This window comes from Athene noctua, chromosome 2 (assembly GCF_965140245.1).
Source record: "Athene noctua chromosome 2, bAthNoc1.hap1.1, whole genome shotgun sequence".
In the NCBI taxonomy this organism is placed as follows: Eukaryota; Metazoa; Chordata; class Aves; order Strigiformes; family Strigidae; genus Athene; species Athene noctua.
The window spans coordinates 125291450-125420291 of NC_134038.1; the positions used below are offsets into that span (position 1 = coordinate 125291450).

The 128842-nt window shown below is 37.9% G+C and overlaps 2 protein-coding genes and 1 long non-coding RNA gene across 4 annotated transcripts; all 3 read right to left on the reverse strand.

Moving 5' to 3' along the window:
- Positions 1-2009: 2009 nt before the first annotated feature.
- On the reverse strand, positions 2010-68131 carry LOC141957914 (macrophage mannose receptor 1-like). 2 transcript variants are annotated; one of them, XM_074900189.1, is made up of 30 exons: positions 68071-68131; positions 63802-64203; positions 62148-62321; positions 57202-57366; positions 54215-54328; positions 52007-52153; positions 47570-47752; positions 43543-43700; positions 35896-36009; positions 34361-34476; positions 32872-33020; positions 30852-31051; positions 30301-30425; positions 29082-29169; positions 28001-28145; positions 26425-26466; positions 26144-26307; positions 24945-25012; positions 23296-23396; positions 22654-22796; positions 21835-21949; positions 19839-20008; positions 18032-18134; positions 16912-17141; positions 15683-15848; positions 14578-14730; positions 9137-9253; positions 6407-6574; positions 2807-2860; positions 2010-2434 (listed from the first exon to the last, which is right to left on the reverse strand). In XM_074900189.1, the coding sequence occupies exons 1-30, from the start codon at positions 68129-68131 to the stop codon at positions 2187-2189; spliced, it is 4383 nt and encodes a 1460-aa protein (XP_074756290.1). In that variant the 3' UTR covers positions 2010-2186. The 2 variants fall into 2 exon arrangements, with proteins under 2 accessions (XP_074756290.1, XP_074756291.1); XM_074900190.1 differs by lacking the exon at positions 68071-68131 and having other exon boundaries at positions 64089-64107.
- Positions 68132-90036: 21905 nt separating this feature from the next.
- Positions 90037-123510, reverse strand: STAM (signal transducing adaptor molecule). The gene is made up of 14 exons (XM_074900193.1): positions 123340-123510; positions 111513-111597; positions 105187-105262; positions 105004-105099; positions 104315-104461; positions 103956-104046; positions 101946-102138; positions 101530-101624; positions 100171-100259; positions 98366-98453; positions 95645-95699; positions 95161-95314; positions 92952-93127; positions 90037-91867 (listed from the first exon to the last, which is right to left on the reverse strand). The coding sequence occupies exons 1-14, from the start codon at positions 123377-123379 to the stop codon at positions 91618-91620; spliced, it is 1635 nt and encodes a 544-aa protein (XP_074756294.1). The 5' UTR covers positions 123380-123510; the 3' UTR covers positions 90037-91617.
- A 2860-nt stretch (positions 123511-126370) lies between these two features.
- LOC141957042 (uncharacterized) lies at positions 126371-127435 on the reverse strand. The gene is made up of 2 exons (XR_012633048.1): positions 127336-127435; positions 126371-126683 (listed from the first exon to the last, which is right to left on the reverse strand). It is a non-coding gene; the product is annotated as an uncharacterized LOC141957042 (long non-coding RNA).
- Between the last annotated feature and the right edge of the window lie 1407 nt (positions 127436-128842).

Below are 128842 nucleotides of genomic sequence, written 5' to 3' on the forward strand. Positions count from 1 at the left end.
AAAATGAGCAGGCCAAGTAGATCCATCTTCAGAGAAGAGTATCTGAGATGGAACCTCCTCTGTTTTTTCTGAATCCATTTGGACAGGAGAGCAGAACAGAAGCAGCTACACCTACCACCAGCTAGCTGTTAGCTAGCGTGACATTTTGAAATTCTCTTCAACCCAAAGGTAATGCTGGATTTCAGGCTGTATAAATGGGTGAATGAGTTCAGGACTATCCAGGATCCGGTAGCCAGATGCTCTCTCTGACACTTTTTAGCTGTAGAGATGTACCTGGTAAGTATGGCAAAGCACCAGAAATGAGACATTCCCTCAATCTTTCTTTTCTTTCCAATCATACATTTGCATACATACATGTGATGAAATGTTATCTGGAAGAATCTCTTGGTGTGCAGATACTGCCTTAAGATGGTGCAGGGCCCCAGAATAGAACTGAACTTTTGGGTAGAGACTGTACCTTTTGGTGTTTGCCCAGCAGCCAGTGCATTCAGGCTGGGATTCCAACCAGCACCTCTTGACCTTTCACTGTCCCTTTCACACACCTTTCCAGCTGGCACCACTTCTCCATATAAGTGAAACGATGTTGTCCTTAACATCATTAGTCACTCAGGAGGTTTGTGGCACATAAGCCACATCAGGTGACATGAAGAATCATTAGAGTTACTACTCCTTGAAATAGCATGCTCAAATAACTGTGCATTAAAAATGGAAACAGTAATAGGAACAGAGGAAAGGAAATAACTTAGAGAAAGGGAGCAGAGCCAGAGAAAAGGTGTTCCAGGACAAATTTCCCCATCTTATCTACATTTGTATGTAATTCAAGATTTTTACTAAATCACTCAGCTGACATTTTTGTCTTGGTTTTAAGCAAACAATCCCAGGACAGATTCAGGAAAATATGGTAAATATATTACTTGATTGCAACTTTGGATGGAATGTCTCCATGGTTCTATCATCTCCTTTTCACCTTTATCCTGTTACAGAGTCCTATACAGACAAGACTATAAAATGAAAAAACTATTTAAAAAATCAAAGCTAGTTACTGTTTATTTCACAAAACAAAATCTGAAACCACAAAATCAAACCTTGCAAACCTTTGTATGCAAGTGAGACATCATGCATGATTCATATTTTCCAAGATTTACAAAAGTTAAGAATAGAAATTCCAGATAGGGGAATCTAAGATTTCCATAAATGATAACTGATCTAGCCATTTTAGAAAGGAAATAGAATCAGTAGTAGCTAATACATTGGTAAAGCTAAATTGTTCCTGACTTCCAGCACAAACCCCACTAACCTATGCTACTTACTGAGAGGTTGTAGGAGAGCAGTATCAACATGTGACCACAGTAACAGCTCTCCAGTGCTCATATAAACTTTCAGAACATGTATAGGTAATGTTCCTCTCCCTCCTCAGTAACTGTTGACCTGATAAGAAGGAAGTTTTGCCATGACCTTCATTACCTCTCCCAGACAAACCCACCTGCGGTCAGCCAGAACACTGGCAGTTAACACCAACCACACTTCTCCATTCCAGAGGCCTGCCCCCAGATTTCATCTGATTAAATTCTAGAACAAATAAACTACAAGAACTACATATTTGGTTCTATGTGCTGTGTGAAATTGTGGGAACTGAAATTATAATGTAAAAAGATTTTTTCCCCATGTGGTTCAAAGAAGATGTGCCTAAATACAGATTCGTCATCTAGCAACTACCCCTGTAGTTAAGTCCTTAGGAATACTTGAAAGATGGTAGAATTAGAGAGATGTTTGCTGAATAGCTTGGAGAATCTGCATTAGCATGGTTTGAAATACATCTGGTGCAGAAATTTCAAATCTTGGAAGCCTTCTCAAGTGGATCTATCTACATTTTACTTCCTTTATTGAATCAGTTTCTATCGTTCCATTAAATAATTAGTTAATATTATCTCTTTTCTTAAGACCCACACTCACATGTGTGGGTCAATATATTGTGAGATCTGAAATCTTACACATTATACAATGGTTACAAAACAAAATAACTGCTGTATATAACATTACGCACACACTGAAACTGGCTAATACAGTATTTGCACATGAGAAAAGAGTTTTGGCTTAATCCTAATTGCATAATTTTATTAAAACAAGGCACATTTTATTACATTACATTTTACATTACATATTACATTACATTTTATTTTATTACATTACAATGTCGCATGTTCATTCTGTTCTATGTTGGTCACAAGATCCTTTGTGTCACTAGTTCCAGGAACTGCATCACTATTGAAATACAAATTGTTCTCAAAGCTGTCATTTGCTGGCAAGCGATTCTTTCTTCTTTTGTAGAAGAGATAGCCTGCAAGGCCACTTCCAACTAGGATGAGCACAACAATAACTACAATTCCTGTTTTACTGTGGCTCAGAGTGGAAGACTTCTCATCCTTCGTCATTGCTGAAAACAAATGCAAAGAAATCAAACTCTTTATCTGATTGCTGAAAACAATTTATTTAGAAAGTTTGATGTTTTAAGCAAAAATGTTCCATTTGTTTCAAAATAATGAGATTATAGGTAGCAACATAAAATTAATTTATTTAAAAACATTAACACTGTACGTTACATTACAAATTATTATTTTCTTACATCTACATTTGAACACTGAACGGAGTATATTGTATTTTACTAGGAAATAATATGCTCCCAGGAAATAGATTGGGTACTCAGGTATATCAGAAAATGTAGGAGACATAATACAGAACATGATTTGTTCTGTTTATGATCTTACATCGGAATAGTTTTTGACTACTTGAAAGACAATATTCTTACCTTTTGTAGGCATTTCAGCTGGTGGCATTTCAGCTGCTGGTGGTATTTCAGTTGCTGGCATTTCAAAACATTGAAAAAGAATTGTGTTATTATATTATTCTGTTATTTATTTCTATATTATTTATTATTTATTTCTATACTTGGAACTTACTGAAAATCATATTCATATCCATACAAAGCTATATACACCTATCAAAGGTCACAGCACAATGGTTTACTGTATTCTGGTCTCATATGTAGCTATTTACATAAAGCAGCAGAAAAAAAGAAAAATCAAAGAGCTCTATGGACACACATCCTGACATCAGTGTAAAACCACAAGAAAATCTACACTGTATCTTCAGGACAGAAATGCTCAAACATAATCCTCACTATAATTACAAATTCTTGCAGTACTTGTTATCTTATATAAACATACCAAATGTAATAAATCTGGTTTGCCAAGATACATTAATGGCCTGTCTATACAGACAATTGAAATCACTCATGAACTCCAAAGTGTCTTAGCACTTATCACATCCAAACGAAAATGTTTGTAGCTCATTTAAAATTCAGTATCTGGACCATGAAATCTGGCTTGCTGAGAAAACTGGGTCACCGTTTCAGATCATGATCTGTATTTTGCCACATGGACATAAAATCAGTTTATAACTAAATCTTGGATTAATGCATCCTGTTTCATTCTGAAAAAGGTGAGCCCAGGAAGTTAAACTGTTTTTATCAATTCCCACTTACATTGTCTGATTTCATTAATAATCCAACAATCTCGACTTTCAAAGATTTTCTAGAACTCTGCTGGAGTGCCTGTTGGCCTAGCTAGTTTTACGTTTAAAGACATTACTCTATATTTAGCTCTTCAGAGTGGAGCTTGGAACGATTAGTTGGATGTTTCCAAGAGTTTCTATCAAGAAAAGTACCTGTTAACACTGTTGAAATAAAACGCAGTTTGCATTGTATCAACATGTAAATCTACGGAAAAGAGGGAAACCAGGAGCTTTCTGTATTTGCACCTTTTTGAAGTGCTTCCCAGAGACACTGCATGTTTGCTACATTACATGTTGTGTCCAGTTCTGGACTCCCCAGTATGAGAGGGAGAGAGAGAGCTACTGGAAGGAGTCTAGCAAAGGCCACTAAGATGCTGAAGGGACTGGAGCATCTCTTAGGTGAGGAAAGAATGTGTGACGAACATCTCTTACACTAAGAGATGTGGAACTGTTTCACCTAGAAGAGAAGGTTCACAGGGGATCTTATCAATGTATACAAGTGTTTGAAAGGAGAGTGTAAAGATGACAGAGCCAGGCTCTTCTCAGTGGTGCCCAGTGACAGGACCAGAGGCAGTGGTCACAAACTGAAACACGGGAGGTTCCCTCTGAACATCAGGAATTCACTGTGATTCACATCAGTTTTCACTGTGAGGGTGACAGAGCACTGGCACAGGTTGTCCAGGGAGATTGTGGAACCTCCACCCTTGGAGATATTCGAGAGCCGTCTGGACATAGTCCTGAGCAACTGGCTCTAGGTGGCCCTGCTTGAACGGGGGGTTGGACTAGGTGACCTCCAGAGGTGCCTTCCAACCTCAGCCACTCTGTGTTTCTGTGAAGATAATGCTACCTTATGCCCAAAAACACAGTGTAAAAAGCAGTCTCAGAAATGTAGCAAGGAATAGGAGGAAATAATTTACATTATGCAAATTTGGAAAATAACTCTCTCGCTACATTGCTTCATTTGACTGGAAATCTTTTGGAATATAATAACCTAGACACTTTTTCCTTGTTCTTCACCAAAAATCGTTGACTGACCAAGTTTGGTATAGCACTGATCAGGCATATCGTGCACATCACTGTTGAGTTTTGGTACGAGATGACTGCATGCTAAACTTGTTAACATGTACATGTTAAACAAGCAGTATATTTAGGGATATGAATCTGCTATTCCTGAAATGTGAGAGTGAGATACCATGAAAAAAATATACCTAGTTACTATTTGTAGCACAGTCACCTAGCACCTGTTGAACTGCTGAACTGTCCTTTAGAGTACCTCCTTACTTATGAAATAAAGTTAGATTATTTATGGAATAAACCTGCTACAGAATTTCAAATTACTAGGGTAAAAATTACCTCAATAAATTGAACAGAAAATAGCATCTATTCTACAGGAAGACTTCAGTCACACTTTTGCATTTGCAGCCTCTTCAGAAAACAGCAAACATAACAAGTCATAGCAAGCACAACTAAGTAAAATCATGCTTCTAGCACCCCATTTATTAGCCTATAGCTATTTAATTCTGCAAACGAAGCATTATCACAGGTTTGCAAAACTGTGACAAGCCAAGATACATTTCTACAACAGTGTAGGTCTCAGTTGTGTCTTGCTCTTAAGTGAGCAACTATATAGTCCTTGCATTGACACTGGCAGTTGGCTGATTCCATGGCATTCCAGCTCACGAGGAGATGGCTGAAGTTAATCCTAGAAAAAGTAACTATAGATTTCTTCTGTTTCAGCTCCTTGAAATGGCTCAGCACGAAAACAGGTTAATGCCAGTACCAGCACAAACAGGTGAGTTGAATGGTCAAAAAGGAAGGGTGGCCGTTGATTTTAACACTTGTTACCTACATCTATGACTATTCTAGATAGAGAATGAAAATAAAGTGCCTTTTTGTTTGTCAATCACAATGTGAAAAGACAGGCAAGTAGACTCTGAATGGATGGTTATATCTGACAGTTCTGCAATATTTCCTGTAGAAGATACAGTCATCATTACAAGAAACTGAGTAAGTAAGAATAATTTTGCATGAGAGCAAATTTATAGAAAGGATAGCAGAATTTCATTTCCAGTCTTGTAGAGGAAGTGAGCATATTTCAGCTACTACATGCATTTCACTCTTCTCAGTAAACATTAGTAAGATATTCTGGTATTGCAATACATGCTGGAAGAAATTCTTAGGATGACTTTTAGGAACATATATACACTAGATGTCCTTACTGTCAAATTTGCACATTCAATTATTTCAGGACACTTTCAGTTTAGCACATTCAGACTATTCTATTTGCTTTGCTTTTCATTCATTCATCTTCTCAAAGCAGGAGAACACAGAGACAAAATGTCCAAAACTGTTCATTAGTCCACAATGCATAAATAATTCACAGAAACACTATTTCATACTCAGAAAATGCATGCGCATGAGACTGCCAGAGGGAAATAAGCAGAGGGTACTCCCTGGGCTGAGCAGAGGGGATACCCTAAGGAATGTATTTTCAAATAGATGAGACAAATCTGTGTGTGCAAGGCACAGTACTAACATTGTGATTAGTTAACAATTATTGATACAGAACAAACTTGTTAAGTGTATAAACCAAGTACAGTTAAGATAGAAACAACATCTTTTTAAAATTATTCTGAAGGGACTTGAGCACTGGTCAGAACTTCTACTTAATGACAAGAATTATTCTATCTTTCTGTTGGCATGCAAATATACATCCCTGGGAATATATAAAACTGCAAAACACCCAGCTAAAATGCACTGTAAGTCATCTACTAATGACATCTACTAGCACAGAAGCAGCATACTCCATACATAAATTCATAAACATACCACTTACTTTTTGGCTTTTTACAAACATAGCCTTTGTAGGAAGAGCAATAGATATTATTCCAGTACCCAGAGTTTGCGTACATTTCAACACAGTGCTCATTTTGTTGAGGGGAAGGTTCTCCTACGTTCCAGTTGACAAAATTCACTGCAGTGTTGTCTAGCCACAGCCATTCTCCTAATTGGAAAAACATGGAATATGGAAAAGCAAGAGAGTATTCATTTCCATCTTGACACCTGCTCTACATTTACTGCCTTCCTGAGAAATCTACTTGTGGCCACTCTTGGAGACAGGCCGCTACACTATTTAGATTGTTGGTCTGACACATCCTGTTGCCCTTAAGTTTTCATGCAAATGGTACAACATCAATTTTTGGAAAATGACAGGCCAATCTGGCTTATGTTGTTACAGAGGCAAGAAAGTTTAAAGAATTATCTCCCACAATTTATTGCAATGGTGCAGTGTCAACTATTTATTCAGTTTATAGAAATTAATGATGTCAAAACGTAATTTATCTTCACCAGAATGCCCTCCATTTCAATAATTTTTAGGGAGGTTTTGTATTACTCTTTTCAAAGCCCCCAGGGAAGTCTTTCTAAGTCCAATTTTATTCCGTTTGTTTTTCTGTTTCTGCTCCTTTCCACTGACTTTACACACACAATTTTCCTGTTTAAAGATCTGCATCAAAATCTTGTGATCACTGTTGTTCAACTATGCTGGGACTTTCTGTCTCTTCCTTCCTGTTCGGTTTTTTTCTTCTTTTCTTTTAATAGTATTATTTATTTAGAATATATGTGCCCCTTGTGACGCTTAAATTGTACTCAAACAAGCAAACTCTTAGACTCAGCATGAAAGCTGTTTTGTTTTCTCATAAATTTTTCATATTTTGCCTCTTCTTTTTTTTTTTTTTTTTTAAATACCTGCCACCCTTTGTGTCAGGGCATGCCATCTGGATACAAATGCTTTTCCAACAATATGAAGTTTAATTATGCAGTTATGCTGAAATGACTATAATCACTATCTAGTATTATGACAGGTGCTTGCTGAAACATCTCTTGTGTTTATGATTACTGTAAGAACTGTATTGTTCTGCACCTGCTCTAGAACCACTTTAAAATACATGTTATGTGTCAATTCATGACACATGATTAAACCTCAGCTTTTATTTATGTGTTATAGATATAAATAATTACTCTCCTTAAATTCTTTCCTCCTCTACTGAAAACTTCCCCTTTTCCTGGTTAAAATTCAACTAATATATAATTGAATACTTGTCTTCTCCCCAGATAGTTTGTTACTGAAGTGGTTGAGTAGGGAGTTATAAAAAAACCTCTCCAAAGCTCATGAAAACCCCACCCCAAGTCACCTGAACAATTCTGCAGTCCTGCCTCTGACATTGTTATACTGGAGCTTTTATTCTGAACACCACAAGACTGAAGAAACTTTTAGGTCTATCATAAAACCAGAAATATCTATTTAATCGAATCCTAATTGTATTAAAGGAAAAGCAATAATCAGCAAATTTAAGATTTAATTAAAGCAGCCTATTGCCTGTTCTCTCTTACCTTACCTTCCTCACAGTGAGGCAGAAAATAGAAAAACTTGTGATACACTTTTCCAAAGACACAAACAATTCCAGCTTCAAAGTGAAGGTGTTTTGAGGGCCAACTGTAACTTAAGATGGGTGACTGGTCATTCCACGATGGTGATTCCCAAGACTAGAGGTGATGTTAGCCACATTATTCCCTAGCTTAAAAATTGGAGTATCTCCATGACAGGCACTTCAGCCCAGGGCCTCTCCATGTTGAGAAGGACCATTTGACTTTGGCTCAACTCCCAACACAGTCCTGTCTGTACTTTCACAGAATCACAGAATTGTCTAGGTTGGAAAAGACCTTGAAGATCATCCAGTCCAACCACCAACCCAACATTACCAGTTCCCAACTACACCATATTCCTCAGCACTAAGTCAGCTCTACTCTTAAACCCCTCCAGGGATGGGGACTCCACCACCTCCCTGGACAGCCCACTCCAATGCCTAACAACCCATTCTGTAAAGAATTATAATTAAAATGGCTTCCATGAGGAAAAAAAAATGAAGACTGGGTAGTGAAATAATCTATGCAGACATCCATCTGTGTAATTTGGTTCGTAATCTGTATGAAGAAAAAGCTGGGGGGTTCTGGGTGATTTTTTTTTTTTTTTGTGGTGGTCAGACATTCTGGAGTAGTATTTTAGTAGCAAATAGATTAAGTATTAAAAGTCTTCTTCTAGAAACCTAATAACTGCTGAGATTCTAGTTAGATTCAGAACACAGTGCAATGGGCCCGGTTCCTATCATGTAATTAGTGAACGCAGATACTTGTCATCCTGCTTTTAAAAAAAGCAACAAAGAGCAACCACATAGCTTATATTCCAGGAGCTGGTCCATCATATGTGTTTTTTTTAAAAGAACCACGACAATGTCCACCTTTCATTCTGTTGCCTCTGTTGTGCCTTTGCTGTGAAAATTTTTGTTTCTTTTAAGATGAACTTTCTGTGCCTGGTCTTTCTGTTATATACTACTGGTTATTGCTTCATAACAATTGACCAGCTTCCCCTATGATGATAAAATATTAATTTTTCTAATTTCACTTTTTATGTATTACAGAAGTATAATGTGAAATTTTCAACACCCATGTCAAAGAGCTTATGACAATTATTCACCAAACAAAAAGATGCCAAAAGTGAATAAATTACCATCCACATTTCTGTACATTCCTGTCCAAAAAGTTGATGTTTTCCCTTCAAGTGGTTCAATGGTGTTTGCCAGAAAGTTGGCTTCAGCTGAATCTTCAACCGATACCAAAGAGGCACCTGGAAGACACAGAGAAAAAGTACTCTGTTAGAGACCTAAATTTCACGCTGTAAAGCATTCTCATTTTCCTGCCAAATGTCAGTCTTATTTTTGCTAGTGATTATCTGTGCCAAATTCCAAACAAAGTTTGAAGTTCAAAACAGAAACTAATTTTGGGTAATAATTTAGGAAGGACTCCAGCATCGTTCCTGATGTATTTCTTACCATTTCCATGACACTGCACTAGCATTTTGTTTGTTTCCTCATCCACTAGGAAATAGCAACATAACTGAACAACAGCTCTAGGCAAAATACAACAGGCCAACGTGGTAACCAGCATAAATTTCTACTGATGTGTTACTATTTTTAAAAAACCCAAAACCACTCTGAAAAAAATTAAAATTTTTTAGTAAAACGTATGTATAACTTGTCTGTGCACAATATAACTTCACACATTAATGATGACAAGTTTTCTGAGCCTCTGTACAGCTCATGCATAGCACAGACTTTGCTGGCTTTCTGAAACACAGTCCTTAGTGTAACTCTTTAACCAGGTCTTATTTTCCTACATTCCCTTTGTAGCCGTCAGAGAAAGAAAGATCATCTCGGTCATCTGTTGCCTAGTTAGTGTAGTTCCCTGTTAGTCATCCACATGTAAGACTAGGCATTCTGACATGACTCATTCTGAACGATGCTCTAGCAAAATCACGAACTCACAGCATGGAGCCAGCAGACAGAATGAGCGATATGACTGTGTGAAGTGGCATTAAACACCGGAGAAAGTGCATCTCCAGTTCTCTTTAGTGTGGGGCTAGAACACAGTCAGTAGGTGTGGAGCAACATCTGTGTTTGGCACTTGGTTGTTTTGATTTGGCTGTTTATTTTTGGTGGTATTTTTTCTCAGGTAAGGAAGGCACAGTTACAGAGACTGAAAATACAAAAGTCATTTGAATCACTACTGATAAATCTTACTACAGTTCAGAATTCTACTATGGGTAAGATATAATTAGAAAGTGCCCAACTGCAAACAAAACCCAGAGTGCAAGCAAGGACAGCAAAATATAAGAGAACATGGAACGTTCCTCTTTTTTTTTCACTGTAGTCTTTATTTATATTTTTCTATTTGTTCCTCTTTTGCTGAATGGTATCAGATGTTTGGTTACTGTTAGGTTGTGTGATAAAAAGCTTCACTGCACATCCAAAACAGAGCAGAGAGAGATAATGGCAGGTGGGGGACCCCTTCCCTGGCTACTCCCAGGCCTGTCACAGGAGTATCAGCCCATCAAAGGCCAATCTCCACAAGCCCAGAGGAGCAAAGAGACACTATGGCAGGGGAAGAACCCAAACTGTGGACTCAGAGGGTGGGACATCCTGCTGTACATCCTCAGCCCTAGTGTTCAGGCATGAAACCCATCAAGATCACATCAAAGTACCATGCAGACTGAGGGGAGTTACCACCTGGGGGTATGGGACACATGATGGGATACAGAAGAGCATTTCAAGATTGCATAAGACTTATTATGAAATGTTCAGGGAAGGAACCAAAGGCAGGGAAAGGGATGAACCTAGATGATTTCGAAGGAACAAGCATGGGAAAATAGAAGGATAAGGGGATAAAAAGACTGGCCATGTCTAAACAGTTTTCAGGTAAGTACAGTTGTCTGGCCACACCTTGCACCTGATCTGGGCAGACAGTCCTATCTTCTTATTAAACACTATTTCTAACTGTTTTCACAGGTGAAAGATTCCTCACTCTGTGTGAATGAACATGCATGAGGGTCTAAGTACCAGCAATTGCAGTGGGACCATGGATCCGTGGTGCCAGCAGCTGGAGCAAGTGCAGGTACACAAGTGCGTGTGTAATCACCAGGGAATATTAAGTCAGCCCAGCCAGCAAGTAATTGAGCCATGTCTCTGTGTGCATCACCAAGGGTGAGAGAGACCACAAGCTGAGCTAGCTATCAGAGGGACCAGGGGAGTCCCAGTCGGCTGCTGGAGGGACCTTAAGGGCTGCAGGTCTCCAAGGATGAGACACACTGGTGTATGTGCATCTCTAAGGGTAAGACCAAGGAGGGGATGGCTGCCTGGGGACCAGAGGAGCTCCAGCTAGCTCTGTATGTGTCTGTGCTCTTGTGTGTCTCTACAGGCAAGACCACAGGAGATAGGTTACTGGAGGAACCTGTGTGTGTGTGAGAGGGACGGGGTCTGTACCAGCAACAGGAGCCAGGCTGTGGCCATGGGGGCTTATATTTCCAGGTCCCAGCAACTGAAGACACTGAGATCCATGGGTCAGCTACTGGGCAAATTGAGTGACTGAGTCCAGCTGCTGGAGGCATCACACTATATATGTAGTGTATATACACATATACACACGATGTATTCCTGCTAACGGACCTTCATCTGATCAGAGAGAGGAACACAATAAGGGTGTTGGAGCAGGCTGTGTTCATGCGAGTGCTCTGTGTTTCATCTGTGCTGATCTGTGTGGCCAGCCATGAATGTATGTATAGATGTGTTGTATACATGTGTGTGTGTGTGTGCACCTACAGGGAAGACATTCTCATCTTTGTCACTGTTGGATTTAGGAGCATTGAGCCACGGCAACCTTGCCTCTGCTGGGCTGCTGGATTCAGCCTGTCCTAGCAATTACCATGAAAGATTAAGGCTAGCATTGAAGGGAAGGGGATGTCAGTGATGTGAAGTCTTAAATATACTAGCATTCAAACTTCAAATTCCACATAATACCAGTCTTTTACCACACATGCTGGAACAAATGGTAAGTGCCTTTTTTCAGGAATCTTAGTTCAACAGAAAAACGCAATTCTAATGTAACTGCAGATTCCAACAACAAATATGTGGGACAGCTGCAGACAACCTGAGTCAGAGAGTGGAGGCACCTGCTATTACATGCAATATCATCATTCAACTCCTCTTAAACTTCACCTTAGAAGTCTTTCATCTATTATTTGCCCCACTCTTCTTATTGAGTCTCTTTTAGAAACTCAGTCCTTCAAAGAAAAGAAATGTTATTTAATTTCTCATGCAAGCTTATTCAAAATTATAATCATTCCACTTAAAGCAGAGACCTGCAGATAACAGATAACAGCCATTATGCTCACAGCTGTCAAGGTTCTTTTCACTACCCATAACTAAGAACATACACTGCAGCTTTCAAAGACTGAGAATCTGTCATGTTAGTAAAAGAATTCAGAAAACGGTATGGAAATGGGTCACAGCATAACAATTGTCACAGTCTTAAAGACTGAGCTACAACAAGAGTTATATTATGGAGAATTTTCAATATTTAAAAGTATATTATCAGTTATCTTCATCCAAATGTTATGTAAATGTTGATGTGGAGAATATAGTGATATTTAAAGCACACAGAATCATAGAAAAGTTTGGGTTGGAAGGGACCTTGAAGACCATCTAGTTCCAACCCCCCTGCCATGGGCAGGGACACCTTCCACTAGCCCAGGTTGCTCAAAGCCCCGTCCAACCTGGCCTGGAACACTGCCAGGGAGGGGGCAGCCACAGCTGCTCTGGGCAATCTGTTCCTGTGCCTCACCACCCACACAGGAAAGAATTTCTTCTTAATATCTAATCTGAATCTACCTTCTTTCAGTTTAAAACCATTACCCCTCATCTGATCACAAAATATCCATGTAAAAAGTCCCTTTCCATATTTCCTGTAGCCTGCTTTAAGTACTGGAAGGTCACTATGAGGCCTCCTCAGAACTTTCTCTTCTCCAGGCTGAACAATCCCAACTCTCTCAGTCTGTCCTCACACAGGAGGTGGCTCCAGCCCCCTGATCATCTTCGTGGCCCTTCTCTGGACCTGCTCGAGCAGGTCCATGTCCTTCTTATGCTGGGGGCCCCAGAGCTGGATACAGGTGAGGTCTCACAAGAGCAGAGTACAGGGGGAAAATTCCCTCCCTCCACCTGCTGGTCACGCTTCTTTTGATGCAGCCCAGGATATAGCTGGCTTTCTGGGATGCAAGCACACATTGCCAGGTCATACTGAGCTTCTCATCAACCAACATCCCCAAGTCCTTCACTGCAGAGCTGCCCTCAATCTGCTCTTTGCCCAGCCTGTATTTGTGCTTGGGATTGCCTTGACTCACATGCAGGACCTTGCACTTGGCCTTGCTGAACTGTTTGCATGGGCCCACCTCTCCAGCCTGTCCAGGTCCCTCCGGATGGCACATCCCTTCCCTCCAGCGTGTTGACTGCACCACACAGGTTGGTGTTGTTGGCAAACTTGCTGAGGGTGCACTTGATCCCACTGTTCATATCACCAACAAAGACGTTAAACAGCACCAGTTCCAATACCAACACCTGAGGTCGAACACTGAGGTCAGTGGAAGAAACAAGGAGGAGGAAGAGGACAGGGGATGTGCCAGCACAGACACTCCCCTGCAGCCAGTGGTGAGAGGGCAGGCTGTTCTTCTCCATGGAAGTCAATGGTGGAGCAGATGCCCACCTGCAGCCTGTGGAAGACTCCACACTGGAGTAGGAGGCTGCACCTGAAGAATGTTGTGATGCTGAGGGAAGTCCAAGCTGGAGCAGTCTATTGCTGGGGGCCCTTCAGCCCATGGCAGGGACCCACACTGGAGCAGTTCATGAAGAGCTGCAGCCTGGTGGGCTGTGGGAAGGTGTTTTTAAGATGTGGTTGTATTTCTCAGTGTTCTACTCTGACTAGTGAATTAGTGTTGGTGGTGTTCAAATTAAATTAATGTTCTTTTACTTCCCCAGTCATCTGTCTTTTGCCCATGACCATAATGGGTGAGTCGTTCCTACCTGTCCTTGTCTCGGTTCCTGAGCCTTTTGGTTTATTTTGTTTTATCCCTGAGGTGAAAGGAGTGAGCAAGCAGCTACATGGTGCTTGGTTGCCCTCTGGGCTTAAACCACAACACTGAAATATTATCCAGCCTTGAGAGCTGTAACTTTCATTCCAATGGCATGAAACTGCAATAACCAAGGGAAAAATCAGATCAGGAATACGAAAGATATAAAATGCCATTTAAACATGATTTAGTCACTGCTGTGGATGAGGCTGACTACCTCCTAGCAGGGTCAAAGGACAAAGTTTTCACTTTTGTGATCTCCACTCCAGGCCACACAGCTCCTCTAATGCCTGGTCCCACACACATGAAAGTGTGTGCCCCTGATAGACAGCTGTTTCCCATCTCCTCCCAAATTAAGGCAACAATTGGATGCAACTGTCTTATCCAACACTTAGACCATCCTTGAAGTAATAAAAATATGTAGCGCATGTTCAGTTTTCCACAGAGAGGAGAAAAGAGTTAGAAAGATGTGCTCTTTCATTAAGGAGGATACTTACCTAGTCGAAGACATTCTAAAGATGCCTGAGCCCAGTTTCTTGTAGATGAAGATTCAATGTAGTAGCAATGACCTCGGAAAGGAATCCAAGACTTGTGTCCTTCTGATTCAGGGCACTTCCCTGGAAGCTGAGGGGGCTCGGTGGGAGCTTGAACTGTTAAAAAAAAAAAAAAAAAGTAATTTAAAAAGAGAGCACAAAATTGAAAGAAACGGCTTTTTATACATTCTTTTAGCATGAATAGAGTATTCTAACTGAATGTTGGAAAACTCACTCATGTCTTTAAAAAAAAAAAGGTAATTTTGGTGGTCTATACTTCTTAGTATAACACAATAATGGGAAGAAGTCCTAAATCTATGAACAAAAATACTGCAACTGTAGTGTCAAGAAATCTAATTTAGCAAAGAATCCAAGCATACTTTTATCTTTTAACACATTCTTAAGTCCAGCTCAGCTCTTTACTCACAAATGTATTTTCACACCTGCCTTCTTTGCTGAATCAGGGCTCAGATGAATTTGGTCATACGGGCTGTGACTATTATCACCGAATGCAGAAGGCTTTGTTAGATGATTGTAACAAGAGTTTCAGGTCAAAAACATAAGAGAAGGCAGCCTGAAGAAGTATCCTTAAACATTTCTATAGCACCTGTAATTTGTTATTCAGTTATAAAAGGAAAACCTGGAAAGCTGTTATAAGTACACATTCCTTGTGACCCCTTATGACTTGGTTATTCAGCTCTTCCCCCTTCAACACTGTACCCGTGTGACTACTACCTACAGTTCATTGCGTTTTGATTTTGAGGTTTTTGGTCTTGCATGTTTACTCAATATCAGAATAAATAGCAGGATAACATGATTCTATGCTTTGCAAAATATAACTAACATTATTAACGTAAAGTGATGGCTATTCACAGTCACACTAGCTCCTTCTTACTATGTGTTGGCCTTCATTTTTAAGCAACCCCATTCAACCCAAGTAAATTTTATTTCATCTATTTAGCTCTTGAAATAAAAAATAGCACCTAAGTATATATCAGCGGTCCACACAGCACAATGAACTCTAAAGAGATAATCTTTGTAATTACAATGGTTAGATTCAAGTTATTACCATCAGGTTTTTTGCAAACAGAGAAGTAACTTTCATTGCAGGATCCTGTCTTCCAGGCTCCAGCAATGTCTAGATAGACACAGCCTATTTTCTGCTTTGGCTCCCCTTCAGCCCATTTAGTATACTTCATTCTCCAGTTATCAATCCATTCATAACGCCCATTGGTCTAAGAACAAAACAAAACAACAGGAAAGACTAAATTCTAAGCATTAACCATTCTTTTATCGATCAAATGTCTATCTATGCAGCAGCTTGTTCTAGAAGATTTTTTTTAAGAAATCAATAATCAATACAAATGGCTTAAACTTTTAAATTCATGTTGTGACAAGCAGCCATTCATTGAGAAATACAGCAGTGCAGCAAACACTCTTCAGCTAAAGAAAATGCAGAGTAAGTGACATATTGAATTAATTTTGACTTTAACAAACCTGTTAATTTGGGACTAATAAACATTTCATTTTAAATAATTTGTAGAAGTGAAAGTCTGATGACTAATTTTTGTACTTTTTGTTTCTGCCCCAAATGTTATTTTAACTTAAAGTGTATTTGAAAACTTAATAATTTCCCACCAAAGCTGGTGAACTCAGTGGACAATCCTGTTGATTAGGTTAGGGCAATCTTTCAGTTTTTAGGAAGTGGTGTGTTATGTCCACTCATTTGTATTTCTTTCATGTGCTCAGCCAAATGGAGTGAATGTGGGACATATGTCTGTGCCAAGAAGAAACGGTGGTATATTTTAACCCAGAAAGTATCAAATTAGCAAAGAACTGGGAGAGGAATAAAATTAATTCAGTAAATCAATTAATTATTTGGCAAACTACCCTCAAAAATGTTGAAAAAGTCATAGCAACAGCACCTTATTCTATTTCTGAAAATTTGGTATTGTTATTTAGAATGAATGCTTTCCACTGTACATCTTCAAATATGTGGATTTTATCTCAAATACACCATACATACAAAGAGATATTTCAAGATGCTAGCCTAAAAAATGTCTCATTTGGAAGTGCACAGAGTGTCACATCACAGAAAACGTGTGAAAAATGTGTAATATTTACAATTCAATCAGAGTAATGGAAGAGGACAGATTCCTACCTGTAAATCTGACAACACATAAAAGTATTTAGGACCAAAATATAAACTAATAAAGTACAGAGAGCTAATCGACTTTTCAGTTCCTGATTTGTCCGTAAGAGAAACAGCATCATGTTCAACTAGTCTGACGTTCTTACCACATTACTGTTAAGTCCAATCCACATAGGCGCCCCATACTTTAATATCTTTAACCACAGGAATGAATGACTGTAGGGGTCTAAGATGCTGGAAAGGTCAAACTGATCACGTTTGCAGTTTTTTCGTGCATCCTCCCATTTCATTTTGGTATGGATGAACAAATAACTGCTGTTACCATAACGGATAATGCTGGATGGGGATGAACTTGCAGAAGGCAGAAACTCAGCATCTGTAAAATAAAGGATTAAAAAAGTCTCATATACTTGTTCAAAAGGGGACAGTGATTTCGTGGTGACTGCAAACAGAATTAAACAAAAAGCCACTTTTCTTGTTTTTGTGTTCCCTGACTTTGATCAGCATGAGTTAGATGTGCTTTTCTTTAAACCAGCACCAGTAGTAAAACTCAATTGTAACTGAGTAGCTGTAGAAAGGAAAAGAGCTGCTTAAAGCAACCTCTGGAGTTGTACTCCTGTTACAAGGAGTAAAGGAGCATTCTGTATAATCCTCCAGAATAGTATTACTGAAATTAATTAGGATTAGATTAGGTCACAATTTCTCTAATAAAATATTTTTTCATCAAAAAAAAAAAAAATTGCAGAGACTGTGCTGTTTTCCAGAGATTTTTTTTTCCTGATTAAAGAAAACCTCCACAACAGACCAGTCCTTAAAAATCAGATATTTAAATCCAGGTTTTCATTGCTTTTTAATTTCCTTTTTGAAAGTGAGTCAGCTCAAGTTCAGTGCAAGTGAATTACAGCTGTGCTCCAAACAGTTCATGCTACATATACAAGCCAGTATTTTCCAGAACATGTTTTGTACGTTCAGAAAATGACAGACAAAATCATGGAACAAATATCATGTCAAGGGTCATACTAAACACAAAGATGCAGATACAAATTCCAGCTTGGGAAGGTAGCAACATGGTAGTTACGGGAAAGGGTCAGCTGAGAGTAGTGACTCTAACTGGACCTCTGACACATATGACCTTTGTGTTCCTGGTGAAAAACAGTTTGTGGATGTATCCTTATTGGAAGTGAAATGATGTTGAAATCCACACACCCAAGCAATTCCCTGAAAAACCATAAGGTTTGATCAAGTTTTAACTAAAAAGACAAGTACCTGCATTAATTTGGCATATATATCCTCTGTTGTTATCACAACTCTCATCAGCCCACTTCCCTGCTTCCTTAACAGGATTGTTTCTCATGACAACACAATCAGCCTTGAGGCAAAAAGATATAAAATCAGTTACAAATAGGTATAAGAAGCAAATATAAAACTTTTCTCCCCCTTTTACATCTTCAGAAACAAGTGATGCTGTAGTTTTACTCTTATATCCTTGTAAAATTTAAGAGGATAAATTTTATGATGTAGAGGTTCTGTTCCTCTTGCACTTCACAACTTTCTTAATGTTGCTCTCTTACGCAACACTGGGGTGGATAAGCAGACCACAGAAATTCCGGTATTCTCATATCTTAAGGCATACGGCATGGAGAGAAGGAAAGCCACAGACAATTTAAAGAGAAGTGAAATCAACTATTGTGGAAAAGAACGGTTAGCTTTGCCCCAGAAAAAAACCTGGACCCTAAATGGGCAATGCAACATTTCTGACATACCAGTCTCTTCAAATTTATTGTTGCAAGCTGCAATAGTACACACAGCAAAATTAGAACTACTCCTGCCCAAAGGCAGCCATTGATCTGTCAGGAACACCCTTACAGACACATCTCCACTTCTCTGACATAGTGATGAGAGCTAGAACCTACATTAGCACACATTAAACAGTGATGAATGCAAAAGGCTGCATGAGTACAAATGGTTTTGTGCAATGAAACATCCATATTTATTTTATTCTATTTACTTACCTGCTTTTGTTGTCCAGGAAGAGATGAAGAAACACTTCATTTGTAAGTGAAATCATTAAGATTTAAATCTTTCAAACTGAAGAGTTGCATAGTATTTTTTATTAACTATAACTTTTTTTTGTAAAGTCAAGTAAACTTAAAAATAAAACCGAAATTTATAAAATAGAGACTTTATGAGTTTTCACAGAAGACTTCACAGAAATTCTACTACTTTTCATAAAAAGAGAATTGTTCCTCCCAGGAGTAACATTTTAAAGATGCTTTCTCTTTTGAACAAATTCTCCCAATTTTCTCCCTCCATTAGAGATAAGAATCTCAGAGGTGCTACTTTCAAGAACAAGAAAAAGGACATTATACGTAAAAATAAGATTTCTACATTCAAAATGGCATTCAAGAGAAATAGAGTTAGTACTATAATGTGCTGTAGTTCCATAGCACAGAACTATCTAAACACATAAGATCAGAGAGAGGAACTTCATGACCTCCTAGATCAGTTTGTGTGACAGAGGAATAGGGGAATTTTCTTTTTTTTTTTTCTTCCATAAAAGCTGAATGGCTGTCTTTCCTCTTATAGAAACACCTCCTTTCTGCAAATGTGACTGACAGAATTTGCTTCTGTGTAAGACATGGATGTTTGAAAGGAACGTGTGTAAGTGCCCCTTGCAAGCTACATGCCAACTGAGAAACCTGCTATGTTCAGGCACGGCTGTGATTAGAGGACAAGGAGGATGTGCTCATACAGTGTGATTTTGGGGCAAATGCTGGGATCCCACTGTACTCTTTATCAAATCCTATGAGAGAACGTGGGGTGAACACAGAAGCAGCGTAGCCTTCACTGAAATCTGAAACCAGTCTTTGTATGAGCACTCCACAGATCCTGTCACCAACTAATACAGCAACTGCCCAAGGGCTCAAAACCATTCACTCCATTTGGATTTATATCTGACATGTACAAAAATATGCAAGTAATAAGTCAAGCAGTAACATGCCTCAAATCCCAACACATGAGGAAATACAATCTAAAATCAAATTTCAGTGAACAATTTGTGATTGCTATTTACCTGTCCATCATATGAGTATAAATCCATATGTCCTGATGGGAAGCCTTTGGCCCAGTTTGTAAAGTAAACTCCTGTTCCATCTGTCCAGAGGAACCTTAGTTCATGATTTATATCATTTAATCCAATCCATGTATCAGCAACAAAATCTTTCATATGGAAGGTGAGGAAAGCTAGAGTAAAAAAAGGCAAAGAAAAAATTAAATATTTTTAATGAAGGGCAAATGAAATGTCCTGAGACTGGTGATATTAAATATTTTTTATGAAATGCAGAACACTTCATTGTTGACAAACACAATCAGGTAAGATGAAAAGGAGGTGACTCTTGAGTTTAATGAACAGGGAACCAGATATGCCTTTGGGCAAAATAACTTCACCTATCTAATCCCAAAGACATAACAGAAATGCTCTTTATAATGTCTCAAAACATTTTTGAACCCTAGTCTGACAATTAACTTAGAAATATACAGCCATGTAGATCACATGCCTTTCTGATAACCCCACCTGAGTGGTTACCCACCAATGGCATCAGACAGCACCACTGAGCACCTACCATTTGTGCATCTGCACAAGTAATGCTGTTACAGAGCTGCAGGAGTGTTTCCTCTCCCCCTATCACACCTGGGCAATAGCCTGAACTGTCTTAACGGGGAGCAGAATGCACAAGCAACATGTTTAAAATGAGTCTCAACAGAACTATTCATCACAAGCAAATCAGTCACCATAGCTTTGCATAGTCCAGGAAGGCACTTATGTGTCTTAGTTAGCACGGCTAGCTCACAAACAGAGCAGGCTAGGCATTCATCAACCCACTAATCCACAATACATCAAACACTGTGATAGAATGACTATCATGACTTTTCTCTGCAAACAACAGATGAACTTCTGTCTGTTCTATAAACCATTCACCTTCCTTTAGTCTTTTAAAATGAATGCAACTTCTACTTCCAGGAATGAAGCTACAGATTTCTTTGCCAAATGTTCAAATTGCTGTTCTGCCAGAAACTGTAACAGAAACCCAAGCCTTTATGCCTACATTGCCAGCAATAACAATAGTTTTGTGCTAATAGCTTTATTGTTAATATTTCTTTTGCTTATAATTAAATCCCTCTACATGAACCAACCACCTGAAATCTGTACGGCAGAAATTATGTTGGGTAAGATTTTAACTGTGTTTGAAAAGTGAAACATTGATTCTTCATCTCTTCACATGTGTAAAACATAAGCAGTACTAAGTTCATGTCAGCAGTCTAAATTTAAACTAATTAATTGCTCAGACTAAAACAAAGACTTATTTTACAATGCTTGATTTTTCAGTATGTTCTTTTGAGTTCACAAACAGTATATGTTGTGCAACATCTGCTTCTCATCACCATAATATAAAACAGTATTTCTAAAAAGAGAGTGTTATTAACGTCTATCAATATCTTCCCCAATTTTTAATTTGAATGTGTGCCATGTTTATTCAAGGATGAGGTAATTTCCCTATGCTCATCTCCCCCAGTCAGGGATGCACCTCTTAGGTTAATTAAACTAAGCTCCTCTAGTGAAAAGAATGGTCCATCTCTGTGGTGAGCTGTGGGTAGGTGTAAGAGCTGTGAAACTTCTGCCCCAAGCTGCCCAGAGACAGCAAGTTCTCATCCTAAAGGTGTTCATCTTGAGTTAACAGGAAAGCCATGCAGCAAGTTAATGCCACCTAGCGAAACTACATAATTTGGAATGGATCTTGCTGGGTCCAGCTGGCATCATATGTAAGCAGAAAAAGTACTACTTTGGCTGCCAGGACAACATACATGTGTATATATACCTAAGCCAACATTAAAATTTGGTAGATTCAGGTGAAGACTTCATTGTAAATTTCTAGAAATTGCATGTTTTGTAACAGAAATCAGATGTGCAATCATTATTCAAATCCTGCTCATAGTCCCACAAATACAACAGCCATCCTGGAAAGACCAAATGTCATCTCATCTAGTTGCTGCAAAACTATACACAGTACCTTGCACTTGTTCATTATGGATAGTGGCCAGGTTTCCTCCTAAATTCATGCAAGCTGTTCGTGCAGCATGCCAAGTGACACGTTCATCTTCCGTAGATCCAAATATTTTGTAACACTAAAACATGAACAAATTCTATATATATTATCTTTACTCCCAGATTGAAACCCACTGCTTTAAGAAAAGCAGGATGGAGAAAAGGCAGTAAAATAATGCATTTATCTGAAAAAAACACATTCAACTTAAAATGAGTTTTTTGTGCTTGTCCTTGCTCTACATAAAATTAAAGGTCTCAAGAAAGTGTTTTGCTCATCAAGACACATACAAGATTTGACCTGAAATCCCTAGAAAATAAGGAAACCTGACAGTGCTAAGTTATGCATGATTGATACTAGTCGGCCTGTTTATTCAACTCTACAAAGCATACCATGTTAGTAAAGTTAGGGAAGACTAATTATATTCAGTACTGAAAAAGTATTATGGTTTGGTTGAAAAACATCAAGATCAAAGCATCAGTACTGCAGGAACTTTGTCTAAACTCTTTAAGAAATGCACAGCAAAAGATTTGAAGTGACTAGAGAATGACTTTTCAACAACTGCAACTGAATAGGCTCATCTGCCAATACATGAGAAGCATCAAAAGTCTACCTGTCCTGCAAAACAGTGGATAGGCAAACAAAGAAAAGCATGGAAGCATCAACCAGCTCTCTCCAAAAAATAATAAGATTTTACTCTAATAAGAAACAATACTATTAAATTATTCTCGTTTTCTATTTAATGCTTTGCCAAACATCCAACATGCACTGTATTTGTTATGGTACCTTATTATGAAAGGAAAGCCAAGTTGGATGACATCCTCTTGGAGCTGAAATTGTTGTTGGAGGAACAGTTGAATTAATGGAACTGTTGTGCCTTTCACATATGTAGGGATTTGGATAACCACAGTTTATATCATTCCAAAATCCTGAATGTAAAATAAATGGGGAACTGTATGACACCACATCCAGAGCTGGTTAAATGGAAATCAGTTTCACTCATTTTTACACAAAGTGCTTTTAGTTGAAAGATCAATTCCTCAGAGTATCTCAGTTTACTATCATTCTATATCAGCATCCAGGATAAATATGTAACCTTATACACACTTACTACATAATGTTAAAAGCAGTGTAGAACCAGGTACTAGAAATATCAGTCTTATAGTGGCACGTTAGGCCAATTTTAATCAAAATTATAAAACAGCTGTCTATAAAAACAGAGGTCTGTCAAACAGACTTCTAACAGAGCTTCTGCTGTTACACAAGAGAACAAAACTATTAAGTCCTGGAAATAATACTATGGTCTACTTCTATAACATTTGGCAAAAGACCAAAAAAAAGGGGGGGGAAGGGGTGCCTCTCAGAAGAAAAAAATGTTGTGACACATTCACACAACTCATGAAATTCAGGAACAAACATAAAACTCACCTAAATTTTTATACATAACTACACAGTTTTCATCATTATTTGCAAAGTTAGGTTCATGTGGTGCCCATGCCAAATAATTCACTGGAGTGCCATCCATCCAGCTTAAGAAAAACAATCCAACAAAACACTTCTTTAGCAAACAAATAGAATTGCTTCTATGTTATAAAAAGCAAATTTTCAATATGCTTAATATAGCTATTCATAATTTAAAGTGTTCATAATTTAAAGAACAAAATCATAACCAGGCAACCAAACACTTATTAAGAGACATATTCCTATTGGACCACAGGTGACAGAGGTGCCCAGGTTTGCCCTTCAAGCACATACCCAAAGTACTTCACTTAAAAGCATATTCACCTTAGGGTCTCTACAAAAACAAGGGAATGGCAGAGACATCTCATTTTCAGGTGATCTGCTCACCTAACATCCTAATTATTCTCTGGAGATTCCTGGTTGTCACTGTGGACTATAAGGAGAACCAAGAACTATTAGACATCTATCCAGGCACTTCAAGACCCAGGCCGAACTAAATCCAGGCCTAAATTAACATGACATGTAAAAATCAGTATGATGCTGCATACTGACATTCAGAAAGGCTTGCACATACTTATATTATACCTGCTTATACTCACAGAGCACCTGAACTTACATAGTGGCAACAGCTATCTTTGTTCTACAATAAGAATATAGATTGCATTTTCCCCTTTATTACAGTGTATTTCCAACAGTTAAGGACAGGAAAAAAATAATGGTTTTACCTACCAAAAATGTTACATATTTTGAGTTAGAGCATCTATTTATATTTTCAATATAAATCAAAGAATAAAGGAAAATCGAATTCCTGAATAAAAATTCAAAATGCATTATCTGCAATGTAAGTTTTCTGATAGCTTTGGGTGAATTCTATTTAGGAAGCATGCAATATTTCTCCTGGATAATCTGGGGCTAAATTAACATGTAATTAAACCACTTGAGAATACAATCATGTTTAAATTAAGACTCAAAACTAGGTATGTCCTTTGAAAATGCATGTCCTACTGAGTTAACGTGTTCTGTCCCACAAACTACAAAATCTTAAAGCAAACAGTAAAGCAGAACTTTCAAAATCTAACAGACCTGATGTAGATTTATAAAAACAAAGTTAATGCTTTTATATTGTTAAAGAATAAGTCAGGTTTTAGGGTTTATGGATCTACTCTATCTTCCAGTGGTGTCAAGGAGAAATTCCATCCACTTGAAAAGGAGCTGGTCTATGAAGAAAACAATTCACCAGTAGCAACAGGAAATATTTTTTTTTAAATTCCTTATATTATCTATATTTTATTGGAGTATGGACAAGGCAGACAACTGAAAGCAAAATTCATATCAAGCTTTTTTTCCTGCTATAATCATATACAGAATAACAGTAGTGGTAATAAGGCAAGAAAGCCTAACAACAGAAATGGGATTAAAAAAAAAAAAGCAGGTATTTTTACACCTTCATAATCAAAAATACTAAGCATGAGCTTCCCACGCAATGCAATTCAGAGGAAAAAGATTCTCATTTGCTTTGGTAGGCCATTATTTCATTCAAGCACTTCATTATTTTTGCTCCAGTCAGTAGATTATTTTAAAGCACAATGCAAGTTTGATTTTTCTAGCTGTCCTACCTTGTTCTTTGGTCAACACTCAGTTGTAAACCAATGAAATATGAATCCTCTTTCCCATTTTTCAAGATCTAGAATATAAAGATCAAAATTGTATAAATGTTCTCTTTTTATCATAGGAATCTATTACGTTAATAATGAGTGTTATATGTCTGACTGGCAGAGGATATGAACTGCTATACTCTCTAGCTACAACATTTAACTTAGAGCAGCTCACAGCTGACAGTGCACAGTCAAACTTCACCATTGGCCAAAAGGTGTGGTCACTATATCAACACTTCTCACAGTCTTACTTGAAAATCACTAAAATCAGCACCTCTTGTGCAATCTCTGCAGTAGACATCATCTGACAAATTTCTCACGAGGGACAAGCCTTCCTACAATTGATTCCTATAAATTGATATAGGCCCTTTTTTGATCTCACCACCACTCTTCAACCAGCTCAGGAAAATTTATGTGTAGTACAAATCTGACTTTTAAGTCCATTCCTGATTAAAAGAAGTTGACCTCAAGACAGTATAAACAGGCGACCAACCCCAGCCACCTAGGAAATATCATTTAAAGTCTCTTTCTCGTGGCATAATCCATGCCTCAAATTGTTCTTCTTGCATAATTATATTCTCCCCACAAGAAGAAGGATAAGGAACAAACTTGAGGACCAAAATGAGGCTGCTAGGCAGACTACATCCCAGATACACACTGCTAAGATCAAAACCCAATGTTCTGATTGTTGCATATAAGTCACTATCTGCTTTGATCCACTACTTAAGATATCTTGAGTTTATCTGCTGCTAAACTTTACTTTCAATTAACTCACCCACCATACAGAATCTTAGCTCACAATACTTCTTGCCAAAATGAAGCCACAGATCAATTTCAAAGCATGAAGATTTACCTTAGCACATTACCAGTTGCACATAATGTGGTGTAACTGCCACATGAAAGAGAAAAAGCAGATAATGATCTGTTTCATGCTTAATGTGCTTATTTCTATACAAAATACCAAACCAAAATTGTTCTCATCTCAGCTATGAAACAGTCTAAAAAAACCCTTCAGTTTGTTCTTTGTATTAATCTGGCTTAATGCTACTGTTTTCTCACTATCATAAAACTTGTAAGTAGAACACCAGTGTGAAAAGGATTTGTGCCCATGTTCACTTATTTTGGATTATTTATTCCATAGCATTAATGATTTTTCTTACATATCGCCAGAGGAACTTCCTTTCACTTTCACTCTCAATGACAGCAAGGTCTCCAAAGTTCCTTTTGCAGAATTCCCGGCCTTTTTCCATAGGAACACTCTCTGTGCTGAAATAATATTGTTTGTCTTCATGTGTAATCCATCCATCCTCAGTAGTCTTGTATTCTGTAAGATAAATGGTAAGCTAACTATTGTTTCTGAGATACAAGACATTCTCATTAGTAAAATTTTAAAAATGCTTTTAAACGTGCACACACAAATGGTAACCGCAGTAACACTTACTGGGTGCGGGAGATTCAGTTGGTTCAGGCTTTACACTTGCACCTGTCAGAGAAAGATAATTATCATGATTGTACACTTCCTGCTGTAAGAGAAAATATTTACTATGATTGATAGGCACGTTTTTCTATTAACTTAGAATTTTACAGTTATCTGTGGATTTAATCCCAAAAACTAGAAGGAACTAAATAGCCTATATCTCTTATTTTTAGTACTCTATTCAAATTTAAATACATATTTTTGTTTCCTGGGGCTATTCCTTATGCGCTAGGTATTATGAAATACCATTGAATTTACCTGAATTAAGTAATTATTTTTGGTATTCACTGGATGCAGAAAAGCTTATCTCCCAAAGCATTAACTCTATTAAGACAGTCCTGTATCTGCCTCTCCCTCCCTTCCTTAGGTCACTTATACATCAATTTTGGCTTAAATCAGAGGCAGCGGGAATGCAGGCTGGGTTATCTTCTTCCATGGCGCCCTAACTACTACAGAGTGAGTATCTTTCTCTGGCTGAGAAGAACTTCTGTCTGGATCTTAAAAATTTCCCTAGATAAAAGCTCAACTGGAAACAATCCCAAGAAATTAACTGGTCCTTTCTGAAAAGAAGGCTTCAGCTAAAGAGTTCTACTGTTTGTTTTTCCTATGTCATCATGGAGATGGCATCCTGGATGGCATCATTAGGATCTAGAAAAACAATTTCTAATACAGGAGATCTCTGTCTTTACAGGTTTACCAATTGATTTTGTGCTAAAATATAATCTCAGCAATACTGGCATTTAATAAGAAATTCTCTGCCAAAGAAATTATTTTACCAATATAAGGTAGGGCTCGTACTTTATTGTAAAAAAAACTAATGCAGCATCTTTATTTGGTAAGAATGTGGTAAAATGTTTAAATGAGCACTTTCTAAACTACTCAAACTTAGGTAGACGCACTGCTTGTGGAACTCAAGATTTCCCTAAATTATAATATTTGTCTTGATGTCTTCAAAAAATAAAAAGCATCCAAACTCAGATCTCAAGAGAATTTAGCAAGAACTCAACATGTGAATATAAAATCCAGTCAAAGCCAAATAAACTATCCTAAAACCAGGCTCTATCTTGCAACTACAGATTCATTTATCTGACAAAACAGTACATGAGCCAAGTAAAGGAGGGGGTTTTCACACATAAAAATTTCAAGTATGTGAACTGATTCGAAGACTGTTTTCTAATAACTAAAAAATCAACTCAGAAAAAAAATTCCAAAATAGGATTTGTTGGACAAGGTATGAACTTTAATGAAAAGTCAAAAGTGAATGTGAATATTCAAAGTAACATTTCCTATTTTTCACGTATCACATTTCCCCTTCTGAAATTATAGAGAAAGATCAGTGAGAAGTCCCAGCAGGGCACCAAAGGCTCTGCATCTTTAAATACATCAAAGACATGGAAAGCCTTATACTACTTTGATATTTCACGTTCCACAGGGAATTATTCTGATAAACATGTTTTGAAATTTTTTATTTCTTAAAGTTAGGGAAAAAATCAACTGAGAATCTTTTCTTATTATACTAATACAGAGGAGTAAACAATACCTTTTCTTATCTGGCAAATCCATCCATATAGATAATCACAGTGCCTGTCATTCCAAAGCATGCTGGAATCGCCACTGATCTCTGCACAAAGCTCAATGCCTTGATAATTATTGGGTTCTCCAAAGCCCCAGTTTTCATACCGCACCTATGACAGAAAAGGTTTTGTGAAGATTCTGTTACATAGAAAGAAAATAATGGAGAAAGGGAGGAGACAGCATCAAACCACAGACCTACAACTTGTTCCTACTGCCAGTTTAAAAACTTAGATTAAGAGGAAACTAGAATCTCCCTATGCAAATGCTGACATTTCGAACTTTTTTTCAGATTGTAACTGAACTGCAGCTTAGATAACAGTTACTTCTGATCATACTTGGAAAAATATTGACATTTTTTATAGGACGTAAATTCTGTAAAATTAATCTAATAACAATGGGGCATTCTACATGCTAATATTCAATCAAGCAAATATCCTATATGAGTAGAATAGTGGGGTATTATTGACACACACAAAAATGTTGGCATTTTTCACACAAAAATATTACTGCTATACTGCTAAAATTTCAATTTCGGTTTTCTGTATGGTAAACTTCCATCAATATATTTTGACCAACCTTGTATGAAATACACCCACATCTCCAAAACCACTTTTGTTTCTACAGCTTTATATCTTAGTCTAAAGTACTGTCAAGTCATACTGACATAAAACAACTGTCATGGAATGTAAGCAATGTTCAGCTCCATGGAATGTAGGCCATTTCATATAAAGATCTAATTAAGAAAAAAATACTAAAAATGGTCTATTTTACTCAAAAAATCTTTGCATTTATAAGAACATCCTTTTAGTCTACAAGAATTTCATTTTCTTGTGGATTCAATGCACATGTTCCTATCAAAAATCAGTATGTTTTAGCAAAAAAAAAAATCAAGCCATGAAATTGCTATCTATAAGCTCTCCTACAGAAAGCACAATACAGAAGAGGGTTATGATTAAGCATAAAATTACATAGAAACACATACACCACACACATTTGAGGAGCTCAGGGAATGCAAAATAACAGCTGTGGAAAATTAAATCACTCACTGGAGATCCATCACTCCAAACAAAGCCATCATCAGGATTCAAGTAATACAAGCCCATCCAGAAATGCTGGTGGTAATATCCATTGTTCCTAAAGAAAAAACCCAAAATATATATATCCCATTTATAAGAAGTTTAAACATAAAACCAAAACTAATAAGAGTATTACAATATTTTTAATAATCTATCATTCACAACAGCTGCTCTAAAACCAATAACAACCAGGGTGGAAATTAATTAAAACGCAACCACTCCTAGCTGTTATCACTATACATTAACTCAGATTGAAATACTGACCAAGCAAATGTCCAGATCCAGTCCAACTCCTGAAAATAAGATGGCTTAATACTTTTGTATAATGGTTCAGTAGCTACTGTTGCTCTATCTATCAACTCTCCATTTTCTCTCTAAAGGCACTTACAGTTTCCAAATACAAAGTTACTTGCTGCAGTTGAATCATTTTATATTTAAATATAGCACCTTAAATTAATTCTTGTCTACAAGCAGACAAAATTTATCGATTTATCTGAATTTATTGAGTCAATTTGTGGTAATTTGGCATCTGAGACTTCTTCCTTACTCTAAGTACGAAGCCAGGATTCTAGTATGGTTATAGCAGTTTGCAAGTCTGTCATGTTTCAGTCTTGCTTCCTAGTTAGACAGAGATGTACAAGTTCATTAAGCCCCATCTATACAGGTCATATTGCAAGTCTTACCTTTTTATTTGATCTCATTTAGAAATCTCACATATTTTACAGTTCAGGGACTTAATCTTATTTACATTCTCTGTGTAGGAAAAAATTAATCTGAAGTTGCTTCTACTTCCTGATTAGTTCATAATAATGGCAGACAATCAACATATTGACCAGACTTATATCACAACTGTTATCCTATTTGTACACTTGCTTATGTGAAAACAACTGGCATATGTGGTAATTTTATAATATCCTCAAATCCACAGTAAATATTTTTACATCACACAATAAATATTGCCTCAACTAGATATTTTGCCAATCTCATTTTAGCATCAGCTTCTGGCATGATGGCCAGTAGTCATACAAGTCCTGCTATTTCATCAGCTCTGCTTTTTTACTGTGTTTGACACAGATAGAGATAATGAATCCAGACTGGCATACAATGAAGTAAAAACCTAAAATTAAATACTTTAGAAAGATCAAAAGGCTAATTAAAGTGAACAGGTGACCACGCTACAGATACTCACGCAATAGAACGCCATATCACATACTGTTCTTCTTTACCATTAATGGAGGCCAGATCTCCTCCTATAGCTCGACAAAACTCTTGAGATTCAATCCATGTCTTCTTCTGCTCTCCTCTTGAAAAAGGCTAAAGAGAGCATTTTGCAATCAGACAAAGCAGATGATATAGATCACAAGATCAAGAAACATCAGCTGCACAAAAGCAATTCATTTACAATTAACTCGTTCTATGGGGTTTACAGAAACTTCAAATATAGGGTTTATGTGTGTTCGCCTCGTGAAACACAGACTTAGTATGACTGTCTTTAAGCCAAGTTAGTTAACTGCATTGCTGGCGGGAGTATCTGCTGCAAGACAACAACTAGGAGGAAGGCACTTTTAATCTTAATTAGAAATTAAGATTACATCAGAGCTGAAGGTCAGACTTTAATGGAATGAATAAAACCATGACCATTTCAACAGAAGGGAACAAGACCTCTACGTATAATCTGTGAATAAGCTTATGTGCAGCAAATAGAAACTACCTTAATACAGAAACAAGTAACATACTTACTTTGAAACAGAAGCTAATACGACTGTTTGAATCCCAGCCTTCTGGACACCGGGGAACAGGAGTTGTTGTAGGAACAGGTGGAAGTGTTACTCCCTCTGCCCACACTTTGCACAGGAACTTTGCCTTTTCTTCACATTTTATTACATCCCATAATCCACCTGCAATTCCAGTCCTCATCGCAACGCAGCCTGGCTTTCTTCCTGATTGTAAACAGGAATGCACAAAAGCAACATTTAGCATGTCATATGAATTTAGAAAACTTCATATTCTATCCTGATAGAAATTAAGTCTGTACAGAGTCAAAAATGTTTCTAATGTTAGAGTGGGTCCAGAGAAGGTCCACGAAAATTATCAGAGGGCTGGAACACCTCTCCTATGAAGAAAAGCTGAGGAAGTGGGGTTGCCAAACCTGGAAAAGACAAGGGGAGACCTTATCATGGCCTTTCAATCTATAACAGGGGCTTATAAGGAAGATGGAGAAAGACTTTTTACCAGGGCCTGTAGTGACAGGACAAGGGGGAATGGTTTTAAAATGAAAGACAGTAGGTTTAGATTGGACATAAGGAAGAAATTTTTTTGCTATGAGGGTTGTGAGACAGTGGAACAGGTTGCCCAGAGAAATTGTGGATGCTTCATCATTGGAAGTATTCAAGGCCAGGTTGGACAGAGCTTTGAGCCACATGATCTAGTGCAAGATGTCCCTGCCCATGGCAGGGGGCAGATACTAGATGATGTTTAAATGTCCCTTTCAACCCAAACCATCCTGTGATTCTATGACTCTAATTCATAAAAAAAAGCAAAAAATTTGTGGTTCATCCACATCTGAGATACTGAACTGTGCCTCACATCCAACCACCTCCAGTGACTGACTCCAGCAACATCATAAGCTGTGATACAACAAATTCTCCCTTAAAACTGAAGATATTGTCAGAGCTAATTTCTCAAATTTGTCCAATTTGACTATGATTTTCAAAAATAAACTTGCTATATATAGGCCTAATATTGGCTTCACAATCTGCGTAGCCTTACCACTTCACTTGACACATTCAAATCAGCATTTAGGCACTGAAATAACAGAGAATCAGAAGATCTCCTGAAAGGTAAATGCCAGTACCTTGAAGGCTGATGATCACCCCCTTTCTGATGTGATCATGTCAGTGATTAAATGACCTCCCACTCCCATATTTTCATTAGAACAGAAAAAAATGTTTTAATCAACAAAACTTATTAAATAAGGAAATCACAATTAATTTAGCAAAGATATTAACGAAAAAAAGATTAAATACAAATAGTCCCTTGACCCTCTTGTCCTTCCCTACAATCCCATTTTCTCTGGCAGAGATGCTTCATGCATGCTGTGATCTCACACACCTCAAAACATGCAGTGAACAAGTGTACTATGAGATATGGCTGCACAGGCAGAAGTTGCAAGCAGGGCATGCAGAGGTTGTTCTTTCAGAGTAGTACAGACACAGACTTTTCCAGAACAGACACAAATCAAAAACGTGATCTCAGTTTAAAGTTTCTTCCCAAGCTCATGTTAAAAACTCATTCCAGCACTAAGCAGGAAGTTAGCAACAGCACTACATGCTTGAGAAAGCAGCCAGATTGAGAGTAATTAGTCACAGAATCACCGAATCATCTAGGTTGGAAAAGACCTTGAAGATCATCCAGTCCAACCGTTAACCTAACGCTGGCAGTTCCCAACTACACCATATCCCTCAGCGCTGTGTCAACACGACTCTTAAACACCTCCAGGGATGGGGACTCCACCACCTCCCTGGGCAGCCCATTCCAACGCCTAACAACCCCTTCTGTAAAGAAATGCTTCCTAATATCCAGTCTAAACCTTCCCTGGAGCAACTTGAGGCCATTCCCTCTTGTCCTATTGCTTGTTACTTGGTTAAAGAGACTCATTTATGCCCTCAAGTGAGGTCAAGGAACGAAGTAAAAAAATCTCAGGTACTGAGCAATATATCTTGGGCACTGAGCTCATTAAATAGTATAGAGCCATACCTACCAGGCATTTCAGAATTCCAGTGTGTAAATAAGACAGATTGGCCATTAGCCCACTTGAACGTTCCCTTTTCTTCTATATCTGAAAGTCCAATCCAAAAGAATCTTTCTGTTCTCAGCCCAACCAGGCTAGTCAGATAAGCTTGTTCATATCTGTTCAAAAGATCACAGCCATTAAATTAACGTTATTAAATTTATTTTTAAAAGTTGTAAAAGGCTTGTTATATTCTCAGAATTACCACTGCACCTTCCTGCAAGCGTAGCTTGAATGGATTTAGTTGAGCAAAGCACATAACAAAACATTATATAAAAGATATTTTGTAAACTTCAGTACCAGAGTATTCTGCCTTCTCTTCAGGTGTCCAGTAAAGAAATCATGGAATGACATGAAACTGGTGGGAAAGAAGAAACCTGATGTGACTTATTTGTTATATCATTTTATTTTGTGAGAGTTTCTAGTACCCTTGTATTTTAATGGCTTCTTGTTTCAGGCAAATCCCAAACTGCAAAAGGAATCTCAGCATTATTGAAGAAATATTCAAAAGTAGAGTCTAGAGTAGTCAGATACTAAATTATCAAACTAAGGAACGCTACAAAATAGATCAAATAATCATACTGGAAATGTTATGTTTGGGAAATAAGCCTATGTAGAGGTAAAGCCCGTCATAGTTCGTTATGGTGTTTAAACTAACAGCTCTTAAGAAATCAAAACAAATATTAAAAGAAGTCTCCCCTTAACAAGGTATAGTCTGAAGACCACATTAATGTTAAACGGTTTTTATGACAGCTGCAGTGCTACCTACTTTTAGAGAGCTATCATTCATGACAGCTAGAGCTTTCACACTAGAACATATCTATTTAGGTTATAAACAAATAAGAGAAAGTGTAAAGCATCAAGTCAACTGCAAGCAAAATAAGATTTGTTTCTTAAATCTAACTTTCATTTTCCCAATACGCCACATTCAGTAATGTGCACCAATTGTTCAGAAATTTAGCACACCCAGAACCCTGGTTGAATTGTGATAGATTTTCAGGTACCAAGCACTTCTAGCATTAATTGGTTTATCATTAATTTTTTTTTTAAGGTAGTCCAATTCTAAGAAGATCAGATAGGTGAAAATTATATCTTCTTGCTCATTTGAACTGCCATTTGAAAGAAATTCAGAGCCATATATCTTCATTTAATAATCAAAATTGGATTCTGCACCCCTTACTCAAGTAAAACCCATCCTCAAGCCACTACAATTAGGGAAACAGAAAACTTTTTTTTTTTTTTCCTTGACATAACCTTCTATATCAATACTGATTTCACACTCATCTGTAAACTAAATTCCTGGATTTGAATATAGGTACAAAAACTGTGAGAAGTTCTGTACCTACAGATAGCTGTTCTCTCAAGCAAGACTGTTGTCCAGATCAGAGTCTTTGATATTCAGTGATGCTAGATCTGAAATCCTCATGTGATCCACTCATGCAAGTACACTTTTACATACCTGTCTTCAATAGTTGCTAAAAAGGCCTGATGCCTTCCACAGGTTTGATTTGCTTGAGAAAATGATACAAATGTATTTCCAATGAAGTAACAATAAAAACCATGTCTTTTCCAACCCTGTCAAAATAAACATTGATTACATACATTACAGCTTTTCTAAACTCTTTTAATAAAAAAGTTTTAAATAAAAAATCTAAACAAATAAATAAAATAAAATAAAATTAAATTAAATTAAATTAAAATAAAATAAAATCCCCAATTTATGCCACTGTCAGCTAGCTAATCATTAGACAAAGGAACAACCAAACTGGAAAAGTCAGACTGGACACAGGCAGGATCAAAGCTTTTTAAAATTTTGTTGTATAAAACATTTTTTCACATATAATGGTACTTATACTGGTACGTATACTGGAATCAGTGCATTCCAGTTATAAAGGCATGAGAGGCTTTGCTGTGCACCTGTAGTGCTCAGTATAGGATTATAACTAGCACATAGGCATTGTGTAATCATCAGAACAGTCTTGAGAAAAAATTTCAGCTTGTCTTTTCAGAAAGGGAATGACACCTCAAACAAGTTTGTTTATTATTAACATTGAAACTCTCTTCTAATGTTTTGTCACTCAAATGTTGTTAAGTCAGGAATATGCTTACAGAGGAAGAGTTTGTTGTGACGAGTCACAATTCACACAAATTTTCTTCTAATGGTTTTCAATTTCTCACTTATAAGAAACATTTTTCTACAAGTGTGCACTTAGTTCTCTAGGCAAATATAGCATCCATAAGCATTAGGATCCCTTTATCTTCTCCATCAGTCAAATATTTGTAAAACTCCTGGGTACTCCTTTACAAATACTGGGAATAAATATCAAAGACTTCCTGTGCAGCTGTGTAAAGCAGATTTGGAAGAAAAGGCAATTTCTTCATGGAAGACAAAAACCCAGTAAGATCCTCTATGACATAACAAATTACAGAAGGTTTTTTGGAATTACTGAGCATTATATTACCAGAAGGCAAGCATTACCAAATAAACAACAGATCCGCTGGCAGTTCAGAAGGAGTACAACAGATTCATTTTGCTCAGGCACTTGTAACAAACTCTTCAAAGTAGAGGGCACTGCCAGAGACCACAGCAAAGCTTTGAGAATAGTATGTAGACAAGCACACCCTTCCTGCTGTGAATAATTTTGAAGAAAACTGTAGACAGAGCTGAAAAGCAACTGCTGCTACAGGCAAATCCCTTATGAAGGCTTAAATGTCAATCAAAGAAAAATGGCCTGCTGCAGGGACTACAGGTTTGAGTTTTGGTTTAAGTTCTGGAAAAAGAAACAGAGCATCTAGAGCCAAATGACAGTCAGAGCCTTGATTTATTCATATGTATCACTTATCCCATCTGCCATAGAAATAAGAATGCCAGCTGTTCTGATGATGCAATACAGGACCCATTTTTCCTGTTTTATCTGTCACCTAGGGTAGCATTTTCTCCTCTTAATCATTCCTAGCAGCCTATTCAGATCAGGCAGCTTCTTCTGCACTTACTCTCTGGCAGCCCATGTCAATGGTTTCCTCTTCTGCAGGAGCTTCTGACATGGGTTTCCTTTTACAGATATAGCCAATTTTCTTTTCACAAGAATGGTCTGCCCAAAATCCATCCTGAACATAAGAACAAAACATCACAGTCAAATGGGATTTAGTCTTCAAAAAAGGTGCTTTATGCTTTTAACTATTGAGGGGTTTTTTGCTAGCTTTAAAATAAGCAAAACCTACATCTAAGTTCTGTACTTAACTTCAACCTCATTCCAACCACACTTCTACTGGGGCTGTTTCACCTTTGACTTATACCTTCTTTAATTATTTACACTTCTAAAAACAAAACCCTTGGAAGCGACAGCAATACACCATCTTTACAAAGACTACTGATTTAATAAGCATGCAGGAGGAAAGGGAGATGTCATCTTTCCCAACAGAAATCCAGTTGCAACAGAAAAAACAAAACAAAACAAAACAGGCTACATTCCTTTGTTAATACTTATATAAAACTTTGAAGACACAGAAAGTTTCTTGTCAAAGTTGCTCCCCATACTGCAGATTTTCATAAGAAACAATGACATTCAGTGGGAGCTATACTGAAAGTTAGAAACTTCACACCATGCTCCTGCTATATTTTACATACATTTTGGTTCAACAGATGAACTAAGGTACTAAGAGAGGAAGAGAAACCATTGTGCAAAGCACTCTCTCACCTGTGCCTTAACTTTTGTAAAAGTAAAATTATAGCAGTTGGTGGCTTTTTCTTTTTTTTTTTTCTTTTTTTTTTCCTTTTTTTTTCCCCCCTTTTTTTTTTCCACCAGAAATGTAAAATAATCATCATGGTAATACACAGTCCCTTCTGCCACAACATACGAAGTCCTCAAGAGCCTCAACAAACCCAGCTTACAGCAAAAACTCTCCCAAAGCTCAACGCTACCTCCTACAACAATGAAGAACCCCAGGGTGTTCAGCTGGTGCTTGTGTCTCCTGTCCTCTGATGACTGCAAGGCAAGTCCATTGGTTACTGTCTCATCATCTCCTACCATTTCTTTCTCAGTTTCACTAGGCTGGTAGGCACTTCAAATAACCACCCAAAACTCTGACCTTCTCAGTTTGGAAGAAATCAGCACAACTTTCACAACCTTTAGACTTCAGCACAGAAAAACTTACTATGAAGCTTTGGCTTTCTAGTTGCAGGAAGATCCTTCGGAGGCGTCTTACCATAACTTTGTCTTCACTGGGAAATTCATGCAGTAATTTCTAAGGACTTTGTACCTGTCTTATGAGCTGCCTTTTGCAAATACCTCTCTATTCTCCTACTTCCTCATTAACTAAACACAAACACTTCCTTTAAAAAGAAGGTGGTGTCACAGACAGGGGCAGGTTTTGTTCCATAAAAATAATTGATGGATTCAGATTACTTCAGCCAAGGAGTGAACAACCCAAAATAATCAGCAGTTTAACAGTATATGTACTTAAGTAGACAAACCTCAACAAAACCCAAGGAAAGTCAACTTATAATTATGCTTTGTTTAGTCAGTTAATGGCTTATGACAAGAGATTCTGGACTAGTGTTACTTCCATGGAATCTGAAGTTTCTTTTCCTACTAAGGTCAGCTATTTAATAGATAAATATTTTGAAAGTGTTCAGAAGAACCCACAATAAAACTAGCTTTTTATACAAAAGCCATGTATATGAAAAGTCTGTTTGTAGCTAAAATGTGTTGTGGTTTTTTTAATCTATAACTGTCACAATAGAAATTACTGACTTTTGAACCCAAGGGAAAGTTTGGTCTGATGGTAAGCATCAAACCCTTAAAATTTAGCCTTGAGAGAAATATTTACCAGTCTGACTTGGTATAGAAAGCAAAAGATTCTTCCCATCAAAAAGAATGGTAGAAAACCTAAAGCATAGCACATGTCAACAGCTACCCTTTCAAAATGTTAAACTGGACAAATGTTAGCTTCTTTACATCAAAGAAAATTAATTTGCATCACTGTCCAAAAGGTACAGAGTCAAATTAAAAGTAAAAACAATGTAATGAAGGAGGAGTTCAAATAAAACTGCATCTACAAACAGCAAATTAAATGAAAACCAGACAAAAGTCGTAACACAATGAACAAGCATGTTATAAATGGAAGACCTTCTTGATGGCATTGTTTCATGCCTTATTGTCATAATTCTCTTCTAACTTCCCATTAGCAGCCTGATGTCACCAATAGACCTAAATGGCCCCCACCATCCCCACTGGGAGCCTCCACCCACCTGCCTGCACATGGGCCATGGGGTTCCACTTAAACTCAGATCTGGGCCTTCAGCCCCTGTCTATGCTGCAATACAAGTACTTGTCTCCAGCTCCAGCCATGTCTGTACCTGGCTGGTACTTGTCACTCCACACCCTGACCTTTGGACTGTATTCCTGGCTTGATCTTGGAGCTCCCTTGTCACTGTGGGCTTGCCCACCAATCACTGGATTGTGTCTGACCCTGGTTACTCTCTCCAGACCTGATCCTGACTCAGCTACTGGCTTGACCTAGGACATGCCTCATCGTCCCAGACATGGGCTCTGGTCTGCCACCAGCTGCCTATCCCCGTGCCCTGCTCCCTCACTGGGGACAGTGGGACAGGCTCTGGCTGGACAGGCTCCATTCCTGCAAGCTGAGCTATTACGCCTGGCTTGTGGCTCCTCAGCTGTTAGGAAAGAGCTGATCCTTGTTGCTCCCCGATGCTTCCTTCTTTTTCATTATGCTTGAAGGCTAATTATCTGCTGCTACATATGTGAGCAGAAGAGAGACCAGTCACTTAAATCAATGGGTACGGAACACTTTTGTAACAGTTCACACTCTGAGAACCAGATAAATTCCGAAGACCTCAAAACATCCTCTATCTCAATTCCTCAAAGTGAGAGAGGAAGTAATTGATTTTAAATATCCCTGCTGGCTTCCAGCTAACCTGTTCTTAACTGCACAAAACCCCCCACTCTTAAGTAGCTCATTCTGCTTTTTACTAAATATACAATTGAAACGATTTCAACCTCTGTAGCAAGTTGTGTATAATTGAAGACTTTTGCTTTTTTTCAGATTTCTGTTTCACAAATCAAAATCCCCTTTATTTCTTCAGCCAAAACTTACATCACGCTTTCTGTACTGCTTTTGAGCACCAATACAAGTGAAAGGATGACAGCTTTCCTAAAGCAGCAGAATGGAACAGCAGGCTGCTACTTTTAGTTATAGCTACAGCCATAAATATATCTATCTATTGCTGTTGCAATGAAAAGGGCCTCTGGGGTTTAGATACAAGCCTCACTTAATACATATTCAGTGCTGGACAACCCCAAGATCCTTCTGTACTGACAGACACCGTGTTAGGTGAAGAAAGGGAAGGCTTGGTTTACCAGAGGAGGGAGTGTTCTGCTTCCTCCCTTCACAAAGTCAAGGCCCAGCAGCCTGAACTGGTATTTTCAGCTGGTTCTTGACCACAGTATTAAGCATCCCAGCCTACCATCAGAAACTCCAATTTTGAGCAACGATCATGGGTTATCTGGCTGCACTGAATGCTGCCACTTTTAGCGGGGCATATAGGACATGACCAGAGAGTCCAAATCTTAATGCTTTGGGACCCTGGCCATTGAAGTAATTTTATTTTAATACCCAACCAAACGTCAGACTCCTTTTATAATCTTATGTCATCTTCTATCAACAGATCTGCCTAGACACATGTAAGCAATCAGATGACACTGCATATACATGCAACAATTCTTGCCTCCTTGTAATCCAACTGCTCGTGTGTTCCAGTAGTTCAATCTGGGCATACACTTCAGGACTTTACTGACCATACAAATTGAGGGTGAGGACATAAATAGGAATGATGCATATTTTTCTATCCCTTTCCTTATCTAGTAGGCTTCAATGAATGGCCACATGGAGTGGGGAAAAACATTACGTAGACCAAGAGTGGTTCTTTCAGGGCTTGGTATTGCACAGCGGCATGTATTTATTCCAGACCATGTTGTTCCTGCCCTGCCCCAGAGTATACTGTTAGGGCTACTTTCAGTCCCTCCCTGTGGGGTGGGTTTGTGTGTGGTGGGGTTTTGGTAGTGGGAGAGGGGGCTACAGTGGTGACTCCTGTAGGAGGCTTCTAGAAGCTCCTCCGGCTCCAAGTCACACCCACCTCCGGCCAAGGCCAAGCCATTTAGTGATGATGGTTGCACCTCTGCAATAACGTATTTAAGAAGAGGAACAAGAGAGAAGGAGGAGTTGTGAGGGACATATCTGTGCAAACACCAGTGAAAGAAAGGAGGAGGAGAAGGAGGGGGAGGTGCACCAGAGCAGACACTCCCCTGCAGCCCGTGGTGAGAGGGTAGGCTGTCCTCCTCCTCCTCAGCTCATTGAGGTCCACATTGGAGCAGATGCCCACCTGCAGCCCATGGAAGACCCCACACTGGAGCAGGTGGCTGCACGTGAAGAAAGCTGGGACTCTGAGAGAAGCCCAAGCTGCATCAAGCTGCTGCTGGGAGGACTGCAGCCCACGACAGGGACCCACACTGGAGCAGTTCATGGAGAGTTCATGGAGGACTCATGTTGGAGAAAGTTCATGGAGGATTGTCCCATGAGAGGGACCCTATGCTGGAGCAGGGGAAGAGTGTGAGGAGTCTTCCCCCTGAGGAGGAAGGAGTGGTACAAACAATGGGTGTCAAACTGACCGCAACTCCCATTCCCTGCCCTCCTGCACCACTGAGGGGAATAAGGTAAAGAAATCGGGAGAAAAGCTGAGCCTGAGAAAAAGGGAGGGGTGGGGGGGAAGGTGTTTTTAAGGTGTGGTTTTATTTCACAGTGTCCTACTCTGTTTGATTGGTAAATTAGTGGTGGTGGTGGTATTCAAATTGAATTGATGTTCTGTTTTCTTCCCCAGTCGAGTCTTGTCTTTTGCCCATGACCATAACGGGTGAGTCATCCCTCCCTGTCCTTGTCTTGATTCCAGGGCCTTTTGTTTTATTTTCTCCTCCCCATGCCTGAGGCGAAAGGAGTGAGTGAGAGGCTGTGTGGTGCTCCGTTGCCCTCTGGGCTTAGACCACGACACCCTGCCTTGCCTTTCTCCTAAAGTCTTATGGAATTAACCAGATATGTCTTTCCTCTGATCTTGCAACAGAAACTGAGGTAGCTGTTTCTTTCCTAGAGAAATGCAACAGGTGATAGAAATCATATTACCACAAGAAGCTATTTGCTTAAGTTTACAGAAAATTAGAATCTAGTGGATCTCAGCTTCTGTACACAAATAGAGATTTTTAACCTGAATCCAAGTTCCCCAAAATTCTATAACACTTGACTGGGCCATCCAGATTCTCAGAGCACCACAAAACAAATTTTGCCCTTTGCCGTTTTTTCTAGAAACTCTTGGTTTGAAGGCAGTCAAGTCATAAAAATCATGGCTTTACCAATACATTTAAGATGCCCTATATGTTCCAAAAGACTCTAAAAAAAATATATATATATAAATTAATTTTTTAAAAAAATATTTCATCAAGGAACTATGAGTATCAAGAGCAATCTTAGTACTTTTTTATTTTAAAGTACTAGTCAAATTATGAAATGCTAGTCAGCCTCTAACCTCTTCTAATACTTTCTGCACCAATACTTCCGTGTACAATACCATAAAACCCCAAAGTTCACATCACCAGATGAGGGTAGTTAAAGGGTACAGGATGGTAGATAAGACTCAACTATGTGTTCCTTGCAATTCACCACCCACATGCACAAAGGCCAGCTACCTTGCAAACCTCCCATTCCTGAGCAAGTTCTCCAGCCTTGACCAGTATAGAAGTCCTTGAAGCTACTGCCATTTACAACCTCAACTGACTGATGCTCACATTTGAGCATTCAGCTTCCTTCTACTGTCTGACTCTATAATTCTGTTAGAGAAAGCATCTACTACATCCTCAACCAGCACTGGCATAGCCACTGCACAGACAATGGAGCACAAATATCCTCACACCCTTAAAAATTGCTTTGTTCAACTACCATGTGCACCATGGCCTGGTTGCCAAGGGAGAAATATACATTTACACTCTTCTCACCAGAGCATGTCCACCAATACAATGGAGAAGAATTTTTAATACACTATAATCTTACCCATGCTTCTGACCAGTCCAAAATTCTTCACTAAAATACGCATCAAATTCTAACCTTCTGGACTCATCTGACTGCACATGAAGTTCCTTTTCCCTGCTGAATTCATACAGCAATGAAACTGTAGATCTGAACTTTGGCTTGGCTAGAGAACACCTCCACAAATACGCATAGCTCTGCGCAATTTTGGGAGATTAATATGCTATACCCTATGCAAGTGTGCTTCATCCATGGATACTACTGTGGTTTTGCTCTCCCAAGGATGTTGTTCTAGTTCTCTTCCTCATTCCTTCCTGGAACTGATGATGTGGTCCCTTTTCCATCAAATGCTGCACCTGCTAACTTCTCTATGTCTCTTACAGCTTCTTCCTGCTGCAGAGCTGGCCCAGCCCTCCCCTGCTGCTCTCAATCTCAACTTCTGAATTTGAGTGTTTTGCACCAGAATGATGGAGACACATGAATCAGCTGCATGTATACATGCCACTGTTGCTGTTGATGACTGCACCTAAGTGAAGCAAGTTAAAAACTAGGCCTATTGGGGCTTAAGTGAGGGCTTGCCCTATGAGGCAAGCTCTGTATAGTGTTCACGCCAAATGGGAAAAAATATTTAGTTCTCTTCAATTTATAAGTGCACTCACCAAAAGTACAACCCTCAAGTTTTAATTTTGCAAAATTACAAAACGCCTTTGGTACAGGTAAATACCTTTTTTCCTCCTGATGAAATAGGTAAACCCTGAAGGAGGTGGTAAGTTCAGTATTTTTAATTATCACGAAGAGGAAAAATACTATTTTACAAAATTGCACACACAATGACTTTTATAACAGGTATTATCTCAGTTCCTGTAGTGTACCTAGGTCATTGATGACTGCCATATTCCAAAAGGCAGCCTTTTCAAAGCAGCCTTTTAAAAGTAGGTATACAGTCACTCAGTAAAGGCTTCCACTAACGCCATTACTGACTACTTTTCTCACAGCTCTTCATGTGCAGTGCCGATACAAGCATAACAATTAATCCACCTCGACCCAAGCCTTATAATTTTGCCTAGAAAAGAAAATGAAAGCTTCTATTTTCTTCTAAAGATAGTAGTTCTCTCCAGCATCATTAAAAATTGCTAGTGCAAATTTTTAAGGTGGTTGTATATCCCTTATTCAGTCAAAGCAGAAAAAAACCCAAACATATCCAAAATGTCTTTGTAGCTTCCGGAGGAAGAGCATTTAATATTCATATGCTTCACAGTGTAACTAAAAGTTTCTTCAAAAAAGCCCACATGCACAGACTAAAATCCAGCAATATGGATCATGGGGGACAGTTGCCTTAAAGGAAAGCCATCACTTGCCCGCTTCTCAGGGAAGACAGAAACAACTTTCTGGCAACCTTAAACAAGGATCCCTCCTCAAGAAATAACACCTATAAGACTCTAAAATAGGTGCTTCAATCAGTAATATCCCCTACTTCCGTGCTCTTGCATAGAAAAAAAAGCCCAAATGATATATAAAAGTATAAGATAATTAATAGCCACATGACTTTACCTTTCCTTTCATAACAACACAGTCCTCTTGCCTGTTGTTTGCATGAGTGGGTTCTCCACGAAGCCACTTGGTGTAGGTGACAGGTGTCCCATCGCTCCATTCAAAGTACATCTGAACCTTGAGGTCATTCAACCCAATCCATAGCTCATCAGTTGGCTCTAAAACATACAATTAACAAGGCTGATAACAATCCTTTTATATGATGTGAACTTTTATCTTCATGGAACAGAAAATTATTCTCAAGAAGTTTAACAAGCAGTCACAGGAAATTAAGGCTCCCTGTTTCATGAAGAGGACAGATCGTTCCTCATATACCCACTCCAGGCATCAGGAAAGTCCACTCACTTCAGTGCCAATGCAGTAAGAGTGCTTAACATTTTTACAAAACAGCCAAAATTCTCTCTTTGTTGAATTATGTTGCAACACAACTAGGTTCAATCTTTTTTTCCAGCTCAAAATTCTTGAAACAAGATATGAATAAAACACCTCAGTAAAATGCTACCTCCCTTTTCTTCCTATCTTTAGTGAAGTATAGCGAAGAAAGAGCATCCTTTCAAATGCTGAGACACCCAGGTCTTTTAGACCTGACAGCCAGAGTATTTGCAAGCCTTCCAATTACATGTGTTCCTATATTTTATTTCATTTCAGAATAAAATGGAATTCATGTAGTTGCTGGACTTTTTTCAGTTTACAGTTAATGGAGTTAACTGCTGGTTTTTGGCTGGAATGAAAGTGTGGGCCTGATCAAGGATGTTACTTTACAGCAGCTGTTTCTTAGAGGTTTATTTGTCTGTGCTTAAAATCCTCCATCCTAACACATCGCTACTATAATGTTCATACCTAATTTTGTTCTGAATAAACTATTTGAATAAGGAGGATTAAAAATTTGGGCATTTATAATCAATCTGAACTCCATCATCATCAAAGGGTATTCCTCTCTAGAACTGATTTTCTGACTTTGTTCACTGCAATTGGCTTTTTTAAAAATTATTTATTTATTTATTTATTTATACTCTGTCATCCGTCCATTCACCAGACAGTAGTGTGTCTCCTTTTGTCCATAGCACCATGACCCAGATCACACTGACCAGCTACATGCACAGTCCTTTCCTTAGATAGCAGGCTTTCCAAGCAGAGTATGAACTACTTGGTTGCTGAAACTTACTTATTATGAATATTATTCATAAATGCTAGGGAGACTACTTCTTAAGAGTTTTTTCCACTGCTTATGACCTTGCATTTCTACGACCCACCTACAGCACTCAGAGGTTTTTCCTGTTCAGTTTGTTATCACAGCTCTTGCTTTCTTCTGTAAGTCTTCCTCTAACATCCTCTATGCAGACTGAGCATAGTCAACCTGACAACAAAACTACCCATGGAAATTAAAAATGGGATTATGACAAAAGACATCTGCTGTAGGAGTGTGTCTCAGTGGAACTGGAACTGTTTCTTTTCTGTTGCTGCTGTCAGTAGCAACAGAAGCGCCTGTAAAAGAGTTAATAGTGACTGCCCACAAAGGCCACCTTTCTGATTAACGCATTTCAGGTGGACATCTTCCTAAATACCCCCACAACTTAAAGCTCTCCTATGGCATTTCTCCCATCTACTAGTTAGAGGAACATGGAAGCTTCCCATTTTGACCAACCAAACTGCTACAAAAATTACCCTCCCAGCCTGTCACTTTAATGAAGTCAACTCTCTCTCCTTTCTCTTTCCCTCCCTTGTCTCTCCCTTCTTTATTATACCTAAGTATGATCAGCCCTCAAAGCTCATCCATACTGTCCTTACCATCTCTCCCCCAAAAAGAAGGGCTCAGATTCACAGGACATCGGGCTTCATTTTCAAACAGGCACCTTTACCTCTTCTTCCAGACTGCTCTTCATGTTCAGAAGTCCCCCAACATCACATCCCAGTACCCTCCTTTAAGTTCTCCTTTGTTACAAAAACTGAAACCTGTTCCAATTCCACTGCCCATCATGCTCTCATTCCCTCCTTAGCTACCGCCCTCCGTGCTCACTAATTTATTTTTTGTCTACTTATCAAAATATTTCTCTCTGTGTTTATTGAGCACCTAGCACAGCAGAGGCCTCATCCATAACCAGAGCTCCTACTGTGGTGGGCTCACACCATGGTAATATGAACAATAAACCCCATTTTTTAACAAAAGGATTGCATCAAAGTCATCTAAATAAGCCATGCACATCAGAAACAGCCAAGAGCCATTTCTGGCTCTGCGGAGCCTCTTCCTACATAACATTTTATCCTCTGAAGAAGAAAGGCTGTCAGAGTTTTGCAGTTACCTCTAAAATTGGTTGACTAAATACCAAGATTATTTTTTTTTCCCATCCACTTGTAAATAAGATGTTTTGCACTCTTTCCAACACGCACTCTGCCATGTTTGTGTCATATCACATGCTGGTCTTCTGTGTAAACATCCAGAATGCACTTCTGAATTCTTCATGTTCCTCTCTGAAGTTCTCCTTTGTGGGTGATGGCAACAAAAGCTCAGCTACTATGACAATACTCATCTCATTGTACTCCTTCTTCCTGTGTTTTATCATGGGACTGTGAATAGTTTGGCATGAAGACAGACTTTTGTTCTTTCTGTACAGCACTTATTGCAGCAAAGGTCTGATGCAGACAAGATTTTCTAGGCACAGCAATACATTGTGTTCTCATCTCAATGGTGAAAAAGGGTAATCTGATACTGTCATAAACTGTCTTAAAAGGCTTCTTTAGTTGTTCCAGTTTTACTCCTCTGAAAATGCTTTCAACAGGAATGCTTTCAAAATAGTCTGTTGCAGTGAGTGTGCCATATGTGAGAAGCCTGGTTTCCTTCAGGACTATTTGCGTCTCAGAAACATTCACTTTTACAAAAACTGTGCAGTACAAATTAGTTCAGGAAAGGTCTTTGGAGAAGGCATTAAACCATGAAATAGTCTACTTCCAAGGAGTAAAGTGAAAATACAACTAATTTCCTCTAGAGCCTAACTTCCTTCAAATGTCCTAATGTCTCAAGAGGTTCTACCTTTCCTAATGATCACCTTGAAAGAGTAAAAGTTTCATGTTGTTCATGAAAGAACAACAAATCCCTCTTTCGGGAATGTGAGAACAAGCACAAGTTGCCATGCAGTTGGCTAGGATACAAAACTAAAGCATATCAGCTATTTTATGACTGCTACTCCAAGATTACTGTTTACACTGCAGCTCAAAGCAGCCTACGGCCCTTCCAGTGAAGGATAAACTAACACACACTTGACTGGCACTGAAAGCACAAATAGGATCCGGTACTGCAAAGAAGCATACCTAGGTGTGAACATGGCCCTCCCATCAAAAAGCAGTAACTGATCCTACATGCAAAATCAGGTTCATGTAAAGCAATAGCAACCACACAATTGACTCAGCGTCAGCATGGTTGCATCTCCCCTAATGAACACACGGCACCTGTAGCTTAACATGCCTTGCAACAACTCAAATGTGTGCTCAGAAACTGAGCACCTAAGTACCATATTTCATTTGGGGCACATCTGAACCCACATACTGTAAGAGACAGCTTCCTTTTTCAGAAGAAACACAAGCAGTGTGAACTTGAAAAATAGGGACATGGCTGTGCTGGTAATAGGACCCAGATCTTCCCAAACTGTCTTTGACCAACAGACTTTGTTTCTCCTCATCTATCTTTGCAGACCAATAGTAAAAATCCTTCCAGGTTCTGAAAAGGTTGAAAATTGTTTTAATCTGTATAAAAGGAGGTAGAAGCAGACCCTAAGAAATAGAAGTTTAGGGTTGATGAAATTCACAACATTGACCACAGCTTTTCTGTGACACTAGTTTGTTTGGTTTTCATGCTCTTATTGTGTCTTTTTTCTTCCAAAGATTTTTTAAATATAAAGTTTAACTCCTTCTTCACTCTGTGATCAGGAAAATAATTTTTTTAAAACAATCTCATCCTTTTATTAATAGGTAAGACATATTCAAAATTATTTCTTAGTATAAATATATATTTTTTATTATTAAAAATACTCACGGTACCCAAGCTGAGAAATAACAAAGCTGTACTCTTCAACATTATGGATGCTTGCTAGATCCCCATCCTCTTTCCTGCAAGATGTTAAGGCATCTTTCCATATTTTGGGGTCCCTGTGAATTATGTAACAGTGCCCAGCATATGACATCCATTGATCAGGACATCTAATGGGCACGTTTGTCTCTGGAAAGAAAAATTGCCATGAAGAGATTCAGAATTCTATTCTCAACTAAAGATTGAAAAATCACATGAAGAAATTAATTACATATTTTCTTCATGAAGAACAACAGTACTGAAAAATATGTACAGGGATAATAATCGGCATGCATGATTAAAAGTTGAAACTGCCAGTTATTTTTAAAGAACACTACAGTTGCAAACACGTGCTTGCATCTTGTGAAAAGACAGAATTTAAAATTACCATAAAACACAGTTTTGACCTTTATATGCATACATACATACTAAAAGGCAAGGTTTACAGAGCTGTGCTTTATCATTTTTCTACACACGTCAGCATATCTCTTCCTCCTCCATGCTGTAGAGCTATATGTTAAGAACCTGAGCTTACAAAATATTTATGAGAGCAGGTTTTTTTCATGAAACCTTAGGCATTTTATGGATTAGCCCCATTTGCTAGATTAGCACAGAAAAATTAACAGGTACTACAGGACCACAAGAGAACCCAAGTAAGAATACTTTTAGGAATCCTTTTTAAAAGCTTTGTTGGGAACATTATACTGTCAAAGTAAATGATTTATGCTTTTAAAAGTTCAACAGAAAAGCACCAGAGTACTGCCAACAACCACATTGTTGTTCAGCAAACAATTCAGCCTTGGGAAGAGTGACACCCAAACATATAATAAACAGAATACTGCTGTTGTAGAAACATATTATGATTCTTGCAGCAATTTATTTATAATCAGCAGACGGGTTTAGCAAACATCAACATATAGAGTAGAACAAGGACAGTGGGATTGCAGAAATTCTGATGGCAAAAAAAATTTGTGCATGTCAGGGAAGGATGAGCAATGTGTTTGTGTATAACAGTGGGGTATTCTCCGTAGAAAAATTAAGTAGGCATCCAAAGTCATGACCAGACAGGCCCAGGTTGCAAGCATGTATCCTGTCAATCCTGCCACAAGAGAGGAAGAGTGGGGGAACCCCGAAAAAACAAGCTGAACGTACATGGTGTTGGTGGGAGAAACAAGAGAGAACAGAGGTGGCCAATGCTGTTGTAAAGGTTAGTCTGATGCTTCAGACAGCTGCATAATTTATCCTATGTTTGGTCTCAGCTCTGAGCATATGCATTTTACAGTGCTTTGCTGTGACAGTCAGAGAATTGCTTTGGAAAAAAATCTAGGTATATGTGCACCTCCAACACACTTAGTGCACCCTTCTGCAAACTGTAAACACTGAATAGAACAGACATCAGCAGTTCAGACATGGCTACAGTCACAAAGGTATCCTCAGTGAGTCCGTGAGAGTCTCTTTTTCAGACCGAAGGAGACTGTGAGACTATTACTGTAAGCACTAAAGCAGCTATGGCAGAGTGAGAGAATCTTTTGTTTGTAAATGCAGTAACACCAGGAAATTTGTTGCAGGCCACAAAACAAGAAAAGCAGTTGACAGTCTAGTTTCTCTGGTGCAAGTCTTATTGAATGACATAGCTGGGGATTTCTCAGTAAGTTTTCATTTCTTCATTTCCAGTACTCAGTAAAAATGAATTCTGTGCTTCCCTAGTCTCCTTTTAAAGAAAATACATGACAACGCAAAGGCATACAATCTACTTCTTCCATCCTAATGGAAACAAGTACTCTACCCTGCACTTGACTTAAGCAAAAGAAGCACACAAATTACAACAAGTAAGATGTAACAAAGGAAATCACATTAATGTCTAAAAAATGGTATCCCAAAAGTCAAGCTGATTCATTTACTGTGCAATAGATCAAGATACAAAAATGAAGTTTGTAAGCTCCTCAAATAGATAGCAAATACTTTTGTAAGCTGTAAGCTTGGTTTCCTGAAGTCAGAAGATGTCACGGTGATTGACTTAGGTGTCTAAAATGGTGAAAACTCTAGCTGAAGTTTGTCTTGTGATTCAGGCATACAAACTTCTTTCTTTCACACCCATCCTCTGTGGTCTGATAACAGAGAGCTCACACAGCAGTCACAACAGTGACACTAAGAGCTTTTATTTCCTTATCAAATGTTTTATGAAACGTTTGGGAACAATACTTTAAGATCACTCCACCTCGATGGATTGGGATGAAATCTATTTTGGCAGTCACTTGGTGGAGGCAGAGAGACAGACAGCTTTTCCTTAGAAAACTAAGTTAAAAAATAAGCAGGTTCCTATTAATACTCTTTGCTGCATTACAGCCCTGTTTCTCCATCACTTAGATGTATACAATCATGGGGCCCCCTGCTGGAGACAACACTTCTGCTACAAAAAAAAAAAATGTACAAACTGTTGACTTCCTGAAAATCTTCATCTGCAACAAAAATAAATATTCTGTAAAGATTTTTCTCTACTTTTTTTGGACACAAGTATGATTATATTCTGCTGTAAAGCGTTCTTTCTGTCCCACAGTCCTCGCATACTGCCTTGTTAGACTCAGTTGTAACTTTTAGGGTTAAAGTTTCAAAGGATTGCCTCTGTGTTTAATGTTAAGTGCATGTATGAATTAGTGATTAATTTATTTCTTGACTTAGGAGCCCTAGTCAGGAAAACATCATCTGCCATGAGTTTTCCTTTACATCATTAGAAGCTGAGGGCACTTAACACCTTGCATGATCACATACTTATTCCTTTTATGACTTCCCCCCATGGGACATTTTGGAAATTATTTTATGAAGTGAATCACTGCCAGTTTCTGGTTAATCTGTCACTCAGCAATTTCTGTACAATTGAAAACTTTTGTCTCATTTCTGTTCTTCCTCCAAATTACTGGTAAACTGCAGGGAGGAGCAGGGGAGTAAGGGAGAATCAAAAGCCTACTGCATAAGAAAGAAAAGGCCATTAGACTCCCCTCAAAAACTGAATTTAAATCTAAATAAGATAGCAACCTGTATTAAATTGATAGTATATTTATAGGCATCAGTGTTTAAGAACTGATGTATGAAACCTGAAAAGCTGAGCAGTAACCAACTGAACAATCTAAGACAACCTATATAAATTAAACTATCTGGTTATCAGCTGTATATAAATACTAACAAAACTTTACATCTTAATTCAGAAAATAATTAAAATATGTACTGAAGTCCTACTCAGCTAAGGCAACAAATATGCTTGATTTCAACAGTGAAGTATTAGCTTAATTAATTTAAGTATTAAATACTGATTTCAATACTTAATTAACAAAACACTAGCTCATCCTTGTGGGTTTTTTTCTCTTAGCAATAAAGCAAAACGAATTTTACAGAAGTCTCTGTCCTAAGTATTTGTTGACTGACCAGGTCGTATATTGGCAAAAGCAGGAAAAACATTAAAAAACATGTTTTTTAAGCCAAATGTCCAACACTGAGTTTCCAAAACATCTATTTTGCCAAGAATGCATATTAATAAATGGACTGGAAATCCAGTAATGGTTTAGCTTTCTGCTTCTAAAACCTGTACAAAGTAATGTCAGTGGATTTAGGAGATACCTGTATGTCCTGGAAAGAGAAAGAAACTTGGAAAGAACAGAAAGAAGAGTGATGAAACAAATTAATACTTTACAAGGTTTTTATAACACACAGAGAGATAATAAGGAAACGAGCCTAAATAAAGCTATGAAAACTTATCCCTGTTTTGTCTTTCCTATGTACATTAGGCAAGTACCAGAACTACATTTCTTCTGAATAAGTGTCCGTATATATATAATTTACATAAATTTAATTTAAAAGTTAGTTTCTATATATAAATAATTTTATATATGATTTATAGAATATGTAGAGATATATAGAGATATATATGTCTATATAGATATAGATAAAAATTATTTAACTGTCTCAAAATAATTTTTTTAAATTTCTCTAGTCCACTACCAACTTGGACTGGCAAACTTACTCTATTCCATAAGTAGTAAAAATGACAGCAAGAAGAACTAGATTAGTTTCACTGAGTACATGGGGCTTTAGAAAATGACATTTTTTAAAAAAATGTTAAATTATTTCTCTTCTTATTCTATGAACAAAATCTGACGGTTCTACTTGGTTTTTTGAAAAGAGAACTCCACAGTTTCTGCAATTTAGAATTCAAAGCTACTGAAGAAAGATTACTACACAGGAAGTAGGGAGACCAGAACAAAAAGGAAGTACACACTGTTCAGTCTTGGTCAAGTTACAGTCTGCAAAGACCTTTGCTTGCTTTTACGATGTGCAATAACAAATAGCTATTAGAATCACAGATAGAAAACACTAGTCATTAATAACTTAAGGGTTTATTACCAAACCTACCTGTAGGAATAATGAAAGATTCTAAAGTAGTATTTCCTCGTTTACAAATATAGCCAAGTTTCTGATCGCATTCCCGATTCTCCCACTTAGCACCTTTGCCAGGATTTAACGCTGCACAAATTTTTCCAGGTTCTGGAGAAGGATGTCCTGTTTAAAAAAAAAAAACAAAACACCTACCTCAACAACAAAAACAAAGCATAAGAACGTCATGGTTACCCTCCCAATTACTCTCACATTCTAATCTGTTCCATGCTTTAATTATAAGATACATTCACATACAGACAACTGTGATTCTCCACAGCCCTTTAGACTGAATAGGATAGTTCATTCCCTTAAAAGATTTTTTTTTCACAGCAACCACAAGTTGAGATATTTATCCAGTTCACAATGTAACAACATCTTCACAGGTTCAAAGTCTTGATGGAAGGTATTACAGTGCACCTATTTATTTTGTTTGGGTTTTTTCCCTTTCTAAACGAAGAATGTCTAAACTCCACAGCACAATCTTTACAACTGTTCAGTGAACTAGTCAAATTCTGTACTTAGTATAACAGTAAAGAGAGAAAAATGGTAAGTAATTATTTTGCTAATGTGAACTTCTTGTCCACTTGTCTAAACAATATGACAATAGCAGGATATTTAGACACCTTAAATTGAAGATTAGCATTAGCACTAACAGAAACATCTAGAAGAAAAGTAGAACTTGTAGAACAGAACAAATTTCTTCCCAGATGCCTGACCAGCATAATTTTAGTTTAGATGTAGATAATTTGATTTCCATGTTTTCCTGTTATTTATTCATGGCTAGTGAGATGGAAGAATATGAAGCTATCACAAATTCTTTTAAAATATACTAGTGGAAAAATGGTCAGCTCTTGAACATCCAGGGTAATAGGGAGGACATAGAGGTAGGCTGACCAAAGGAAAGTCATGAAGGAGATAGCACAAATATAAAATAGGTTATATGGATTCAAGAGTATTACCTTCAAATGAACCCAAGGAAGATAAGGAGCTAAAGTTAAATGAATGCCATTTTGGTTACACCAAAACCCACCTAACCCTTTACAGGGCAACTGAGAGTTGTCTGCAGTTTTAACAACCATGAACAGCTTCCCTTGCTGCTTTGGCTCCACCTCACAATCAGTGTTCCACCACTCTTCATTACATGCAGATCCTCATCAGTGCACTTGGATAACAGACCTATAAATACCTTCACAGCAACTTGCAGTTCAGACCATCTGTTTGCCTTGTGTGATCACTCCATTGGAGGGCTATTTATAAAGTAGTTCAATTTACTCTTCAAAGCTTACCTACTCAAGAAGGTTATCCACCTAAATTGTGCTTTTGGCCTTACCTACACAAGAGAGCCACTGGGTGATACAATGGAGCGTGCATTTATAGTTACTGCAGATTAAGCGCATGCTCAGTGAAGATAACAGTATTTACACTGCATAACTTCAGACACCTACTTTAAATTAGTCTCCAAAGGCTTCCTGAATAGCCAGTGCAAGGGAACAAGGGTCCTACAAAAAGACACCTTAACATAGGCACCGAATAATAAACAAAAAAAGCACCTCTTCTTCACCATGTATCCAGATGGCATAGAGACTAGCTTTTTAATAATGGCACCAGAGTTCAACACTGCAACCACAGACGTGAAGTAGCTGGGTTTGTTTCAAAGTAGACTAGCATAAAATGTTCAGTTTGATACCTGTTATTGCCATGGAAAGGTTAACCCCAAATGAAAATTAAAATCTAATCTTTAAGCAAATAACCAAAACAAATTGGAAAGGAAAGGAATTTTAAAAAACCAAACCAACAAAAACATATACTGACCAGTCTAATCTCACACAGACAGCTATAGCATCAGATTTATTCTGTATTCATATAGAAATAAAGTAAATTAAGTAAATTAAGAAAACATACAAATGAAGTGTAAATAGATGATTTTTAAAACTTTCCCAGATGACTTTTTAAAACTTTTGAGGCTACCATTTCCATTGTGAATAATAGATTAGGTCCAGTGCCTATCCCTAGCACAAGGGCCATTACAGTGTTTATAGACCAGTCAGAATCTTTCAACATAAAAACAAGCTCAATAATTGCAGAACAGAGTACTAGAAAAGAAATATGTTGATGATCAAATATAAAATACATGATGATCAAATGGTTGCCTTTTAAACTCTGTAACAACATATTTAACCTTACCTGGAACCCAATTTAAGTATCGAAAAGGAGCGCCACCAACCCATTGCCATCCACTGTTAAAATTCAAACTGTTAAGACCAAACCAGAGAGCAGAACTCAGTCTGCCAGTCAAACCTAGGTAACAAAGACAGATACTGTAAGTGCACAGCAAGAGCAAACACTTTCTCAAAACTTGAGAGATTAATTCTATCTAAACCATCTGCTTCTCCTTTTTCCCAGTACAAATTTTAACAACTTTTATCCTTTTAGTTAAGGTGGCTATACTAAACCTGCAAAACATATCATGTTACACGGGTCACTCTAGTTTTAAAATTTTCACGTTTTTAGGTGTGGAGAATTTTATTACTATAGAAAACAAAATGACACTTCTGCATGCTCTTTCTAAACCAATGATCATAAATACAAAACAAAATTTTTTTTTCCAGAATTATAAAACATTAAATTGATAAAGCTGCACAAAAGATCACAAAACCAAAAATCAGTTTTCTGAAATGAAACATGAATAGTTTCCTATTATTTTCTAATGAAATTAACAAATGTCAGTTTCAAATTTCTGAAATATTGTAAAGTTAAAAAATTGTTTGCATTTTATCAAACTACATTAAAATGTGATCATTCCAAACATCGTCTTTGTAACAGCACATCTTGTACATTTTTTTGTCTCATCTGATTTCATTGGTTTAGCCAGTGATAAGTCAGGCTTTCAAAGCCAGGTCCAATATATTGCTTGAGTTCTGAAAAGCACCTCGAAATATCATGCTTATGTATGGCCCTGCTGAATTCTCTCACATTATTTACAGTCATTATTAATCAATTGTCTACCTCTGCCTTTCATATAAGATTTAGAAGCCCAGCTGGACAACTGCTGATTTTTCTGAATTAAATGTATTTCTGCATAGTTCACAGAAAATCATTGTGCAATATATTATTTATTTCTGCTTCTGTGATGGCATCGTGCCAGTATGTAATTTTGCTCTATATATTTTAGTTGTGTTTGACACCATGATTATGGGCAGCACTTGAAGCATGGCAAGGTTAAAAGGAGGGGTAGTTAAGCACTGGAAGGGACTGGAATATCATACCAGAGCCTGACTTGGCACTAACACATTAATGTGTTCCAGTACTACTTCTATACAAATAAGTTGTGGTTAAGATGATCAAGAACTGAGTGTGATGGGAAATCCTGGTACTGCCAGGGTAGCTGTAGAATGAAAAACTGATTTCCACATATATTTGGCAGCCATATCTACTAGATTGCAATTAAAACACACTTACTAATAACTCACTCCTATACGTTAGTGCCAGATTGCTCCCTTGAGTATTAATTTCAACAATAACTTCATCAGACTCAGTAAAAAAAAAAAAACAACTATGTTTTTACCAAAATTGAAAACAAAAGTTTAGACAGCAATTTTGCAGATGACACCAAGCCGAGTGGTGCAGTTGATTCACTGGAGGGAAGGGATGGCATCCAGAGGGACCCTGACAGGCTTCGGGAGTGGGCCCATCCGAACCTCACAAAGTTCAACAAGGCCAAGTGCAAGGTCCTGCACATGGGTTGGGGCAATCCCCAATATCAATACGAACTGTGGGGTGAAGGGACTGAGAGCAGCCCTGCAGAAGAGGACTTGGAGGTACTGCTGGATGAAATGCTGGACATGAACTGGCTTGCAGTGTGGAAATCCAGTCATATCCTCAGCTGCATCAAAAGTGTGGCCAGCAGGTCGAGGGAGGTGATTCTCCCCTCTACTCTGCGCTGGTGAGATTCCACCTGGAGTACTGCATTCAATTCTCAGGTCCCCGGTAGAAGGACATGGACCTGTTAAAGCTTGTGTCCAGAAGAGGGCACAAAAATTCATCAGCGGGCTGGAACAACCCACCTGTGAAGAATGGCTGATAAAGTTGGGGTTATTCAGTCTGGAAAAGAGAAAGCTCTGGGGAGACCTTCCCATGGCCTTTCAATGTATAAAGGGGGCTTATAAGAAAGACAGAGAGAAACTTTTTACCATGGCCTACAGTGACAGGACAAGGGGCAACAGTCTTAAAATGAAAGAGGGTAGATGTAGATCAGATATAATTAAAAAAATTTTCACCATGAGGATGGTGAGACACTGGAACAGGTGGCCCAAAGAAGTTGTGGATGCTCCATCAAGGCCAGGTTGGACGGGACTTTGAGCAGCCTGGTCTAGTGCAAGATGTTCCTGCCCATGGCAGGGTGGACTAAATGATCTTTAAATGTCCCTTCCAACCTAAACCATTCTCTGATTCTATGAACTTACATAGCACAAAATATAGCTTATGGCACAGAATAGTTTATCTTCCAATTGATGTAACATACTCAAAATATTTTCTAATTTATTTAATAGATGAACTGGTGAACTGTTTCATGTGTGTACATAGGCTAAGAAGGTAATAAAGAAGAGACTGTTTCATTGTAGAATATAAATATATTCAAGTACACATTCACAAGAAATTTTTCTCAGAGGAGAAGTTTGGAAATTACTTCAAAAACTTTGAAGGATATTGAAAATAAAACAAGCTATTTGTGAGTCCTTTTGTTTATTAGCTCTTTTTCTTTCTTTTCATATCTTAGCACAAACTGATGATACGACAGCTTTAATGAGATAAGCCAAAAATGCTGACTAGTACACAGAAAAAATGGAGCACAAAAAGGATGCAATCTTGGTATCTTCATCTTTGGTTTACAAACTATTTTGCATTTTCCTGCATTTCAACTTTCATTCTTTATTGCTTGCATTACTTAACTGATGTATTCTTTATGTTACTGTAAGTTTCTGGCAATATTTAATCAGGATAAAATAATAATTCTCTGTCCAATTTTTCCAGCTGGATGATTCAAAGTAACAGTTTAAATCTACTAATTAACAGAAATTAACAAATATCAATTTTCAAGATGGAACATGCCATATAAGTACCATTACAACAATGCATTTAAAAAAAAAACCACCTGATAATTATTACCCTACCTGTCAGGTATGTTTGTTCATGCAACTCTGTGATGCTCAGTAACTCTGCCTTCTGTTGTTGACAGCTCTTTCTTGCCTGGTGCCATTTCAGAGCTGCCTCAGAGTTTATCTGGTACTGAACATTTGTTAAAGGATCTGTATCCCACAACAAATCAATACTATTAACTGCAGGAAGAAAAAGAAATGCTGTAACGGATCATGAAGACAGAACCAGATAAAATATAGAATAAATTGTGTAGCACAAATGCACAAAACCTAAACACTGTTATAAAACCAGTTTGAAAGGAGTCCCAAGGCTCTCTCATGTGTTTTAATCCAGAGCAGAGCTAAACCACAGCAGCCATGTTGGACAGTACAGAGGCATGAAACAAGGTCACCATTTTCCCCGGTATAACAAAGCTGCTGTTTAAGGTAGAAGCTTAAGTGGCTAAAGTCATGCAAAAAGAGTTGCTTTGTCACTGTGAAGAAAAAGACTAAAAACTTTCAGACTCATGCTAGCTAAGGTGTATATGAAGCTGACCAATTCTGGGTACTACGTAATGTGGCTATGGATTTTCTTACTGTGGTAGAGGTAATCAGACCCAAGCCCTGAACACAAAATTTACATTATCAGCATCCATCTCACACTTTCTGGAAACTCTTGATTTGTCTTATGCATGTATCTGACATACCATCACGTCTTCTTCTCTGCCACATGACCTGACTGTGACCTCCTTGAATACCTGAACTTGGCACATTTAAGCAATGCCAAAACAGTGAAAGCATCATCCAGCATGGGCCAGCATTAGAAGTGACCTCAGAAGGTACCACACTCCTTACAACAGTGCAGTCTCTCCTGGCTTGTCTCAATTGAATCTCCACAACATGCAGTGTGATCTTGCTCTGCCAAAAATGGAACCTACAGGAGGCCCCAACACTGAGCTAAATATCACATAGAGATTAAATTTGCCTGACAAAAAGCTGAATATAGCAGAGGACCCTGTATATGTGCTGACAATGGGAAAACGACTGAAATTCCCACAGCCTGTATCAGAATTTCTCAAGTTGCGAGCTGTGAAAAATTTGAAAGAGCTCTCTTCCTCTTCTGAATTCAGAAAACTTAGAAAACTTAAGTGTGTAAATAAGAGGAAAACAGTACAATAAACAAAACCCAAGACAAAGGATGATACATGTTAAATGTCAGCAGGTCAGTAACCAGTTCCACTTTTTCCCGTGTTAAATCTGATTAAGTTTATAGATATTATTAATAATTCTTTTCAAATTATCCGTATTTTAAAAAATAAATTATAACCTACTGTAATAAATACATTTGACTAAAAATGGAAACTTTCATCTCATTATTATTATCCACAAATCAACTTCTGTCCAAAATCTTTTACGACTATCAGAAGGCAAAATTTCTTCGCTACGCTATGTTCAACAAGACCATAAATTCCTGTGCACAAGCACAAGCCTGGAATAAAATGGAGATTTCAAAAGTAGTAAAATCTATACTTCAGTAAAAAAACCTGTCTCTGACTTCATAGAAAGGGTATTCTAAAGCTTGTAAAATTATCACAGAGGAAGAGGTAAACAAGTCTCAGGCATTCATCCAACCTTCCACCTCACTTCCCCAGCCTCATAATTTATAGCTGACTTGCATATGGTGCTCTCCTGCAGAACTTTGGTCTTTCATTAAAATAAAGTTAATTTTTGAACACTGGAAAATGTGGGTTTAAGACACTTGAGTTCTATGAGGTCAAATACCTACGCAGAGCTGGATTTTGGATAATCTATATGCTATTTTTTAAGGCTTAGTATCCCCAGGGAAACCATAAGATGAATCACTTTTCTGGAATTATATATTTTAGCATCTAAACTAAATTAATGCTAAAACACACCTGCCCTTAGTACTTAACTGGAAAAAAAAATAAAAAAGCTGAACTTTATCCCTACACAGATGAATTCAGCATGCAGTTTTTGTATACACCGAAATTAGTGAGAACTAGCTGTTTCCCCTATGATTACTATCAAAATCCCACAAGTACGATATAGTAAGTTGGAAGATTTCACTCATGTCTTTGAAATTTCTGTCTTTCGAGCAAAGCAAAGCAAAGCAGACCGAAAAGGCATTGAATTTCAGGTATAGCCCTTGACAGACAAGTTTGAATTTATAGGAAAGGCATGAAATCCTGACCAATGCAGACATTTTTACATTTAGAATTTTAAAAATGTCAACATAATTAACAGATGAAAATAAAGCATTTTTCCTGAATTAGGAAATGGAAGAATCTTGAGAGATCTTAATTTCAAAATTTCAAGCTGAAATCTGGTCTTCGACTAGCAGTAACAATAATATGTTCTTGTTTGTTTAGTTATCCATCCAAAGCAAGTTGCAGTCTCAGTCCAATATCCTTGGAAACTGCATTAATGGAATCATGGCAAACAAAAACTGAATATAAAACTTGTTAGACAGTCTATAAAACAACTGTCATCGCTTCATCTCTGAGCACACAGTAGGGAAGGAATCACATAATAAAGACATTAGAGTTTATGAAATTTATAGTATAGTGTATAAAGATATAATGCTGTCAATAGTAAAAAAGCCTAAATTATACTGAACTTCCTTCACATGCTTATCTTTACTTAGATATCTTTTCCTAAAGTGCTCCTCTCTTTCTTTACCCTAGATAAATTTGTGAGGTCCAAAGTCAGGTTATGAGTTCCAGATAAATCAGAAGAAACAACAAAATCAACCCCATATAAGTTAGTTGACCAATTCACCAGGCATTTTGAACCAGACAAAAAAACACAATGACAAACCCTTCAAAACATCTTTAATCACTAGCATGAGGAAAAAGCCTGTCATAAAAAATAAATTCATTGTTTGTCAATGAATACAAGGATGTAGATTTGCCCAAAAATTAACATACCATGCTAAGACTATTTAAATATTTCCTCATTCTCTGCACTTTTTGTTTCCTTCCTAGTCAGCTGCACATTTTATGCATCACTTATAAGGCCTTCCAAATTCTTCACAGAAATTCTCGCTCTCTGATCTGTCAAGCAAGAGGCCTCAATGGACTTTTGCCCACTTGAATACGGCTATAGGCATACCTCATGACTCACTCTCCTGATGGTCTTACATGGCAACCTGTTTCCTTCCCCAGCAACTACTTGTATATAGCACAGCAACATGCTGCTTAAATAGACTCAGTGTAACCTGTAAAGAACCAGTATTTCCTAGGCTACTAAAAACTGTCTGATGCAGCAACACTTCTCTGTTTCTTCCTGTGGGATTTAAGTTTCCTACTGTCACTGTATCAGCATCTTTGTGAAGCACCAAAGAAAGGGTCATACTGACAGTTATGCTACCTCCACTGGCCAGATTTCTTCCCCTCTATTGAGCATAATCACTGTTACAGGTATAGTCTTATGCCCTCTTCATTCTGGAGAATATTTGAGAGGGTTTTACTCACAGTGAAAAAAAGTGACTGGTTCAACTCTGATAATTTCACTGTATGTCCAGACCCCAGTATGAACAGCTGTAATAGTTTGCATCATATATTTTCATAACGGCACCTTTGCTCCCCAGACAGTTTAAGACACAACATTTTATTCTTATTAAATACACTTAAACATACAAAGATTTAAATGTTCTATGTTTAAAGGGGCTGTTGAAGTTTATTAAGGTATTCCTCTTTCATAGGGCTGACTAAAACTTCTGCTACTGCAGCCTGTCTCTCATTAAAATACATGACCCAAACTTGAATATTTTATAGCCAGTACTGAAGAATCAGGAAGGAAACATGCAAGCAATCAGCATAAAGCAGCTTTTTCCAAAAACAATCACAGCCATCTGAATGGATTTCCTTGAATTATGCCAAAGAATTAAACAAAATTTTAATGATGCCTTCTATTTGCTATACTCAGAGAACACTAGACAGGTAATATTCTTAAACTGATCTTGCATGTGCTGTATTAAGGGATTGATATTCCCAACATGTTTTTAAGATCTTGAAATGATACTGGCATAGGAAAAAAAATGTGATTTTTATTTGTCTGAAATAATGAAAGCAATATTCATGGAAATCAGGCAAGGACACTAATACTTCATCATCAAACCACTTAGATCAACCCAAACTGTTTTCTTCTCATCAAAGGAAAGACATATTTTTCTCCTTAGCTCTGACTGCGGTCAGCTGGAGCTTCACAGCAAAACACAGTAATAAAGAAGAAGGAAGGGAGAAGTGCTACCTCTCTCAGCATGACAGAAAAAGCAGCAGCTTGCAGAGAAAATGCTTACTACATATTTCACGGACATTTAGGGAAACTTTTCTCAAATTTAAAAGAATTCGAATACATACAAGCAAATTACTACAGTTTACTTAAAGTAATATCAACATTTCTAAAGAAAGTTCTATATATTCATAATACTACAGCTGAAATTCTAGCTATACTCAAGTCAGGCAATTCAAAATATAAATACTTCTCATTGATTTTAAATACAGAACTACAGCACAGCACACAGATTTGGAAAATACTGGGACTTAGTAAAAAGTTCATGTAAACTCCACCATGTTTAAAAGGCAACTTATTCTACAAAGTAGTATTAATTTTCAATTAAGATATATTCTAGCTTTCAATTCTACTGCACAAATTTCTACATCGCCTTTTGCATATACTAATATAACATCTTTAATTAACTTTCCATTTAAGTAAATGGTGTAATTACAAATTCCAGCATGATTAACACACTTTCAACTGGATGTAGTTGGTCAATTTTTTTTATGCTGAGCCCCATATTTGCATATTTAAGTAGTTCCTCGAAGGATTGCATGCTGAATGGAGATGGAAAAATGCTTCATTTCGAACTGTATTTGTACAGTAAAGCACATAATAAGGACACCAATATTTCCAGGCAGCAGAATAACAGCACAGCAGAATCGTGAACATACAAAACTTACATTTCAATGGGCAAAATCCATATATCTTGTCAACATCAAAGTCTGAAGTGGTTCCACACCAGAACCAGCCATCTGATCTGCCAGCATCTGTGCAGTCAGCATACCATTTATCACCAAACTTAAAAGGGAATACACAAGGTGCTCCATTGGCATTTCCTTTCACTGTGTATGTATCTAAGGAGACACAACAATTTAAAAACATATAAACAATAATAAGCATGGGATATATACATATAAACATCAGTTTTATGATCATATTATAGCATATGATAGCAAGCAGAGACCTTGCTGGTTTGTTATACAAACTGTACTAGAAATAGGATATTGATAATTTTCCTCTCTAGCTCTAAACTGATACCCATGTCCACAATGAGACAAATTTTTATTGCTTAAGGAAACCACTGACCAAAACTGCCAAGACAAATACATTTGCATGCTAAATTTTACATGTGTAAGAATCAAAAGTATAAAATCCACAAAGTGAAGCAATTTTCTTTTTAAGCACAAACAGCTGCTGATTCTTCTGTCAATAACCCGCTCAATTGCTCACCATTTTAGACTGAGAAGAGCACATACATAGAAACTTGAAAGATATATACCACAGAATGACTCTGATATACTATGCTCAAACAAAATTTCATTGGCATCTAAAGATAATTTTTGTTTCACCAGAAACCTGACTCAATGAAACTTATCAAAAGTAACTAAAGCAGTTTTTTGTGTGTGCACATACAGTGTACACGCATTGATGGGAGGCCATCAGAGGAACACTACTTGACAGGGACTGATAGAAAGGTGACATAACAAGGTCACTCACAGAGCTGCTAGAAAATGAAGATGGAAGGAATGGCAGGCCATCACTTCACCTCCACCCTGCCTCCCTTCACATAATTTACTTTGCTAGGGTTCTTTTATTCTGGCTTTAGACCAAGGATGAGTACTGTAATCAGCCATTGTGTAAACCACAGAAAATGCATCCATACCTCCCTCTGTCACCATTTCTGTTTATCAAAGAATACTTAATGGGAAGCCAAACGCATTCCCAGATACTTATCATGTATGTATGTATGTATTGTACATAACTTTTTCAAATTTAACTATTTAAAATATCTTATTTCTTTGTCTAGCACATCAGTACCAACTCTTGAGACTCACTTCAAACACCTAGGAAGGTGTCTTCAATATACTGGAGCTAAAGATATCAAGAGTTAACTAAATCCTTACAGCATAAATAATACTTGCTTCCCAAGGAAAAAAAACCAAACAAACAAACAAAAAAACCCAACCATAATCAACAGACTAATGTAGCACTTACACTACCTCTTTCTGTACACATGTAAATAGTAAAAGCTATCATTAACTGTTGTATAATAGTTACACACATTCTGAATAACCATATGCTTTTTTCCCCTCTTCAAATGAATCACTACCATGCATAGTTAACTATCTATCAGAATTTCAACAACTTTGACTAAAAAGCAAAATGAAGCCCTCAGAAAACATAAAACACACACTCAGGTATTGCTGATTTCACCAGAAGTCACACTCATTGATCATTAAAGAGAAGAAGGAAATTCTCCTATACTTTAAATATTTCAATTAGATACATATAGAAATGAGTTTGAAATACAGAAATTAATTTAGAGAACTTTACCTTCATAGCCTCGAGAACACAGATCGTCTGTGGTTCCGTAGACTTTCCACCTACTCCAAAAACCAGATCCCTTGTACAGCATAATATTCCTTTCCTGTCTGTTTCCATAGTTGAAAAACAAATCTTCCCCTTGGATTGCAAAGAGAGTCTCATTTCTGCATTCCCATCGTTGAAGTTCACTAGCCTTGTCACAAGGATACAGAGTGACCGGAACCCAGTCTTTCTTCGAAGGCACTCCCAAGCACAATTTGAATGCTATGCTCATAAGCTGGTGATCTGAGACCCACCTGAATTTTTGTGACTCATTTTCTTGAACACAAGGAGCAGCAGTCACTGAATTAGAACTTTGAGCCAGTACACAACGCTTGTGATCTTCATTATATATTAAGAAGATGCTGGTATCTGCAAGACAAAAACCACTGGAATCATTTGGTTTGAAGTAATCTTACCTATTATCCAAATAAAAGATGAATCCAGACACTACTCTTGGGGTTAAAATCTCATCACCTGTTCAGCAAAAGAAGGTGCACTCCTCCTGTGGCCTATACCTGCTAAAATGACTGTAGAATGCAACTAGTTCAGATGTTTCATTTCAACTATTTTGTGTCATCTACACTCAAAAGTACAAGGCAGCAGAGATGCAGATCTAGTCTCTCCTGTAGCTCTAAAGCGTGGGTTAAACTGAAGAGAAAAAGTACACTCATGGTATCATTTCAAGCTGCACCCATGGGACTTGGCCAAAAAAGGGAGCATGCACATCTCACAGTGTACACTGCAGAACCTGACACTGAGCACTCCAGCAGCACTGGCTTGATTTGGGCTCCCAGGCGTGAGGAGATGACAACAGGTTCTCAGTTCTTCAGGCTTCGTTTACCCACGGTGGGGAGTTCTGTTCCCATAAACTCTGCTAAAATCCTTAAAGTCTTAACTGGGGGTAGGATATTTTTTAAAGCTTTATACACAAGCTACTTGTAGGGCTACAATAGCATATTCATTTTTCACTCACCTTCAGTCATCAGTGATTTCTTTCTCCTTTCTTACCTTTTTCCATTATGAACGAATGAAATACTGACAACAGTGGGATTTGCCATCATCGGGTATGGCTCTTAATGACTTATGAAGATCCACCAGGCTCTTCATAGCTCCCAAAGTTATTTATCCCTCTCAGTAAATAGTGCTTCACAGCATGCTTTTTCACGTATTCAAGGTTTATTTCAAAACTGTAACCACTAGAAAAGTTTTTAGCATTTCTTATTCTTGGATGCACTATGAGCTGGTCTTGCCCAAAGACTGAGAATTTCTCCTCTCTGATTCCCTTGAGATACATTTTAGCACAGTAACTTAATAGTTCTCTCTGATACTGGATTTCATAACATAACAGGATACACAAGGTCCTAAAACTGTATTTTAACTGGACTACAAGCTAGGAAAGATAAATACTAATTTATGTGACTCTGGGGACTGAAACTAATTAAAACATTATTTATTTTAGTGTATGATTAACAAATTTAGCAAATTCTATAACAGAGAAATATTTAAGGGGAATACAGGTTAACCACAGAAGATTTTACCTTCTCTGCTGAGGCTCCAACATGGAAATGATCATACTTTTTTGCAGAAGAACAACCTGGGAACAAATAACCTCTCTCTCAGAGAAAGAGCTGACCTAGACTTATCTCATCCATGGCTCAGTTTCCTTCTCCTGTCCTTTGACTTCCAACTCACTGGGAAGTAGTGTAAAACTGATGAGTACTAGAGACAGAAATTGTTGCCTTCTGCCAATCTGTTTTACTCACAGACAATACAAGGAAATGTATAATTATCACTGCTCGTGATAACTTTTTTATTCTGCTTTTCTACTACCATTTAGCATAATGTTATTGTAAACTGATATATGCAATGCTTGCAACATTCTTTCTCCTGAAATCTAAATTTAAATTTCTGGGTAAAAGAGATGTCAGACATTTTCATATGTGTGGAAAACACTGCTTGATCTTTCAAACTGTTAAAATTGTATTTGTGGCCTAAAATAACGTTCTTTATTTTGTGCAATTTATACTGTTAAAAAGAGGATGCTGTACACGTGAAAAAGGTACCCCAAAGTCAAAAGCCTGGATTGTTATACCCAAGCCTGAAAGGGTGTGGAGTTTTGGCTTCAGAAACAAGATTAGAAAGCTGAACAAAGAGGTCTGGCCAGTGGAGAGAAAAAAAAAAAAAAAAAAAAGACAAATCTTTGGCCTCGTGTTAATCTGACTGTACCTTTACAAAGTGTTAGTGTGTAAACACAACACGACTGCTTATACAAGGGCCCCAGCACACACAGGACTCTGACAGGGAATAATACCTAGGTAAGCAGCTAAAGGGACAACGGAGCCAAGCAGGCATTGAAAATAAGATGGCACCAAAAAAGGAGGACGGTGCAGGAGGTGGCAGGATGCAGGAGCAACTGGGGCTGAGACTGTAGTTGCAGGATTTCCTTCCCCTCAGAGTTGCTCCTGTCTCATCCATGACCATACAGCAGACTTGTAGCACGGTCCTGTATTGCTCTAGTTTACAGCTTTATTTCTGTATTTTTTTCTGCCAGCTTGGACACCAAAGAGGATTCCTATACAACACTTTCCATGTGAGTTATTAGATAGTATAGAAGAATATGAAACAAGACAGGTATTTGTGCAACACTTTCTATGACTTGCCAGCTCTTCTCTGTAAACACCTGATAGCACTCCTGTCAACATGATGAGTTGTATCTGTAAAATGGGCTGAGCAGAATTACTCATATAACCATTAACTGTGTTTCACTGTTTTGTAGCAACATTTGTTATAGAGCTCCCATAACAGGGTGCCATTCTTCACTATAGATAAGCTGTAGGCGATACACTTAAAGGTCCACCACAGCATGATCATGAGTACCACAGTCTTGGTACTTTGAATCACACCACTTTCTAACAGAGTAATCTATATTTTGAAAATTACTCCTGCAAGGAGGTTCTTTAAAAATGCATAGGAGCATGCCAGGCATAGGAACCAACTTACTTCACTGCTATAACCTATTCAGAGAGATCTAGCATCTTTTCCCTCAAATGTCCCAAGTAGATGCTAATAGAATTTTTCTCACAGGCTTTCATTTTTCTTCATCCACCACACTGTGACTATTTGCCTATCTCTGGCCTCAGCTTGTATCTGAAGAATTGTGCCAAATACTGTAAAATCTCACTGGTCAATTATCTTTTCCACAGTAGAGACTTCCAGTACGCCATGATAGCTTCATACTTTCCAGAATTTACAAACTATCACAGATGATGCAAGTATAAATCAAGAAGTAACTCATGAAGCCAGTGAAGCGCTACCGGTGTCAAACACTAATGTAGAGCATGCCAAAAGCCAGAGGCAAGAGAGGGGGGAGCAAGAGGCCGCACGCAGGTAGGCTGACTGTCTTCTCCACACAGGTTCTCACTTACCAGATGGCATACAATGATTGCTGCTAATTACACAAAGCAAGAAATGTTACAAGGCAGTGTTATGAAGTGTTGCTTCACTAGACCTCAAATGGGAGAGTGGAGGATGCTGAGAGGCTTTTAGGAAGGGCAGATGCAAAACTTTCACTGAAAAATAGTTGTAATCACTGTAATTCTCAGAGCAAGCATGTACAAGCTTCAGGTGTCACAAAAAACCACAGCTTTCACCTGTTTTCACAGCTCTAATCCCTGTCAATACACCAGCTACCTTAACACCCCCCCATGAAAGCTATCTGTCAAAAGCAGGTCCCCGGGCCCATCACAGACCATAGGGAGCCCCCACACCAGGCCCTTCTCCAAACCTCGGAGGTGAGGAGTCATCTGAGGGAAAGCGGCGTGATGGTGTTAAACTGGTCGGGGACTGAGTCCCCAGAGTGATGGGGGAAACTGAGGCACTGCCCATGACAGCCGGGTTTGGCACCCAAAAGGCCGCCTCACTGGGCAGCTTCGCCCACCCGGCACTTCAGGGTGCGGGCAAGGAGGGGGAGGCAGTTGGGGTGGGATGCTGAAGGAGGGCCCGAGAGGAGGCGGTAGCACCCCGCCGCATCGAGGCTCCCCTCAGGCAGCACTGAGGGGGTTAAAATGGCCGCGGGCTTCTCCACCTGCACGACCGGTCTGTCGGTCCGTCCGTCCCCCTCCATCACCACCACCCCACCCCGTCATCAAGCCTCAGGTCAGGTTGGGCTCGGTGCCCGCCGCGACTCTGCTCTTTTCTCGTTATGTCTTAACCCCCCCAGCCCCTGCGGACACTTACCCAGCAGAGGAAAAACCCGGAGGGGAAGTACGAGGAGAAGCAGGAGCAGGGCGGGAGCCATCCCCGCGGCTTCGCCCGAGGCGCCCCGGCGCTGAGGAGAGAGAGGGCTTCCCGCCGGGCAGGTCCTCCGCACTTGTGAAGGGCTGGTGGATCAGGGAAAAGCTCTGGGCTCGAAATGATAAGGAAATATCCTGTCACATGGGGCGTTTTGAAATAACAGGAATTCGCTGTTCAAACTTTGCTTTCCTAAGCTTTTTTTCCCTCAGCGGAGGGAAGAGCCTCCTTCCAGGCACATGCAGGTGATAAAGTGGTGATAGCTGGGAGGAGGGCTGTCTCTTTTTGTTGTTGTCGTTGTGGTGATGGTTCTTTTTTTTCAACCCCTTTGCCACCCTGTCAGGGTTGCATGTGGGTCAGTGGTTCGTTTTCCAAGAAAATTAGCCAAACTCGCGCTGAGGGAGCAGGGCATCCCCCACACCCCCTTCTCTCTGGGGTGAACCCAAGTCTCAAACAAAACCCCCGCTCGAACGACCGGGTTTCTGCTGAGAGCGAGGACTGCAGAAGTAGCAGAGACCTACTTTTGGTAAACCGGGATTTGGGTTGCTCCCCCCGTCCCCCATCACTCCTCCCCCACTTGCGAGCAGGTTGCTCCAACGACCGCCGGGGAGAGGAACGCGGGGAGGCGGCCGGGACCGGGGCGGGCGGCGCAGCCTCTGCCCTGGGGTGGGAAGGAAGAGCCGGAGGGGACGCCCAGGCTTAAAAACTCTAACGAGGCATTGCTTCAGCTCCAATAAATGATTCTTCTGACTGTGATGTCTGTATCTGTTGTTAACAGGATTCAAATCTCGCTCGTGAATCGGAGCGTGAGAAAAACAGAATCTTGCTGGCTAACTGGGTTTCCATAAACTGAAGCACCGACGTGGAAATGGATAATCTTTCTAAAAAGGTGCCTTTAGAGCACTGACTGTCTTGAGGTTTTTACAGCTTCTTGTGGTGCTGGGCGGGAGACTTCGTGTGCTTTTTTGTGGGGAGCAGCATGTTATTGCTTAGGGGCTGTTACCAATATACTGTCCGAAGGGTCCCAAAGGGATTGAGAACATCAGTTTTACTGCTGTTTTACATATAGCAGCTTTTTTAACATGCGGGATTTACTGACCATACATGAATTTCCAAATCATCAAACCTACCATGTGTACGTTTGTAGGCATGTTGTACACAGCAGCTCTACCTGTACTGTCATGCACTCAGAAATCTCTGGTATTGAAGATCTTCAAAACCCTCCTTCTGAGGGTAAATGTAGAGCACATCCAGGGAAACACCAATGCAGTATTGGAATGGAAGAAAACAGGATATAGTGAGAAGGTACTTTGACAATATTATTAGAGGGGAAGAAATAATGGAGATGAAGTCCAAGCTCATTTGAAGTCAACGATGAAACTCCTGTTAACACTGGAAGGGATTCTAGCCAGGCACTTCTGCTGTGCTGGGCTCTGCTGTTGACTACGTGTAGGGAATGAAGAGGAAGTGCTAAATAATTTCTCTCATCTGTGGACCCACATGAAAGTCAGGAACAGCCTGACCTGGGAACAGGAGGTGGGGAGTATTTCAGCTATAATCAGTGATGTTCTATATCGTTATGTTGATGAATTCTAATCTGGGAAACTTCATCTCTTGCTGCAGTATATGGCAGATATTTGTTATTTGCTAACTATTTGCAATGGCCTTTATGCTGAATAATTAAAAGATCAGAGTGCTTACACTGAGATTATAACTAACTCACATAATCATAGTACAATTCAGAAATGAATAATTCCTCCATATTCTAACACTACCACCTTCAAAAGATTCAGGCATTCAAAGCATGTATGAAAAGTGTCTTTAGAGGTGGAAGAAAAAATATTTTCCTAAATCACATTAATATTTGTTTACAGTTTTATTTTATTAGCAGTTAGGAACACCTGAAAGCCCAGGAAAGCATCTAGTGCTAGAAGGAAGCACACTCACACCTTGAGTATTGTGTCCAGTTTTGGGCACCTCAACACGAGAGAGATATCGAGGTGCTGGAGCAAGTGCAGAGGAGGGCAATGAAGTTGGTGAAGGGCCTGGAGAATAAATCCTATGAGGAACAATTGAAGGAGCTGGGACTGTTTAGTTTGAGGAAGAGAAGGCTGAGAGGGAACCTCATCACTCTCTGCAACTACCTGAAAGGACATTGTAGAGAGGTTGGTGCTGGTCTCTTCTCACAGGTGATTAGTGACAGAACAAGAGGGAATGGCTTTAAACTGCAACAGGGGAGGTTTAGACTGGACATTAGGAAAATATTTTTCACAGAAAGAGTGGTCAGACCGTGGAATAGACTGCCCAGGGAGGTGGTGGAGTCACCATCCCTGCATGTGTTTAAGGGTCGTTTAGATGAGATGCTGGGGAATATGGTGTAGGGGAGAATTTTGTAGAGTAGGGCTGATGGTTGGACTCGATGATCCCAAGGGTCTTTTCCAACCTGAATGATTCTGTGAAGGAACAAGTCAGAAGATGGAGAATAATGCTGCTGCCCCAACAGAATACTGTTATTTGTCTGAAGGTTTGGCCCAAGATAAACAGAGAAGAGAGACACTGTGAAGTTCAGACTCAATGTAAGCACAACCACCACAAAAGTCTTTGGATTAAACCCAGATGATTCACATAGAAAAGAGGGCTGCACGTAACTTATGTGTGTATGTGTGTCACAGAAATAGGCGGAACATGGAAGCAAGTAGATGAGTAGCTACACCTATTCAGCAATCAGTGGCTGTCCCAGGAATAAGCTATGCTCTGAAGTGACAGAAGGAACAGTATTAGGCCACTTTTGGAGATTCTCAAAACTGAACTGGACAAGGAGCTCAGCAACCTGATCTAAAGTTCACGTTAGCCCTTCTTTGGGGAGAGGGTCATACTAGGTGACTTCCAGAGGTCACTTCCAACAAAAATGAGCCATCAGAAGAGCTACTTCCAAGGCAAGTATTCCAGCCTGTCTTGAAATCTGGGCCTTGACAAATGAGCTCCCTTTCTGATCCGAAAACTGCCTTTTTTCATTGTCCCTTGCACACACTGGAGATACTGCCACTTCAAAGATATTTTGAGTGTGGTGTGTGTATATATACGTGTATATTTATATATACACCCTGTCTGGAGCATCACGGGTCTCAATGCAGTTATTCACATAGCCTCCATGTCTCATCTGCGGCATACTCCTCAACAATTATGTCTGGATCTGTCTTGCTCTTTGGGAATCATTACACAAATACATGAATTGTATATTCTGATCTGATACAGTCCAAGGAAAAGATGTTCTCTCTTTTGAGACAAAAGGATTCAGCGAAGTCTCAGGCTATAGTGATTTGTAGGCAAATAGTTACCAGAAGTCCAATCTGCTAAATAACTAATGACAGGATACATGCCCTAGAAAGACATATGTTTTCATCTCTCTCTGTGGGTAGCAAGCCAGCTGCCATTTACATTTGGAACAGAAAGGCCTAAATTCCTCTGAAACAGGTCGGACCCTTTCTGCTTCTGGCACATGCAGTATTTGCAACTGGTGACTCTCCCTGGCAAAATACCCTGAAACCCTGAAGTTACAGTGGCCCTTGACTGATAGTCAACAGGAAGATGGAAAATTCAGTCTAAATGAAATCATATCCAGACCTGAAACATAATATGCCTATTTTGTTTGTGTTGAAGCAAAACTGGATTATTATCCATTCTTTCACATTTGCATCCAAGATGTTTTTTGATGTTTCATTTGGGAACCTGTATCTCTCAGATGGCATTCAGTAGTTTTCTATACATTTCTAATGTTTGCATGGTTATAGATAATAAACACACTCAAGAACAAAAACGCACATCATGTATATCCTCACTATTATCACAATTCTGTATTAAGAAGCTATATAAACAAGTCTATAATGGAGAAGTGGAAAAAAATAGGAACTGGCAAAGTAAATATTTCCTTTTTATGCAATTTCACAGATTCCTGTGAAACGTTATTCAAAAATTGATTTTGAGGTTTCTAATTTCTAAAAAAAAATATAATAACAAGTTTTAGGAAGGAGAACAATCAAGGCTCTGATATCTGTCAGCAGAGAACCTTTACCTAGTAAAAGTCCCTTGAGGATACCATTAATAGTATGTACAATATTCACTTTAAATTCAATTAATGCAATCTTCTATCTGTGCATTAAATTTAAAAAACATTAAAAATTCCAATGTTATGTCTTTACTGCAAAGCAGGAATGTCTCTGTTCCTTGCATATACTTTAATTGCTTCATAAATATATATGTCTGTTAGGAATGTATGTGTACTCTCATGATTTCTAACATTTCATGTTCAGTTTATGTTTGACATGCATTATGAAAATAAAGAGAAATGTCCCTGCTCTTGCATTTCTGATTGCTAACAGCTACAAATGAGTGTCACCTGCATAGTTGAAAGACACAGTGAATACAGCCCAAAGTTTTCAGATGCTCAGAGCAAGTAAAGAAATTCTAGAAGGTTTCTGCTTTCTGTCATCAGAGGAGCCTCAAGTGGCAAAGGAGTGAAGATCCATGGATGTAGAACATGCAGTGTGCCTACATAGACCCTATCACGTGCCTTTTATCAGTTCTAATTTGATTTTGCCACGGTCTTCTACTATGTCATGTTTCAGAAATACAGCTAGATATTGGATTGTGGGGTGGGGACTTTCATATGAAATACAGATGTTCATATCTTTAAAACAGCATATTATGTTAGCGGCTATTTGGTGAACACAGCTTTACTTAAACCAGAATCTTTTAGGAGTCAAAACAGTTTAAAAGTTAGGAGGAAAATCACGGAAAATGGACAGAAATCTTGACATATCTTTAAGAATTTTCAGTGACAGAAAAACTAAATGCAACTATCAAATTGAGGAAAAATTATAGCACTGTTACATCTGAACTAAAAAAGCCAAGACACAAATCTATGAATGCTGACCAACAGTCACCAGAGCTGATTTCAAATGTAGCTAAGGCTGAATCAGGCATCTTTCCTCCATCCTTGGGCTAGTAGAAAAAAGGGTTGTAAAAACTTTCAGCCTTTTTTCATCTCATCTCTTTCTTTGTAAGGCTTAAGCTCATCCTGTTGACTTCTGCAAGCACATAGAAATGAGGCAGTTAATAGGAACAGTGAACAAAACAGTGCATAAGTAGGATCCAGTTCAACACTGGTTTTACAATACCATTATATCAACAAGAGATTTTGACCACTGGTGAGGAAAAAAAAAAAAACAAAAACCAAATTACTGCTAAGAAAGCAGATTCATTGTTCTGTAATTACCTTAAATCCCACAAAATAATTTCCTCTAAATACCCAAATGTGTTCAGCCCACCTACATAACTCCCTAGACAGCAGAACAATCATTCTAATGTCCCTTTGTTGTCAGAGGAGAGAAAGAGAGGAGCAATTTGGATTCCATACCCTTCCACAAACACCTCAGGTGTCCAGTCTTACCTGACTTGAGCCTGGGTCTGCATTCCTGAACAGGATACATACATCATTGTGCTAAGTAGAGCAATAGAATAAATACTAAATCTGAATAACCATTTTGTTTTTCTCAAGGCAACACCTCAAGCCTTTATTGTCAAGCCCTACATGCTTTTCTTTTTTTTTAAAAAAACCCAAAACCTTTAATTACCTTTTTTACCTTTCAGTTGTCCAATATAAAGTTGTCCAGTATAAAGCAAATAGGATTAACTTCATTTCTCTATCAACTATTTACAAGCTATGGCATGTACCTGTTGTACAGGAAGAAAATAGCTCACCACTGATTCAGGAGGTAAAGTAGCTTAGTTCACTCCCAGAACAGAACTGCTCTCCAACATGAAATCCATGCTAAAGATCCCCCCCAGCCAGGCGGCAGAAAGGGAATGCCACTGTAGTAAGCACTGGTTGCTCTTCAGTCTATTCAGTTTTCTCTCCCATTCGGTAATAATAAAACACTCCTAGCTATGGGAATTTTGTTTTAATTACAGTGCTCTGCATGCCAAAGAGCTGTACACAACCAGAGCAGTGGGAGTCATGGTGCTGTTATCTGCATAAGGGACAATTATAAAGCTCTGGACTGCCATTTCTCATTTATCTAGGTGTTTTGATAAGACTGCTTCCTAATTACCAAAATAAATACACATCTTTATTCCCCCTTATAACTTTACAAGTACACCAATGGTCTCTAAGTTTTCTTCATGCATACTAATATCCAACTACATGGATATTATTGCAGAGTCAAAGGTCAGCAAAATTTGGAATTCAGTAGGAGTTGAGCACAGCACACCTTGAAATTAATGTAATTCCATAACATACTGAAAACAGTTCCTACCTTTGAGCTGTACACTTAGTTCTAGTTATATATCATGGTCAAAAAGACACAGCAGAAATACAGCAGTTTACAGATGAAACAGTGCTTAATAAAGGATGAAGAGGCTTTCTTACCAGGAAATATTTTTTTTAGAAATGAAAGGCTAAAGTTGAGACATGATAGAGAAAACTAAAGGAGAAAACTATCAGTTTGAGACGTGATAAAGAAAACTAAAGAGGTACAGAGCTGGTTTGTCCATTTTTTCTATTTGCCATATCGTGGTACAAGCACAAAAAAATACAGTTTAATTCAAAACCAATAGTTTTCATATCCATTGTCATTACCAACTCAAAATATAACCATAGACATGAGCTGTCAGAGGTCCTTCAAGAATATCATATTTTAGGACAGAAATAAATCAGTAGGAGACAGTATTTAAGAAGAAACTTCTGAGCAGGGATCAATAGGTAACTGTCATGTAGAGAGTCTGGGTTGGCTTTCTTTGAAGAGAATAGGGTTATTTTGGGGTTTCTTTGTTTCTCTGTTTTAACTTTACTTCAAATAATCTAATTTTGGATGAAATCATAAACCACACTCCTTAACCACAGATTTGATCCTGTCTCACTGGAATAGGTATATTGTGACATTCCTGTTAAGTATTAAGAGGATACCTGAGAAACCTTTAAATTATTATTTTGGCAACTATTCTGTTGGGTAGTAGTTGAGCAACACTACAATATTCCTTATTATATATATAAGTCTACACCAGCAGTCAGTATTCCAGTAAGTCTATGCCATCGTGAAGATTAACTCATGAAATTAAACAATAATATGAGTAAAAACAAGGTGCATTTTTTTTTAAATTATACTATCCCTAATATTAGACAGATTACTTTTGTAGAAGTTTAAACATAAGCTAACCTCAAGTTTATTAAGTGTTACCCATAGCATAGGGTTTATCCATGGGCAGAATATTATTTTTGGAAAGAAATATGCCTAATTTCACTACAGGCATTGAGAACTGCAGTTACATCTATGACTTAATGTTCAAACCTTCTGTCTTCTTCAGTGAACGCCTTAAGCCTGAGCTGACTGAAATTTTTTTCACCATTTTTTGCAAAATTTAAAAACCTTTTTGCATCGGAAAATTAACTCAGTAAAACTAAAATATTATGAAGTATTATGTAAACTAATCAGTCACTGAGTACACATTATTGTATTTTCAGTATAGTGGGGAAAAACATGAAGTTTTATTTCGCAGAACATTGTTATAGTTTATTCTTATTTCAACAGCAAGATTTTTCTTTTAGTAATGTTTCCTGCGGAACAGAATAAAATTTCCATGCTTCAGTTCTCCTGTGCCAGTAACTTCCCTTTAGGCCAGCACCAGAACTGCAAGATGGCCTTCTGCCCCACCACAGCTCACCCTGCATTTTGCTCATAAATGTACTAGGTTTGTCTCTCCTGAGAATGTCTGAGATTGATAATGATGTTTTTATTTAACATTGTTTAGTCACCAAATAATGTCATCTTGATTAGTCCAAAACTGTTTATGCATTCAGACACGGTTCACCAAGTTTGTTTGAAAAGTGATTGTCATGCTGGATTCACAAGACAGGATGACTCATTAGACCACAGCGGGGTGCATTAGATCTGGGCACGTGTACAGAGACGGATGCCTCCCACAGTAGGTTTCAGATCTGCGCAGCACGTGTCCTGTCGCTGCAGTGTCACCCAGGAACATCGCCAGTCCTGATAAACACACAGTTCTCCATAAAGCCAGTCCTAAGTGCCTAATTCAGCAATCCCATGTTTCACTTCATTTCTGCCCTCACTTCCTACTCTGAAAATGAGATAGTTACTACCTCACTCCTTACTAGAGGAGCAAATATAGTGATGTGTATATTGAGTATTAAATATAGTGAAGAAGTTTATGAGCCGAAAAGTAGCTGAGACAGTCTCAAAGCTATTCTACCCTCCAGCCTATCACCAATGAAATAAAAGCCATGTAACAATTTTATAGATTGTGGTCTGAAGAGACATGCATGAAGGAGGATGACCTGCGAGACAGGAGTAGAGGGAGGGAGGCTGGTACTACCTGGTGTGTGGGAGTAGCTCTGATGGCGGGAACAGACCTGTTGGGGGGTGAAGAGGGGCCGGAATGATGCTGAGTGCTGCTGTGAGAAGGCACATACTGAAACAGGAGGCTGGGACCGATGTAAAAAAACACCTTGGGCTTTAATCCTTATTAGATCTCGGGAAGCTGTTGGAGTTGCATCTCACTACTTCCATCTGCTCATCCATAGCTGAACTTGAGGGAAGTGCTGCTCCAAGAGGTAAATGCCTTACCACCTCCTCTTAATGCAGTGTCTCCTGCACTGGGTCTTAGTGGGAGAAAAAGAAAGAGAAGATAGAAACTTAAACAGTTCTCTTCCTTTTACGAAGTTTTGAGAAAACATGAGGGGAGAGTTTGCGTCTGTATATCATAATTTCTGGGAAATTCAACATCCTTGCCTTGAATTTTGAGAAGTTTGGCAAGAGCTCCAAAGTTATGAAGAAATGTAGCAACGTGTTAAATACAGGAAGAACACTACAATGCCCCAGAGAACCTGCCATCTGAAAACTGCCCTGTAAACCAGTAGTGAAATGACTGGCTTGGGCCAGAAGCATGCTAATGTTAAGTCATCACTGCAGCATTTTGCCGGGTAGCATTTTCAGCAGAAATGCCCTGGCATGAAAAAAGCAGAGAAACTGAATCACCTTTTTGTCTCGTGCTGAGAAGTGTTACAAGGAGTCAGAAAATCTCACACTGTCTCAAAGCCAAGCTGTACCTGCTGTATACATAAGGAAAACAGCCAATTTCAGTGTTACTTGTACAACTGGTTTCCCATTAAAAGAGATATTTTTAAATTTTGATATTTAAGTAAAATATCTTGTACGACTATGTAACAGACTCAACAGGCATTTCCTTGAGAATATTTATGAATATTGACTTTGTAAAATCTGAAAGGGATATAGTCCAGATTCCCGGGAGCTATGCCAAGAGATTTTGAATCCAGGGAAACATCACTCTCATGATGTGCAAACAAGACTAGAATCCAGAGCTCCTGGAATTTAACCTCAGCTACTGGTTTTCTGCGTGTTTGTGGCATGCAGCACAGTCACTGTGTGCCTTGTTTCACCAATTTAAGGCATGCTGACGTAGCGTACCGTGTAGGTCAATCAATACTTGTAGGATGGTGCCCACTCATAGGCAAGATTGCAATGTTCCCCATCGTAACACTTGTTTGCAGAGTGAGCAGTAAAGTACAATCGTGAAAGCTTTCTTCAGAACAGCAGGGAGCCAAATTCCAACATGGTTCTGAAAACCATGTAAAGGACCAAAACGGTAGGCAACAGCACCCAGTCTGGGCCCTAGCTGAAAAATGTCCTGCCCTGCAAAACAATTCCGAGTAGGATAGTATTTTCTGTGATTATTATATCCTTATCCTTATTAAACCCAAATTTGATTACCTCCACTATCAATCCCAGAAATTAGATATCCACAGCATTCAGTTCAGTACAAGAGATCCTCGCAGTCTGTTTCTGAAGGTACAACGGCAAGTGTGCCACTTGTTATTTCAACCAGTACAGTGTGTAACTGCTCAGGCAGACCCACTGTGGCAGCCTGCCAAGCAATCAAGACAGCAACGACACAACAACTTAGTTCTTATTTTATTTCATACTGACATTGTCATCTTATCCAAGCTTTCTGTAGAGCAATGGCTTTGAAATCCTGAACACTTAAAATATCTCTATTTTCTGAGAACAGTTTCCTTCTGCAGTATCAAAACATGCCATTTGCTTTTTCTTCCTAAAATAAAAACACTCACTTCAGCTCTGTGCTGCATGGAGGATTTATACGGACTATTCTTAGGAGTCCTGGCAGCTCTTCCTGCCTGTTATCTATGACCAGAAGTAAGCTGATGTATCAGTTTTTACAGGAAACCAAATCAGCAAATGTCATACAGGCAGTGAAGCAGGATATAGTAAACCATGCTCCATATATACATCCCATGCTTCCTTTACACTCTTAAAGCTGAGACCCAGGTGGCAAATGGCAAACATAGGTATAGGGGGAAAGAAAGATTGAAGTGCTTCATAAATCGTAAAACCTGACTTTCCCTACAAACTAGTCAGTGCAAATGTAAGCAACTGAAGATGAACTTTGAAGTGCTCAGGATATCGCGTGCCATAGGAGTCAGAACACAGTCCAGAAAGACTTGCCTATATATATCTCCTTATATTTTGTTTGTTTTAATAATTTTTAATAAAGAGGTTACTTTTTACACAGACTTATAGTACTGCTTGGTTTATAGACAAGTATTTTTATGGATGAATCCTCTCTATACAAAGCATGCATGTGCTTCTAGAAACAAAGTTTAATTATTAAAGATTTATTTATTTGCACAGTCTTCTTACTTTGTCTCTCCTGATTGTACCATCCACTTCAAGTGCTAATTTACTTTTTTCCTTCATTTCCTCCACCATTCTTAAGTCCTTGAGACCCTACACTACATGTCATACCCAATTTGAGTGAAGCCAGTGCTTGACAAATTTGGCATGAAGTCCTAAGAAAAGAGATTAATCCATTTCATCACAGTCTCTTACTTGTCACTGCTATTCTGAAGTACAACATTACCCAAAAAGATTGACTACTATATACCATATTTTACCACAGATACCTTCAACAGCTGTCCCTTCTGTTCTGCAAGACAAACAAGTATTAAAAATAAAGATAGCCCAAATACTTGTAGTGACCTATGGATAACAAGCCTGGTTTAGCTGAAAAATTCAGACAAAGTAAGTATTCTTGGGTAATTATGGAAGGCTAGATTTGCGGAGTTATGACCTGGACTGGGAGCCCAGGGAGACGTAACAGTTTTGTGATCTTCTCGGGTTCAATTAACATGGAAAGACAACAAACAACTGGTTAACTTGCAGTAGAAACAACTTAATCTTGGAAAAGGATAAGAAGCGATGTGGTCTCTTATTGATAAATTTATAAGAAAGAAAAGAAAAGGAGGGGAGAGAAAGAGAGTCAAAGAACATGGACCACCACCTCAGGTTCTAGTGTGGTCTCAGGTCCAATAATCTTGGGTGGTGGGTGCACACCCAGCAACATTTTCTGTCATCTTTTAAGTTAGTCTTATGGTCTGATTTGCATGCCAGATGAGGAGAGGTGAGTTTTCCATGAACTCATTAGCACAAGAGGCGGGGAAAGGTGGAGCATGGGTTCTGTGTGTGCGTTGAGGGGGAGGAGTATGGATTAATCCTTTTATCCAGTTGAGTCAGAGGTCACGATCTCCCTCTGTCACCTCTACCTTTCCCCCAGTTACCATCAGTTTTTGCTGACTTCATGCTTCTTGGGCAACCATCCAGCCTTTGGCTTCTTCTGGAACAGATATTCCCCTCTTATCAGGGGCATAGTCGCCAGCAAGGCCTGCATCGCTTATGCAAAGTATCAGACTTACACAACAGAGCCAATGGTTAGCAGTCCTCCTAAGATCAGTGCAGCAAACAGTTCAGTGAATGTTTGAGGCAATAACTCCTTCAGTTCCTCACATGCAGTCAAGATCCATTTTATAGCACAACATCCTTTACAGTTTTGCATTGGGAGTCACAATCAATGAAAGATCAATGAATCAGTGAAGTAAAGACTACTATCCGTGCAAAGTGTGTGCTAGAAGTGACATCTTCATCAATACCTCAATACAGCATCCAATCAAAAGAGCTAAAGATCCTCTCTTACCAATTTTCTCAGATGAAACACAAACTCTTTAGGATTGCACTGCTGATACTGACCTTATGCAAGGCTGATTTTTATTCTTAAAATAAATTAAGCCAAGACTATTGTACCTCCATGACCAAGTCTTTTTTTTTTTTTTTTTTTTTCTTTTGTGCCCCCAATAGAAATACAAAAAACAGGTGATCTTGATATTGCAGTGAACTCAGTGCACAAGGTGGGCTTAAATATTCCACCAATATGTAGACTATGCTACAGCTGTCCTCTAGGATCCCAGGGCTTAGGAGGGAATCATGAAAGAGAGATTTTTTACAGGCTTTGTTGATAAGAAAGATTCTTAACCCTACAGGATTTATTGTTGTGGAACATGCAAGTAGGGCTGGTGACAAAAACCAAACTGGCATTAATGAACCAGAAGATCCTATTCCTTAATACAGCAGTGGAACATTAAAAAATAAATAAATAAAATTGCCTATATAGGAGGTCAATACTTTTTCTTGACTGTTGCCTATATGTGAAACTGTATTGAAACTGTAATAACAAGTTTGCTATTAGTAAGGATATAGAAAATTAACTCCACAGGCATCCACCAGCCAGCACCTAAGATCTTCCAGTCCCTCATTTAGAATGAACAAGTGTGTGGTGACACAGTCTGGAGCGCTGTCAAAATACTGATGTGGAGCCACACCTCTGGTGTCACCCCTTTGCATAACAATAGCCCAGGATATGGAGGTCCCCATGAGCACGGGTATTTGGAACGCATCTAGGGAATGTGTGGTGCTTATCCTGCTTTTTATCAAAAATATGAACTGAAAGTAGTTCTAATCAGAGCTGCTACTTACAGGTAAAATCTGACCCAAATGTATTCCAGAAAAAAAGGAAGGAGGAGTTCCAAGATTATAAACTGGATATAATCAGCACCAGCATTATATAGCTAAGACAAGAGACTGTAAGAGACTAAACTGACACGATTATACAAAATGCTGATAGATAATGGGATAATTTTATAATAATAATATAATAATATCACTGTCAAGACACACTCCAATTCAGCACACGTCCAAATTGTTTTAGCCAAACAATTCTTCTTTGAACTTAGAGGAGGGGAAACTGCAAAGTGTCCATTAGTGACCAGAAACATTTTAAAAATCAAACTTAGTAAAGAAAACAAACAGAAACAAATCAATGATTTGTTGCAATGATGGAAACAAGATTGCTGGCAGACCACAGGAGGATTTTACATCAAATCTTCAATAGCGAACTGTTATTGCCAAACACTGAGGAGAGCTGTGTATCACACAACTGGCTGCAGCCTGAAATATTTCCTAGAAATTGAGACCAGTAAAGCTGAAGTTCGTTAGGATAAAAATGAAAGGAAAATGCGAACACAGGAAGGCATATATGGTAAGACAGAAAATATGAGAAAAATGTACACAAAAACGTGGTGATCTTGACAACAGAGCTATGGGTTTATTTGAAAAAGAGATGATACAAATGGGAGAGGGAAAGGACTCACTATTTCCACCTAATACTAAACAATTAAAAAAGGAAAAAAAAAAAAAAAAGGATTGGTGAGAAAGACTTGTTAAATAGAATAGTTTGTAGGCCAGGATGGGCACTCCCAACATGATTACAAAGGTGCTGTCCTTGGACCCCTTGCTGACTCCCTATTTTATGAAGGCAATTCTCTATTAGCTGGAAGTTGCCTTTATGTAAACTTTTTTAATAAAGAAATCATTACAATTACTGAAAACACTAATAGAAAAATATGAGGAGGGAACAGATTAATAACTGAAATGCCATGATAAAAAATACAGAAACATACGGTTTATTATTTATAAGTGGAAACTCTTACAAGGTCTATTACAAATTCCACTTCTTAATAGGGTCAGCTAATTAGGCAGAGACATTTCCATCAGAATATTGTGTTCAGCACAGTACGACACTTTAAAAACAATGACTTCCAAAGGAAAGCATTTACTTTTAAACACTTAAATCTATTCTATTTGCTCTACCTAAAAGGTACAATTAAAATAATTAAAATAGCCTCCTCCTGAGTAAAGTATGAGAAAGAAATGAAGAGCCAATGATGAGATTTTGGTTGTTATCTTTAGAAATGTTGCATAACAGAAACTTCTTTAGCAGTTTATTTTCAAAGATAGGCCATGTCAAAGAGAATAGTCCCAGCAGCACTGACTGACTGTTTCTTGGAAAAGCTTGGAGTCTTCATCTACCCGTGTGGTAAAATTTGCAGACATTCAATAATGCTTAGAAATTTATCATTTATAACTACTCGGAATTTGTGTGATTTGTGTGCTTAAATTAACTCACTGTAGAAAAAAAGAAAATACTTCATTGTCAAAGCAATCCATGGTGTTCTGGAAGTACATCCCTATTTGTCACAGATTTAGAAACATCTTTCTTCAGGAAGTTGCAGAAACACCCTATGCTCTTGAAGGACATGCTTTCACTTTGGAAGATATAAATTAACACCTGAAAAATCTAGACACAAACTTTGATAAATGCGGGGTTGTGATAGCTTGCACTTAGACTATTAACAATCAACTTTCACCTACATTCCCCATCTATCCCTCCATCCATCCCTCCATCCCATGAAGACCTCAGTGACAAACTGGAGTTGAAAGAATATACAAAGTCTCTAGCAGAGACAAACATAAGCATAATCAAATTCTTAAAAGCAACACACTATGTATGGTGAACCACTTATAAAAGTTTATGATGACCTTGCCATACATACTAAAGTAATTGCCTTTCTGAATCCTGTAATGGACAAAAATAAAAAATAGAATGCAAGTACCAGCTTGTATCATTAAACCATTCAGAACCAAACTTTGGCCCCCCAAAACAGAAGTGCTCTTTTCCTGGGTTGAAATCTGGCTAATTCCCTTGTGAAACTGTACCACCAATGAACAAAATATGAAGTGAATCAGAAAATGATGAGCCAGAGTTTGTGGCAAGGTGCTATGTGAAGAGTACACTGTAGGCCAAAGCAACATTACAGAAAGGCGAAAAATACAAAGCCCAATTGTAGCAGTTGTGTGACTGAATTAGCAATGAGGGAAAGATACAGTACTTCAGCGATTAAAGAGTGGGACTGTCTGCATTTCAGAAAACAACTTAAAGGCCCCAGAAGATGCCTGTATTACTATAGAAAGACAACCTGCAGAGTGGAAATGTCCAAATGCAGAAATATATATGTATATATAAAATTAATTATATTTATGATTTACTAACTATCAGTATTTGTGGACATGCTTACTATAAGGATCAAGTATGAGAAAGAATATGAAAGAAGGAGGTAAGCGTTAAGAAACACATATAGTATATGGAACTGATTGAATATACATATAGACACAGGAGAGCTGGGATTTGGATTCTTTACATCACTGCTGCAGAACTACAAGGGTCCTGCTGAAAGCTGCTCAGCTCAGTGCATTTACAGATATGCAATCAATTGCTTGCTACCTCCTACCTGTCCTGAATAAAGAAAACCAAGCAACATATTTGTTTGGTGTCAGTTTGAGCCTCATGTGTAGACAAATTCAAGGGAGTCTAGTTCTTTGAAGAGGCAAAATTAGGGACTTGTCTGAGAAACCAAGGCAAATAGTTGCCCCCCGAAATGATCAGTGGGACACTGAAACCTTGGAAGGAACAGCTAACATTTACAGGAAGCCTTGATTATCCGGAAGATAAGAAGTGCTCAAGAGCAGAAAGCATGTCTGTTTTGAGAGAGAACAAGCTTACTAAGATAAATTTCTAAATTAAAATTATCTAATCTACTTTACAGTTAAGTGAGCTGGAGTCTTAAAAATCACTAATGCTGCATCCTACTTGAGTGTCATTATCCACACAATCAGATAATCTAAATCACGATTCCACAGAAGCTGCAAGAAATGATGAATTGAGATCATAGACTCCATTAAAGGAAAAACTTCTTCACTATTTGTTTTTCGTCAGCATACCAGGAGCAAAAAGAGCCCTCTGAACAAACACACCCCTAACAAGAGCCTCTTAGACAACACCTATGGTATCTCTGAAAAACACCCATTTGACTTTTTCAATAGCACATTTCAGTGAGATGGTTGGTACTGATCCTGTGTTCTTGCACAGTTCCAGAGAACCATGACTTCTCTGTCCTCTGCTGAGCCGAGACTTCCATCTGTTCTTATGTAAAACACCATATTTTTATGTAAATCATCACATTACCTATATTCCTCAGGCCACGTGTATTCTGCTGCAAGGGTTTGCCTAAATGAACTCTGCCACAATTTTCCAGCATCAGCTACAGGAGTATGTCACCAGGGGAACAAAGAAAAAGACTAATTTGGGGACATTTTCGCAAGTCTAAAAGATATTAAAATCAAGGAATCTAGATGTTCCCACTCCTTTGTGAAGCACAGTAAACTGGGACAGTCTGACACACAGTTTGCAAAAGTAAACATGTCTGCATAATCCGTCAATACCTGAGGATGCATGAGTCAGGGGCGAGCCATCACAACTGGCTAGAAATAGATTCCAGTGTGATTTCAGTAGCAGTCAGGGCAGATCTGTTTGCTTATTAGTAAATCAAACTGAGAAAACAGCTATACATTATACTGTGTAAAATTAAGTGGCCCAGGCATGCATACATGGAAGGCTTCCATTTCTAGATATGTGTGCTTCCTATAGCCAGAAAGCGGTCAATACAGACACTGACCAGTCAAAGGAGTTTCTACTAGTGAACAGTGTCAGACTGGTGACACGCTTTACCAACCACGCAGCTTGTTCCTACTGGTTTCAGTAGGACCCTCTACAAGGAGGATCCAAAGTACAGCTGCTAAGGTAGTGGATGTCACTTACCTCAGGAATATGGGGCATAAACACCAACCTGCACTGACTAGAAATCAAAGGCACATGCATAAGGACTCAAAATTCATGCTTAACAGGGTTAAACAAAGTCAAAGCAAAACATTACGTGCTACAATCTCTACATTTCTTGTATTTTGTATTAACTCAAGAGATTTTACTCTAAAGAGGTTTTCAATCTACAACTGGAAATACATATTCACCATTTTTTCCCCCCTGTATGATTTTCTGTATTACTGCATGTTGGCCATGTACACTCCCAACACTGATGTGAATTTTAAAAAGTGCAAATCAGCCTTAATCAGTAGAAGTTTCTCCACAGGTTCTCTCACAACGGCTTATTTCTCATTTCTTGCTTAAAACACAGATCATAGTCAGTATCAAACAAAACAGCCTTGACTTAAAATAATCCAGATAATTTAAATTTACAAATATTGTGAGAGAAAAGTCTTTATCCTGTAACAGAGTAGCACAAGATTTTGAAAAACAGCTACAGTAGTTAAGACTATACTTTAAGGTCCTCAGCTTCATAATGCAATACAAAGTGACTGCTATAAAGAGAGATTACATACAAACTAGTTCATCAAAAGTGAAGATAGTTGGTCTGATCCCACAAACACGACTGATACTTATTTTACCTGTTGCCCAGATTCATGGCAGCAAATATTACAAAAAGCTTTCCATAATATGGGACAAACTCTCAAACTGTATTTTCATCCTAGGCATCTCAAACAGAAATGTTTTCTATCCAAAAGAGAGGGGAGTAAAGCAAACTCAGTATTAATTCCCCCTACCTGTTCCAAATCAGCTATTACGTCTTTCATTTCCACACAATCTGTAGGACTTTTAATTCTGTCAACTGAACCGATATGCTCTTGAAATACATAAATTATCATACTGAATTAACTCACAGACCACGTAATCATTTATTCTAAGGTGTTTAGCTCATTTTTAGGAAGAGACCCCAAGAACATACCAGACTGATAAACTGCTGCCCACTGCTCCCAAAGTCCCATCATGATCTCAGATGCTTACATTGGTTTAAGCAAGAAACTTGTGAAGTTTAACATTGTTTTAACAACACAGAATACATGTCAAGGCTACCAAGTTTCAGTTGTGACGGTATTTTAAGCAGCAGTGTAGATTCACATATCAGGCTTTAGCCTGATCTTCAAACATTTCACAGATCAACCAACCAAGTTTTACACTATTTTGTGTTACTGTTATCAGAAATGGAATTAACTGTCAAATAACTGTGTAAATTAACTGTCAAGGTGCCAGTAGTATTTTCTTATTGATCTGTAAGCAAATATATACATTAGACTCTACAGATACAGTTGTTCTCATTTGTTCTTTACCACCTCTTTAAAATATTCATGCTGTATTTCTTATCAAAAGATGACATGCAGCATACTTGATGTATTACTTGGATTTTAGCTGAAGGAAGTTAAGGACAGACTAAAATCTTTTAAAGTAAAAATAATATAACCCATGTGTAAGCATCAAATCATACAAAAAAAAAAAAAGTCCCCAGAACAACCAAAAACCCACCTCCACCCCACCTGAAATCAGAAAATTTGAGCTAAGTACTAAAAAACTTTGACTATTGCATCTTCAACTCCCTCCAGCAAAGGAAGTCCTTTTTTGATTATTCTCCCATGAAACTTATAAATTGACTTTGCAACATGATGAACTAAATACTCCAACTTTAATTTTGCATTCATACCAAAAACAATTAACAGTTTTTACAAATAGTGTTATTTACTAAAACAATTCTTGTACAACAGTGAAGTATATCTAAATATATACATATGCCAACATCAAAGGGAGCATCAAAACAAACAAAACCAAAAACGCACTTTGCTACTGCGTGCACTTTATTAAAACCAAAGCAGACTGCAGCAGGCTTCTTTTCCTTTTCATGACAAAGACAAAAATTATATGGATTTTCAGAAGCACATGCAGGATAGAAGAACAAGAATTCCTGCCACCTTTTTGCCAAGGTAGCAGCATGAAGAGTGAACTTTAGATCTGCAGTTTTACATAGTAGCAAATGGAATGTTTTAAAACACAGCCTAATTTAAGAAACAAGGCTTCAAAAACATACATAGTGTTTTTTTACATATTGAAGAAAAAAGTTCAAACTTCAAGGCCTTCCCATGTTTTACTATGGTGTTGGATAGTACACACATGAAGGTTAATTTTCTTCATTGCAGCTGATAAAGGACTAGCTGTAGTGTGGAGTTGGTCAGCTTTACTAAGATTGAATAACAGAGTAAAAAATGATTCTGCCTGCTGTTAGGTTTTCGTAACTTTTACTTTACCTATTTCTTTTTAAAAAAAAAAAATCCTCCTGGTTTTAACTGGAAAAATGATGCTCCCTTATTTTTCAAAACAGATACATGCATCTTCTCCAAAGGGAGCTGCAGTTACGTAATTCAAAGTGCCACTGTAGCTGTCTGTGAAACCCAGCAGACAAAGAATAAGGTAAGACCTTTATATGTAAAGACTGCACGGATATCTTTGAAATGTGAGTGAAAAAGAAGGTGATATTAGTGAAAATACTAAAACAATTGGAGAATGAGGTATTAAGCAGTTCTCCAGCGTATATCTGATGTTCCTGCCATCTAGATGAAATCAGAGAACTATAATAGCAGCCTAGATTTGATCAGCAAAATATGTACATGCTATTAGAAGCAAATTTATGTCCTCTGTTACATCTAAGCATTTGCAGTCTGGCAGAATTGTCAGAAGCTCTGGTTACTCAAATTTCTTTCAGTTCCCCCAATTCATGAACAGTAACTGTACCATGAAGGCAATATGCCGCTCCACACCTGTTGAGAAGCATGGGGTCAATCCTTATCTTCTGTTCCTTTTTACTGTGTTTTTACTGCTGTCCATATGTACTTTGGCCAGTGACATTAAATACACATCTAGATGGGTACCAGTTACTAAACAGAGGTGGGTAAACGTTGCCACTGTTCCTGCAACTGCGCACTCTTGAACACACTGCCATGACGTCAGTGTAGCAAATTTTAACACACTCCCTCACTATTTTTCCCGGGATGCTTTACAGTAAATCTTTACATCTTTCTTATGCCCACATAAACTGAGATGATACACAAGGGTAAACAAGCTTTGTTTATAGAAGCAAAATGCACAGAAGGCACTTTCCAGAGTTTGCTCCAGTTCATGACAACCAAGCCACTAAAATACTCCTTCTGAAGTTAATTTACAATTTTGTATTTCTTAATGAAAGGGTTAAATAACAAACAGTTATATAAAATATGAAAACATTTTAGCATTTCATTAACAATTTACATGTAAAGAAACAAGACATTCAAAAATTAGATCTTCTACTGGAACATGAACAACGTATCATTTCCAAGGATTCTTAACTTTCAAATAGATTAATTTTCTGACACTTTATTTATTTGCTAAAAAGCTTTTTGATACAGTAGCTGTACATGTACTTTCCCCATCTCACCCATATTTCAGTGTTCAACACTATAGTAAGACAGAACGTATGTGAACTTGGTCAAAACAATGCATAAAAGAGGACTATCAGAATAAATAACAGCAGAGAAGCACCAGGAGTGGCATCTCCAGGTTCACGATACCAAGCTGAGAAGAGGTGAATTGAAATATAATTGCTAAATTATCACTTAGAGAGAATGAGTGAAGGAGTTTGTGCAATGACAGCATCTAGCAAGGTAGGAAGAGGCATCACTTTAGAATATCTAGCATATGGAATACTACCACCAAACAAAAAGATGAAATAATCTTTCCTGTTAAATGAGATAAATCCACACAAAGCAATACAGCTCCAAGTTTAATCTGAAAATTGCATCTGATGTAGGATGCGGCAGAAATGCTAAGACTCTAGTGATCTACTGCACTAATTGCGGACAACGAAAAATTATTCCAAGTCACCTAAAATTCACAATTTGTTACAGGAGATACCTTAGAGCAGTGACTCTAATAAAGGCAAGAAGAAAAATAAAAAGTGGCCATCTTTTTTTCTCAACTTTCATTATATTGAACTTATAGTGGCACTGCATTTGAGAAAGTGTTTTTTGGTCATGATGAACACAAATGAAAGGTGATTTTAATTTTCTTGAAAATGGATAAATGCCCAAAATATTTAAGTTAGAAAGCAGAAAAACTTAAGATACATGTACGTTTTCAGTGTTCAAAGGAGAAGCCAGGAACAAGCATGTCTGTGTGTTAAGGAAAGAAGACTTCAAAAATTCTAAAAACAAAGACAAATTAGTAGCAAAAATTATTTTTGCCAAGTCATTTCTGTACAGAGGTTCCATAGGCCCTTATTAGGGAACTTATGATACAACATGTGAAAACCTAAGAATATAAATAGTCAATGTCAGCTGGATTATTTCAATGCTTCAAGCTTCTCCTTGAATCAGGGCCTAAGAAGTATGGATTAAAAAGTTATTTTCAAGTTTGTGCAGAAATTATACACTTCTATACATAGTTTCTCTGATTTTAGAATAATGTACCTAAAGGATATAAAAAACACTATCTAAATGACACTACATGCCCTTTCTAAAGAAATTTACCCCTTTGATCTATTAAAAATTATGTATGACGCTGTATCTTGGATTTAGTGGGTTTTTTAGTACTTCCTCTCAAATTGCACAGACTTTTGTGATGACACCAAGTACTGAAGTAATGACAGTTTGTGAGGGTGCTTAAGAATTCTAGAGGAAAAAAAACCCATGAAAATACTAGTATCAAAACAGCCAGCTGGCTAGAACATTCACAACTGGAACATATCAGCTATGGGCACAGGTTTGTAACCACCCCTGTTCGAAGTTATGCAAAGTTGTCATCTGAAAGCATTAAAAGGCGAAATACCAGTGTCTATTAAAACAGTGAAACAAAGGCATATTAGGTAACTGTGGACAGATGCAGGATATGGGATAACTAAGGTCAGCTTACAGTATAATGTACAACTGCAACATTTAATTCCAGAAGCATCACACTAAAATATCGTACACAAAAGCGAACAATTTCTGACATACACACTAACAAGACTGAAAACACATCTCTGATGTTGAAGCCATCTACTATTGCTTTAGGTGGAATTAGAGTCACTGCAAAAGATAAGAGAAAACCAGGATGCATTAACAGATTGAATACAAATACAAATGAAAAGTAAAACAGTCTTTGTACAAGAAACTGATCAAACATCTAAACATATCTAAAATGCTGCCTTCCATTAACACGTTCCTTTTATAGCGCTTTAGCTACAGAAAGAAAATATCAATGCCTTGAAGAGCCACCTGGCTAAGTTACTGAGAAATGCAAGGGTTTAAAAAAAAGGCTAACGCATGTTGCTGCAGAAGAGAATTCAAAGTAACCTGAAAGTGAATGAAAATAAAATGCCTCAAACTATTCATACTATGGAAGAGCTAATAAACTCAAATGGTACAACTGGAAATTGAAACAGATGTTTAAGGCAGAAGTGTAAGAACAGTAAACAGAACAAATTGCTAAGCAAGGCCACAAGAGATAAAACAAAGTCCTGAAGGTTTGTTCAGCAAAGTGATTTAAATGTCCATAATTCTCCATATTCTAATTAAGAAGACTTGAATGAAGTAGTGTTATTCATATTGTGTGTTCCAGTTTAAAAATCCATCGTTCCTCTTCCAACTCAATTCCTCTGTCTTTGGTGTCATCTCTGCCAACACACATAGAATACAGTTCTGGTTCTCATTGTAAAAAAGAACTTGGAAAAAATAAATTACATGCTTTTCATGATAAAATGCAAGATCCTGATCTGTTGCATGGTCCCATGATAAGTTTAGCAGCCTCTAAATAGTAGTTTTAAGTTATTAATTATATCTGAAGCAGAATCATAATTTGCTGTTAACCCCCCAAATCACTTACTAGTTAACTAGTTTACTTTGGTAGATAAGCCATCTAATAGTCATGATACACTTGTGTTCAGTTCAAGAAGTAATGAAACCTAGACTCAGGTAAGTTTGTAAATTCATATATAGAACTTAGCTTGTAAGTGTAACCATGATACGCAGAATTACTGCTTTTCCTGCATTGGAAAAAGACACCACATCTGTCATAAAACTAGACAAAACTATGAAATTGTCAGTTCATGACTAAAATAAAGAAGTAAATTATTTTTAAACATTGAGTTAAATATATTCACATGATCACCATAGCTATACGAAATGGCCACTACTGCAATCACACACTCTATGTACATAACATATATGCCACAACAGTTTGCAAGTGTTGACTTTTCACAGACTAGCCAATTTTACCAGACATAAATAACCTTGTACCAATTTTTAGGCATTTTAAAAGGAATCAAATGTCCTAAATATATCTGTTCCTCTGCAAAATTAAAAACAAAAAAAAAAAAAATCCTAAAAAGTCAGTGCAAATTGAACTTGTTCACCAAGATTAAGCTGAGGATAAACAAAGTTTAAGATATTAAAGGAAGAGACTCATAGAATTGCCAACTGCCTTTAGCAGAGGTTAAAGATTAGGAATCAGAAGTCCTGGGTCCTATAGCAGAGCCTTTTGTGAGTAACTATGTTGTGGCTGTTGAGATGGCGGAGGCTGTGGTTGTTGTGGTGGTGCTTGTTGACTGCTTGCTGTCTGTGGCAGAGGTGTAGATGCTAAGTTATAGTTTGGCACCTGGGACACATTAGTTCCAGCATTTTGATAAGAAGCAACATCAACAGTAGCAGGTGGTGGACTATACACTGAAGCCTGGTTAGAGTAAGTATTTCCAGCAACAGAGCCAACCATTGCACTGAAAAAAAAAAAAAAGTTGAGTTAACAAACAAGTTACCAACAGAACAGCAGCAATTTATTGCCCCTTCAGCTGTTCATTATCTACACACAAAAGTCTCCTAACTCTGGACTGCTTAAAACTGTAGCAAACAAATATTCTAATTAAAACTCAAACACATTCCTCAGATTTAAACACACCTAGCACACCTTTCATGGATTTAAAACTAGACTGTGAATCTATACTTTCTTTTACTTTAATGTGCAACGTGGAAGCCCATCTATCTTCCATTCCACTCATGAAAAAAACCAAACCCCAACCATTTTAAATAGCAAAACAAGTCAGGTGCAGTATGAGGAAACTCGCTTCATCAATATGTCTTACCACCCCAAAACTTTGGGGACAGACACTAACAAATACTTTAATAACTCAAGATAGATGTCTCTCCCAACTCTATAAAATAAAATTATTTACACAGAGAGGAAAAAAAAACCAAACCAAACCAAAACCTTCCTAATCTTTTCCTGAGGTCAATTCAAAACTTTTTCACACTATAGGTAGCTTAGCCAAAGCTTCGCATCTTTAGGCACCCACCCAAAATAGAAAGCCACTTTTAGCTCCTTTATTGTGTAAGTTTTAGTAAGTATTCATAGCCCATTCACTTCTTTCCCAAAATGAGCAGAATTCTCCCCATGCTTCCACAGTAAGATATTTGAAAAAAGAACAATACAATATACACCATCTCAGAAATTATGCAAAGCCAGCCAGAGCAGCAAATGACCTTTATCATTAAATGTATATTAAAAGTTATCTTTGGGGAAAAAAACAAAAAAACCCAGTCATGTCTACATCATTTTCTCTAATTTTTCTTTTATATAAAGAAATTAGAGAAAATTATAAAAACAAGAGAAAAGTTTGAAGTTTATCAGAAATTTTTACCAAATACATGACACCAATTAAAAGCCCACTGGAAATAATTGCACTTAAGTATCCTTCAGTTGTATTTAAAATTATACTTCTGTAAGAAAAATATCCTTTAAATATCATCTGTAGTCCTTTATGTTTAAATTTATTTAAACTTGAATAGGAAAATATTTTTAATTACTTTGAGTAAGACGTCTGTGCAGGCTGACCAGGCAGCACTGAGCTGGCAGATGGAGTAACTGTGCCTTGGCTGAGAGAAGAGAGCTGTTCAGGGGGAAGATTATAGCCTTGAATATGGCCCATCTGTGCACTCCCTGCCACCAAATATGCATTACTTTGAGGTTGCCCCGGATAAACCTAGGAAGTTAAATAAATAAATATTAAAAATAAAACACAAGAAAATTTGGCATTTGGTATATCTGACTTCAGAATTTAAACACAGCGTCTCAAACCTTTCATTACACATGTTTTAACAGAAAGCAACTGATTGTCTTCTATTAAGTTCTATTGCCATAAGAAAAAATTACCAGATTTTCAAAGGACACTATTTACATTTCTAATCTCCAGCTCCAGTAACCAAAAAGGTGAAATAATTTACTGAAAGACTTGTATTCCAAATTTTATTTTAATGACTATCACTCATGTTACTTAAGAGATTGTACTTTTGAATGACAATACTGAAGGATTCAAATCATGTAACGAATAGCAGTCCAAAGCAGCATACTTTTTGATGCCCAGATGACTTTCACAAAGTAGAACCATTAAAATGGAAAGCCAATATGGTACTATTTTCGTGTCATTAGTTAAGCTATCATTTCATTTAACTGTTGAGACTACCACTGTAAAATTGTTTGAGCAGGTCAGAAGGGAAAAAGTTCTTAAGAAGATTTCAATTGAAAACAAGGTAATGCTTTGCAACTAGAGGAAAAGCTTGCTACTAGATGTGTCAACTGTATTCTAAGTTGAGACTAAATTTCTAAACCTTATGCTTTTGTTCAATCATGAATTATTTGGCTTAACACGAATTACTAGAAGAAAATATCAGGTCTTAGGCACAACTGAGTTCACGTAAGTTTACGATATACAGCACTTCTATCTTAAAATCTATGAATCTCAGATGACATATTCATACAAGGCTTATCAATATTGCAAAAGAATTTTAGAATGCAGCAAAGGTACAAGAACTCCTAACTTTTCAGAACTTTATACTGGCTCATCTTCACCTCAAAATCCAGTTTTTCCCTTAAGAATTCCCAGAAACATGCCCATTTATAAAACTTCAGAATCACTTGATTTGGTCATGACATGATTGCTTATCACATATGAACAGAAGACAATGTTCTGCTTAATGACACTGCAAAAACATACATCCTCTTTAAAAAACACTGAAAGAAAGTTCGTATTTGTAGGAAGTTATAAAGAACTAAATCTGCTTCAATATTTATATAATACTGCACAGGTATTAATAAGCTGGTTTGAATTTTTTTTTACTCAAAAAGCAAGTAAATTATTGAAAAAGCAATTTGAAATGGTACATATTCCTACAAACAGGAAAAGAATACAGCAAGTGTGCATTAGACTCTGGAAATAAGCATTTAAATGTTTAAAAGACCTTTTAAAAATACCATGCTATATGAATAAGCCAAAAGATCTACTCAGAGATAACAGTCAATTACATGGAAATGCTCCCATGAAGAATTATAATTCAGTAATTTAAATGCTAAATGGTCTCTACCGGTATTTCAAAAAAAGGAAGCTAAAAGATGAGATTGATTTTAGAGTGGGGCGGGTATAGTCTCAAACAGGAATTGTAGTCCTTTGGTTCTTTACTTTCTTTGACCCACAATGCAAAGATCTGGCAGCTTTAATCTTTATTTTTATGTGCAAGTCAAAGCACAGGATGGGCTTCTTCCTTGACTGCAAAGAACTGAACAGACAAGAACTAAAAGTGTTAGAACTTAAAAAAGGAGAATACCCAAAGCTTGCAGATGAAAACAAACGTTTTGTTTTATTTTACATACTTTGTTGAAAGAAAACACTGCTCTTTCATTTAAGACTATCTCTGAGGCAGCAAGATGATTTTAACCTAGCATTATGGTAACAAAGATCATAAAAAGAGGTTTCCAACTCAGGGAAACAGCGGTGGGAACAGAAGGAAATAAATTATTACTTGCAATCAATACGCTCCACCACACTTCATATATCATATATATTTATTTTAGTAATGTAGAGAAGTATACCATAAAAATAATATTTGAGTAAATTTTGTAAAAAGTTAGCTCATGAAAAACTGCTTATCACTTATAATTTATAAGAAATAAGAAAACAACCACAGGTCAGTATGTATTATACTTGATAATGTCCATGGCTATTAAAGGTTACATACATACCTGAGAGCCAGAAACACCAGATGACTGCATATAATACTGTTGGTTTTGTAGTTTTGCATACATGGAATACATTGGGTCTTCATTCATCAATTTGTTATACAAAGAAAGAGCCTCCATTGCTTTAACATTGAGCTCTGAGAGTTCTGAATGTTTCCTAGAAAATATATTTTACAGTTTATTCTACAATTTAGATAACTTCAGTACAGAACAGACAATATAGGGAACTTTCATGAGCTGTGATAAGCAAAATATTATTACTGCCTGTGAAGCAATTCCTGCCAAGTGCCGGAATGTCAAACAGTACAATAGTATAAAATACTATGTGACTAGGGCAAAAACCTTTTATAACTCCTTCCAGATGAGAAGCTACTAATAAATACACCTATTTTCTTTGCCAGTATTCACAGAAATGATTAAAGTATCATTAAGTAACAACATGAGTATTTCTAAGAATTAATCTTTATTTGAATCAAAACACATTTACCTGTCTATATCTTCCAACTTTTCATCTATGAGAGGTCCCATCTGGTGACACATTGCTAGAATAGAAAGACATTAACATATATCAGAGTAATAAATATTTCCATACTGTAAAGTCAGAAAGCAGCTTTAAAATTATCAGAAATGTGTAGATGCTGGTACAATTATTTTTTTTTTTAATCATTACCATAATTTGTATTCCAAAAAAGTTATAGTAACAGAGGTAATGATGGCAGTCTCAACAGTTAAATGCAATGATAGCTTAACTAATGGCATGAATTTAAGAATGAGATCTAGCTGAAGTTTTCAGAAGTGGTACAGTTTTAAGAGTACATTAAAAAAAATACATAGTGTAACAAAACATATTTAATATCCAGGGGGTGTAAAGCTGAAACTATTTTACATAAAAGAAGAGTTGAAAGGTAATCTCTTCTTCAAGGAGGAAAATTTGTCACTGCAACCTAGATCATGTGCTCAACTAGCAAAAAGACTATTTATGAAAACAACGAAGAGGAAAACAGGTTGCAATGATTCAAATCATCTGTGTATCAAAGACCCTCATAGCACATTGCTATCTCACTAGAATCCTAACTGAGGGAAGAGGGCTTTTTCAAACCATTAACATGTGCAAAAGAAACTACAAAAACTTGAAGGTGCATTAAAATAAACAAAAATGCACCCCCTGCCAACTTTCAGCACAAGGACACGGGGTTCATGTAACTGTCAAGCAAACCTCAGTTAACTAACAGAAAGATGAAGTTCGTCAAGACGTAAAATAAACAGACAAGGAAGCTAAAGGGAATACTACTGTCTAACCCAACTCCAGAATGCAAAATGTGCCCACTTTTCCAAGCAATGATCTATTTACTAATTAAGAGGTTTGTTTAGTCCCAAGAGCCACTCAACATTCAAATTGAGAGTTAAGAAAAAAAGATTCAGGCATCAATGATGGCCTAAATGCATTATAAGCAGCTCTAGAATACAGTCTTCACTCCCAGTTTTCCCAAATTAGAGATGCAGAAGGGGCTGAAAGCCTCTGGACCTTGACAGGTGAAACAATATCACTGATGTGTTCCTTGAAGGCAACTCCAGGTGAAAGAGGAGTTGTATGAAAGGCACCCATCTGCTTCTCTGAGCCTGAGATCAGTAATATGCTGGCAGAAATGCTGGGAAAAGATGTAAAACCTGATGTAAGTTCAGCCTATATTTACATAAAACACAAAGTGTTGTGAAAGGCATGAAAAGAATTGCTTAGATGTCTGCATGGTAACATGATAACTGAACTGCTGCCAACCACAAACCCTAGGCTCCTGGGAAGTGTGGTGATGAGCTCTCCAATTTAAAGACATTTGTGACTGGACACCTGGATGGCAGGAGAAAATGTTTTTTTGCCAAAAGTTGATCAAGCACCTGACCACTGGGAGGAACCCAAGATCCCAAGGTCCAATACACATCTATAATAAAATTCCTATGATCTATGCCAAAAATAGTAGCTCCCCAAGGCCTACTTGAGTGTACAAGTAGTCTTGAATATGGCATTGAAGAACTATATGCAGCCATATGTCTGGCAAGCACTGTTGTAGGTTAGCTGGGGAGCAACCATCTGACTACACTACAGCTTTCAGATTCTAGAAGCAGTCCCACCAGGTTAATATAAAATTCAGCATTGTTCTAATGATCTCCCAATGTGTTTTGAAAAGAGATCTTAATGTAAGCCATAGCTGGAGGATGGTTGACAAGCACACCTTTAATTTCTTTGCCTCTGTCCTGGACCAGATATAGGCAATCTGCTTCTTAGACAACAGTCTCTACAGCTATATTTGGTACTTGAAAGAATAAAACCATTCACGTTTCTTTTTACTTGCCTTTAGCTTTAGTGGAACTAGAAAACGTGCAGACATGTCACAGATGTGCAGCTCCTAAAACAGGATTCATTTACAGGCATGATGAACGAGATGGATGTGGAAAGATAGGAGATACCCAAGAACTACAAGCTCATGCACTTTTTCCTGATTAACTTCTAGATAGATCTGGAATCTGCCATTTTTTTTAACAAAGTCTGGTCCTATCCAAATTGCCAGTTTAAGCCAATGTTCTGTCTCATAATTGGTAAGTTTCTTTACTTCCTTCTCCAAAGTTCCCTTCCAAAACTTTTGATGCATCTATCGACCCAGGTAGAACAGTCTACAATGCCTCTTTGAAGAGGTAGTCTGAATAATTTGAGTCTAAAGGACGAGTCTAATTTGTAGCATTCTATAAAGTATTTGTTAATATTAGAGTCCTACAGAAATACACACACAAGTGAAAGGCATGCAGGACATCCAGAGGTCTATTCTAAGCCTCAGTAGTATTTCTGCTTCCTCTCATGGAATCTTCCTTACAGTCCTTTTGCAATTTACTGTGCTATTCCATGAAGGAAAAAAAAAAAAAAAAAGGATAAATAAGACTGAATTAAGTATTCTTGGGTCTTGAAAAGAAAAAGAATATAGAATATAGTTTTCTTGAGAGAGGAGAGGGCTTGTTTTAAGTTACAATTTTGCACTTTGGTCTCTTGGATGTGGGAAACAAGAAGAAAGAAGATAATTACAGCTCAGACACTTTTCTCAGGCGTGCTTGTGATGTGCACAAGAAGCTGAAGCAGTTTCAGCTTAGTTTCAATTTGTTTTGATACAGGTAATTAATAGAGAGGAAAACAACAACAAAAAGCCCCATGAGGTTTTCTTACTCTCAAGATGAAGCAGTTCTGGGAGGTCTGGCTGGTCATCAGATGGATCTGCACTTTGTAACATCTGCAACAGTTGGTCCATTTTATCCTACAACACAAATGGTATAATTAAGGCATATGTGGGGGAGAAGAATTAACACTTTCAGGATTGTAAATTAAAGCAGCTATTTACAGCAGCTATTTGGATCTTTTGGGACTTAGGAATCACCTAGACCAACTTTAAGAAAATACAAGTCATACATGCTACTTTACAGGAATGAAGATGCTTGAACAAGGAAAAGCCAAATAATAAAAGTTATTAGTAACAAATGGAACATGCAGAATACCCTTTTTTTTCCTAGAAGTCTTTCTAAACAGTATTTCCAGAGCAGTTTTTCCATTTTAGTTATTACATAGGCAATACCACCACCTAGTGGGATTAGTGGAAATGTTTTGACAGAACACATTGAGAGAGTACTTTAAAAAGAAATGGGTCCTTGAAACTAAATTCACTGAAAAACTATCCTGCATTTTGTAGGTGTATGAGGCCTATCAGCACATGAGCAAAGTCATTACTAATATATATGAAAGGGGGTTTTTAAGATGATGTTTGGAGAGATTATATGGTTGCCTTCAGAATAAATCATCCTTGATTAACCAGTTTAAGTGCAACCCATTTATAAAAATACCAAAGGGCAGAAAATGAACAGGCATAAACTCTTTGTAAAGTACGCCTTGGAGTGAACTATATTGCTTCACCAAACATTACACGCAAATGATTAAAAATCACTTTTTATCCGAATACTATCAAATAAATAGCCTTTAACAGGCCAGAGTTATATAGGTTGTATCAAAGTGGAAAATAAATCCATGCTTTTTCCTCCTTAACTCCAGGAAAGGCAGGAAGAAGCCAAATTAACTATTTCCTTAAAAATTATACTATGGTAATTTTAAAAACAAAACAAGACACTAAAACACACACTGTCATGGAATCACAGAAGACAAAAGCTGGAAGGCACCTCAAATGCCTAAAATAAGCTATTTCAGTAGATTACAAACTAATATCTCTTGGGAGGAAGAGTATTTGAGGCAGGCATTATTAAATAGGACTTTAGGAAGGCAATAACTGATTTTTCATGTCAAAAAACAATGACAGAACCGTAGCTGAGAAAGAAATGGAAGGTCGTGAGAGAAAAAGCTAAAAATTCTGAAGAGAACAATTCTAAGATGCCTGGGAGGGAGGGGGCGGGGGGGAAGGGAAAAAAAAAAGGGCAGGGGAAAAACATCCTGGGCTGAGAGTTCCTGGGAACCTTACAGAATCACTGCAGTGAGATTGTGCAAATCTTACTATATTACTTACAGAGCAACAAAAACCTCACAGTTTTCAGAGAAAGAAAGAGATCTTTCATACTGGGGGAAGACAGCGATGGTTATACTGGAAATAAATCTAAGACAGCATTCAAGATGGGTATCTCTGAGGTATCCTGAAGTACTTAATGCAAAACTTGAAAGCAAATGCATCACTGTACACCAAGCTTCTAGTTTCAAGGTGAAGAGTTGCACAATTCTGGAGTAGGGCCCTAAATAGAATGCAGTTTCCAAATTCAGTTTCAGAAATTCCTAAGAACTTCAAGACACATGAACAACTTAGAATACTGCAGCTTTGCTTTGTTTTTTTTTAAATTTAATCAACTTTGCCTTCCCATTCTCTTTTGATTATTTTCTCTTGATATTTCAAATTGGTTTTGAAGTACAGGATGAAAGGGTTAAACATCACATATTTAAATGTACCAGCAGTTGAAAATCAGTGCTTTTATCATGCTTACTTCATCGATATAAACTGGTTCAGGCTCAGGTTCTATTGTCTCTACTTGAACTTCATCACTGAACTGCACTGTTTTCTTCTCAGCTTTCACTATAAGATAAACAAGCAATTTTATAAAACAAAAATAAACAAAACTGACATAAATGTTATATAGCTAACATGTTACCTACATTCTCTGCATTTGAAACATTTACTGTGAAAATTTTAAAAATTAGTATTTTGTTGACATTTGAAGGCCAAAACCATCTCCACAGACTTAAACAAGTTTCTTAAACAAATGTATAAATTGCATAAAAAAAAGACATCAGTTGACTCAAGGTCAATAGAAACGTGTTTTAGCAAGTAATATGTCTTTATCATAGCCTCTCTGCACATAGCATGATTACTAATAAGTCATCAGGAAAACAGACTTGAGAGAGTGACTGGAAGAGATAGGGCTAATGAGTCAGGTTAAAGAGAAAACATCTATGACAAACTGGAACCTTCCCTTCTCCAGAGCAAAGCATAGAATCAAAAGTTCTCAAGTTTTACTATTCCTTTTCCATCAGACAGTATCTGGAAAAGCATCTCACTGCTCTGCAGTGGAAGCCACAACAAAAAAACCTGCCAAATACTACTCTTATCATACTACTCCTATCACTCTTAATATAGAACAGATGACTCCTACAGCATGTAATTCTGCTGACCTGCTCATACCTTTGACACACTCATCTTGAGATCACAGGAGAGTAACCTTGCATATCCATCAGATTTACAGAAATCAATTCTCTAGTCTTAAAATCTTGTCTAACATTTAATGTTTTTATTAAATATTTAGAGTAGGTTAGACTGATGTAAGCAGATACAATAAGATAACCAGTATGCAGAAAAAAAACCTCCTTCCATTAAGCACACGTACATACCTACAGTATGTAGGTTTCCTGAATTGTTTAAACAGTGGTAATCTGACTCCAACTCCTACCTGCCCCGGGGACCTTCAGTTTCACCTTGATTAGATATGTACCATTGCAACCAAGCAAAAAAGGCAATTTGGAACAAAACTGCTGTTGTCTACATTCACCTAGGTGTCAGTGGAGTTGTTAAATGAGTCTCAAGGAAGCTACTGACAAGGCCAGCAGTAGACAGCATCATGTTTTTCAGCAGATGCCAGCTTGGGCAACCTTGATCTGACACATAAAGATGAAACTGTTGTTTGTGAGAGCACAGCAAGGGCTCCTCAGTTTTACTTTGAGTATCCCATTAATTTGCAACTGAACTTTAACTTAAGGAAAAGGAAATAGGGAAAGTAAATTCCTACAGAAATATCCCTTGGGCCACAGCAAGGCTTAACATATATATATATAAATGTAATCTTACTTACTCATTTCTGGCTCAGCAGAAAGATCAGCTGTTACAAAATTAGATGGAAACAATCCTATACCCTGATGAGTTTCACCTTTCCACCAATTTGGATCACTAAAAATAAAAAAAAAAATTCAAAACCCCATACATTAAAAAACCCATACTCACATGGAATTTTCCTAACAATTGCACTGTACAAGGCATTTATATTACTTGTACATAAATACCATTTGTATACACATGATACACAGAAATATTTATGCAATTACATTTGTATGTAAAAAAATCTAGAAGATAACTAAATAAAGTATTTAATATGTAAATATTTTTAATTGCAATTGTATTCCAATGTATGCTTCTACATAGAAGACATGATTATTCCCGACTGATTTTTACAGTCCAATATACTTCTAGTAGGCATTCTATATAAGTTACCTGTCATCAAGGATAGTTATAAGTTCTCCAGCTTTAAAAGTTAATTCGTTGTCTTCAGCAGCCTCAAAATCATAGATTGCACGAACCTTTCGGCCCTCATGTTTGTGATTTGATAAAAGGCTTGAGGTGCTCGGATACAAACTGGAAAGTGTTGTTTGCTGTTGCCTTTGTTCTTTTAGTGACAGTTCAATAGCTACAAAAGAAGAGTTATTCACATGAAAATTTCCTATAAAAATGGGTTGAATGATACAAAAATTTATCTCTATAAAAACTTTCAGTATCATTCCACTCCTACTGCATCATAATCAACTTCTTTCACACAAAAATAATGGTAAAAAATAAAAAAGATGTTTTACAACTAGAGACCACAATTCTGCCCATAGATTTACTGAGGCTTTCAACATGGACAGGATGAATAAACAGCACTTAAGCACAAATGGTCTAACTCAGTAAAGTCATCCATTTTTAATTATTTTATTATATTATTGTTATTACTTTGAACAGAAGTATTTACATTCTTACTAGCATATACATGATGCTGAACTTTTCCAGATTGATTGAAACATGAAAAAAATACAGCTGTTCAGGTAGACACTGTTTCTCCGTTAGATTAGGAGTCTTCGGAGATTCACAGATTCAGAGTATCACACAGACTGGCTGAGGTTGGAAGACACCTCTGGAGAGTCATCTCGCCCAACACCCTGCTCAAGCAGGGTCTCCAAGGGTGGAGACTCCACAACATCCCTGGGCAAACTGTGCCAATGCTCAGTCACTCTCACAGTAAAAAATTAATTCATAATTAAGAAAATTATTTTTGTTTAGACAAACAAAATTTTGTCCATTCCTTTTCTCTCCTTGTCATTCCTTGAATAATTTTACATTTCCTGGTCATTTTCAGTTAAACTTGACTGACCTGAAAGGTTTCACTTATATTAAACACCTCCAAGCTTATTAAAAAAAATATCATGTTTAAGAAGGGACAGAGTGGGACACAAAAAACAAGACAGCAAACACTAGAGAACCTATGCAGAATATGAACCTTGAAACACAGATTCCTTTAAAAGTAGAATTTGGTGGGTCAACTGTTGAAGAAATCATCAGTAACATATGCACATTGGTTAATGATGATTTAACTAGATCAGTGTTACATTAGATAATAGCTAAACAACAACAACAACAAAAAAATCTATCAAAGATGAGATACTGCAAGCATCCACCAACTACTAGCGCAAGAATGTCACTCATATAGTGAACAGCCACTGTTAGAACTTTAAGGCCAAAGTCATACTATGCACATGGGCTAACATCTGATGCCTTTACATTGTTGAAGTTTCACCTTGAAAACCAGCACCTAGACCATAAAGATCAAACCACTCTAAGAATAACACTTCACACATGTCTGGTATAGGATCATTAAATGACCTTTAAATATACCTTAGTACAACTGTAAATCAAAAGAAACCACCCTAGTCTTGTTTAGTGGGACTGCAGCGAGACATTTAACAGTCCCTTATGCTCACAGCAATCAAAGCCTTAAAGTATGCTACAGAAGCAGTATTCAAAGGAATAAAAGTTGAAAATAGTATACCCAAAATACTTTGCATGCAATTTATACTATAATCCTTATTTTCTCCTTCCATGAAATGTTTAAATTGCAAATGAATGTGCTTCACTTGCCCCAAGAAGAGGAAAATCCAAGTGCGGAACTAGTATCAAACATTTCCATAGTGGAGCATGTCTTTAACATGACATTTTGCAGATTTTTTTACTGTGTTGTTTAGGTTTGGCAAGGGAAAAGGAAGTAAAAATTGGGATTTTTTTTTTATTTTTTACCCATGGAATAGTTTTAATCTGTAACCCTCCAGGAAGGGTACAAAAAGAAAGTAATAGAAATCATAATCACAATCCTTAACTATACTATTCACATAGAGGAAGGAAGCAAAACGTTTGTTCCTGCTTTATTTGATATTTACCAATATATTCATCAGGTCAGCAAGCAAACACACTCACCTTTAGCTAAATCCTCCTCTTCCTTTTTGTTGGCTACGGTACCAGGATCTTTGGCAACTAGAGCTGGACTTGCTTTTGCCTGTTCAGCAGCCTAGCCAAAAGTGAAAGATGTAAAAATGAATTCAACAAAAAAATGACATTGCATTAAGTTCACCATTTTGATTTGTATTCATCTGCAATATAAAAATCTAAAGTAAATCACAGCACTTCGCCCCTCAAAGGAATGTTTTATTAAGACAAGAAAGATTTTGTTTTGCCAAACATATTATAGAATTCAAAACTACAAACCGTAAAATACAGAACTGAGGATAAAAACAATTTCTGACACCCTTTAAGAAAAAACACAAAATTTAATATACCTGTGAACCAATAGCTGGGAAAGTAACTCCTTGCTCCTTAAGATTTTTTATCATAGCAGATATTAAACTAAGCTGTGGGTCATTCTTGAATTCATCAGTCCATTCCACCATAAGGGCTTTCAGCTTTTCACAAACTTTTGGATGACCCTGTAAGAAAAATAGAAACTAGTTAAATAACGTAGGAACCTGTTCTTAATTCCTTCATTTCAAATAATATCACATTACTATCAATATAAACTATACAGACACTTTGTTTTGAAGTCAAGCGTATCACGAAGGGATATCTTTATTAAAAAGGGAGAACAGTACACCAGCATTGTGTTTGTACTAATGCAGTATGTACTAGGCCCAAAATAGAGTAAAACAAGGTTATATAAAGCCCTTTATTATTTCCATTTCACTAAATCTGTATTTAGTGTTTCATTGCTGTTATTTGATGTGAAAATTATTTTGTACTTTTATAAATTAACACCCCACCTCCCCTGAACAGAATACATAGGCAACTGTAGTGTGAAGTGGCATTCAGGAAGTTCTCTCCATAGTCAGTTTTCCCAGTAACCTTGTATCTTTCCCTCTGCCACCAAATTTCCAGCCTTCCAAAAGTAGACTCCATTCCACTTTCAGATTAGCCCAATTCTCTGTCTAATTTAGCTTTTCTATGAATTGTATATATTAATGCAATACATTACCTTATTCAACACATTGCTTACTTCACTGGCAAAATCTCTTGAACAGACTTCTAGATGAAAGATTTTACCACAGTTTGATACACATGCTCCTAGAAGCTAAAGAAAGAAAGATCAAAACTCAGAGAAGAATTTTTGCAATATAACTTTTGAGGTACGAAAAGCACTACATTAAAAAGGACATACAGTTAATGCTTGCATCGCAACATGGGGATCTTTATGGTTCACTCTCTTCATAATCGAGCGGAGACAGTCCTTAGGTCTAAAAAACACAAGACAGATTTAAAACCACAGTTTCCTATTGTGCACATGACAATGCATGACAATGTTAACAGACAACAAGCTCTCCAGGACATCATCAGTAAGTTTTTCAGTAGCTTATAAGTGCAACATTAAAAAAAATAAACACCATTAACAGTTGCAGCCATTTCTATCTGTAGGATTGTTAGCTTTCTCAGTTATCAAAACGCTTCAGTAACTTACATTACCTTTTGTAGTTAGTGAGAATTACCGTAAATACTCCAGAAAGATAAAAAAAACCCTTAGAGAACTGTAATTCTCTGTAGTCCATGCACCTACTACTCCTCTGTATGCCACATACATATATAAGAACATTTGCTTACATGCTGATTACAAACACCCTTGTGCTTTTTTTTTTTTTTTTTTTAATTACCACCATTACATTCCTCAGGGTCTCTTTTAATCTACAGAATAACATTTATAAATAAGATATGCAATGAACCAACAAATGCTAAAAAAATTGTTTGACATATTACATCAAAGTTTCAAAACATTTAAATACAGAATTCATGTCTTACCTATGTTGTGGTAGACAGAAATAAGGTTAAAAGGAAATTTATAACAGAATTTGAATAGGAGTTTCAGACACAGTTTAGCATAATAAAATCTGTGTGACTGTTATTTTGTTCTGTCTTTAAAGGTGGTGGAAGGCTGAGCAAGGCTGGGGTAGGAATTATCATGGGTGTATAAGCATTACCTGTTGAATAGCCCTGGAACAGGGTAAGTAGGGAAAGAGGGAAAGAGAAAGTATGTTTAAACTAAGAGATGTTATGCATTTCTGGAGTATTTATAGTAACTTTTCTTTTTGGAAGCAGAATTATTTTTCTGTTGAACTGATACCCAAGAACTAACATGAAACTTAGGTATGTTACACCACTGCTTGGCTATACTATATTTGGCAATGTCTACATTTTACAGAAATGTCCACCTCATTTATTAGTACTAATTATAGAAAATGCTGTCAGACATCAAGACTACAAATCACTTAATGTATACCTTCATATAACCGATAATTACAAATGAAGGCTTTAAGGCAAGCACTGCCTGTTATCTATTAATTACATAAGACTTCTCATATGTTCACTTTAATTGAGAAATAATCCATGTTAAAATTTTCAGAAATAACTTTTTTTAACCATTAATTTACGAGTAAGACTATCAATGCGATATGAATGCAAGCACAAAAAAATGCATGTCCATTAATTGTTAAACCAATATTTATAAAGGGAGGATGCAGGAAAGAGCTTAGCAGTTCAGGAACAGAACCATCAGCCTAAGATTTTTTTAAGGAATCCAAAAACTTATTAAAAAGTAGTAAAGTAACAAGAAAGCCTCAAAACCAAATGATCTTCCACATATCAAGTACAACTTTGTAAGGGTAAAAAAACCCAAGAAACCCTTGAGTAATTGACAAACACACCTTAAAAAAAAGAGTTCTCCTATATTCAACAGAAATTATCATTGAGTGTTAATGTTTTAACATACTCAAATGTTTTAAAAAAAGTCTTCTAATTACATCTGCACCAAAAAAAAGTAATCAAGGCTTACCAATGTTTAGTCACACAAAGAATCCCTCTTCTAGACAGAACTGTAATTCTTACTTTTACTTCAAATTAATTTATCATACAATTTATTTTGTAAATTATGAGAAGCACTATACAGAAATCAGAGGGAAGGCATGGACCCCATGAGAACAGAATTCTATTATGCATCCCTCCAGACCATGCTACACAAATACTGGACAACAGTTGTTCTCCAATGATTCTACAATCAAAATTTCAGAGGAAGCAGAGTGAGTGGGAATAATAAATCCTAAGGGGTAAAACAGGGCAAGATGCAATAGAAGCTATGGTATTATATACCAATATATTAAAAAAAAAAAAAAATCACAATAAATTTCAGTCTTAGTTTTAGAGAGTAAAAAATAGTGTATTGATTATATTTTATTTACAAAGACAAAATTAACAGTAATTGGAATCTAAAATACTACTCTGCACAAAACATTTCAGATATTTTCAGGAATTTATTATTCATTTACAGTCCAAGGTAAGTGACTGTGGGGATCAAGACTACACATGTAACTCAGTTTTCCTCCTTGCTTTCTTTAGAAACAAGCTAGCCAAAGAGCTTTCTGGTCAGCCTGTTAGACACACACTGCAACGACTCTATAAAGTGCTACTGAGATTGGTTTGGTTTCCCCCCACCCCTTCTCAACTTACCCAACACAACTTAGTTTGGAAGACTATCAAGTAAGCGATTTGACTGTCCTTTCTTGTATGAACAAGCACAAAAACAGCCAAAGAAGAAACAGCTAACCAGAATACTGACTCACTGAGGCAGTGATTAATCCATAAGGAATCAGGACAAAGTTAGGCAAGCAGCAATACAGACAAACCATTTCTCAATGACAATTTCTCAATATCCAACCCCAATAGAGTGCTGCAATGAGCATTTCTATTTTCTCAATCACGGGTGTCTTCCCCCAGTCACTGACTTTATTATTTTTCAGCCATCATTTTTCCTAAATAACTCTTCTGGAAAAAAAATGAAGTTGTAGTAGTTTCAGACATAAAGACTGATACGTCTCATTAGGTTAATACAAAAGGTACAATCCTCTCAAAGCCAAATGCAAACAGAATTAAACTTTGGAACTGGCTAGCACCAAACTGACTGAGGAAGGGCCGGGGCGGGGGGCATGGCACCATGCTAAACTATACCATGGCCTTTAATTTTCCCTTCTATTCCACTTAATGAATCATTCAAATTTTAAAATATTTTACTCAGAGCTGATAAACTATAGATTCAGTTGTGTAAGCATTTTAATTGCAGAAAACCAACACTATGCAAAAATTTATACCTTTCCTGTAGTCAAATGATTTTAAATGCCAGGCAAATAGAATAATTTTTTAAAAAATAAACAAGTTTTCAATAATGCTGAATAAAAACAGAAAAAAAGATTGCCTCTACTAGTAAAACCTTTGTTTTAATTATGTTTCCATGTTTAAAAGGCAGTTTGCTCACTGAACTACCAACATTCCCAAAAATGGGATACAAACAACATGCAACTGCAAATTCAGAGATTAAAAAACCAGGATTGTCTCATAATTAGACAAACTTCAGGTCATCGTAAGAACCTGATAGGCGAAACGTGCAGAAAGTATCAAGTTAATTCCACACTACATATGGCAATACTTTATATATGCTATTGTAAAAAAGGCATATTATTAAAAGTATTACTGAATTTACTGCCCTTCCAGTGTTTTCTATGAAAATTTTGGCCTTAAGTCTAATCAACTAAATTCTGAAATTCACAAAAAAGTGCCACTTAATGAAGCATAGTCCTAGTCTACTGTGACTTCAGGTGTAAAATGACCTAAATCTAAAATGCTGCAGGCATGCAGGAGCTTAAAGACTGTTACAAAGAAAACCCATAAACCAGAGATTTTTATAAACTAAACTTCTGTCAAGAACAGTAACAGACAGCTTGTGCTGGACCAGAATTGGTTAAAGATTACAGCAGATCCTCGTTAAGAAGACTAGCATCCTTGCCACAGGAACTTAAACTGCAGGAGAATTTCAAACAATGTAGCATTATCTGATTTAAACTTCTTAACGGGGAATTTTGTCTTGCTTTACCTTGCAATGGCATGACATAATCCATCAAAACAAAGAAAACCCACTATCATCAAGTTTTAACGGAATCTGAATTTAAGCAGTGAGTCAGCTGGCAGACTATTACAAGCAGGGTAAATATTACAAAGGTTCAAGCCACAGCCATGATAAAACAACTGCTTTATTAAAAAAAAAAAAAAAAAAAGCAAACCCAAAACCAAACAAAACCCATAAATCATAACAGAAATTCCTGCTGAGAAATTTAGCTGCACACCACCAGAAGATCTCTAGCTTTGTCTGTACTCCCAAGCATCCATCTCTTGCAGCTACATACATTTGAGCACTGTTCAGGCTAAACTGTTGTGAGACTAAGTCTTGCCTGTGGAAAAGTTGTCAGTGATTAAATAGCACATTGAAGCCTTTAATAATATCGTTACAGGCTCAGCATCAACATGCTAAAGGAGCAGAAATGCAGCTTTACATAAACAGACTAATATGAAGCATTATTAACAACTTGCCAGCTGTTATCTTAACTACAGTTACATGCAGCAGCACAGAGGTCTCAATATGCCGTGCTATTTATAAGTACCCCTCTAGAGACGATCTCTAATCCCAAGGAATAATCTTATTTGCAAACCTGTCCTTTGGAACAAAAGTCCCAAGTGAGAATTTGCTCTCTGGCATCTCATACTGTTTCCCACAGTTTTACGAGGCAATCCAAGTCATTCTCAGAGAATACTTTCACTAAACAGCAGCAATGGCAAAACTCTTTTTGAGGCTATTCCTTGCCTGAATTGACACAGGGAATGTTTGGAGATGTATTTAAAACATTTCGAAAGCCTAATGCTAACTATACTATAGATACATTGAAATAATGTCTTTAAACTGTATTTTTTATTTGTTAACTCAAATTATACTTTTACTTTTCATGTACAAAAACTGAGTGCATGCATAAATTCTATGAGAGCTCAGTAAAGAATCAATAATGTAAGCATTACTAGCCCATGTTGTGTTTAATTTAATATCACATTTTCAAAATGTACATTTATCAAAGCCCTGATGTCAGAGAATAGCTTCTCAAAACAAAGGGAAGAAATACAGAACCTTGTTGCTTTCTGTGACAGACACTAGTGGTCTGGTAGTGAGGACAAGGGAAGGGCAGCAGATGCTTTATATCTTGGGTTTCACAAAGTTTCAACATACAGATTAAGCTCATACAGTCTCTTTATCACCCAACTGCTGAAATATTGGCTGGGTAAAAAGATAACGTGGGTGGAAAAATGTCTGGCCTCCTAAACTCGGAGTTGCCACCAGTGCTGCCAATTCCAGCTAGAGGGCAGTAACTAATGGGGTTTCTCAGGGATCTCTGCTGAGACCAACACTGTTAAATATCTTCACTAATAGCCTGAATGATGGGAGGCAGCGCACTCTCAGCAACTTCACTGACAACAGCAAAATGCGGGAGGGCAATTGGTATACTGAAGGGCAGGGCTACTATTCAGAGAGACCTGGACAGGCTAAAGAAATGGGTAGACTAGAACTCCATCAAGTCCAACAAGAGCAATGGCAAGGTGTTTTATTTCTGATGGTCTGCGCCAGCAAAAGCCAGGAGCTGACCACCTAAAAAGCAGCTCCACGGGAAAGAATCTGAAGGTTCTATTGCGTGACAGGCATCAGCAGTGCAGCCTGGCAGCAAAGACAACCATCTGCATCCTGGGTCAAACAAGTGGTCAGCACAGCCAGCAGGGCCAGAGAAATGATCCTTCCCCTCCATTCTGCACTTGTAAGATTCCATCTAGAGTACTCTGTCCAGTTTGGGGCTCCCCAGTGCAAGAAGGATATTGATGCACTGCAGAAATCCAAGGGAGGGCTGCCAGGATGCTCAGAGGAGAGTCACATCCAAGGAGAGATGAAGAGCTGCTTTCAGTTTGGAGAAGAGCACACTAAGAGGGGACTTTCTACAACTAATCAATCAGAGTATACACAGGAGAGGCAGACAGACTTTTTTAGAGCTGCACGATCATAGGACAAGATGCAACAGGCAAGTTGGAACAAGGAAGATTGTAATCAGATTGCAGGATTATTTATTTATTTACTTACTGTGAGGATAGTTAAATGCTGAAACATATTGCCCATAGAGGTTGTGGAAACTCTGACCTTGGATGCATTCAAGACATGACATGGTCCTACGCAACCTGATCTAACTAGACGTGGTTTGAGTTGGGGCGGTTGGACTACATGACCTCTGGGGGTCACTTCCAACCTAGATTATGATTCTGTAACAAAAATCCCCAATGAAGTCTCTTGGGTTTACAGTGACACTGCTAAAACATACCAGTTTATTTATCCTGTTACACTGGTGAAAAGCTGCTGTACAGAAGTCCTAATTTTAACACATCAGCTAGTATCTCCAAAGGAAGAAATGCAAAATATTTGAGCAGAAAATCCATACATTTTCCTTTTACTTGTAATAAATTTAAGTTACACCAAGCTGTTGCAAAAGTCTATACAAGATCACAAAAATTTCGTTCCTCTCATCTGAGTATCAGACTGAAATAACATTTTAAAAGTTTGGGAATTAAATTTCTAGTGTCACTTACCCTGTGCGTGACTGTCCAACTTTGTCACAGATGTCTAAGATGAGGCCCCAGTCCTCTGCAGTGTTCATCTCACTGGTTGCTTTCTCTGATGAATAAAGCATACATAAATCAAAATACAAATTTAAAAAACAAACAAAACAAAATTGTCAGAGATGTTGCAATATTACCTCTTTGTATATTACTAAATGCATGACAAATGCCTATATTTAATAAACTAATATATTTAAACTGTTATACCTAATTCTTTTTGATTTTTGAATCACTTGTGGCCATGAATTTAAACTCATACGCAAATATATATTTGGGGGTTGTTTTCCCACATAATAAAGATACATGCAGAATATGACAAAAGTAGTACAACTATCAATAGATTTTTTTTTTCCATTTGTAACTATAAAGTTTCACAGGATATGAATACCCAAAGCACTGGTTCACTGTTTACAAAGTCAGGTATAACCACATTTACCACTTCCTCATACGCTAAACTGCTGTGTTTTGCATTTCCTTTCTACCTATTACAATTCAGCAAGGAGGATTCAACAATTCAGTAATAATCACAAAACTTCTATCTTCCCATTCTCATCTCTGCTTTGGATGATATATTCCAGTGTCTCTTTTCAGCTATGGAGACTGCTAAACCAAAGCTAATCTCATAGAAGCCACTGGGACTCTTTCCTCCAAATCTTTTGACTAGGACAAGCAGAGTCCCTGCTGAAGAGTAAAGAAATAGAGAAGCTAGGTGGAGAAGTAGAAGATTCCAAGAAGAAAAATAGAGATTCCCTCTCTAATTACCCCCCAGAAAAGTTTAGATACACAGAGGATAATGACAAATAAAAGTGTTAAAGGAAACTGAGCCTTACACTGCATCTGAATGGAAGATTATCTAAATACTGATAGATCAGATCAGGGCTGGAGACCATAAGGGAATGCAAAAGCAGTTTCCATTATTCACCAAGCAGAGGAGAACAGACACAAAATAGCGCACAGACTTTGTTTCCTACCCCTGTTTCACCTAATATTCACCTCTTAATATATAAAACATGCCTCAGCAATGAGTACCATCCCTCAGGGAATGTCTCGGACTACTTAGTTTTATGAAAGGAAGCAAAAATTTCCTAAAAAAATTTACAGGAAAGATTCATTATCCATATTAGTACTTGCAAGGCTGCAGAGAGGAGAAAGACAAAGCAAAACATCTAATCCCCAAAAGTTACAAGGAATTATTCATCCCGAAATTGATGGCTTGTCTTTATGAATGAGTTTCTCTGTCCTACAAGTTGAAGTAGGTTACACTTAATTAGTTTCTTAATTCAGAACAAAAATGCAGATAAGCAAAGCTCTATAATTACGTGTTCTCAAGGTATTTCTGAGGAAAAAACCACTGCTATATACAACCAGAATGATAACACATCGGTGGTACTGTCTGATGCAAGGAAAACAGCAAAGCAGCATCGGGAAATCCTAAGTGGAAATTAGTTACAATTCTGTATGTCCTCTCAAATAAAGTAACAGAGCACTTGCCTCTTCTCTCTAAACTGAATCAGAACACTTAGTTGATTACAAAAGATAGTCATAATCAATAAACACATGAAAAATTCTGGGTAGACACCATGCTAACATCTAGCACTAAGATATACCAGCTGATTAACCAACCACTTTATTTTTCTTTCAGTCTACTATTTTTCCAAATCATGCTTAGGACTAGTATAGCTAACAATCAGAGAAATTCTTAATTTTTAGATCTTGTTCATAAAAGAAACGTCAGCTATGAAGCAAAAATAGAGGAACACCACAGCAGCAGAATCCACTCAGCATACCAATGCCAAAACATCAGAACAGAGTAATGAGACCGCACCCTGCTTATATCAATTAACATTGTTTCATTACTCCAGAATTCACTTATTTAGTTGGGGATACCTCATAAATACAAGCAAGATGCGAAGGCAGGGTGGGGAGGGAAGGCAAGGAAAAACCCATAGAGGAACCATGCATTGTACTTCTCCTACTTCTTATTGTTTTAACATAGCCAGCTTTCAGTCATCTGTAGACAGAACACTTGTGACACACATGGTGAGACACCTGAACTGAATGCCTGGCACAGAGCCATCACAGGCCAGGACAGACTTCAGTAGTCACGGTCCACAAGAACAGCAGCTGTATTGCTACCAAAGCCAGCCTCAACTATGAAGCATCGTAACTGCTTTCTTGAAACACAGAGCTTGAATTGCCTACACTACATTCCTAAAACTGAAACCAGCTGGTAAGCACAGTTCAGAAACACACAAAACAGACCATATGGAGGCAGTTTACTTCCAGGACTCCACTGTTTCAGTTCGTTGTCAGTTCTGCTGGAGCTGGACCAGCTCCAGCCAGAACATGTCTCTACCACGCTCTCCACTGCCTTAAGTGCCCACCAGGCTCAGAGCTCACATGCAGCCTCGCAAACCCACACCACACACTCATGCTTAATGCCATACTTCAGTTACCACATCCTTCAAAAGACTGCTGAGCAATCCAGTGGAACTGAAACTTTGGCCTTTTCCATTATTCCACATAAGACAGTTGCCTGTACTTTTGGCAACAACTGATCCTTCTTTCCTCACGACATCATCAGAGAGAGAAATGGCATGACAATCACAACTTTTACAAACCAAAAAGTAAACTAATGCATGCTTACTGTTTTAAGGTAACAAACTGTGGTTTGTGTTAATTTAAATAGTTTGGCTAAAACTACAAATAAGATGGTAATTGATGAAATCCTTGATCCATATCAACCACATCAATTGCAACCTTTATTTTAATTCTCAGTAAGAATATTTTGCAAATGTATCCATGTAGTATAAGTGTTCTATCACAGCTACATTCCTTCTTGGAAGTTGAACTTAATCCTGTATAACAAACACAACTTGCTTGCAATGCCTTCCCCCTTATTAGTCAGGATATTTCCTCCACCAACAAACACTAGCTAGCTTCTTACCAAACTTCAGCCTGAGATCCATTTTCATTGTGTAGCAACAAGCGTCCATTAATTCCCTTAGATAACAAAATCAATTGTAAGACATGAAGAAAAAAAAAAATTGCCTCAACTTTCAGTTAAATTCTGTCTCAAACAAGGGCTGTTAAAAGTTAATGGCATACCGTGAATGTTAGCAGTACAATATCTGACATAAAAGAAAAAAGGCCACTGTCTCACTCAGAGCATTAGCAAGTGACTATCACCTTTCACCACTCTGGAAACAGGTGCAACAAAGACACTTTGACAAAATTCCTATGTTACATCAGTGTTCTGTAGACAAAATTATGACTTAAAGCTTCTTAAGTTAAATTACTTACACTGTTCTCACCTAAAATCCATGAATGGGCTCTCTTCTTAGGTGAGACATGCATTCAGCCAAAAAAAACTTTATGTGCATTCAGTACTTGTTTACCCTGACTGAAATCTGACACCTTCAGGTACCACTGACATGCCACTGTCAGACTCTATCTTAGTACCAAAATGGACTCTGATAGGGAGGGAAAAACAGACATTTGTATTTAAAATCTTGGGGTAGCTTAGCACAGCAGATATACAATAACTTAAACTAGAAATGTTCTTTATCTTCTATCTCTGATCAAAAATAAATCTGCCACAGCAATATTAGTGTTTACTTCAGACACTATCCCTCCACCTCATCATTGCTATAAAATCTTATTCAACTTGGTGAATGCCAAGCCAGGATCAGATAACATTTCAGACTTTACTAAAACAACATTTAAAGACAGCTCTGGCTCCTTCATGAAATCAGAGTTCTTTAAAACTTATTAATGCTATGTCAAACACAAAGCAAAACAGGGCTACGTGACACTTATACAGGATTGAACTTTGTCTCTAGTTTTCTGAAACAGCTCTTTCCCATAAAGCTGTATCACTCAAATCTGAGGCATTGTTTTCCTAGCACAAGCAAGCCCTACAAATTAACAAACTTTAACTAGTGCAAGACTATAAAAAATCTTACATCACCTCAGACCATAATTAATAATTTTTAAATTTTATGACCACTTTTTTTTTTTATCATTACAGGTCTTCAACTTCCACCTTTATTTTTCTAGGAGTTATTTAAAATTGTTTTCTTACAATTAATTCTACAAAGACAGACCACAAAGCAGTAAGCACCATCACCTCAGAGTAAAAGTACACTTAGAACTATGGCTTCTTTTGACAACGACAATGGTTCTGTACAACATAAGGATACCTCTCTAAATAACTTTAGCAATTTATTTAATTCCTAAAACAAAAGCAAGAAGACACACAAAACCAACATATCACATTCAGCAGCAGCTTTGCAAGCCACAGAGCGTGGGATCGCTAAGCTGCTTCTCCTGTACTCATTACACTAATCATACCAAGCCAGATCAACTCCATCTTGCCCAACATTCAGTCTCTAATATTTATTATAGCTAAAGAAGCAGATACCTAAAAAACCAAAAAATAATAAAGTAAGCATTAACTGTACTTCCCTACAACACACCCTTCAGCTACTAACAATTTGCAGCTTCATAACTCCTGAGTTAGAAAGGGTACTTCAACCGCACAAAAGTAACCATAAATCATGTCTAAAACAAATAACTGAGAAAGTGGTCTTACACAAAATGTATCTCCTCTGATAGAAATCTCAGCTGTGTCTGTATCTTCAAAATTTATCAATGAGTTCTAGGAGATAATCGCCTTCAAATAAAATATCTAGATGCTAAAATCATACTTCTGAACATTATTTTTTTTTTCCAACTAAACCTCTGAATAAAATTTATACAAACCTGAACATGATCTGCCTTCTAAAGAGAATGCCATTCCTCAGTATAAATGCTATCTAGTCTCACTAAAATACTGTACCAAAAACCCAGGAGACAGTTTTACACCTACTGATCAGAAGACGGGCCAGAAAGATCTAAATCTATGGATTATATTACCTATACTTTGCTTGTGGTGAAAAGTACGCAGCCTCTTGCATGGGCTCTTTTGGGATACCTAAATAAACTAGCCCCTTCTATTGTAAAGTTCAGTAAATTTTGTTGAAGCCCCATTTCCCTCCAATTTATACAAACCCAAAGACTTGGAGCATCAATAAAATTCTGTTTTCTCCCCTGGTTTTATGCATTATTTAGAAATTATAACCAAAGCAAAAACATTTGCACTGTGATTCTCTTTTAAGTTCTCCATCACATACAAAACACAACTGCAGTTGATCATTTTAAGGACAATAGCAAACTTCTCTCAGAAGAAAAAAAAGTAGTAATTTCCTAATAATTCATAATTGTCCTAAAAGAAATTTATCATCAGACAGAAGAAATGTAGTACTTGCTGAAAAAAATCCACTGCCAGTCTTAGTGGTTGACTGTTTAGATGCTGGTCAGAGAAATATAAATACTGCTGCAGATTCTCCATGCAAATACGTGCTATTCGCTTGATTCCTCTGCCTTAGTTCTGCATCTTAACAGTTGCATTTTACTGCTTTATTATAATTTTGCAAGAGTAAATACTCTGATCAGTGTTTAGTTACTGCAGTGAATAGCACGATGCATTTCTTAAAGCAGAAAACTTAAAGACTACCCATTGCTAACAACATGTTTAGAGGGAAGTCTTAGCAGGTTCAAGCTTTCTAAGCTTCAGATTTTACTGAAGTTTATTTTTTAAAAATTACAAGCTTAGAACTGAGCTATTTCTATGCTACAAAGTCGCAAAGATGTTAGAACTGCCTAGAATTTCAAGAAATAACAAAAACAGATCAAAACATCCCCAAACCCAACACTTAAAATGTACATGATTTGAAGCAGTTAAAACAAATATGAGTAAAATCTATCAGAATATTCTACTTCACTAAGGTTAACTATTCTAGTTGGCATTTGTTCTTATTCCATTCATGAGTATAACTCCATTTCCCCAGTTGCACATCTCTAAAATGAAGTACTGAAGTTCTCAGTGACTGAAGTTACAAAAAGAGAATGGTTAAAGAAAGTCTTCAAAAGAACGTCCAAAGAAAACCTTCACTCACAGACTAAAATTACAGCCAGTTTCTAGCATGATTAAAAATCTTCAAAAATCCATTATATCAATGTAAACACCAAAGAATTAACAAAAAATTCAACACTCCCACTCAGCCTTCTCTCCTCCTCTCCCACTGAAAGTCTTGTTTTCTTCCTAAGGCTAAAGAAATAATTTTCCCGCTCTCTATATAAATGCAAATACTAAAATTCCAAAGCATTGTAAAAACATAAATATAACTACTTCATCTCTTCAATATAGTTTAAGTAGTCCTGAAAGACTGAAACTGATTGCAAATTTTTTTTTGCAGTCACTCACCAAGAAATTCTGATTACATACCATTCCACATCACCGAAGTTAAAAGTAATTAACTTTGCTCTTTTTGTCTGTCAAATAAAATGAACAAATGCATTTGTTGGCCCTTTCTACAAAAAATACCGCTTTAATATTAACCCCTCTGGATTTCACTAGCATACCGAGAACTGCACAGAAGAGTATGTCCAATCAGATTCCATTTAGACAAGACTGAAAATAACCTCTAACAAGCAATGCCACCATAGAGAGAAATTCCCTGTTGAACTGTTAACTTCAGAAAAGCTATTAACCAACTTCTTCAGTTTAACTGTATCCCCATTTACAGTATTTCTAAAAAGTCCTTATGAGAGCACTTGTGGAAGGTGTCTTGTGAAAGCACTGCTAGGTGATCCAAGGCAAAGCAAGCAGCGGTGACTGAGCTGACATGAGGCCACCTCAACTCAACTTCAGAAGGCTATGCAGGATCTCGCCACACATGAGGCAGCTTAGCCAAGAGAGACATCGCTCAACTCGGTAAACTGAGCAGAATGAAGACAAAAGGATTTAGGATCTGGCAAGACAATGCTGAAAACTGTAAGACAAGCCAAGGAAAAATAATTTAGATGCTTAGAAGTCTTATGCAAACCCTAGCAAATCCACAGAACTCAAATTACCTTTCACCCAGAAATATTACAACAAAGCAGGAAGGTGAGCACGTTAGAGATATATGAGAACGATGATGATTACTCTGTAAACAAGGTGCATCACAGGCATGTTATACTAATAAAAAGTGCCAGGATCTATTTGCAGAGCCCCACAAATCAAGCCACAGTAAAAGCGTAAAAGCAGCATTTCAGAAGGAAGATCAGCAAGAGATTTAACTTTTCACAAATACAGTGTTATTTTTATCAGCTAGAAGAACAGATTTTACATGCTGGAGAACTACTTTGATTCTTCTGAATTTTGATATTATAATGCACACTGTCACAGATGAAATGAGGGGAAGCATTTAAAAATGACACCTCTTCCCTGGGAGGAAAGAAAAATAATCACCAGGAAAGTACAGTCTACAATAACTCCTTTGCCTGTGGAACATAGTATGGTTGGCTTCAAATTGCTCAGCTTAACTCAGAGTCTGGTGATTCATTTTCAGAAAGAGATACTGAAAAAGAATTTTGTTGTTGACTATTACACAGAAGGGGTATTCCACTCATTTTTATCCTATCAGTGTTGCCATTTTTCACTGAGAACATACATCAAAGGTATCTTCAGTGAGAAGTTCTTGTTTTTCATAAATATTTACAAATAACTGAAAGGAGAGGTGGCTATAGCTCCTTTCCCATGCATTTTCTACTCAGCCTCTGTTAGCTTACAGTTAACGTCCTTCTCCCTAAAATAATGCTGAGAAAATCAGTAGGCCAACTTGGGCAAAAGCGCCAGCCTCATGACAAGCTGAACTGATCCTTGGAATTCATCTTCCCTTGCAGCCAGAAGTTAACTCTCAGTCTGCAGTCTCCATAATTATCTGGGGTCAAGAATCTCCTCTGCGAGAATTTTCCCTCCTTTTGGCAAATCTGGTCTAAACAGAGAAAAGCCCAGCTCGCAGACAAATGTAACTGAACGGTTTTGAAGATGTTGACTAACCAAGGGGATAAATCTAAAGAATAATGAGTTTGTAATAAAGTACTCTTGCTATTTTAAGAAATTGCACCATGGGAATCATGGTCTAAGCATTTCTTACATTCTAATATCAGACTATATACCGATCATATGCATAATCATATGTAATTCATGCAGATTATTAAACATCTAGAGTTGTAAAGCATAGAACAGTCAATAACTACTATAGTTAATATAACGTGAAAAAAAAAAATCTTTGCAAGTTGTATCAGGTTGGCAGTTCTACTACATTACTAAACTACCTGCTTAATTTCCTATTGCTGTAAATAGTAAGCCTGAATCTTTCCTTTCTTCCCACACCTGTGGTGCCAGTTACACTGAGAACTAGACTAACATCCAAAGCAAATCCAAGAAGTGCCTTCCTCCCTTACTGTGCATAAGTGAGAAAAATCATGCAAAAACCTCTGTGTTTTTTAAACACCTCCTCTTAATATCATGTGTGATTTTATGACAACTCATACCAGAACCTGTATTCACTGCAGCTTATAAAAATTCAGAAATACTAAGCTTACAGCAGAGAGTAAAAAGTTCTTCCAGTTCTCTCCTTATAATATAGATTAAGTTTACAATGCTTGACATCAAGTTAGAATAAAGTATGTACTACATTAAATCCAGAGTTACAGATTTTATTCTTGAGATAACATCTAAATGACACTTCAGAACTGCTTCAGCAGTAAGTTCATCAAACCTAGCCTAACCATTGCTACATTACCAATTAGCCTGTCATGACAGATTAGTAGACAATCTTTTGGTTCTTAAAGCACATTGCACCATTATTTTGCCTGCATCAAACTTACATTTAAACCTGCATTTCCCAGGAACAATTCTCTGGGGGTAATTTTATGATTAAGGTTGTGAAATACTGCAGAAACAGACTTCCCATCAAACTAGCAGGAACATCATTCTAACCCTTTAAATGGAGGATGAGAATCTCTTAACTATAATCTCAGCAGTCCAGTGTCTTGAAGACTTTTTCTTTTGTTAAAGTCCAGTATTATGTTCCTTACTTGGACACTGTCAAAGGACTTGATTGTGAAAATCCACATCAACTTGTTCCACCACTGATTAGCATCCCTTCCAGTTGAAATATTCCTAAATATGGTAAAAAGAGGGTGCAGAAAACAAGAAGTATTTGGGCTTCATCCAGAGATTTGGACACTTTGAAGATGACAGTGGCTTACCTCCTCAAATCTCTGGGCAGCTTAAACTAATAATATTTAGGATGACTGTTAAAGCATTCTTTAACAACATTCTTTTGCCAACCACACCTAAAGAAGAGGTGCACCCCTCAAAATCTCTGTACAAAGTTGACACTACATGGTAAGCTATTACAGCAGGAGCATGCTAACAGAACTAGCTGAATGCTGATGGCTGGCAAGACAAACTAAGAAATTTTTCCTTCTGAACTTAGAGATACTTACACTCCTCAAAACAGTGGAAAACAACTTAGTTCCAGATGTGTTCTCTGCAATACACAATCCTAAATGGTTCCAAAATAATTTCCAACTATTACACAGTACTGACTAGCTGTCCATGAAAATGCACAACTACCACAGCAATACTACCAACTACATCAATGTCCAAATTGGTATGAAATTAAGGATAGCTTTTGACTGCCTTGCTGCTTTGGGAATCCGATTTTCAAAAGAAAACTTTCTTGCTGGGCAACAACAAAAGCAGAGCACTCAACTTTCATTCTGAGAAATGAATTGAAAAATAACACTACTGCTTGACAACTTTTGGAAGTTTCCCGAGAACATGAGAAGTTACTTTACAGCTGATGTTATCTTATGAAGCCTGCCAAGAAGTTGATCCAGATAATAGCACATTCCCAAGGGGCCTCAGGGAAGAAGGGCCCAGGGACACTTTCTGGGACACTTCATCATTCCATCTCCCTGGCACAAATCCAGTTAAGTGATGGATAAAGGCAGTAGGCTCCTGAAAGTAGGCTGCCACCAACTGAACAGCCTGCTACTCCTTCGGTCCCCACTCAGGACACCACAAAAGGGGCCATTAGAAAGAGGCTGTGTTTACTGGTGAAAATTAGCCCATTGCCCACTCTGCTTTTCCAAAAATAGCTTGCAATTGAGTGGTTATTTCCCTGTGCTCATACAGTATGCAGAATAATGCTTTTGAAATATACCTACAGGTGATTGTACTAGGCAAACACAGTAGGTAAGGTGTTGGCAACCCCTGCACCTAGATAACAGTAAATAAACCACCAAAGTAACAGCTGGGTGCTACTACCTTGCATTATGAAACTTAAGAGTGCTGACAAGCAAATCTATCAGACTCAGCTCTGGAGAAACCCATTCAAGCAGCCTGCTTTCACTGCTAGACAGCAGCCTTAGGAAGTGAAAACATGAATGTTTGCCAGAACTTCAGCTATCACTTTTTAATTTTATTAGTTCAAATCAATCCCACAGATAATATTACCAATGTTTCAATCCTCTAATGGTCCATGGAAAATTGGCAAGCAGTGCAATCTCTTCCTCATTTTCAACTGCCAAATTACACTAGAAGATAGCAAAACAATTAAGAAAAATTATTTACTACTTTTCAATCTCACCACCAAGAAAATCATAAATTGAAGAGCGGTCTTCAGTGGAAAAGTGTTCTTAAGTGTACAAAATGAAAAGCAAGCTATGCTTTAAGATGCAGCTGACTAAGAATTACTGATAACATACATGCAGAATTTGTGTTACAGTCCTTCATTTATGCACTAACTCTTCCACCCCCAAAGATGCATACTTTTCAAACAGTTTTGAGTTGGTTTTTTGAAGAGCTGGAAGAATTAAATTCAAGCCCCAACTTCTAAAGTTGGATAAACATTAAGGAAGAAACAATGTATTTGTAGTTGAAAGCATAAGGCTACTAAAGAAATTTGTGCAAGAAACTTACATAGTGTTATAATGCCACAAGAAAATAACATGAGGTGGGCATGGGGGAAGGGGGGGTAGTTATCAACATATGAGAAAACGTCCCCAAAGTTTCAATCGCTCAGAACAGACATCAGCAGCACGTAGGAGACAAACTATATTACACAATCACAAATCAGATGTGCAAAACGAATTTTTAGCTGCCTATATGTTATTTTACCTTCAGTTTGGACACATCAGAATTAAGCACAACTTTTGCCCAGTAAAAGCCAGACGTTTCATCTCCATCTAGTTTGGCCTTAGAACAAGCAAGGTGAGAATGAAACCTGATCACTGACCGACAAGTTTCACTTGAAAGGGAAAGAGCTCCCACTGTAATTCACTTCAAAGCACGGAATACGAAAAGCTTTGACAATTTTCTCATGCCCGACTGTGAGGCAATTGTAGATGATGCTTTATACTTTCCATCCTTTCAGCAACACTCCAGCACAAGCATTTCTCGCTACGTGTTTTGCTATGCTGCAACGTTACTTCTGCTGAGCAGGCCAGCTCGTCTCCCACAGGTACCCCCGTGCTCGCCCCCCTCGCAGCCAGGCAGGGCCCGCCGTAGCCCCCGCCGCGGCCCCCGCGCTCTCACCGACCAGGCCGCAGCCACCGCCGCCCGCTGCCAGGAGGCACCCCCGGCCCGGTCGCTCCCCGCCACACCGTGACCGCCGGACCAGCCAGGCCGCGGGGTCGCCGCTGCTTCCCCCGGCTCCCCGTCACCGGCGCAGCCGGGCAGGCGCCAGAGAGCCCTGCGGCTGAGGGCGGCGGGAGGAGCGGGTCGGCCGCCCGCAGCGGGCTGGAGCGGGGTCTGAGGGAGGGCCGGCCGCGGGGTTACCTCAGGGGGAGGCCGGGCCGGAGAGCCAGGCCGGGCCGGGCCGGGCCGGGCCTGGGCGCTGCGGAAGCCACTCACCCACATCCTGGTCGAAGGGGTTGGTGGCGAAGAGCGGCATCGCGGGGCGCGGGGGCGCGGCACGGCCACCCCTCCCGGCAGCGCGGCGGCGGAGCGAGAAGCCCTCGGCGGCGGCGGCGGCGGCAGCGACTACGGCTCCTCCTCCCGCCCGGGGCACCTCCGCCGCCACCTCCTCCCGGGGCCGGGGAGCCAGCCCCCCGCGCAGCATGCTGGGAGGCCGGGGCTGGCCCCGCCACCGCCGGGCAGAGCGCGGCCAGGCCCCAGCTCCAGCGCCCCCCGCCCGGGGAGCGAGGGTGCCATAGGCCCTTTCCGCAGGCACCCGCGGCCTGAGCTGTGCCTCACCCCCGCCGCGCTCGGCGGGCGGGCGCCCCGCTTGGTCGGGCCGGGCCGGGCCGGGCCGGGCCGGGCCTCGCCTGCCGCCCGGGTCCCGCAGGACCGGCCCCGCCCCTGCCAGCGCCGCCACCCCAAGCCAGGCAGTTTAGGGCCGGCGGGGCCGCTCAAAGCGGGGATTTACTTGTTTAGTTCTGCTGAGCTCTTTCGTGCCTCCCTAGTTAGGAGGTGAGTCGGTTTCATGCCCAGACACGTTCGCTCCCTAAAGAAAACGTTCAGAGCTTGCCTATACATCGGGCTGACTGACTCTTGTCATTGTGGGTGCCATCATGCCTCTGAAGGAGGCGGCCTGGCAGCGAAGGTGGAGGGTTGTGACAGTGTCTTTCACAGCAGAGCACAGGGGCCTGACCACTTCTCCACGGCTAGATCCTGTCGAGATCAGGGGCTATCAGTTCTTCACAGGACCTTGAATGTCCCGTGGCCTTTGGTTGCACAGTTATCTTGCTGCTTCACTTTGTATGAGTATCTTGTTGGCTTTGATGGGCTGTATCCCGTGATAACAATTTGACTCATAGGATATGACATGTTCTGCCTATTCCTGCTGTCATGTAAAACTCAAGTCATTGTCCTTAAGGACTTTTAGTACTGTTTAATTACTCTGAACTAGTTGGATCGCAAATTAAGCAAAAAAGGGCACATGCACACATGTGAGGGAAGAGTCATAGACATCTAAAAGCAAAATGAGCACATCACAAGAGTGCAAACAAGAAATGAGAAAGACGCTGCTACTGTTTGCAGTACAGAAACATTAGATGCAATCAATAGCACTAACCATGCTTAATAATGAATGGGATTGCATGCATTAGGCAGACTTCTGACACACAGGATGAAAACTGCACACCAAGCTTCAGCCCACAGGGATTTATAGTCACTAGGCACTTCCTTATTTTACAAAAAATTTTTCGAGGATATCAAGTTCAGCTTCTTTCCCTATCCACAAATGTTTTCAGCGGCTGATGCAGGCCAGCATTGCTCTACTGCTTAGGACTGACTACTTTTAAGGAATTGCATGTTTTCTTTGGATTCTGCCTCAATTCAATGACATCTGCTAGATATTCTCAGAGGATGCTTTACGTCCTCACCATTTATCATCCCCCATTATGTTCACAAAAGACATATGGTAGATGTTCTCAGAGCCTGTTTTATCCCCCCTTTTTTCATCCCTTCCCTCTGATGGGTTTCAAAATGAATTATAAGAATCCTTTCAAAACAGGCAGAGCTTTTATGCAGTAGCCCTGCAGTAAGAACAAACATGAGAGATGAGGGGAACTGGGGTTTTAGACTGTCTTTAACCTGAAAGGATTCCAACCCAACTTTACTTCCCCTACTGAACATTTTGAAGAAGATAATCTACACTCAGGAAGAATCTTAAGGCTCTAGACCCATGGCACATGTTTTGTTTCTGTAGCATTTTTTCTCTGTTGAACACAGTGTGAAGTAGGAGAGCCCTCTGAATACTCTATATCATATTGTATTTCCCTCTTCTCCCGGTCCCATGACTCTTCCATGGCACAGCAATGGGTGGTGGTTAGAGCACTCTTCCACCAAGTGTGGGCTTTGCCCTCAGACTCAGATAGCTACGGAAACCAGCTTTTCCAATTTATGTGTGAGTAGTATAATGAGTATGCTATTTTAAAAAGGTATGTTAAGCTTCCTTTGTTAGATGTAGTTCAAAATGCTTGTATTATTTCCTACTGCATTTGAAATGGGACTTGTGCTGCCTAAATTGGCTATCTGAAAGTAAGGAATCTAGTTCAAAGGTTGTCTCAAATTGCATCTAATTTCAGGGTAACTACAGCTGATAGAGAATGTAGCAACACTGCACTCCCTGTACCCACAACTATGTGCTGCCATCACATTTCTCAGATTTGGAATTTGATCCAATTCATTTGTGGCTTCACAATCAGCTGATCCAGCTGAAAACTACCTCATTGTAGAAAGTTCCCTGTTGGATCATGTCACTCATCTGACTCACCTTGTGATTAGATTCCAGGCAAGTGAAGAGGTGGGGAGGCACAGCTGGGGACAGTACTTCACCAGACTGGGTCAAGAAAAACAGGCATGTCCAGGGGATTATTCATCTGTTCTATTTCAGACCACATCCTGAAGATGGCCTCTGCAACAGTATGACTCTATCAATATCATAGAGGAGCTTATCCACCCCAGTTCTCTGACTTAGGACTTGTCTCCAGACAGCTTTATAGGAAGTTTTAATTAGGGTGTTTTTTAAAAAGACGTGCTACTTTTGTCCGAAGTAAACAGTCTCTGATGATTGGTAGAGACACCTCTTTCTTTGCACACTTCTTTTTTTATATAGCATTGTTGTTCAGACACTGCTAAGGGATAAAGTCATGTATTCAGTTAATCGCCAGTGCAACTTCGTGGGTTTTAAAGATGTGACATACTTCTAAATTTGCTTAATTTTTTTGTTGTTTATATAATTTATTACTCTTTTTTTTTTTTTAATTAAATTATGACATGGTTTATCCATACCAAGGTTAGTTGTGGATACTGATGATATACAATGATTTGTTGCCCTATAGTCTTCTGGTAAGTAAGGGTACTTAGGAACATCAACTTTTAAATGACAGTCTGCTAGGGAAGTTCTAATATTTTCACCATCACACAACTGACGCACATCTGCATTAGACAAGTGTATTTCTTAGAGGAAGACAAGAACATTATGGGCACGGAGGGGAAGCCCACTGCAGTTCCAGTTTACTGGAGGAGTATTATACTTGGAATGCCCATTTATTTTAGCATATTTCAATTTACTATCTGCTGCACTGTAAAAATAAGGTGTATATATCCAGGCAAAAGTCAGGTCAGTACACTTTTAGCAAGGAGATGGATATGAAGACCAGTGGTTGTCTCAGGCATCAGTCACACTGACCACTATTTTAACTGCATTTTCCATTGTAGTCCACTGTGTACATTGCTTTCAGAACTGGAAGCTGGGCAGAAAAGAAAACCAAAGGAAAAGAAGAAGGTTTAGAATAGAGAAAGTGCCAGCAGTCCATTTAATCACAGCTTTTGTCTTTGACAGTACAAGATGTTTTGGATGCCTGACAAGATGCTGTAATGCATAACAATACAACAATATGACTAAGACAAAAATTTTCTCAGCCACAGGCCACATGTAAATGTTTTAAGTACTAAGGTACAGTGATTTACTTCCCATCTATAACCTTATTGAACATGCCCTAGTATTTTGCAAGTGTCCAAGTTACATGGCTTACTTACAGTATTCTTATTTCCTTATATAAATATATGATACATAGCAATATGGTAAGTCTGGTGTCCTTTGCTATACAAGAAGTGAGGCTAAAAATATTTAATTGTCCTTTTTGGCCTTATTATTTATGAAGTGTGCAAGTAATATTATATGAAGCATATAGCTGGAGTTCCCTCAAATCCATGTAACATTAGAACTAGGCAAGCATCGAAATAATAAACTTTATAAAACAATTAATTTTTGCCCTGACCACATTAAAAATTGTAACATGCAACTTTCTAGTTAATTTTTTCACATATAGATGCCAGAAACAGGGTTTATATCTTCCTCAATATTTCTGTATTCAAAACGGTACTTGGAAAACAACTCACATGAGTCTGGAAGCTGCTGGCTGCTGGGAGCTCCGGGTCCCTGGGCTTCCCAGAGGATGCTGTTGGGAGCATCTCTCTGTGCCAGCTTCCTGACACTGTCATGGGGAACCACTTGTCCTCGTGCTTTTTTTGGCACAAACACCTGTTCCCAGTGTGGCCAAAGGGACTACACCCAATATGGTCACTTTTTCTTGCTGATAACTCAGACCAGTTTTTAACCAATGATGAGGTTATGAATCTTTTCATTCTCCACCACTCTTCTAAGAAGGAAAATAGAAATACTTCCACTGACCATAATGGGAGTTAGATAGGAACACTGCTCCCTTGATAGAGAGCCCTTTTAAATTCAAGTCCTTAAAATAAAACTAAATAACAAGCAAAGACTGTGTGTGCTCTGAAACTAATAATGGAAGCGGTCTCCTCTGTAGAGATTGCAGTGCTCACACAAGCAAGCGACCATTCAAATACACTGAAAATCAGAAGGTATTTTTAATATTATTTAATATTATTGAAGTGTGTTTTGTGAAACCCTGTGAAAAATCTGCCTGATATCTGTTGTCAAGGTAGCAAAGCTGCTTTATTTAAGAAAAATATTACATTTCTTGCATAATATAGGGAAGGGAATTTAAGAGTATCTTACTTATGCTAGCAGTTAATTTTCAACATGTACTTTATTTTACTCACTTGAACAGTACCATTTAAGTTAATGGTACTATTTATAAGTTTTTAGCATTTCATATGTATATCAATATATTTAGAACATTAGAGTGGAGTTAGCTTTTTGACAGAGCCAGTGTGCATAGTGTGCAAAGGTGCCAACTGCACAGATTACAGCCTGTGGAACTGGTCTATAGATAAACCTATCTAAGCCTGGCAATGCAACAAAATGTCAGGATAGTTAAACAGGGGTACAGTCCAAAATATCCCATAAAGAATTATTATACAGAGTCCAATTAGTCTATTATAGCAACAAGTACACTGAGTTTGGATAAACCAAACTCAGATGAGCAGGATAGTCATCTCCCTTTAATATGGTGTGTCCTTCAACATTGCAGTTTGGGTTATTGTTTTGCTTCTGAAAAGGATTAAATAGAACAATACACAAGGGTATCTCAAACTGGTGCTTTTCAGAATGTAAAATAAATATACTGGTGCTTTTCAGATGCATAAAATCAATAGTTTTCATACAAAGACTTCCAAATATTCACACCAGAATTTTTGTATTTTTATAACAGAAAAATAAACTTCCACTTCAGCCTGTTCACCGCACCTGTTTTCTTTTGCTGACTACTGAACTGTACAGTCAGAGGCTTGATATGAATCATTTATCTTGCAGTAGCTGTGCAAAACTCCAACTGCTTCAGATGTGCCAAATACAAAGACATCTTCTAGCTTCCCACAAGACTTATGCAATACATTTTACACCACATCTTTTGAAAGCATCTTCTGTCCTGTTCCTAGACTAGTAAATAAAATAATAGATACACATACCCAGATGAATGCACAA

Bases quoted from the DNA above. Each gene is read 5' to 3' on its own strand.
- LOC141957914 (XM_074900189.1), bottom strand. From the start codon at position 68,131: ATGGCTCCCGCCCTGCTCCTGCTTCTCCTCGTACTTCCCCTCCGGGTT. The intron at 62,322-63,801 runs GTAAAGTTCTCT...GTGTCTCCTTAG, and splicing joins GTGTTCTCGAGGCTATGAAG to ATACATACACAGTGAAAGGA. The intron at 22,797-23,295 runs GTGAGTTTTATG...TTTTACATTCAG, and splicing joins AGTTATGTATAAAAATTTAG to GATTTTGGAATGATATAAAC.
- STAM (XM_074900193.1), bottom strand. From the start codon at position 123,379: ATGCCGCTCTTCGCCACCAACCCCTTCGACCAGGATGTGG. The intron at 101,625-101,945 runs GTAACTTATATA...TTTTATTTTTAG, and splicing joins ATAACTATCCTTGATGACAG to TGATCCAAATTGGTGGAAAG. The intron at 100,260-101,529 runs GTAAGTAAGATT...TTTATCTTATAG, and splicing joins TTCTGCTGAGCCAGAAATGA to TGAAAGCTGAGAAGAAAACA.